Consider the following 132,471-nt stretch of genomic DNA (forward strand, 5'->3'; position numbering starts at 1 on the left):
AAAGCTCAACCCAGGTAAGACTGAAATGATATTCATCCCTGCTATTACCTCTCCCCATCTGGATCTCTCCATTTCCCTCGAGGATACCATTACATTACTGTTATGTTCCTGTGTTCTGTCCTGTGTTAGTTTATCATTGTTTATTATCATTATTATTGCATTTATTATTTTTTATATTTCATGTCTGGTGTTCTGTTTATATTCATTAGTCTTTGCACTCGTCTTCCCCTGTGATGTCTGAGTCTGAATGTTTACTAGCCCAGTCACTCCCCTGTCTTTGTGCCCCACTATTCGGGTGTTTACGGTAGTTCCGGGGTTCAACTTTCCTTCCAATCTTGCATTCCTTACTTCCTGCTTTCTCTCCATTTCATGTTTGTACATAGCACTAATATACTAATCCCAACCAACATTGAAGTTGTACAGTACTAATTATACTAACACACTAATATGTTTGTGAAACTAACAAACTAACATTCACTAGTTTTGGGTATTTGTAATTTAAATCACTTAACTAACTTACTAATGCATCTCCACTTTCAATTCTGTTCTGTAACTCCGCCTCCCTATTCTATCACTGATTACTTGCCTAGTTTCAGCGAAGTATTCGCACCTGTCTCTCCGTATCTCTGCATCTCCTGATTCTCTGCAAATTGTCTACTCCCTAGTCCGGAGCCGTTTGTATTACATGTGTGTCTTTGTGAATCCAGTCTGCAATTTAGTTTCCCCCTCATTATTGTGTTATTACCCTTTCATGTGTCTCACCTGATGTTTATTTGTTAGACCGCCCTCACTCCCATGCCCCACCTAGTTTGTCTCATTTCCCTGTGTATTTATACCTGTCCTTTTCAGTTGCACGCTGCTAGTTCGTCTTGTCCTGTTTCTTGAGTCCCGAGTCCTTTATTCCTCCCCCTGGTTCTAGCCTCCTTGTTCCAGAGTCCTTGCCCTTTTTCCTGAGTCCTTGCCCTAGTTTGTCTGGTTTTCCGGTTTTGACCCCTGCCTGCCTCCCTGGACTATTCTTTGTTGTTTTGGATATCTGTACCTCTGCTTTGTTGGACTGACCCCCTGGTTTTTGACCCTGGCCTGTTTTTGACTCCGCTCTGTCTGCCCCTGCTTTTGAAATTAAACCTGACATTTTTTCTGTACCCCTGTCTGCTTTTGGTTCTTCTGTTCCCCCCGGTGTAACAATTACATTACAATAATGGCATTTGACAGATGCTCTTATCCAGAGCGACGTACAACAAAGTGCATACCCATAACCAGGGATAAGTGCGCTGAAAGACCCTAGAGGGAAATACTACCTGCACAACAAAGAAAAGGACCAGGGCCTCATCAATATTTGACACCATGCTGTTCAAATTTGGTATGAATTTCATGAATGCATAAGACTATTATATAAGCTTCATTTCTTGTTGCTCACTGGTGGTGTTATTTGTATATGGATGTTGTTACACTCCAACACTGAACGTATGTGTAAAGTTTCATTCGTATCAGACGATGTAGAGTGAATTCTTGTTTGCCATGGCCCTACGATTTGAGATATCAAAAATCCCTTTAGTATCAGGACTGTCCTGAGATCATGCTGACCACATTTGGTGTAAATGTAACAAACCACCTATTTAAAAGTTTGGTACGTGTAAAAACACAAAATACAAAATGGCTGACTTCCTGTTTGGAAAATCTCATGGATGTGAATGTGAAATTTGTCTGTCTTGAGTAGTCCCACATGCCTACCAAATTTTGGAGCATGTAGGTGAAAGTGTATGCCTGCAATATAAGACTAATGTGATGGGGGCGCTGTGGAGTCGCTAGGCCATGCTCAGGTCCAAGCTTTTGACAGAACCTGATGACAATTACTTCTGATCTGTGAGTTTTCATTCATGGCAAGCGCCTCAAAAATGCACCTTTGCACCTTGGTTCCTGGGTCCTAATAATAATAATAATAATTAATAGTAGTCATAATAATAATAATAATAATAATAATAATAATAATAATAATAATAATAATAATCCTTACAATTACAATAGGGTCCTGCGCACCCTTGGTTTACTTTATTTTAGTTAGATGATTGCCACCCCATCTGACATGAATCGGATGTACGGTTCAGGAGAAGAAGATTTTATGTTTTTCTGAATATTCAAAATAAACAAAATCTAACCAGATGCATTTTACCGGCCCAATAATATATTTTTTTTGTCTTGAGTAAAAAAGTTTCAAAGTTTGACTTTTTCAAATGTGCTCTATAGCACCACCACTTGACCAATTGGTGCAATATTCTAATACTATTCTGAAGTGCACACAGCCCTAACATGCCTCCAAGTTTCAAGAGTTTTCACCAGACCATTTCAAAGTGGAGAGAAAAAGCAAAAAACAAATGCAATAACAGGGTAACAAATACAATATGGTTCCAGCACTATGTGCTTGGATAATAACAATAATAGAAATAACAAAAACAATAGGGTTTAGCCCCCTATCAGGGGCTTGCACCCTAATAATAATAATAATAATAATGTGCTCAGACCCCTGAAAACAGAAAAAAAAACAATACGCTTCCAGCACTACGTGCTTGGACCCCTAATAATACTTGCAATAAATATAGCTGCCAGCAGTGATGGGTCCCAAGCTCCAAGGCTGCAGCAACATTGGTGGCATGATAATTAACCTATGTTGGCATGTGAATGACATTATGGTCCAGCACGGAGCATACCACTTTAAACAATACACAGTGAAAGTATGCCGCACCTCCTGTTTCATCAGCATTTGATTTAAAATACATGGCAGCTATAGCATTTAAAGGACTATGAGAGCATGAGGGAAAAGTTAATCTGGTCTGATGATGGAAATTGTACTTTTTTAGCAGAACTCCAAGCACTATATCTGGCGCTATAACACCAGATACTGCTCATCACCAGGCTAATATCATCCCTATGGTGAAGCATGGTGGGTGCACATTGTGCAATGGGGGTGCTTTTCAGAGGCAGAGACAGGTAGACTGGTCAGAATTGAGGGAAGGATGAATGCAGGCAAGAAAGGTCTGTATTTGGTCTGTCAAAACCGAGTCAAACAAGTCTCTGTCCTTGAGTGGCCCAGCCAAAGGCCAGATTTGGACATCTGTGGAGAGACCTGGAGATGGGAGTTCCCATCTAATCTCACAGATTATTTCAGTTTCTGTTTTTTCACAAATTTGCAAAAACTTCAAAAAACATGTTTTCACTTTCATTATGGGTTATTGAGTGTAGATTGATGGGGCACTAACAGCAATTTTATCCATTTAAAATAAATCTTTCACAATTAAATGAAATGAACACAAACACAAGCCACTATATTATGATCCATGTTGTTTATTGTATGCAGCCTTTTTTCTTCATTTTTATCCAGCGTGGCTGTAATTCTGCAGCCCACTGTACATACTTATATGTATCCCGTGTAGGGGTGATCCAAATACTCGGACGAAACACGTATCTGTTACGAGCATGAGTGCTGTATGACCAATTGGATCATTATCCGTAATGATCGAAAAATTGCAATATTTTATTTATTTATTTCTTTAGTGCAGTAGCTGTACATCAGTAAGGAATGTGTAACATAAACTTCATACTGTTGCGTGACAGGCCAGTCTTAGTAAATAGCCGACTTTACCCTTTGAAATTAGACCACAAGATGGTGCTGAGCTGAACAAGAGGGTGATTCCTGTTCAATGTTGCTGAAAGGCCTTGAGTACACTGCACAGTGAACAAACTCGATTTTACAATTAGTTACCCAGTGTGTCCCTTCAACTCATTTCAGCATGGTGCAGTAGACTAATCTGATATTTTGTCCATTAACGCAAGCAACATTGGCAAGACGTTTGCCATGTCTGTGGCATGCAGATCACAGTTGCTGTCTGTCCCTTTCTGTGCTTTCCCTTGTGCATTGGTAAAAAAGAAAAAAACACACTTCAGCTCCTTATTTCTTTTATTGGATTAAAGTTTTCCATCTCCACTGTGGTTTTCCGTCATATACACTCAATTAACACTTACACTTATTAGGTAGACCTGTACACCAGCTTGTTAATGCAAATATTTAATCAGCCAATCATGTGGTAGCAACTCAATGCATAAAAGCATGAATACATGTTCAAGAGGTTCAGCTGTTTTTCAGACCAAATCTCAGAATGGGGAAGAAATGTGATCTAAGTTATTCTAACCGTGAAATGATTGTTGGTGCCAGAGAACTGAATTTTTATTTTAGTCTAGGACTAGGCTAACCCATGTCTCAGTAAATGGCTGAATGTGTTGCATGGGATTATATTCTACCAATGATTTGTAAGACACGATTTCACCTGTGATAAAGTACCATGGCAGAGGAACCAGAACTACTTAGCACATATAGGATTTGAAACTATAACCGCACCACTTAGAAAAGCATGCAGGCTTAGAGACGTATGTCTTAACTACTAGACTAATTACCCTCCCCAACAGTGTTTCTAAGAGCAACATTCAGGTCATCACACATCAATAGTGATTATTTGTTTTTCTCAAGCTTCAGGAAGGTCACTCTTCAAACAAGTGCTGCAAAAGATGTTGGGGGAACTTTTTCATAATTTCAATGAGAAATATCAAGATCTGCTAAAAATCTGTCTGCAGGAAAAGACAGAACTGGAACAAAACTGGAAAATATGTGACATGTTTGAGGATATTAGTAGTGGATTTAAGTTCTAAGTGTTGCATCAATGAATTAGGCCTTGTAGAACTAACTGAGTATCTACTTGGACATGATTCACGTGGCAAGAAGGAATCCTTCCAAGATATTCCAATCTTGAAAGTTCTGCACACCATTCTTCCCAGAATTTACACTAGGAATCATGTTTTAGGGGACACTAGGGTATCTACAGGAGGCATTCTAAGCTACTTTCATGATGGATCCATTTTTAAGAATCACCAGTTTCTCAGAAAAACTATTGCAAATACAATTGTATACCGATGAATTTCAGGTTTTGAACTGCTTGTGATCGAAATTTAAACACAAAATATTGAGTTTTTATTTTGTTATTGCTACCCCCAAAGTAAAGATCACAACTACAGAACATCCATGTTGCTATCATTGTAAGACATAAGTTTGTGCAGAAATATGGATATGAGCTTGTTCTCAGACAATTCATATGACTTGTTAAAACTTCAAGTTGACTGGGTGGCCATCAATGTTGACAGTGAACAGCACATAATCAAAGGGACGCTTGTATGTATTGTATCAGACATCTTTCTGTTCACTCTCTAGCTGAATTCTCCACTTGTTTTAGCAATGGAAGAATTAGTGAATTAGAAGTAGAATGAGTGAATTTTGGCCTCTCAGATTATATTGGTGCATTTAGTTTGAGGCCAAACATTTCAAGAGGCTATCATCTGTTGCATTCCAGAATGTTTCTCTTACAGTAATAAAAAGTATTGGGATATTCAGAATAGCATGACCACTGATGCGGCACCAGGCGCATTTTTCCAGACTGCAAAAACTGAAAAAAGTGATCACATCTGAGGACATCCCAAATGAAACGGTCTGCAAGACTAACACGATTGTAATTGACAGTACCACATACAAAGTTAGAGATTGTTTGTCCTTGATGTAGTCCATGGAGAGAAGGTCCCAATTTTTGTACAAGTCCTCCATCTTGTAGCTGGTTTGTGGACATATATCTACACATGTGTATATATCTACACATTTTGAGGAGCACCTTCATGTTTACAGTGTCCAAGACACAACGGAGTGGGTTGCCTTTAGTAGGTTTTTTCTGTTTTAATGCCATTCCATTCCATGGCTTACACCGTTATAATGAGTCTGTACTCTGGCTACTCCCACTAGGAGCCTCCACTCATAGAGGTTTCTGGGTGGAACCTTCCCAGAAGGTTCTAGGTAGAACCTTCTGTAAGGCTTCCAGGTGACCAGGGACCAAAAAGGGTTCTCCTACAGGGACATGCAGCACTCGCTCACCCCTAATTCCAGGACATGTTGTGAAGGCAGAAACACTGGCGGTTTTCTTGACCAGGCACTGATATGGTGCTGGATACTATTTCGCTTTTAGGCACACTAAGCAGTGGCTACACTTATTCATTGGAAAAAGCAAGCATTGCAGGGCTGAATGGCCAATTCTCGTCATTATATTATGTTGTTTGTGTATGCGCATTTAGTCTTAGCTACTCTAGAGGCATAATTGTGGTTATTGGTCATTTTGATGTTTTTCTTTAGTGTAACAATCAGTGAGCCATGGAAGGCTGCAACACTGGCTTCCGGAAATGTGGAATACTGCTTTATGTGCTCATAAAATATATATGTTTTACAGTTTCTTGCTGCAGACATACTGTAGCTGTTAGCTCAGATACAAAGGAGCTGATGGTTGAAGTCCTTTCCTTTGTGTAGCTGAGTGGCCTCGTATATGAATATAGACTGAGTGAGGGGCCTCGTATATGAACAGCATTGCTCTTATCTTCCCTTACTGTATGTCTCCAAGTCATCGTGTGGGTTTCACCAGCGTGTGCGACAGAGTGGTTTTCCCTTGGTTCGTAGCCTCAGTTCAGTCCTCGGTCAAACCAGTTAGGCCTTAAACTCTCTACCGCAATATGAGCCAGTTTACATCCGTCAGTTGTGTGTGAACTCTGACTCATAACAAAATGCCTAAATCTGTCAATGAAAGGCAAGACCAAAGTGATTTGTGCGAAGACTGAGAGAAGCCAATCTTTAGGCAGGTTTAGATTCAATGGCAAAGCAAAGGCAAGCAAGTTCATATTAAAACAGTCACAAGTCAATCATATTAAAAACAATCGTAAGGCTGATAAAAATTTTTTTTTTTTTTAAATGAACTCTGGAATATGAAACCGGACCTACGGAGGTTGTAAAACAGGTCTGTGGGAATGTGGATACAGTATGTGGATGGTAAAACAAGCCTGCTGGTACAGTATTTGGGCAGTAATACAGGCCTGTGTGTACAGTATGTGGATGGTAAAACAAGCCTGCGGGTACAGTATTTGGGCAGTAATACAGACCTGTGTGTACAGTATGTGGATGGCAAAACAAGCCTGCTGGTACAGTATTTGGGCAGTAATACAGGCCTGTGTGTACAGTATGTGGATGGTAAAACAAGCCTGCGGGTACAGTATTTGGGCAGTAATACAGACCTGTGTGTACAGTATGTGGATGGCAAAACAAGCCTGCGGGTACAGTATTTGGGCAGTAATACAGACCTGTGTGTACAGTATGTGGATGGTAAAACAAGCGTGCGGGCACAGTATTTTGGCAGTAATACATGCCTGTGGGTACAGTATTTGGGCAGTAATACATGTATGTGTGTACAGTCTGTGAAGGACAGTTGCACCACAGGCGAACACAGAGTATGGGGGGGGGGGGATTTCTGATGATGCTCATATCCTGACAAACAGCAGCGATGTGTCCCCAGCAGCATAAATCCCACCCCCCCCCCAAAGCTCTGTGACATTCCCTTTTTGGAGGCTTCTAAGTGGTGTCCACTGCATCCTGGGGTGCCTCATTGATGGAAGAGGAGCTGCCCTCATTGGCCAGCTGCTTGGTGGAGGACCTCCTCTGATTGGCCAGCCTGCGGCAGTGTATGTAGACGTAACATGGGTGGATGAAGGCACAAAGGCTGAGGAGGGTCAGGGCCACATTTATCTGCAGGTACAGGGAACAGGAGAGGGTGTGTACCACTGTAACTCTCTTGCTCTGATTGGATGCTGTGTGTGGGCAGAGCCAAGTGGGGCAGTACTCACATATAAGGGGTCTCCCTTGAACACTCCCTTCACCAGAAAGAAACAGGGGTACTGCAAGAGTGAAATCACAGCCGACAGAGCCATCATCAGCCCATACAGCTTCCCAAAGTGACTGGCTGGAAACCTACGAACACCAACAGGTTGGGGAAAAGGATCAGAGGATAAGGAGAGGAGAGGCAGCCTCTCTGCATAGGTGGCTCTGGAAACATCTGTGTAACTCATTCTGAAATGGCAACTCACTCTGTTGAACTCATTCTGTAACTCTGTGTAACTCACTGCGTGTAATTCACTCTGTATAACTCTTTTTGTAACTATGTATATCTTGCTGTGTAATTCGCTCTGTATAACTGTGGGCAGTGGGCAGCCTGTAGTGTAGTGGTCCCACATTGCTCCAGGGGGATTGTCCCCTGCTTAGTCTTAGTCCCTTCGGATAAAAGCATCAGCTAAATAAAATGTAATTTAATAACTAATTATGTAACTCTGTGTAACTCTCTCTGGATAAGTGACTGAATGTGAGAGCAGACGTAAGTGTGCTGACTCACGCAATGCTGATGAAGGCAGCGTTTCCTCCATACAGGAAAGAACGATTGAGCACCTGCAGGGCAAAGGACAGGTACTGTAGCGGGAGCACAGGTGTGGTGGCGCAGATTGAGAACAGGAGGCACTGCAGCGCAGTGAGGAAGAGGGAGAGCACCGCGGAGCACAGGTCCGCCTCCTCTTCTGTCTCCCCTGCAACGGAGGAAAGGGTTACCCACAGCCACCAAACCGTAAATTAGGGGCATTAAGCCCTCATTTTAGTTTTTATTTATTTTTGTTTTTTCACAAAACATATTGATGCTTCTCAACCTAACCTGCTGGTTACCAGATTCTTTACACTAACCAGACAGTCTCCCTCCTGCTTAAACATTTTGACATTTTGACATTTCTTAATTTTACACAGATGGTTTCATGTTTCTACACTCTCAGCAATTTGGACTCAATACTGATTTCAGCTGTCAGTTTGAAATTTAATCAATTAAAATGAAATCTCTTTTAGTCTAGAACTATTGCCATATCGTAGATACAGCACAGTAAATGAAAACATAAGTTGGTCTGACTGATTTAAATTTCTGGGATGTGAATATGGGACATTTCCTTTTAGGGCATACACAGCCAGAGGGCTCTAGTCTACTAGGAGACCTCTCAACAATCAACACACCAAATCGAAATACCAAACCTATATAAATTGCACTCGCCAAGAAAACCATCCTCTTAAACTGGAAAACAAGAAACACAATAAATATAACACAATGGTTAAACCTTTTCAAATACATGTCCATGGAAATAATGTCACACCAGAACCAAAACTCACACTTTGAAAACATTTGGTGTCCTTTCATGAAATCATCAAATTTGCCTGTTGACTAATCCCCCCAACTCTACTCTCTTTTATTATTGTTATTTTTTCTATATTGAATATATAGGAATGTATTATTAATGGATCTTTCCCTCTTTATTTTTTTGTTCTCTCCCCTTTTCCATGCTACCCAGTCAAGGCTCCCAGTCAACAATCCTGCCTACCTACCCACTTGTCCATCTGCTGTTTGTCTATTCACCCGCCTGTCTATCTGTCTGTTGTTCTACGTATCTGAAGTCACACTTTCCACACTGTTTTTTTCTCCAATGTTTTCACTTATTGTTTCATTTATTCATTTATTTTTAATTAATATGTTGTCTGTTTTCTTTTAGCCCCTTCTCAAAGGCTTCATAATGTTTTTTCCTCCTCTCTATCTTTCTCAAAATTACCAATGATATATATATATATATATATATATATATATATATATATATATATATATATATATGTTTGGGCAATCTAGGAGAGATGTTTATTCCTAAGTAAGTAATGTTCCCTGTGGTAAAGTTTAGGCATCTGTGATGTTTGTTTCCATATACAGTACTGTGCAAAAGTTTTAGGCAGGTGTGAAAAAATGCTGTTAAGTAAGAATGCTTTCAAAAATAGAAATGTGAATAGTTTATTTTTATCAATTAACAAAATGCAAAGTGAGTGAACAGAAGAAAAATCTAAATCAAGTCAATATTTGGACCACCCTTTGCCTTCAAACCAGCATCAATTCTTCTAGGTACACTTGCACAAAGTCAGGGATTTTGTAGGCATATAGTCAGGTGTGTCATTAACCAATCGTACCAAACAGGAGCTAATGAGCATCAATTTCATATGTAGGTTGAAACACAATCGTTAACAGCTGTGTAGGAGGGTTAAAACTGGGTGAGCCAAACTCTGCAAGGTGAGGTTGCTGAAGGCAGTTTAATGTAAGAAGTCATACACCATGGTAAGACTGAGCACAGCAACAAGACACAAGGTACTTATACTGCATCAGCAAGGTCTCTCCCAGGCAGACATTTCAAGGCATGCAGGGGTTTCCAAATGTGCTGTCCAAGCTCTGTTGAAGAAGCACAAAGAAATGGGCAACGTTGAGGACCGTAGATCGAGTGGTCGGCCAAGGAAACTTAGTCCAGCAGATGAAAGACACATCATGCTTAATTCCCTTCGCAATCGGAAGATGTCCAGCAGTGCCATCAGCTCAGAATTGGCAGAAACCAGTGGGACCCAGGTACACCCATCTACTGTGCGGAGAAGTCTGGTCAGAAGTGGTCTTCATGGAGGAATTGCGGCAAAAAAGCCATACCTCCAACATGGAAACAAGGCCAAGCGCCTCAACTATGCAGGAAAACACAGGAACTGGGGTGGAGAAAAATGGCAGCAGGTTCTCTGGACTGATGAGTCAAAATGTGAAATATTTGGCTGTAGCAGGTTGTTCTCCGAAGGGCTGGAGAGCGGTACAAGAATGAGTGTCTGCAGGCAACAGTGAAGCATGGTGGAGGTTCCTTGCATACCATCAGGGAGGCATCTGATTGGCCCCAAATGTATTCTGCAGTAGGACAAGGACCCCAAACATTCAGCCAATGTCATTAAGAACTATCTTCAGCATAAAAAACAAGGAGTCCTGGAAGTGACGGTATGGCCCCCACAGAGCCCTGATCTCAACATCATCGAGTCTCTTCATTGAGTCTCTTCATTTCATGAAGAGACAGAAGCAGGTGAGGCTGCCTAAATCCACAGAAGAACTGTGGCCAGTTCTCCAAGATGTTTGGAACAACCTACCTGCCGAGTTCCTTCAAAAACTGTGTGCAAGTATACCTAGAAGAATTGATGCTGTTTTGAATTTATATTGATTTGATTTAGATTTTTCTTCTGCTCATTCACTTCTTCTGTTCATGCATTTTGTAAATTGATAAAAAATAAACTATTCACATTTCTGTTTTTGAAAGCATTCCTATTTTACAGCATTTTTTCACACCTGCCGAAAACATTTGCACAGTACTGTACATGTAAGATTGTTGATTTACTCCAGTTGATTGAATAGTCTGGTATGTTTGAGAATGAGGTAATGAGTTTTGTTACTTCGTGTAGGGATTTCGCCGGGTTTTGGAGAAATTATATTGTCTGCGTATAGATTATTTAATGGGTTATAGTGGCTGTGGGGATGCCGATAATTTGATCTCTCTGTCTGATTACTGCTGCTAATAGTTCTAAGAAAATGGCAAATAATAGTGGTGAGAGGGGGGCAACCTTGGTGAAGTTATTCCATTAAATCGCCATTGGGTAGTTGTTTTGATTGAGGCTTTATTAGAATAGCCGAGTGGGGGGGGGGGGGGGGGGTTCTGGGATGGGGGATGTAGGAGGGATGGGTACATGGAGAGAGAGAAAAAATAACATAAAAAACACACCTATAAACAGATTCACAGAATTACAGCTCAGGCGCTTGCATATATTCTCATACTCATACTCATACACATACTCATACTCATACTCATACACATGCACCAACATCCACACGTAACTTTTACATTCCATCATACAAAGAAACACGTGTGTGTCAGAAGGGTAGAGAGAGAGAAAGTGAATAAATAAAAAAATGGATGGTCGACCATGTGTCTTTAGAGCCTATAAACATATTTGATTCTTATAACCATGTTTTCTGCATTTGTCAGCATCAAATTAGCCCTCAGGCGCATACACACTCACACCAAAAAGACAGGGGAGGGGGAGGGAGCAGAGAGAGTGGGAGAGAGAGAGAGTGGGAGAGAGAGAGTGAGAGAGAGAGAGAGAGAGAGAGGGAGAGAGAATGAGTTGATTTAGTATAGCCAAGGGGTCACATTAGAGTCTTTGAAGAGTTTGCCATTAATGTATCGTTTATCAACTGATATTTGCTTTAAACTTACACTACACTATATTCCCAAAACATCAGCACAATTATATATGCGCGCCATGACTTACTCACATATCTCTTAACAGCACACAGCCAAGCCTCTGATGTTGATATTAAAACAATGAATTCTTAGTATCATAAAGATAAAAAAATAATTATGGATAAAAAGCCCCAGAGATGACATCACCATCTTATATTGAAGCTCCATAACTTATTAAGTCTTCAAAGTGTTATACAGTTTTCTTACCATAAATGCTTGAATGGTCAAATAAAAAATATTTGCACTTTATTCATTTTTTTTGACACACTGCTATTTATTTTAACACAACTGTAGCTTAGAAAAAACCATGCAGAATGCTCATTTTTGCTGATACAGTCCAGTGTTCTGGATGTGGCTTCATTGTGTTTCTAAGCACACAAAGGTTTAAGAGGGTTAATTATCCTTCAATAGCTGCAACAAGTCTAAATGAGTACTGAAGAAGTTCTGATTAAGAACAATTAGCAGCTCATTACAATAAAGCTTGTAAATATGTTTGGAACAAAAACCAGCACTGCTCTATAATTCCTGACTCCAGGAGGCTCCAGTGGGTGACAGGTATTGAAACAGTATATGTATATTTCCCCATTCCCTCCAATTCTGGAAAGCATAATTGGTGGTAACTCTCCACATTGTAGAGTACAATACCACTAGTTGGTGATATTGCATTCTTATCTCTCATTGACTTTCTTATTTTTGAAGAATTGCAGTTCAATGAAGAAAATTAGTTTTGAATCACGCAACCTTTCATAGATATTATCCGTAATTCCTCCGGCAATTATCTGTCAGTGGGGCCGGCCCCACAACCCATAGTTCTGGCAGTATGGCAGGGAACCTCATCTGCACCTATCATAATGGATTTTCTATGTTGGCCATAGGGGCCGATTGTCTCGGCCACACTTCTGGTAACACCCACATAAAGGTTAAATGCAGTTTGCAGAAATCATAACTACGTATGTGTCAATTGGCTAGCTGTCTCCAAGTATTCCTGTCGTAGCTGTAGTAGTGGTCTTGTTATAACAAGGAGACTTTCATATTAGCTTAGCCTAATAAATACCACAGTTTATGAAAATATCATCACCCAAGCAGGAAAGGAATCTGGGGACGGTTCCAGAGATCTCCTGTCGGGGTGTAGTAGGCTAGACTAACTTGGTCAAATCCCTTGAAACAACCAATTTTTACATTTTAGCTAGACAAGCGATATGCTGTGCTTTCATAGACTTCACCACAGGAAGTAAGATTAATTAAGAAAATTAATTAAGATTACTTGCATTTCTCCTTCTGCTGGACTCATGTGATATAGTACTTTGCTACATTAATGTAATTAATGCAAATAGTTGGCATAGCCTACACAAAATTTAATGGAGATTGTAGCCTATTTAACAATTTGTTCTTACTCTGTTTTTTGCAAGTTAGCATCTAGTGACAGTGCAAGGTTGAGGCTCGCAATAGTCACTGCTAAGCTTGACAAGCAGATTGGTTCCCTAAAAATGCCACTGGTGGTAACATCACCCAGGGTTTGGACTAGTCCTTTGTCTGGTCAGTGCTGAACAGCATTGGTTGGTGGGAATGTCCCTCACATGTGCCACACCCTGGTGTGCTAAGTAGGTAAGGCAGGTACCCACCTGGAGCATGTTTCTTGCCCTTGTGCCTGTCCATTATCAGACCATTCCATGGAGCACACAGGACCCCACACAACTGAGTGATTGCGAAGGCATTGGTGTAGCGGCTCACTGAGAGAGAGAGAGAAGCTCCAGAGCATTAGCATACACTATGGAACTCACACTGTCAGACGAGACTGCTACTTACAATCAAAATCAAACACTTGGATTCATACTGACTGACTTGCAAGTAAATGTAAAAATGTTTTACTTCAAAACACAAATTAAATGTTAACAACACATATATTGACATGTACAACAACAATACAAATACCACAGTCACATACACCTACACTATGCCAATACAACTACACTTACTGCATACTTACATGTATACCTACACTTATACATGATTAGCATTACATTACATTTACATTAATGGCATTTGGCAGACACTCTTATCCAGTTGATTAGACTAAGCAGGAGACAATCCTCCCCCGAGAGCAATGCAGGGTTAAGGGCTTTGCTCAAGGGCCCAACGGCTGTGTGGCTACATTGGGATTTGAACCACCGACCTTGCGGTCCCAGTCATGTACTATAACCACTACGCTACAGGCCGCCCTATTAACCCGTCTATAATTCAAAGCCGATATAACTAGCCCAAATAATGCTGATGTGTTAATGTATGTATGTATGTGGGAGGGAGGTGCTCTTACCCAGGACAGGGTCTCCTGCAGTCAGACGGTTCAGCATGGGGTTCAAGGTCCCAATGAACAGGTAGTGCCTCAACTGCATGACTGACAGCCACACCAGGTGCCACAGGAAGAACCAGGAGAGCACACTTTGTCTGAAAGTAACTGCAGAGAGAGACAGAGCGAGAGAGAGATACAGTTGTGAGTCTGTATTATTGGCATACCCCGCAAAACTTCAGCGATGCATTGGCAGGCAGCATTTACATTTACATTTTAGTAATTTGGCAGACAGGTAGGCAAATCATTCCACCACTGAGGAACCAGAATGGAAAACAGGCATGAGGCAGACCGGAATGGTCTCGCTGGGGAGTAGGGAGTGATTAAGGATTAAAGCCTGAAATGCCAACACTAGGGCCTTGAAGTGGATGCGTACGGCAATAGGAAGCCAGTGGAGGCCAGTGAGAAGTGGGGTGACATGAGCCAACCTGGGCTGACTGGTGATCAGGCGGGCTGCAGCATTATGGACCATCAGAAGCAGCATCAGGAGATGACGGATACGGCGTATATTGTAGAGGAAGAACCTGCAGGTTCTGGTAGTGGAGGATACATGTGGAGCCAGGGTGAGGCGGTTATCAAGAGTAACCGCCCAAGATTCTTGGCCGTATGGGAGGAGGATACTACAAAGTCCTCAACAATCAGTGAGAGGTCGACTGTCAGAGAGGACTTAGCAGGGATGTAGAGAAGCTCAGTCTTGGCAAGGTTAAGCTTCAGGTGGTGGGAAGTCATCCACGCAGAGATTTCAGCCAAGCAGGCAGAGATCTGTGAGGTGACCTGGATATTTGGGAGGAAGGAAAGAAAGAGTTGGGTGTCATCAGCGTAAGAATGGTAAGAAAAGCCATGGGAAGAGATAGTAGAACCAAGAGACATGGTGTATAGAGAGAAGAGGAGAGGTCCAAGAACTGAGCCCTGCGGGACTCCAGTTTGTAGGGGGTGGGGGTCAGAGACTGAGCCAATCTGTATGGTAAAATCAACCAGAGAGGTAGGAGGAAAACTATGTCAGTGCAGATCCTGTGACACCCATCCCAGTCAGCAATGAGAGCAGAATCTCATGGTTGACTTTATCGAAGGCGGCCGACCGGTCGAGGAAGATGAGGACAGAGGAGAGGGATTTGGCCTTGGCAGAGTAGAGTGCCTCAGTGACCGTGAGCAGGGCGGTCTCAGTGGAGTGGCCACTCTTGAAGTCGGACTGGTTGGGATCCGGAGAAGGTAAGTAGACAGTTGGGACCGTCCATTCCAGTTTTAGCGAGAAAGGGAAGAAGAGAGACAGGCCGGTAGTTGTTCAGAGCAGAGGGGTCAAGAGTAGGTTTTTTGAGCAGGGGAGTGACTCCGGCCCTCTTCAGGGAAGAGGGCATGGTGCTGGAAGAGAGGGAGGTGTTGATTAGAGAGGAGAGAAAAGGGAGAATATCATTAGAGATAGATTGTAGAAGGAGAGAGGGGATGGGGTCAAGAGGACAGGTGGTTGGGCGGTGGGATGTGAGGAGTTTCAAAGAGGGGAGAGAGGGGAGAAAAGGAGGATAGAGAGTTGGGGAAGATAGGAGGGTCAGCAGGGGGAGAGGGTGGGGAGAAGGAATTGCGAATGGCATCTACCTTCTTTTCAAAAAAGGAGACAAAGTCATCAGGTGTGAATGATGAGGGAGATGGGGGGAGGGGGGGAGGAGAGAAGAGAAGGTTGAAAACAGTTTGCGTGGATTAGAGGCGGCTGCGTTAATTTTAGAGTGAAAGAATTAGCTAGAGAGACAGAGGAATAGAAACATGATAGGAAGGCATGGAAGCAAGCTATATCTCTGGGGAGACGGGACCTTTTCCATTTTCTCTCCGCTGCCCGCAGTTTGCTTCGGACAGCTCGTAGAGCATCAGAAAGCCAAGGACTGGCGGGGGAGGCCCGGGCTAATTTGGTGGTGAGGGGACACAGAGAGTCAAAGGAAGATGAGAGGGAGGACATGAGGGTTGTGTGGTCGGCAGGGCTGGGCAGGGCTGTACCTCTCTGTGGAGCCTGCTCCTTGCTTATCTGTTGGGAAGTCATAGTCTCTGCCCCTCCCTCTCCTCGCAGTGGTCCTTTGTCTTCTTCTTTCCTGGTCTGCTCCACAGTATGAGGCCTGCCCTTCCCACAGTTCCACCTGCCCAAACAACCAGGGAGAGCTTAATACCTGTCTGAGAGCAGGCAATTCCACATACAGTCAATAATGCTGGACAATCTGACAACTGCTTGCCTGTGTGAGACTGTGTGTAACTGGTCACCTGTGTGGGACTGTCTGTGAGCTAACTGGTCGCCTGTGTGGGACTGCCTGTGACCTAACTGGTTGCCTCTGTGGGACTGTCTGTGACCTAACTGGTTGCCTCTGTGGGACTGTGTTTGTCAGGTAACTGGTCACCTATGGGACTGTGTCTGCTGTGTGGGACTATGTCTGTAAACTAACTGGTCTTCAGCAGTGGGGTGATGCTGGGGGGAGCGTTGATTTACTCATTAATATGTGAGTTTCGCTCTGTGCACTCACTTTCATTCAAATTGAAACGAGGCGATAATTATTCTCTGGCAGGGGTCAGGCGATGCCACGTGTGAGAACGCCAATCGTAAACCACGATAAAATGACATGCAAAAGCATAGGCTATTCGCTTCTGTTGAGGTAAACATCTTTCATCAGGGAACACGTTTCATTACGGCAACTGTTTGGCTGTGTGGGACTATGTCTGTGAACTAACTGATCTTCAGCAGTGGGGTGATGCTGAGGGGAGCGTTAATTTGTACCCGTATGTGTACCCCTCGGGGAGTGGGTAGGGGATGTGCTTCTTGGGCATGAGGATGAAGGTTCTCATCACATGGATCACACTGCAGGCTGAGAGGAAGAAGAAAGAGTTGTGGAGAGAGATCCCTCCCTCCGACAGCACCTGCAACAACACCATTACGAACATTTCCATTAACATTTTACACAACATCTCTATCGCAATTAATATTATCTCTCTCACATTCGCTATATTCACTTTATTGCAGAAATCTTTGTTATCATTCTACAGTGTTTAAGGTACATGACTGGGATACGTAAGGTCAGCAGTTCGATCCCCGGTGTAGCCACAATAAGATCCGCACAGCCATTGGGCCCTTGAGCAAGGCCCTTAACCCTCTGGGGTCGGCGTCATCGCTTACGACTATAACACAATCAGATCAACTTTCCTTTCTATTTGGATGATTAACTTTGTGAGATTTTACCATACAGATTCAACAAACATATTAACAGAAACCTTAGTATCTTGACTTTGCAATGCACTTATTGACATATCATGTTAATACTTTTAAAACGTTTTAAATAATTACTCATTAATGTGAGTTTTGCTCTGTGCGAATTCAGCCCATTCCATTCAAATCGAAACAAGGCAATAATTATTCTCTGGCAGGGGAGGGGCAATGCCATGTGCGAGAACACCAACCGTAAACCACGATAAAATGACATACAAAAGCAAAGGCTATTCGCTTCTGTTGAGGTAAAAATCTTTCATCAGGGAACACATTTCATTACGGCACGGATGACTGGACGTCATGAGTAAGTGCATTTCTTCTGTGTATACTGCAACTTCGTTTAAATATTCCACAATATGTGCGTTTGTAAATTCCCACACTCTAATCATTGCATCTCAAAATAAGAGTGTGCCGTAGTGGTGTAGCCAGGATTCTAAAACTGGGTGTCCTCGCACAATCAATATTAGCACACTGTATCTACGTTCGAGGAAAAAGCAGAAATAACTTAGCTCAACAGACCAACTCCAAGAGCTAAGTCTATTTCTCACAATAATATTGGTAAATATGTGTGCTGTATTGCAACTTCTCTCTTTGTTCGTCTGAATATTCAGTAATGCACGTTCAGTAAAAAATTCTGTAAAACAGAACACTATGGAATTGCATAGAGTGAAATGCTGCCCCCCTGTGCTTGCAGCTAAACAGGAACTGTTTTGAAAAATGGCATGCAAAACTGTTTGTGAATGGCATCTTCATTGTATGTAGTTTGTGTGGTGATTTCAATAAATTACTGAATCAAAAAATGTTTCTGTCTTCTAAATAGCTCACTGAGTTTTGCTTTGTGGAAAAGGCTTTGTCTTAGAGGTAGGTAGGGGTCAGGCAAGGTGTGAAAGGCCTACTTACCTTGCAGGACCGCATACCACATAAATATTCATTGAAGAAAGGCCATTGTCAATTAGTGCTGAAAAATAGTAGTGACAACACTACGTTTTTGGAATTTATTCTATATTTCGAATTGGATTTGCATTGTTTGATACCGATGAACAAATTTCAGTGAACCAAAAATTTTGTTACAATTGGTCAGTGCGTGTTTTTACAGCATCCCTGTACGTGTGCAAAACTATTGGTTAAAATGTGTGTAATTCTCGAGAAATTTACAACCAACATATGACTCTGACCTACTTACTGTTGCCATATTATTGTAGCTGAGTTTGTGCTGAAAACAGAGCTATGAAACACTTTGGAATAACTAAATAAAGTTGATTAAAATGACACAAATGTCAAAGCATAGCACAGTCACCAGTTTTCCTAATTTTGTCCTCAGAACGGAGTCCAAGCACCATGTGGCAATCATTTTCAAGCTGACACATGAACAAAAATTCAGTCATGGTATTTGACATGGTACTCCCAAACATAAAGGTTGCATGATGACCTGCCATTGCTAAGGCTGTTATCACAGCAACTGGTATCATCCTTTCACCATCAAAGCCCCTTACCTTGACAATAAGGAAGATGATGGAGGAAGAGTCGAAGGCTCCGTTGTAGAGGGTAATAATGGTGGAACGGTGTGTGCCGAAGAGATTCCCCACCTGAAGGAGAGAGAGGCTTAAGTCTGATTTACAGTACACTCCAAAGGTATTGGAACAGCTAGGCCAATTCCTTTGAAATACACTGAATAGAATACATTTGGGGTTGAGATTTCAGCTATTATTTCCTGCCATTTACACCTAGATGTGTTAAACTACTTAGAACATAGCACCTTTAGTATCAGATGGGGATCAAGGTAAAAGCATTCACGTCACGATCCCTGTCAAGTAATACTTGGTATTACCTGCAAATTCTAAACTTTGAAGCCGAGCTGAAAGACAAGGATGTCCAGAAGCTCAACAGATGCAAGAAGGCCCTCGGTCTTGAACAAGAAGAGAGGCCAATGCCCGCCTTTAACACCAACACTGACAATTATATCTCTAAATATTGAAGGGCTGTCTGCAACTAAAGAAGAACTTGTTGCAAAACTATGCAAATATTATCATTGTGATATTCTCTGCCTACAAGAAACCCACCATGGACCTAAAAACCCTCACCCCCGTGTGGAAGGTATGACCACCCTATAGAAAGACTATATGAGAAATACAGAAGCATCATACGAGTAAAAAATGCTTCCGTTGCCGAATTTCTGAATCAACATCAAAGAGCGAGAAAAACGACATTGAAGTCCCACACCCCTAGAGATGCCTGAAATACCATCATCTGGAAAACCAAAGATTATGATTGGAGATTTCAACAGCCACAACACGCATTGGGGATATGCCAACAACAACGCAGATGGAGATGCAGTAGACGCATGGGTTGAAAACAGCCAGCTTAATCTGATCCACAATGCCAAACAACCAAAGTCCTTAAACAGTGGTACCTGGCACTTACAGACCTCATTGGAGCCCTCCTGAAAGATAGGTGCTTCTTTGTTGTTTTGAACAACAAGCAAAGTCGCTGGCAACAACAACTTACTCTAATGACCAGCCAATGGACCAGAATACTGAGCTATCTACACCAACAACCTCTGTGTAACATCCCAAGAGAGTACATTTGAAGCAGTAGAAGCAAACCTCACCTCAGCCCTAGATGAGCTACTACTCTACTACGAGTGCAACAACCTACATGCTAACCCTGCGAAGTGGCCAGTCGAGTCGAGGTGACAAAGGCTACTAGTGATGAACACCACCTCCTCCATGGATGTCAACCCCTGGCCCAATGACTGAAGTCAAGAAGAAGCTTCCTCAGCTATGTCCAGCCCCTAACAATATCTCTAAAAGAAAACCAGAATCCAGCTCTGGATGGAAAAGCTTGAGAGTGACCCTCCTCCAACTAGCATGGGAATCCCCCCTGCTGGCTCAGGAGCACCATGGATTCAGCGGAAGACACTCAACTGCCTGAGAACTAGATTGGTAAAATCAAAAGCTGCTTTGGTCAGATGGGGCTATAAGACTGGCCCAACCACCTGTGAATGTGGAGAAGCAGACCGTACTATGGAGCACTGCCTTGTCTGCTCTCTACAACCCAACCCCTGCGGCTCAAAAGACCTTGCAGAGTTCCATAAAAATGCAAAGAACTGTGTAAAGAAATGGGAAACTGTCATAACCATCACACTTAAAGAACCGAAAACTATCAGACCACCCAATTTTCAGGTGAGCAAAAGTATTGGAACAGAGAATATTTAAGTAAATAAAAGTAAATAATCCTTCAAGGGCTTTCCCTTCAATCTCCTCTTCAGGAGGTGAAATACATGCTCTATTGGGTTAACATCTGATGATTGACTTCTGATTGCCAGTCTAAAACTTTCCACTTTTTCTCCCTAATGAAGTCCTTTGTTGTGTTGGCAGTATGTTTTGAGTCATGGTCTTGCTGCATGGTAAAGTTCCTCCCAATTAGTTTGGATGCATTTCTCCATTAGTTGGTTTTTGTAGACTTCTGAATACATCCTGCTGCTACTATCATGAGTTATATCATCAATAAAGATGAGTGAATCCACTCCAGAAGCAGGCATGCAAGCCCAAACCATGACACTTGCTCCACTGCTTCACAGATGAGCTTGTATGCTTTGGAGGATGAGCAGATCCCTTCTTTCTGCACACTTTTGTCACATCTGTGCCCTTTTGCCATCTGCGTTTCTCTGTTATCTGTTTCATGTTTGCCTTTCGTTACCCTCTGTGCTTTCCGTAGTTTATATGTCTCCCCATTCATTCCCATTCATTTGTTTCACATGTTTTCACTTCCTTGTTATTGTGCACACCTGATTGTTATTTCCCCTCATTATCTGTTCTATATATACCTGCCTGTTTTGTTTGTTCAGTGCAAGTTCGTCCTTTCTGTGATTCTGTTCCCTACCCATTCCATTACATTAAAGGCATTTAGCAGACACTCTTATCCAGAGCAAAGTACAATGAAGTGCAAATCAAACCTAGGAACAAGTATGTTCAGGACCCAAGAGGAAAGTACAGCATGATCACAAAGATACAAATTGAACCCTTGAAAAGTACATCAACTTATTAACTAGCATACCACAGTTGGCAGCTAGAGTAACCTGAGTCATACAATAACTATACATAAGTGCTATTAATCTATGACACACACAAGGTCATCATGGTAGTGGGGTAGGGAAAGGTGCAGCCTGAAGAGATGAGTCTTCAGTCTGCGCTTGAAAAGACTCTGCTGTTCAGACATCCATAGGAAGGTCATTCCACCACCAGAACCGCCAGAACAGACAGCAGTTGTGACCGAAAAGTGCAGGGGGAGATGCCAGGCGTCCCAAAGTAGCGGAACGGAGGGGTCTGGGTGGTGTATAGGTTCTGATTAGTGATTGAATGTATACAGTCTGCCTGGATTTCGACCATTGCCTGTTTGTGGATTACGTTTTGGATCTGCCCTCTCTCATTAAAGCCTGCCCTTTTCACATTATCCCTGAGTCTGCTATTGGTTCCCTCTGCCCTGACAACTTTGGCCTTTCCATCACTTTGCTAGAGGTTAATCTTGGTCTCATCAGTCTATCAAACTTTGTTCCAGACGTGGCTCTGTACTACTTTGGAAACTGTAATCTCGCCTTCCGATTCTTACTACTGATGATTGGTTTGCATCTTGAGGTATAGCCTCTATATTGCTGCTCTCTAAGTCTTATTTGAACGAATTTATTGTGTAACCAATCTAATAGAACGCATCTGGGCAACAAGAAACTCTGTCAGCAGACATGCTCTTTCTGCATAGGTAAAGACACTTATTATTATTGTTTTTCTGACTGGACTGTCTCCTGATTAAAAGACAGGGGAGCATTTTTCCTTCTCTATCCTATACAGTTAAAATGTATCATTTTAACCAATAATTGGGTTGAAGTAATATGCCCACATGTGATTTTCTTCTGTCAAAGGCGACGGTCGAACCTCGGATTCAGGAGGAGCAATGTGGCTTCCGTCCTGGCCGTGGAACAGTGGACCAGCTCTTTACCTTGGCAGGGTTGCTGGCGGGGTCATGGGAGTTTGCCCATCCAGTCCACATGTGCTTTGTGGACTTGGAGAAGGCTTTCGACCGTGTCCCCCGGGGAACCTTGTGGGGTGCACTGCGGGAGTATGGGGTACCGGGGCCGTTGTTACGAGCCATCAGGTCCCTGTATAACCAAAGTGAGAGCTGTGTCCGCATTCTCGGCACAAAGTCAAGCACGTTTCCGGTGGGTGTTGGACTCCGCCAAGGTTGCCCCTTGTCACCAGTCCTGTTTGTGGTATTCATGGACAGGATCTCAAGGCGCAGCCGAGGTGAGGAGAGTGTCCGGTTTGGTGACCTCAGAATCGCATCTCTGCTTTTTGCGGATGATGTGGTTCTGCTGGCTTCATCGGACCGTGACCTTCAGCACGCACTGGAGCGGTTTGCAGCCGAGTGTGAAGCGGCCGGGATGAGAGTCAGCACCTCCAAGTCCGAGGCCATGGTTCTCTGCCGGAAAACGGTGGATTGCTCCCTCCGGGTTGGGAACGAGTCTTTGCCCCAAGTGAAGGAGTTCAAGTATCTCGGGGTCTTGTTCACGAGTGAGGGTAGAAGGGAGCATGAGATCGACAGGCGGATCAGTGCAGCGTCAGCAGTAATGCGGGCGTTGCACCGGACCGTTGTGGTGAACTGGTCGATCTACTTCCCAACCCTCACCTATGGTCGCGAGCTTTGGGTAGTGACCGAAAGAACGAGAGGGAGCTCGGAGAGTAGAGCCACTGCTCCTTCGCGTCGAAAGGAGCCAATTGAGGTGGTTCGGGCATCTGATCAGGATGCCTCCCGGGCGCCTCCCTTTGGAGGTTTTCCGGGCTCGTCCAACTGGGCGGAGACCCCGAGGGTGACCCAGAGCCCGCTGGAGAGATTATATATCTCTCCTGGCCAGGGAACGCCTCGGGATCCCCCAGGAGGAGCCAGATTGCGTTGCTGGGGAGAGGGACGCCTGGAATACCCGGCTTTGCCTACTGCCCCCGCGACCCGACTCCGGATAAGCGGGTGATGATTGATGGATGGATGGATGGAACTTTGATTTAATTATTTTTGAAAGAATATTATTTGTACAGAATTTGAAACAGGTGCCTAAGACTTTTGCACAGTACTGTAGCTTTTAGGGCCGAAGAACCTAAAAAAATGGTGTCTGTGGAGACCAAATGTAACTGATAATTGCTCAAATGTAGTAAATATATTTTTGATATAGATCTCTAAATCTTTTGATACCGAGACTAGACCATGTTGAGAGAACACTATCAACCATAGATGGGAGAAAAGCTGGGTTTGAGGTCTCCAGAGCAGAAAAACTAGTTGTCTGAAACCCAAAGTGGCGCCTAAATTGATTCCAGATCTTCAATGTTGTTTTGACACATACAGTACTGTGCAAAAGTTTTAGGCAGTTGTGAAAAAATGCAGTTCAATAAAAATGCTTTCAAAAATTGAAAAATGAAAAATAATTTATTTTATCAATTAACAAAATGCATGAACAGTGAATGAACAGGAGAAAAATCAAAATCAAATCAATATTTGGTGTGACCACCCTTTGCCTTCAAAACAGCATCAATTCTTCTAGGTATACTTGCACGTAGTTTTTGAAGGAACTCTGCAGGTAGGTTGTGGATTTAGGCAGCCTCAAATGCTTCTATCTTCATGTAATCCCAGACAGACTCGATGATGTTGAGATCAGGGCTCTGTGGGGGCCATACCATCACTTCCAGGACTCCTTGTTCTTCTTTACGCTGAAGATAGTTCTTAATGACATTGGCTGTATGTTTGGGGTTGTTGTCCTGTTGCAGAATAAATTTGGGGCCAATCAGATGCCTTCCTGATGGTATTGCCGGTACTTCTCAGCATTGAGGAGACCATTAATTCTGACCAAATCCCCAACTCCATTTGCAGAACTGCAGCCCCAAACTTGCAAGGAATCTCCACCATGCTTCACTGTTGCCTGCATTTCAAATTTTGACTCATCAGTCCAGAGAACCTGCTGCCATTTTTCTGCACCACAGTTCCTGTGTTTGGGTACATAGTTGAGTAGCTTGGCCTTGTTTCCACATCGGAGGTATAGCTCTTTGGCTGCAATTCTTCCATGAAGACTTCTCCACACAGTAGAGGGATGTATCTGGGTCCTACTGGCTTCTGCCAATATTTAGCTGATAGCACTGCTGGACATCTTCTGATTGCGAAGGGAATTAAGCATGATGTGTCTTTCATCTGCTGCACTAAGTTTCCTAGGCCAACCACTGCATCTACGGTCCTCAACGTTGCCCGTTTCTTTGTGCTGATAGAGTCTTGGAGAGATGAGTACAGAAGTACAGAAGTCCCCAAGTAATAAGTAATATATTTGGAGCCAAAGCCAAATTTATTTTGTGTAAAAAATATATTTCCATTCCACTTGGCTTTCTCAGCATTCAGGGATATAAAGGCATTGGTGACAGAGGGACTATATATGATATTAAATAATCATCGAAGATTTAAGAATGAGTGTCTATTTTTAATAAATACTGTTTCACCAGGAGAGATCTCCTGGATTGAAGGGATTTGACAGCATTAAACAATTCTTCAACAGTTATCGGTTGCTTTAATTTTTCATCCAAATCACGGCTAACTAAGGGCGCAGCAAGGGAGTGGAAGAAATCATCCAATTCTGATACATCTGCTTCATTTTCAGAAGCATATAAAGACTGGTAAAATATTTTGAACTCATCATTGATCCCCCTCAGGTATCCCAGATGATGAACACATTTTAGGAATCTGATGTGTTGATGATATTTGACTTAATCTCCTTGTTCGTGCTCCTAGCATTGACAAGCAGTTCAGTTACCTGGTCTGCTAGTAATGTGTCAAATTCTGCTTGCAAAGTTAAACGCTCCTTATAAATATCTGGAGATGGTGAAATGACATGAATGTAAATCTAAATGGCCAATACTGCATGTTAACACAGATAAAGTCTTTTAAAGTTTGTTCTGAAGTACGATGTAGGAGATAGAACTTGTGGAAGAACCTATGCACTTGTAAATCGCTTTGGATTAAAAGCATCTGCCAAATGACTAAAGTGTAAAATGTAAATGTAGTTAGGAGAAGTTTCCCAGAGTGTAGACATAGAGATGTTTGGGGTTCTATTTGTACTTATAAAAAAGTCAAGTTGATCCGAAACAAAATTGGGTTTTTATCACTGAGTTCAGCCGCCAAGGCGGTTGCAGATTATCAGCATTTTGAAGACCACCTCCATAGTGACAGGGGCATGGTCAGATACAAGAATTTGGTTATATGAACATGAAGATATGGAATGGAGAAGTCTGTAATCCAGGAAGTAGTCTATGTGCGTAAAAGTGTGGTGAACCAGTGAGAAAAAGGAATATGCTTTTCCAGATGAATTAAAACTTCTCCAATGGTCTGAAACTACGAATTCAGACATAAAGGCTCAGATAACTCTAGCTGAGGTTGACGAGGTAGTAGGTTTAGTGGAGTATTGATCCAAATGTGGGTCTAACCAACAGTTAAAGTCACCACCTAATCGGGGAGTATAGAGAAAACTGATTTTAAAAAATCACCCATGTGGAAATCCTAAATATAAAAAAAAAGTACATTCGAAATGAACAGCCTACCACTGACAATTACCTATCTACCATTGGGATCAGCAATCACATTCGAACATAAAAAAGGTATCGATCTGTGAAGTACAATAGCCACCCCTCTAATGCCCTAATGAGGAATGGAATACCTTACCCACCCAGACTAGAGTGCTATGATACCTTCAGATGAATTTCTTGGAGAAAGATGTGAGCTTTCAACTGATCAAGGTGATAAAGCACCTTACTGTCATGGGTCTCTGCCTGCTTTGGTCTGTTCTGGGTGTTGCCACCAGATGGCACTCTGGTCATGCAATTATCTCCCTCGTGCAACCGGCAGACCTAATTACCTCATTTAGGGCTAGAGTTTGGGTTGGTTCCTTCTGCTCCCTGTCTTTCTCTGTTGCCCTAGTCTGAGTTTCATACCTTGAGATGCGCAGTCCTAGCCTTGGGCTGCAGTTTGGGTCTATTCATGTTTTTTTCTCACCTATCCCCAAACTTCTCCTGGTATTGGAGGTAAATACTGTTGGTCATGGGCCCTCTGGTATTCCCAGAAGACAAATGTTGTTCCTCCACATTCTACTTTCCAGGTCCTCGCATCTATTGTCTAGGTCAGCGGTTCTCAAACTGGGATCCCCGGACCCCCGGGGGTCCGCGAGCTATAGCTTGGGGGTCCGCAAAATTATTTGCAATAACTTATTAAAGTTATGCCATATCATTAAAAAAGTACACATGGGAACCACTGCGCCAATAAAACAAACGCACATACTGATTGAATTACTCCCACTTATGTTAGCTTTGGGCCAATAAAAACTCTCATATGATTGTATCACGTAAATCTGACACATATCACTCGCTCGCATCACTTTGCTCAGGGGGCACAGCTCCTGCTGCTGATTAGCTAGCTAGCGGCGATGAATACATGTTTAAGACCGTCCACTTCATCGAGTAATGCTAAACCCAAACCAGCTAAACTGAGAAAATATGACGAGTTATCTTGAGTTCGGTTTTATTGAGAACAGCGACGGAAGACCAAGATGTGTTGTGTGTTGCTAGCAAATGAAGCCATGAAGCCCGCCAAGCTAAAGCGGCATCTGATTACAAAGCGCCCAGAGTTTAAGGACAAAACAAATGATTTTTTCCGGCGAAAGTGTGAGGGATACATGCGTCAGAAAACACGACTGGTGAACCTGACCACAAGTTCAGAAAAAGCACAGCGGGCTTCTTATTTGGTGGCTCAACGGATCGCAAAAAGTAAGAAGCCACACTCAATTGGACAAGAACTTGTTTCCAGCGGCAGTTGAAGTGTGTGAAGCTGTGCTTGGGACAGAGGCAGCTAATAAACTGAAAGTTGTACCGCTTTCAAATGATACAGTGAGGAGGAGAATTGAAGAACTATCGGCTGACATTCAGTCACAGCTACTGGATAGACTGCGTTCATGTGAGCAATTTTCTATTCAGCTGGACGAATCAACGGACATTTCCAATGCAGCTCAATTGATTGTTTTGGTGCGCTATCCCTGGGAAGGAGACATTTTGGAGGACTTTCTGTTCTGCAAGGAAGTGGCCGTTTGTACGGATGGCGCAGTGGCGATGACCGGCCGAAAGAGTGGAGTTACTGCGCGGATAAAGTCTGTCAATCTGAGGATTATGGCTACTCACTGTATGCTACTGCAAGCACTCGCTTCCAAAGACATGGAATCAGATCTTCACTCTGTTTTGAACAGAGCTGTGACTGCAGGTAATTTTGTGAAGTCAAGGGCACTGCAATCACGCTTGTTTGGACAACTTTGCCAGGATATGGATGCTGGACATGACACAATGCAATATCACTCTGAAGTGTGATGGCTCTCTCGTGGTAAAGTTTTGCAGCGAGTGTTTGAGTTATGCAGAGAAATGGCAGAGTTTATGAGAGAGGAAAAACCCGACATCGCACAGTTTTTTACAGACCCGGAGTGTGTGGCCAAGTTGGCATACCTTGCCGACATATTCAACATACTGAATAGCCTCAACCTCTCCATCCAAGGAGGCCACGCATCCATCCTTGAAGTCAGCGACAAAATCACTGCCTTCATGAAGAAAATAGACCTATGGAGAAGGAGGATACAAGACGGGATAACAGACATGTTCCCCCAAATTACAGAGCTTCTCCACACAAACAACCTTTCTGTGGCTACAGTGAGGAAGGTCGCCAGCTCACACCTCACATCACTGAGCAAGCACTTCAGCTCATACTTCTCCGATGTGAACAATGATGCCTGGGACTGGGTGCGCGATCCCTTCGCACCAGCTGCAACAGCAAATGGCCTGACAGGTAAGGCAGAAGAGCAGCTGTTGGAGTTATCCTGTGATAGGACATTGAAGGCCCGATTCCAGCAGGTTAATCATGCAAACTTTTGGCCCTCCCTCTCACATGAGTATCCCAAACTCACTGCTGAGGCAATGCAAATATTGCTCCCCTTTCCTACAACGTACCTCTGTGAATCATCATTTTCCACTTTGACTGCAATGAAGAATAAGTACAGGGCTCGTTTACAAGCGGAGGATGATCTTAGAGTCTGTTTATCATCCATCACTCCTAGAATAGAGAAACTGTGTTGTGAGAGACAGTCTCATCCTCATTATGTTAAGGTTGAACCACTTAAGTAAGCTTTTAACAGGTTTTAAAATGAACTGGGTTCATTAGGACTTTGCCAGTCTACTGTTCATTTTCTGAAAGCTTTAAGATCTGTTACTTGAAAATTAGAAATGCTGTGAGGTCAAAATGTAATTTGAATAAAAATGACCCTGTGTTTAAAAGTATAGAAATGGTATTCACATTTATTTATTCAAATTTAATTTGTTTAAGTTAATTTCTATGAAACTCGCCTTAAGTATTTAGTATTTTATTTGAAAAGTTTAAAATATAAATAATTCCTACGGCATCTAGGAGTACAAAGGGCAGTTAAACATATGTTTAATCGGCGTGAGGATTATGAAGGGGTCCTTAGAAAATTTTCTCCCCTGTAAGGGGTCCCTGGCCCCAAAAAGTTTGAGAACCCCTGGTCTAGGTATGCCACCCTAGTTCTTAGCTGAAGTTAACCTCTAGCTTGTGATATGATTGCTGTGGTCTGTAGCACCATGCTCCAGCTCCAATATGACTGCTCCATGTGCATTGAACTTATTCTGCATATTCTTGATTGATTTTTTTAAGCATCGCTGACCCGAGACTGGTAGAGAGAGTCTCGGGTTAGATCATTTTTACCAAAAATATTGGATTTGAGGGAATTGTAGCAGCTCCACAGTCAATGTTCCCGTGTGGCCGACATTATCCGCAGTATCCAATGGCGGGGGTTAATCAGGAGAGGGTGCAGGCTTATCACGGCCTACTCTTGCAGACTCCGTTTTTAGCTGAGTAGAAGTCATTACGGACGTAAATTTCTCAAATTTGATATGAATTGTTTTGGGGACTCTTCAGACACCTGACCAAACCAAAATATATATCATTTTGCAAGATTAAATATATAAATCTGGTTACTGATAAGGAGACGCTGGCTTCCAACAGCGCCCTCCCTTTGTCATAATATTTTAATGAATTATCTCTTTGATTTAATTTTCCTTGTTGCTGCTATTAACAAAAATATTGAAATGAAATTGCGAAGTGGCACGATTTGGCATTTTTGAATGATCATAACTTTTTAGCATTATTAGGAGCAGTATTATGTGTACTTTCATAATCTTTCATAAATTGTGTCAGAGTACACGTTCCTAGGTTTTTAGCCTACTTCATCATAGGGGGTTAAGCAATTCGGAGAGTAGAATGTAAAAAATATCTCAATGTGGAAATCCGTATCCTCGGTTGTATAATCGCTAGCATATATTGAGTTTCAGGTGCACATAGTTTTGTAATAGGAGATAACCAACATGCAGTTAAACAGCTAACATCATTGAAATATAGCCAGTTAAAGTAGTCAAACAATAAATTCATTGCTTACTGAAATCAGCAGATGGACACACCACACAAAACATTATATTGAAGTTGTGTCTTTCTTTGGTGAATTGATGCACAATATACAGTAGTCTATAATGTTTCTAGAATTTTTTTCTTGGTTTGGCTCTATACCACAGTTTAAAATTATTTTTTCTTTTTTTCTTTTTTTGTACATTTTGGTTTGCAAAACCAAGTGTTTGGATTAGGCTACAACCAAGAGTAGGTTATGGAATTTAAAATGTCACCTCATTAAGCAGTGTTTGACCAAGTGTTATGATTCTGAAGCCTATTTAATGGGTTTGGTGACTCTATTTATAGGCATACTCACGGCACATTGCTTAGAGCAATAATCAGTCAGTTATCTCTTAGTGGCCTGGAGATTTGGATTTCCGGTGTATGTAAATGAGTGCACGCCTTTAAAACATTTTTGCTGGGAATTCTATACTATTTGCAGCTTGCAAGCTTTTAATACACACATTCCAGTCATTCAGAATAGAGTATTCATCCAGACCACAGCATAAAACTTCACAAGGGTTATTGTTTTGGCATTGTTCAGCTGCTTAAAATCTGCCCATGGTTCCAAGGCAACTGTACTAAACCGTATTAAACTGTCATATACCTTTTTTCCGATGTAGAGGATTTCATTCACTGGCTCAATTTCCAGGTTAGTATAACATGTTAGCTTAGCATAAAGACTTGAAGCCTACTGGAGTCAGTAGCCTACCTCCTTCAAAATGTACTTTATAGCAACTCCGAAGCCGTCTTATTTACACAAGGTATTGTGTATTTGAAAAATTCAATGAGAGACGTTGTTTTTGGAGAAGTTCTACCTTTTAAAACTACCTTCAGATGGTGCGTAGATCACTGCCCTCAATCAGTGGAAGATGGAAGAGGATACATGTGTATTCAGGATGCAAGGGTGCAAGGACCAAGTGCGACCGTGAAGTTTAAGTTACTCTCAACTGTGAGGTAAGCACTTATAGTAAAGTGCAATAAAAATAAGGAAAATAACATATTTAATAATATTTAATTTAATAAATATTTAATAATATTTAACATAATAAACATATTTTCAATCAAATCCCCCCCCCCCCCAGTTCTGTCTCTCCATTTCTTATCTCTAGACCAGTCCTGGGGCCTCATTTATAAAACTGTGCTTAGAATTCACGTCAAAAGGTTGCCTGGACGTGCGTACTAAAAAAAATATTCTGATTTATAAAACAGTGCATACGCACGTCCCACGCCAGTTTTCCTTTATAAATCACAATCAACTCTAAATGTGGCGCAACTTTGCCAGCTTCATGTCCCGCCCACAGTTGCCTATAAATAGGCAGTGAAACACCCCTAATGAATATGCATTTCACGAAGACGACAATGGCAAACGCTGAAAAGAAGGCCAAGAAAAGGGATTTCAGCCATTTGATTGCCTCTGAAAAGCTACAGGTGTGGGAATTATCCTGATTGATTGTAAATGACGAACAGTTCTGCACAACGAATGTGATGATTACGAAGATAATAATAATAATAATACACGTTATTTGTCTAGCACCATTGAAAACACAGTTACAAAATTAAGAGATAAAACGAACAAAAATTTATAACAATAAACACATTATAAAACATAATATATGAATATGATAACAATATTGTCACGTTTCAGGTCTGTCTTGCTATGTTTTATGTTTATTCATGTTGTCTTAGTCACGTAGTGTCTGATCATGTATTATGTTAGTCTAGGTTTGTCATGTTGTTTAGTTATGTTTCGTTACGATTTATTTTCTTGTCATGTCTAGTTATGTTTCGTACGATTATATTACCTTGTTATGTTGAGTGGTTATCGTCTTAGTTTCGCTTTGTGTTATGTTTTGATTTATGTTTATTGTTACGTTAACTGGTCGTTGTTTATGCATACACTTTTACATGTCTTTCCGCAAACCTTGCGTTCCGCCTTTTCTCTCTCTCTCTTTCTGTCATTCACTCCCTAATTGTTTCCATTTGTCTATTTACTAAAACTACTAACGCTAGATCAGGATTGGGTAGAAAACTAACAAACTAATCATGTGTTCATGTTACCTTACGTTTCTCGTGCATGTCATTTACTAATTTACTAATGCTAGGGCAGGATAGGTTTATTACTAACGATTACTAATCACCTTGTTAAACTTGTCATCCATCGCACCTGTTTTCCATTTCCTTGCTACGCTCTAACTAATTGTCTACACCTGTCTACACCCGCATTTATAGCCCAGTCGCGCAACTGTTCTTCGCGAAATTGTCTGCCTCTGTTTACCACGCAACTCTTGAGCATTATTTACTGTTTGATTACACGTTACGATCCAAGCCTGTTACCGACCATTGTTTATTGATTTCTGTTTTGTTGACCACTGTTTGTTTTTGACCACGTCCTCGCCTACAGTTTTGTACTTTTGCTTCGCTGATTGTTTCATGGTTTCGACTCCCGCTTCGCCCACGACTACGCCTCTGCCTGCCGTCCGCCTGTTCATCTGCCCCGCTGACAGCTCTCCTGCTACCGGACCTCCCTGCACGTCTACCGACTACGAGCTTGCCTCTTCCCTCGGCACCGTGCTTTTTGTTTGTTTGTTATTTGTTTGGCTGGATCTTCGTGTATGGACTTTGCTTGTTTTGACTACGCTCCTGGGATTCGTCCCAAATAAAGCCCTAACGGAACTTTATTTAACCATTGTTTCTGAGTCGTGCATTTTGGGTCCAACCCCCACGCACCCGTCTCAAATATATGAAACTATGCTCGTATCTGCCCGACTGACGCATTGTAAACGGCATCAGTGCAGCGCAATTTGTCCGACTTCACCATATTATTTATGAGAATACATTTAATAACATGAAGTATTGTTTAACAATTCGTCTACATATTTGAGGGATTATTTTACAACAACATCTCCGTTTATATTTATCATCCTAAATCATATTTTTTGGGCACTCCAGGGAGCATCAATCAAACAGCTGTTTGTGTATTTGTTGTAAGAGAGGCTTTTATCCGTTTTTGCAAATTAACTCTTCGTATATGATACGTGAGAGGTAATATTTCATTACATTACATTGCATGGCATTTAGCAGACGCTCTTATCCAGAGCGACGTACAACAAAGTGCAAATTAAACACAAGAACAAGTGCAAATAGGACCTGGGAGGACAGTATAGTTCCGAGTCCTAGTGTAAACATGCAGAAAATCAGAACCTTTTAAGAGTACAATCAACAACAAACAATTTCGATTTATTTTACACAGTGATATCTGTTGTATATCATTTTTGACTTCTCTCGTCGCCAAATGTTGTGTTGCACTTATGAAGGGAGAGAACCCGTATAGCGAGATTCAACAACACAACACTTTAATAAGTATAACAGGGACGAAGCACGTCCTTACAGCAGCCATACCCACTCCCGGCAAATCTTTATACCTTTTTAAATCCTGTTTCACTTCCCGTTTTCCTGGTCTTACGTCACGAGCATTAAAGGCACAGTTTCTCATTTCTCCAGTTAATGTGCGTACGCATGGGTCAGAGTTTCCGTGGAGGACCGCACATTTTCCCGTCAAGTTCGTTTTTTATAAATGCCAAAGTTTGCTTAGAAAGTGGCGTACGCATTCTTTTGTGCCTACGCAACGTTTATGAATGAGGCCCCTGTGGCCTAATGGTAAATTAGGAATTAGTACTCTGACATTTGTATGTAATCCTCTGATCAGAGGATTTACCCTTAAATGGTACATTACATTCATAAAAGCCAGTTTTATCACTATGCATTGGTGGAAACTTCACCTGACTTTCCATGATTCAATACAACTAGTGGTTAAATTGTAGCAGAGCTGAGCTCCAGATCACTCTGGCTCAATTTACCCACTGGTCATATTGATAATCATGGAAAGTCAGGTGACGTTTCCAATCAAACTAAGACCTCCGGCACCTGAGATTGCCTACTCAATCAGAAAATGAACATTGCGAACAGCGTACATAACCAATAAATTATTACAATCCCAGATAAATGCATATGGAGCAATATACTGAGAGCATATTCAATACATAGAGCATGTGAACTTTATAAACGGTAAGTTCAACAAACATAACAGCTTCATGGTTACTCAATTTTTAAATGTAATAGCCTCCGAGCATGTCAACATTACGTAGAAAATGTAACTGCAAACTTTATTATTTAAATTATTTGTGGAACTGCTTTCATGGTAAGCCTAGTATTTTCTTCTTTTCTGATATGCAAATATTGCTGGAAAATATGCCTGTGTGTTGTTGTTAAGGGTCTTATTTTTTTCTTATTTTATCAAGTGGCGATGCAAAATATTTCTATAGTCTATGCCAGGGGTCTCCAATCTTATCCAGAAAGGGCCGGTGTGTGTGCAGGTTGTTGTTTTAGCACAGGACTAAGACAGCTGATTCTACTCATCTAGGTCTTGATTAAAGACCACGATTAGTTCATTAGTATAATCAGGTGTGTTACTGCTGGGTTAAAACAAAAACCTGCACCCACGCCGGCCCTTTTAGGATAAGATTGGAGACCCCTGGTCTATGCAGAATGACATAACTGATTGTTAGTTTTGCTAGAATTGAGGTCAGTTATGCACTAGGTAGTGAGGATGAAGTTTGTTAAAATGCCTTATAAACACAAAGGTGGAGTAACACAAAAGGCAATTGGCTATTGGGTAACTAGTTTGGTGCAGTTGTGCACTTTTGGCTATAGCAATACTTAGCTAGGTGACTAGCGAGCCCAGTGATCGAGTTGGGAAATCTGTAATGTTAAGTGAACATAATAGTATAAGCTACATGTAGCCTATAGTAGCATTACTATGTGAGCTGTGTCAATGTCACTTCTATTCTGATGAATTTCACTCCAGTTTCCAGTCGAGCGCTTGCTAATTGTCTGCCGTGTGTGGTCTGATTACCAATGAAGTCAGCTGCGTGTTTTTCTATTTAAGTCCTGTGTTTCTTTGAATCGTTTATTTTTCCAATTCCCCTAGCACATTAAGTTTTTATTTTTCATTTGCTATGTGAGGTATGTGACTGACAATACTCATTTACCTGTTGTGGCGGCAGGGTGAGGGAGCTAAACACGCAGCGACCCTTCGTCACCGTGGGGTAGTGAGGACAGTCCGTCACATGTTCACCTTCACATTTTATTTTGTTTACAAATGTTAGACACATGAATGTTGGAAGATGGGATTCCTCTGGGAATTGAAACCCCGTTAGCAGCCTCCTTCTGTCTAGGACAAATGTTACAGCTTATTGCATCCCTTGACGCACGCTTGCTCTCATTGGCTGTTCGTCTGCATAGTTTCTTTTCATGCAGTTCAACTCAGCCGAAATCTCCTTCCATAGGGGATAAGTCAATATTCCCCCTATGCGTAAGTGGAAATTATTCTTGGCGCTGCTGTGTGTCGGTTTCCCATAGCATGCTGTTTCCAAGTTTGACAGCCACCTTAGGTTTACTTTAGTAAAGCAAGGTGTTTCTTTTTGTTACTTTCAAAACAAATTGTTTTCATTATTGTCTTCATGTATGTCTGTTATGTGTTATAAGTCTCAATTTGCAGCTGTTGGAGGTAACATCCTTATTAGAGAGAGCCTTGCGCACATTAAAGTAAAACCTATAAAAACTTATTTAGCAGTTAATATTACAACTAGAAATTACACCCACTGACATTCCTTATTTTCTTAAAATTTTTCCCTTTATTTTGTTTTAGCACTTGCTGCTGTGACGTCAGGCAGCGGGACACACCTCTGTTCTACAGGTGACTTAAGTTGACCTCCTAAGTGATGTGGGGAGAGGAGAAACGCAAACAGAGATTTGGGTTTTGGATGAAGACAGTTCGATACTGCTTATGGGAAACCGTTTAGTGTTGCTGCACGTCGTAGAGGCAAGATTTCCACATGTGGGGTCCCATGGTCCTCTTCCAGTTGAGGATTTTGTTTTGCATGGTTTTTCTTTTGTTTCCTTTTTTTCACTCATAATTAAATTGACACAGGGAGAGCATGCTGCTGCAGAAGGCAAGACAATTGGTCTGGCCAAGAAAAGAGGGGCCTTCCAACAGAGGTGAGTCACCTGTGAAAATGGTGGATGTGTCCCATGCCCTTTTGTTTTCTTCCATTTTCCATTAGGCCCACAGCACACAGCGTAGGTTAGAAATCTCTCGGCAATTAAGTCCAATTGGGAGCATTACGGTTTCAGCCATTACCTTATAGGCTTAATTTTATCTATACATTTACCTGCACAGAGGGATGCATAACATTAACATGTTGTTCACTCTTAAGTTTGTTGTTTGTTCTGTTCAAAAATGGACAAGGAAAAGCTGATTTTAGTATTGCTTGTAAAAAAACCTGAATAGTCTGGTTGATGGGTTACAGACATCATGGCATGCAAACGATATGCAACCATTCACAAAACTACTATTTTATTTGACATTACATTATTGTGTCTCAAACTTTTAAATTATGGGGCTATGTATAGTGCTGTAATTAGCCTGTTGAAAAAATGTAGCCTATAAAAATACCCTTTAATAAAGGCTCAGAATCTGCAGCTTTATCACATTCAAATTGTTTGATCATAAAGGATGACACATTTTCATTTTAGTCATTGCAGAGACAGAGCAAACTGCCTGTCTCTATTGAGTCAATTTAAAAATACAAACAATCTGGCCAGTTGCTTTCAGTTTCAGAAACAATTAAAAAACAAGAATTGAATGTGTGGCAGGTGGGGCTTGGTTTATGGGAAGGAGGCAGGGCAAACCGAGGACCATGCCAACTGGTTAAGTAGGCGCACACCTGGACTACAGGCTGTCCAGGCTGTTAAATTTAAATTTGTGCAGTAGGCATCTGAAAACCACAGATGAGAGCGCTGTGCGAAAGCAGCTGAGATGATGTCGTATACATAGAGTGACATGAAGCACATTTCTGGCCTTACACTGCTAAACATTATTTTCAACAAAAATAATTGTAACGGCTTCCTTCCTAAATTTTGGTGGTTTGTTTTCATAGGACAATTGTTGGTTTATTTACTGCATGAAGCATCTGCCAGGTTTAAACATATATTTATAGATCATTATGGGATATAATTGGACATAATTCCATGGAAATATCTGAAACATGCAACATTTTTATTGCAAATATGTGTGAACCATTCATGCCAAATCGTGAACCATTTCCCTTTACAATGGAATGACTGGGAAATGGTTCACAATTTGGCAGTTATATGCAAATACCCAAATTATGCCATAATCCATTAAAATGGACTGAATTATCATTGACCTACACTGGTTTTGCCTATACAGCCCTGCTCATTAGTTTGGAATGACTGTGCCTTTTTCTGCTTTTCTGATTTAATATTTTCTTTTCCTCTGTTTGTAATCAAACAATTCACACATGGTCAAAGAGTGGACAAATTAACAATGTCAAATAAAAGATTTTGTATTTGGTTGCATATCCTTTGCATGCCGGGACTTCTTGAAGTGTGTGATCTATTAATATAATCAGAGTCTGGATATCTTCTTTTTAGGTTGTCCTACAAGTGATATTCTAACTTTTTCCAGTTGAATCTCTATAGGACTAGCTGTAAAATTTGCTGATACAGTATGGAACACATTTCTTGGCTAAATGGCTTTAAGTCTTCAAGGGACCATGGTATCAAATGAGCCTCAAACAATTATGCTGCTGCCAGATAGACATGCAGTAGACATTACAAGAATTGTTTCTCCTGACTAATTTTCCTGTTGAACACAATGGAAAAAATATTCAAGGGAAGTAATTCTTGTAATATCTACTGCATCTGATTAAACTGAAAATAAAATTCTTAAAAACCTTTTATGTTGTGTGGAGCCAGGACCGGAATATTAAGGTGCTATCCACCAGGTGATAGCACCGGCCTTACAGACAGGTATGGCCACAGCAGTGATTGATTGATTGTCACCTCATTATTGGGCTATAAAAGAGGCATGGTTTTATGGCAGAGAGAGGGAGTTGAGGCTTTGAGAAGCCTGTGCGTGGACACTGCCAAAGGAGCATGGTTTGAAAGGGTTTTTATGTTGCTGTGGCTTTTTATAATTTCGTGATTTTCTAACATTCCTAATTTTTATTTTGAAGTTTCTGTTTCCTTTTCCTCTAATACATGACAACAAGCCAACAGGATTTTATTTTATTTTTTACTTCTGTGTCTGTTTACCCACATGGTGCTGAGGCCCTCCTCAGTCCGGCACCACAGTTGTTACAAGGTACAAGCAATACCAGTGACAAAAGAGGATAGTGAGTGTATATAATGTATATAATAATTTAAATACACCAAAAAAATGATTGGCAAAATGTTCTCACAGGTTTACTCAATTTTCAGAAGTAAATTTGAGTAAATTTAACTTGCTAAATATTAAACTTACTTATCTGTAAACCTTTGCATTCAGAGTCAGTAAATGTAGTTTACTTAATTTAGTTCTTGATTTGAAGACAGAAGACAGAAAAATAAAATGTAACACATTAAAATAAAGGTTGACGCATTTAAGCAAAAGCAGAGACATGCTAATGTATTGTAGAAATAACTAAAATTATCTTATTTATTCAATAAGTTAAAGGGTTAATATTGTACCCTAAGTTTTGAGTTACAAGAATTAAATGCACAAGCCCAGCTGGGTTATTCTGAGACCCCACTGGGGACATGGAAAATGCTTGTTTGTACAGAGCACCATCATGTTAATGTGAGGCTTGGCTTGTGTGTAAAATTCCCTTGCCCTTTACTGTAGCGCTACACAGCAGGGAATGTTAAAAACAAATCCCACAACTAGAGATACTTCACTGAGTAGAACTGTCAACTGTTCAATTTGGGGAAGAACTATTCTCTAAAATTTTTGTGTTCTGCTATGACTAGATTTAGGCTGAGTGTGATTTACTGGACAGTTTTAATGCCCCAGGAACATCCAGCCACTGCACCTATAAGTCTTAAAAATGTATAAATGTATTGTTAGATTCAGACGAAATACTACCGCTGACTTTGTGGATCAATGTTAACAATGAATGAATCCCTCAAATATGACGACTCTCCCAAAATGCAACGCATGTGAAATGCACTGTGACATCACGTCAGAAAGACAGATACAGCCTCCCTTACAGATTGAAGCTCAGCTCACAGCTTGTTAGATGCTGGACACTATCAGATGCTGGCTGTATCTGAAATCAAACGCGACACACTACACAGATATACTATCATTTGACATACACAAAGTGGCTTTCGTATACTAGCAAAAAATTAGATAGATTTTCGGACATACTACATCATCATAGAACACCACCACTTTAAACATAGTGCGCATGGCGGACGGCAGCTAGTTGATGTGACTTTGTGCAATGAAAACAAAAAAAAAAGATTTAAAACAGAAATATATCCATTGATTTTAACTATGTTCCACTTAGCAAAGTTAAAGGTAATACTTGCGTTTAAATTATTTAACTCTTTCTCCGCTTTGGTTTTAACACTGCCCTTTTGTCTGCTTGGGTTGTGACCTAGTGTGGGATACATGTGCCAGCATAGCGTCCAGTGTTTGCACACTTTCATATTTCACCAGATATTTAATTCAACAGTATTTAATTTCAGACATACTAATACTATTTTGACATACTATATTGTAATATAGTATGCGATTTTGGATGCATGTTTAGCGGGGAGAGTACCCCACATGCACTGGGGTCCTGAGGAGTGTGCTTTTTGCTAGAATTGCTGCTAGAATAGCCTCAGAACAAAATAATTTCATAACTGACTGTTTTCAACTCTTCAAAAAAAAATGTTTCTTCATATTTTCTGCAGTTTAATCTATTTCCCTGCTGTGCAACCATGTAATTACTGATTTTTAATAGATTCTTTTACATTTTTGTTTCCAAAATGTTTAGATCCTAGGTATCTGCGGAATGCAGCATGGGGTCCCACGAGCCCAGCTTGGTTATTCCAGGACCCCGTTGGGGACAGGGGGAATGCTCCTTTGCACTAACATGCTCACATGAGGCCCTACTTGTGTGTATAAATCCCTTTCCCTTTACTGTAGCACTATACAGCTGGGAAACATCAGGCTGTGTAAAAAACTATTCCCAAACTAGACATATTTCAATGAGTTGAAGGGAAACGGGGAAGGAGTGAGAGAAAGATGGATGAGAGATGGATAGAAGTGGCATGAGAATGCAAGGTACAGCTAATCCAATGAAAAACCCATAAAACAGGATGTGCATAAAACAGGTTGTGCAAACAAAATGATGTAAAATAAAACTACTTTTAAATAATCATCTGTTAAATTTTCTAATCCTTTACCGTAGTCATTGTTTATGTGATTGGTGCACCGGACATTTTCTTTTTTTAAGAGAGTTTTCTGGTTTGTATGAAATACAAAATATACAAATCTATACAGCATTCATAGATTCAAAAATAGCTTTTTACTCATCAAGTCCAAACTAAGTCCACACTAAGTTCTTGTGTATCAGGATGTTTAGTTTAGTTTGACTTGGTAAGCAGTGTTTGGCTCGGTAAGTGATTTTTCATACATTTGCGTGTTGCGGTATTACGATTTTAAAACAAAAAAAGACATTCCAATGATCAAATAGGCCCTGGTCCTTATCTTTGTTGTGCAGGTAGCAGTTGAAATTGTACTTCCCTCTAGGGTCTTTCGGCGCATTTATCCCTGGTTATGGGTATGCCCTTTGCACTTTGTTGTACATCGCTCTGGATAAGAGCGTCTGCCAAATGCAATTTAATGTAATGTATTGTAATGAAACACAGGACAATAAAAAAGAAAATGCATCACTAATTTAACGGTTCAAAGCAGCAATGAGAATACACGTGTTTATGCAGTGCTGCGTTTGGCTGTGGTTCCATTTTGACGGAGCTCACCTTATCAAGTATACACCCAGCTTAATACACACACACACAGACCAGGGTCACAAATGAGTTTTAAATTTGGGGGAGAATTGTTCTATAATGTTTAAGTGTTTTCGGCTCAAGTCAACAGCTTAATACTCACATACACTTATACACACACACCTGCATGTTGGTGACCAGTAACAAAATGCCCCCCACAGCGATGAAGGACAGAGCCGGGAAGAGCAGGAGGGATATTTCTGTGAATGAAAGGGAGAGAGGGTGATAAATTACACAAGACATAGAGAAAATTTCTTCCATAAATTCAAAACACAATTCCCCAAAATACTGCATTAATTTAATAAAAGCATGGAGTCTTCCCCTGTAATGCCTGACAAGGTTCAGTGAAATATTGGGAAGGATTTTGGATCATTCCGCTATGCAGATCCTTTCAAGATCCTTCACATTAGCCCGACTTGTTTTGGCGGGCACTCACAGATTTTAGGCGGGGAGCTTATTATTCAGAGTTTTGGCTCTGTACTCCAGTACATTGGATTTGAAACAAACCTACAGCTACAGTGCATATTTGCATCCATACTGGGCCATCTGTGTAGGAATTCCAGCTTTTGTTAGATATGTACAATACGTCAGCGATTGTCAGAGAATAATATTAGCAAAGTCTCTATGCAAGACATGGGTTTTTACATACAACAGCACTTTGCTGATTTATTAAAGGTAAACAAGGCAATAACTTTATCTTATGGAAAAGCACTTATGTTCATGATCTGTGTTTTCTGTAGCTGTGTTTCAGGAGTCCCCACCATTTTGTCTTTTGTTTCCCTCTGTGCTTTCCGTAGTTCTGTTTTCTGTTCATTCATTTAATTTATTAGTTTCACCTGTGTACCTCACTTCCTGATTATCATGCACACCTGCTTCTTGTTTCCTTGTTATCTGTTCTATTTAAACCTGCTTGTTCATTGCCAGATTGTAATGCACTATTGTAATGTATAATGTTTATTCTGTCTGATTTACCTGTGTTCTGACCTGTTTCGTGTACCTCTACTACTGCCTTTTGGATTCTCCTTCTGTTTGTGTTTGACCCACTGTTCTTGGACTTTGTTTGGATTCTCGGTTTTTGGATTTATCTTCCTGTTTGGACTGCCTTCTCGTTATCAAACTTTCTGTGACTATGTTTTAGATTTCCTTTGCAACCGACCTTTGCCTGTTTAACCTGCCCGAACTTCAAAAAAGATTTTTATTGGAAATAATAGGAGTTCGCTACTGGGTTCATATTGTAATCATCTTATAATAAAATCTACCTGTTACTTCAAATAGTTCCAAAAACAGCCTAGCAGTCCAATGTCACCGATTTATGGTGACTAGGGATCAGCATATCGATTTCCCATATATACACTGCATGCTGACCACTATTGGATTTGCATACGTAATAACATAATTCTTGTAAAAATATATACCTTGGATTGGTGTAAACCGCACGCGAACTGGCTTTATAGCATATCCCTTGTCAAGAGGAAGAAGAGATACCAGCCAAAATATGTGTAGACCGTTGAGGATTAAATTACGATTGAACAAAGTTGTTGCTGTCAGCTGGTTCAATCATAATCATGACTACAGGGTGAAATCCTATGTTGTGTATGTGTATGTGTATATGTTAGGAATCTAAATGGTCCTATTTCAACTTAGCAGTTCTGGAAGCATTCCACTGAGGTGGAAGAATTGCACAGAGGCAGCACAATGATGGGAGCAAACAGTCCTGTATTAACTAGCATGTATCTTTATCAAACCTTGCTGACCCTGTGTCAACATGGTTAACACAGTCTGTTTTCTTTTGAGTTTCTCTATATATATATATATATATTTCTTTTTTTAAGTATATTTTATGCATTGGCAGTCAGGGGTGCCAATAATTCTGGAGCACACAGCACATGAATCACAGCAAATTCTAGTCTTGTTTATGTACACTGTAATGTCTTTTTGTAAAGTTTTGGCAGCATGTGTATATTGTAATCTCTCAAGCCAATAAAGCATAAAGGGGGAGGGAGTTAATCAAGGCAAACCATGGGCTCGAGCACAAGTTTTTTTATATAGCTTGTTAAATGCCACTGAGTCATATTTAAAGGGTTCAGAAATATAACTCTTTACCTGGGTGTGAAAAGGCAATCAGCAAGGTGCCAGTGGTATACAGTGATCTGGGGAAAGAAGCAGAAAGCATCACACAAATGAGTTTAATCATTAAAGGTGCACAGCTGGGCCAGAGCATCACACATTAAGAGCGCATAGCAAGTTCGGTCAGGAAGCTCTAGCTGCAGCAGCCAACCACATATCCTCATACTCAACCAATCACATACACCACCACAGGCCCTATTTTCTGGTTTCTGTCAAGTTTGTATTTTTCTGACAATCCAGATGCCTCTGGCAACTTCAGGACTTGCTGCACACCGAAGTGGGAGGAGAGCCACTGCCCAGGGTTTGTCAGTGAAGAGTGAGCAGCTCATTGTAATTTTGGTGTAACTTACTGCAAGTTTCCAGTCAGACAGGTCCGCGAGTCGCAGCCCAGTCTATTGCATATTGGTCATTTCTGGGCTTTCACATGCTGTTCACTTGTGCACATGATCAGCCTACTCAAAAGCCAATTATCAGCGTTTGTGGATCGTATGCTGTTCAGTTCGTATTTGATATAAATCCAAATTGATATTCAGATCCTGCTAGTAAAAGTTTTTTAGTAGGATCCGGACGCACTTCACGAGTGGTCTCAGCTGTTCGTATTGTGCACGGAAATGAAAGCACGTGGTTGTAAAGCTTGTTTTGTGCTTTTACTGTTCCATTAGTTTTTTTTCATTTTGCTTTCGAGTGGCAAAATTATTTTAATAAGCCAATTGAATATTATATTTATTCATATCATGAGTTGAATGTAAATAAAACAAGTTAACAAAGTTTACTATAAATAGGGTGTACAAGTCATAGATTTTGTTTCTATGGCTGACCTCTCTTTACATTTAAATTTATTGCTTTATTAGAAGATTTGATGCATGGAGTAGCCTACTTCGGAAAGAGCGCATCATCAAAGGCTGAGCCAATTTCTCCAACCATAGACCACATAAGAATGGTTTCAACTGCCCAGACACCTCCTTATGAGTTTGTGAAACATGTGAAAAGCACCATGTTCAGGTGCTTTTCATCATCAGCATCTTGGGTACTGACACAGGACAGTGAAAATGCTGTCCCCTCCTTGGTAATTCCAGACAACGTCTCTCCTATAGTTTTATAACTTTGCCTCTAGTTTACAGTTTTTAACAATTGGTTATACCCATGTCTGAATACTGAGTACACTTTTAATCAAACTCTGAACACAGTTCTCCTTATCAACATGGTGCTTGGCACAACAGTTAATATTGCATACAAAATGCACTAAAACTACCAAAACACTTCATACATGTCGCAGAATCAATGCATTCTACCACAACACTGGCTAAAGGTGTCACCCAATAAGATCACTTTGTCACTCATAACAGAATGACCTAAAAACTACAGGTACAAAATAAAAAATGCAAATTCAGCAAGGACATCAGATCATATACAGTGGTCAAATACAGTGTTACAATGAATATGTATGTGATCGAAAGCAGAGTTAAACATGAGACCTTTCTACAATTTCTAAAGCAAGATTACTTTTTATCTGTATTTTTTACTGTTTACAAATTATTTTTAAAAATAACATGCATTGGTCAAAACTGAAGTCACATTGTCAAAACTCTTCACACAGTCAGCGAAACCGAAGACTATGTGGACCAAACTGAATGATCTTTTCCTCATTCCTCTCTTGTGGATGTCAAGAGACTTTTGTGTGAACTTGTTCTGATCGTAGATTAAGGTTATAACTAGAAATCATACATTATTGTATTTTTTGCATTGTTCATCCGTTTCCGACAGTCATCATTTGTCAGCAGCACCGTTCATTTCAGAAGCAGAGAGAGATTTGGCAGTAGGCTACACGAAACAAGCCTACCTCACCTTGAGCCTTGCATACAGACACACACACACACACACACACACAGCTCTCTCATTTGTGTTCATTTAAAAAAGAATTACCTTGCGGTTAAAAAAACAAAACTGAAAGGTTGTGAATGCGCACTAAACCAATGAGTGTTGCTAATAAAAACTAGAGTTGATACAGTATAAAGTAATTGTTAAACTCATTTTGAGCACGCAAGGTGCTGTGGACTAATCTGATTTCACACACACACACTCGCTTTCCGTTTTTCTTTTATTGTACATTTGTAACCCGAAGAAAAACTACTTCAGCTCCTTATCTCTTTTATTGAACAATGTATGCCTAGCCTTTGATATGAGTCCTGATAATTATTGTAATTATAACAGCCTAATAATACTAATATAGGCATACTACTACTATAATAATAACAATATCAATGATAATAACAATAACCTTACCCATTAGTGAGGAAACTGTTAAACTGCCCATAAGCAAATGTAATCATAGTGCCTCCCCATGTACCGATTTAGAGTAAAAGTGAAAGTTATTGTGTTATTAGAAAATAACTTTTGCTGTCTTTCACACGCGAATGGAGAAGTCGCATCGGCTTCATAGCTGGATTTCCAACCAGGGTTGTCTGCATTCTGAGAAAAATGATCTCTTCAGCGGCATTGGAATTCAGTGAACCCAGTGCCGCTTAAGAGAGAATTTTTCCAACCAAAATTATTATTTCGCTAGCCAAAGAGCTTGCAGGACAGCACATATTTTCTGCATCACAGCTTGCGGTTCTGTGAGAAGGGTTCCCAGCTTAACCAATGCCACAGCAAATAAATTGAAAGCAACTTTTTTAATAACTTAAGGAAATGACCAATTTATAAGAATAAAGACTTATGTTAATATTAACCAGATAAAGTGTCACATTTTATGTTTGTCACGTCATGTTTCATGTTTTGTTATTGTCTTAGTTACTTTATTGACATGTCATGTATTATGTTAGTCTAGTCTCGCCACGTTTTTATGTTTTATTTCTTGTTATGTTTCATTTTCATGTCATGTTACGTTTCATGTTTAGTTGTTACAATTAAATTGTCTAATCACGTCACGTTACATAGTTTATTCATGTTGCAGTTCACAAACTTGTTATGGCACGATTTGTTTCATGTTTTGTTGTTCCGTTCATTGTTTAGCATACACTTTTTTGTGTCTTTCCCCAAACCTTGCGTTCATGCTTTCTCTCTCTCCCTTGCTGTAACTCACGCTTCCCTAATTGTTTCATTTTCCCGTGTCTACTTACTAATCTACTAAAGATTGGGTAATACTAATATTCTAACCATATATTCATGTTTACCTTACGGTTCTTGTGCATGTAATTTACTAATTTACTAACGCTAGGGCAGGATAGGTTTATTACTAACGATTACGAATTATCTTGTTAACATATCAATCCTCCACACCTGATTTCCATTCGCATGCTGCTCTCAAGCGAATTGTCTGCACCTGTCTACACCTGCATATAAGCTCAGTGTTCATGTCAAATCCTTGCAAAATTGTTGCCTCCTGATCGTCAGTGCACTTTTGAGTGTTTTTGCCAAGCCACTGTTTACCGTTATGATCCAAGCCTGTTTACCGACCAAAGTTATTGACTTCTGTTTTGTTGACCACTGCCTGCCTATACCACAAACTCTTGCCTGCTGTCTTTGTACTTTAGCCCCGCGGAGCGGACTTCGGTCTTGACTCTTGCACCGCCTTCGACTCTGAGCCTGCCTACGGTCTGTCTGCACTACTGCCCCGCTGACAGCTTTCCTGGTTACTGGAATTTTTGCATGGTATACCGATTTTGAGACTGCCTTCTCCCTCGGTACTGTACTTTGATTTTGGCTGGATTATATGTGTATGAACTTTTTTTCAAATCCCTTATTAAAACCCTGATGTGACTTTATTATACCATTGTAAATTTTGTGCATAAAGATTTATTAGCGATTTACCTGCATAACAGAGTGCAAAACAATAGTAGTTCTGCCTCAGGTGAAAGTCTTGGGTTTCAATGTACTGCAATGTATTACGGAGGACTGTTGAAACGACATCACTTCTGGTTTATGTCACGCCTACATTACATCACATTATTGGCATTTGGCAGACGCTCTTATCCAGAGCGACGTACAGTTGATTAAGCAGGAGACAAACCTCCCCTGGAGCAATGCAGGGTTAAGGGCCTTGCTGAAGGGCCCAACAGCTGTGCGGATCTTATTTTGGCTACTTATTGTGGATTAGAACCACCGACCTTTGCGTGTCCCAGTCATTTACCTTAACCACTACGCTATAGGCTGGCCTACTTCCAAATACGAGTAATGAATAATTGAATTGGTTTAAATGGATACGAGTAATGCACTATTCGCTCACACTATTGCGTGCTCAAAATGAGTTTAAGGGACACACTCAGGGTTAACAATTAAGTACTGTATAGACTAGTTTTTATTAGCAACATTTGTTGGTTCAGTGTGCAATGTAGTCATTTACAACATTTTAGTTTTGTATTTTGTACAATGCTGTTGTTTGGAACCCGTTCGTATACCACCACTATCCGCGTTGCGGATTTCAAATTTGAGTCTTAAAAGGGAATTCATTTTTAAATGAACACAAATGAGAGAGCTGTGTGCTATGTACTGTGTATGTGGTGTGTGTGTGGGTCTGTATGCAAGGCTCTAACTTAGGTAAGCTAACAGTTTTGTGTAACCTATTGCCAAATCTCTCTGGCGAACAGCCTGCTTGTGAAATGAACGGTGCTAATTTGACCACATTTAGTGTTTCACATCTCTTAAAAACCAATGAGATGTTTCTCACAGATTTTTCATATTTATGGATAAAAGGCTAGTAATTTGGGAAACAATAAGGGCGGCCTGTAGCGTAGTGGTTAAGGTAAATGACTGGGACACACTAGGTTGGTGGTTCAAGCCATAATAAGATCTGCACAGCCGTTGGGCCCTTGAGCAAGGCCCTTAACCCTGCATTGCTCCAGGGGAGGATTGTCTCCTGCTTAATCTAATCAACTGTACGTCGCTCTGGATAAGAGCGTCTGCCAAATGCCAATAATGTAATGTAATGTAATGTTTCACACTACATGTCAAAATATATAATATAATATATTTCTTTGTAGTTTTTGCAGTGTAACCCCTATAGATCTGTTTCTGAAATCACTGACACATCCACGTCTGCCTCCTGAAGGGTGCTTCTGATCTGTCAGACAGGTGTTTGGGGTGTTTTCATTCATTATGTGGAGAATTCTTCGTTCATCAACTGGAGAGGCCTTCCTTAGCCTACCATGCCCTTTGAAATTAGTTCACTAGTGCTCTCTTTCCTCCTAACCCCTTCGTACAGATTCCCAAATAGGCAACCCTCAGTGTTTTTTTCAGTGCTCTACTTTGAGGCTTTGTAATTCCAAAACTGAGTATCACAGAGAAATGGCTTGAATGATACAAGACACGTGTACAATTCAATACAACTTAATTCTGTTTACTTATACCTAACTTACCTAACTAAAGTGCTAAAAATACAAAAGAATGAGTTAAACCATTAACATAGCCACAGCTGGCCAGGCGTATCGCACAAATTAACTTCCAGTACTTACTATTAAAAGGTGACCAAATGTAAGGGGGAGGGAGAGAGGAAGGTTTTGGTGTTAGGAAAGAGTGTTTTCTCTTGGGTGGGTGGTTTATGGTTTCAGTTTGTTAAAAACCCCAGTAGTTGGCTGTGGCCTTTGCCTCCCCCTCCCTCTCCCCCTCCAACTTAAAGTAAAAACAGATGTGTGTTCTTTCTGTTTTTCAGGCAGTCTCTCCCTTTCTGTTCCACTCTTTCATTTAACTTATTTATTTTTTCAGTGGACGCCCTCATCTGTAGTGACGTATAAAGCACACATTTTCTTTTCCCAACAAAGTATTTATACAGCTGAATATTTCTACCACTGACCACTTCTTCTGCTATTGCTATGCTACCCCCTTTACCAAGGCTCTACTGTTTTTCTCCTGCTACCCCCCTTCTCCTATTACCTCCTCAAACTTCCTCAAAATCACAACTGCCTCAAAATTGCTTCTACCACAATTCCAGGGGCTTCCTGCTGTTTCCTCCCACACCGAAAGACATGCATCAGTATAGATATGTTAAGCCACCAAGCAAACCGCTGGCCAGCGAAAGCGTCGGCTGAGCATTGGGGTAGTCTGTCCAGGTACAGTGTCATTGCAGAAGGCATTGCGACCCCGTCAAGATTTTAAAAAATCAATTGGGAGCTTGTCTGTTGGCCAAGCCAATCAGCCTGTAGTAGAGTTTTGATATGGGTGAGGGGCATGGTGCAGAAGTGGGCCAGAAACCTACTCACAGGTACGGAACCCATTTTATTTGTATTTAGCCCATGCGTGTATCATGTCAAAAGCTATACACTTACAGCACTGCTCACTCATAATTCTGGTCAGAATTAGAAAGATAAAAAATATTTCTGTTTTTTTCAACCACGCTGATCCCACTATACAATGCAGTCCATAACTATTTGGACAGTGACACATTTTTTGACTCTGTGCTCCAGCAATCAAAGTTGAAATAAAACAATCACTATGTGGTTGAATTTGGTTATTACATCCATATTTAATGAACCATGTTGGAATTACAGCCCTTTTTTATATATAGTCCCCCCTTCCGGAGTGCACTTTACAAATACTTAGGACTGCACTGTACACACACGCTATGCAAACACAGCCAACACGCCATTTGCGCTTCTCCGCCTTCTGTCAAGGGACACGCATGTACACAGGCACAGACACACCTTCCTACCTTCCCTTTGTTAGCATAGTCCTTCCTGAGTAGATTAGTCCATGCATATGCTCTGTGTTTTTGGTTTTGGTTAATAAATTATTTTATTAAACCTGTGTCATTTTTGTTGTTGCATGAGTCTGAGACAAATTAGCACAGAACTCCATTCTTCAGATTGTCTAGTAAATCATTGATTTACTTGCTTTTGATCATATATTTGTATTTTTTTATTTTAACTGTTAATATTAAAGTTCCAAATGTATGGTTCGATATTCTACATAAGATACATTTTTTGAGATTGTGCGGTTATAATGTTTCATCAACATAAGTGCCCAGTGTGAGAATATGGAGATACGTAAATGAGGATAAACAAACAGGTCGAGGGCAGTGTGTTTTGTGCTACTAAGCTACATTGACCATGTCAACAGTGCTGTATTTAAGTTATTTTATTATTAATAAACAGAAAGAGAGAATTATTTTTTCTTTTATTATTAATAAAAATTGAGGATATTGATGGATAATTATCTATATTTTATGTTCAAACATATGGGAAATAATGTCATAATATGTTTTATTATTCAGTATTCACATTTTTTCTGAAACTCACAGGTGCCAAATTATTGGCACCCCTAACAATTATTCTAAATAAAATCAAAATGTATTTCTCCCTCTCTTTATTTGTTCCATCTGTGGCCATCCAGTTAAGGCCATTAAACTGCAACGAAGATTGACTTCCACTTTGTCCCAACAAGAATTTGAATTTGCCAAAATTCAAGGTCTTAAAATATGCCATCTAAACACTCAAACAAGTCTTGCCCCTAAAGTTGATAAAAGTTCTTCTTGCGCCGACAAAAGCACATATCTGTAATGGGTGTGGGGACGGAGGACCAGACGTGACCGAGAAGGGAATCTTAAACCACTAATATGATCTAGGGATCTCCCAGGTGATATAGGGAGCCACTGGAAGAGAAAGGGAAAAGAGAAAACTCCCTGGCGAAACACCAACAAAACTGAACCATAAATGTAGTTGAAGAGAGTCTGTATAGATTTAAAAGAGGTACTCCCGAAGACAGAAGAGTTTCTAAAGAACAGACTTGAATGGGGTTCTTCCAATCAGATGGAAGATAACCCTGAGGAATTCTCTACCTCTGTACCTAGCTCCTCACAAACCTTAGGGCGTCAGGAAGAGGTGAGAGAGAATTTCAGGAATCTGATACCGCATGCAAAATACGGGGCAATGCACGTCAGAGTGAGAACCCGACCAGGCCAAAATCAGAAGTCAAACCCTACTCTTGGTCCTAAGTAAAAGGGAAGTTCCTGAATGTCTTTAAAATGTAAAGGAATCCAGTCTCCCAGGCTGTCTCTAACTGGCTAGGTGTCTGAAGAGAAATGCAACACTCAAGCCCAGAACAGAGGGACAATGAGGCTTAAATGTGTAGGCCGCCTCCCAATAATACATAATTAATGTAGTAATCAGTCTGTACATGGATGCCTATAAACAAAGGCAGCAATCTGCCCGCGTGTGTAAGGTGGGGCGTGGGGTGCCCCAAATGCAGACACCAGGGTTCCTAAAAGCTGTTTGTGAACGAACAACCACTAAATCTGCAAAGCAGACTAAAGGGGCAGGAAAACGAATAGATAAAATGAGGAATAACCTTCAATTGAAAACTACCCCACCAGGGAAAAACCTCTCACAAAGAGAAGGATTTTGCAATTGGTAGTATATTTCACATGTGAACACATGATTACAATTATTGTTACCTATAAGCCCCCAAACATCGCTGCTTGCGTCTATCTATTACAGTTCACTGATGTCGTAAAATCCGTAAAAACGAAGGAGCTTGTTGTACTGGGTGACATTAGAATGGACTGGAACGACAGTTACTGCAACAAAGCTTGGTCTTTACCAACTAATCAAGGAGCCAAATTTGTAGTTCGGTTCTTGACCTTATATTTACAAACCAAACCACCAACTATGCATTATCTGGAGTCATACACACAGCGATATCAGATCACTCACTTATTTATGTCGCCAGGAAAGCACAATCGTCACTATGTCCACAAAATACCTAATCAAAACTATCTCAATTTAATTCTGAAATTAGAGCTACTTATTTCAACAATGAACCGACACTTGAAAACCCTGAACAAATTATTGTTCTATGACAGAATAGAGATGATACACAAAAAATACATCACTGCTTACAAGGTACAATCTCGACAGATAAAATTACCATGGATAGATGTTAAAATCATGCAATTACTGAAACAGGTAGGCTCTTTCTCTGAAAATGTATAGATTCTCAAAATCATTGGAGAGTAAAACACACTTCATAGAGATCAGAAAAAAATGTTCCACAGAACTATGTAAGGAAAAGGCTGTCTATTTCCAAAATCAAATTATTCAAACAGCCTCAAACCCCAAAACATTATGGCAGACACTGGGGAAAATGAGAAGAAAAAGAATGACAATATTCAAATTTCTCTAGAATGTACTGACTTATCACAGAACCTGAAAAGGTCACAAGCATTTTGAGTGATTATTTAGTTTCTTTGTTAAAGAACTGGATTAAAAATTTGATGCTCCCCCATTATCCACCTGCTTTCTCCTCCACACCTTATCAGTTTGCATTCTCTAAAATTACACAAAATGAGCTGATTGATACTGTGAATTCCATGAAAAAACCCTATTCCTATGATATCTATGGTTATAATATGCATTTTAATAGTGATAGTGACTGCTTTGTGCCCCTCTTTCGGCAGCTGATGAATCTTAAATCTGAGGATCCAACTCTTGTCTCTAAATACAGGCCAATCCATACATATCCATCCTCCCAGTAATATATATAACCTTTATTTGACTAGGAAGTCACATTGAGATTAAAACCTCTTTTACAAATGAGACCTAGCCAAGACAGGGTCAAATAGCAGCATAACAAAATCACAATCACGAGAGCATTACAATGAAGTACTATCCATAAGTATGAAGGTATATACAATTCCAAGTGCCTTACAATACACACAGTATGACAGAACAAAACACATAGCAGTGAAATGAACACATCAGTGTTATTTAAAACAATTGCAGCTAACCGTGAGAACATCCATTATTCTTATTTTAAAATTGTTTAATGAAATAAAAGAATCAAGTTTCAGCTTAGCCTGCAGCTCGTTCCAGGACCAAGGGCCACTGTAAGACAAGCATGTGCTTCCATCCTCTGTACGAAATGAGGGGACTGTGAACTGAAGCCATTTCTGCAATCTCAGGTTATAAGATAAAAACTTCTGACTTAAGTATGTAGGGAATTTGCCTAAAATAATCTTATAAATTAAAATGTACCAGTGTTGTAGCCTACGCAAAGTAAGGGATGACCAACCAGTCATGCTGTATAAAGAGCAATGATGAGTCCTACAACTACAGTTCTGTGATATATCTCAATGCTGAGTGAGACAGGGGGTTGAGCTTGGTTGAGGAGGAGGCGCACCTATAAGTAGTATCACCAAAGTCAAGCTGGGGCAGAAATAGGCCAGAAACTAACCGTTTTCTTGATAACATCAAAAATACAGTGGGATGTAATTATTTGATCCCTTGCTGATTTTGTAGGTTTGCCCACTAACAAAGAATGGAACTGCGTAGAATTTTAATCATAGGTACATCACAAAATAATCCACATGATATAAGTATTTGATCCCCTACCAATCAACAATAATTCTGGCTCCCACAGACCAGTTAGTTTTCCATGAAGAAGCACTCCTAATCTCAACTCATTACCCAAAACACCTGTGTCAACTCGTTACATCGTTATGTAGCTGTATAAAAGACACCTGTCCACACAATCAATCAGATTCCAACATTTCCACCATGGCCAAGACAAAGAAGCTGTCTAAGGACATCAGGGACAAAATTGTAAACCTGCACAAGGCTGGGATGGGTGACAAGAAAATAAGCAAGCAGCTTTGTGAGAAGTTAACAACTGTTGGAGCAATTATTAGAAAATGGAAGAAACACAATTCACCGCCAATCTCCCTCGGTCAGGGGCTCCACGCAAGATCTCGCCTTGACCTCAACAAAGGTTGCCAACAAAGGTTTCTCCGCCAAGTGTTAAGTCCTATTGTTCTATGGATCAAATACTTATTTCATGTGAAAATATGATATTCAATTTATAAAATATAGTTGTTATTGTGGATTATTTTGTGATATTCGGTCTCTCAATGTTAAAATGTACCTATGATTAAAATTCTACACAGTTCCATTCTTTGTAAGTGGGCAAACCTACAAAATCAGCAAGGGATCAAATAATTATTGCTCCCACTGTACATACAATAGAGCCTATAAGATCCATAGCAACCACCCTGGACTCACCATTGCGCTGCACTTTCACATTCTAACGCCTTGACTTTCCAGAACCACACAATTCATTTAGCCATTAAATCTTACTTTCAGATCCAGAACAATCACTCTATCACTTACTGTTCTACTCCCAAGACAGAACACAACAAGACAGGAACGCCAGATCACTTTCACTTGCACTTAATCCTGTATTGGCTTATAAAAACTACAGCCAAAGATCCTTTTTTCACACACACACCAAAATTTTGAATGAGATCCCATATCACATCAGTGTAATATCCTCTATTTCACACTTCAAACAGGTATAAAAAATTAATCTGATGGAAGGACAGACTTGTAACCACTGATTCTACTGCAATATACTACATTCACCACCTATCTACTCCACAACACCACCGAAGCCCCAAATGCACTTGCCACATCCTGTTTCCATTGTTTTCTATCCTTGCCCCCAAACATGGTTTTGCCCTCTCTCTTATGTCCTTCCTATTGTTCCTATCCCCTTTGTCTCCCTCAAGTAGTTGTTTAATGTGAGTAATGTGTTGAACTGTCTTTTATGTGCTGCAGAACAGGAACCTGCTGAAAATCAGGCCTGACAAACTATAACATGTTTTTACCACCTTTTATTCTTTTCCTGTATAAATAAAGATAAGAAAGAAAGAAAATCCCTTTGTCAACCATCAGCATGGGAAAAGCCAAGAACTGGCAATTTAGGAGACACATATGGTAATTGATCATCACAAGTCGGGTACTGGGTATGACGAAAATACATAAACGGTTAAACATACCACTTAGCACTGTAAGGGCAATAATAGAAAGGTGTAAAACATATGGAATGGATGCAAACTTGCCAGGAAGAGGACGCGAGTGTATATTATCCACACAGACCGGACGGAAGATGGTGATGGTGGCCATAAGTAACCCAAGGAGTTTAAGACCTGCAGAGATTGGTTATGTCTTGGAGTCACCAAGTCTAAGAAAAATAGACTCATGATTGAATCATTAATAAAGCATACTGAACAAGCCAATAATTCTGGAGTTCACTGTATTTCCACAGAAGGAGTTTGAAAAATGGTGGGACTCCCTCTGAACCCAATACACGCACTATAGGCTAACTGACAAGTTCACTGAATGTTCACTGTTCAAGAATGCAAATAGATGAAAATGAGGAGGTGGCTTTAGGGTAGTGTGAACACTTTGTCGGAGAGTTGTGACTCCAAATGTTGTAAACAGACAGCCATGTGCTTCAAATAAGCTATGGTGCAGAGCTGTTTATGTTCAACATCAAATCAGGATTTTATAAAATGCATAGTTGTAGGCTAATTAGGATAAAGGATGCTGTCATAAGTTTGTGCATATGGACATTTTTGCTAAAGAGTAATGTAGGCCAATTTTGGTGGTTTTGGTCTGGTGGTTATTCACTTTTAAATTAGTTTACTAGCAAACTAGCTAAAGCTACTGATTGTGCTGAGCGTAGTTGTGACAAGTTTGGACAATAGCTATCTGCTTGAATTGTTATTTTACATTTAGTTTGTGGTGGATTTTCTGGGGCACGGATGGTGCAGTGGGTAGCACTGCCGCCTCACAGCAAGGAGGTCCTGGGTTCGAATCCCCGTCGGCCGGGGCCTCTCTGTGCGGAGTTTGCATGTTCTCCCCGTGTCTGCGTGGGTTTCCTCCGGGTACTCTGGTTTCCTCCCACAGTCCAAAAACATGCAGGTTAGGTCGATTGGAGAGTCTAAATTGCCCGTAGGCATGAGTGTGTGAGTGAATGGTGCGTGTGCCCTGCGATGGACTGGCGACCTGTCCAGGGTGTATTCCTGCCTTTCGCCCAATGTATGCTGAGATAGGCTCCAGCCCCCTGCGACCCTGATCAGGATAAGCGGGTTCAGATAATGGATGGATGGATGGATGGATTTTCTGGATGGCTGTAACGTAAATAGATTAGTGAAACATTAACTAGTGGAGATTTATTTTTCAATATCGTTGGTGTCATAACTTAGATTTAGGATATTGACTGCCCATTGCCCCCTGCAGAGCACATTTCAAGACAGTGACAGCTGAATGTTATTGTAAAATGATTGTCCAGGCCTGTTTCATTAGTTTGTTTTTTAAAATGATTCTGCTGAACCACAATTCAAAAGCAATGTCTGATTTTCATTGGTTAATTTTCAGTAAATTTTTATTTATTATTACTTTTGTCAGTTTCAAGTTATTTCAGTGACCATTGTGGGTTTCTCTTTCATTAACAGAGGGGTACCAACAATTTTGTCCACGTGTGTATTATCTTACTATATCTACTATTATAACTATTAGAATTTAAGTAGCTTATTTTGCCATTTGTTACAACGACTGATATGCCAAAAAACACATTGCAGGTGCTCCATTCTGCCATGCGTCCCCCCCAATGTTGAACAGAAAATGATGCCCTTATAGATTATAGATTCTTATCATGGTAAATTAATATTCTTTCAAATATATTTTGCCTTTATATTCCATTTTACATTTTTTAAAGCAGTGCCAGTCTACCTTAAGAACCAGTGCTACTTGAGTTTCCAAAGCATAAGAAGCATCTTACAGTGGTAGCGTGCGGGACAGAGGAACCAAGCGCAGACTCAGGGGTAATGAGAAAAATGGCAGGTTTAATGAAGCAGGCTGAATAAGGGGCAGACAGAGCGTGATCCAGGCCAAGTTCAAAAACTGGGTAATAAGTCCAAAACAAAGCAAAGGTACTGACCTTGAAAACAAGAAATCCAAAATAGAATACTAAGGGGTGACAAGACAGGAAACAGACAGAACAGAAAATAAATTATAAATATACTTCCAAATCCTGTTATAAATTAAATGAAATAATCGGATAAAGACTGAGAAATCATTATTGAAATGCCCATGGTGAAAGGAGTAGCCTACTTTGCAGATAAGCTAACTAATAGTCTGCCAGGAATGGCACTGTTAGACTATTATACCATCTCTTATAGATGGGTAGATGTATTGAATAGGCCTACATCAAAGCTATTTTTAATTAGAATTTGCATCAAAATGATAATGCAAAGATTTTTGAAAGATGGATAATATGGTCACAATAAGAAACCGTCATTTCAAACGTAGTTTCATTTTCATTTAAATTATGGCAGGGTTTTGTCAATGAGGACGAGAAATTGAATACAAAATTGACTTTTTCAATTTACATCTTAATATTGTCAGATATAGTACATACATTACGTATATGGAATGAAAACTAAATGTAATTGCCAACAGGAAAACACAGCGGTGTAGTTGCACAGATTAGAGAGGCTGCCCCAGACATCAGATGGACACATGGCCACTACAAAGCCTTGGCAATGAAAAAAATGCCAGAGGATTTAAAAGCTGTTCTGGGCTCGACTAATGAATTCACTTCTCGTCAGTGTTCTTTGGAATGAAATTGGCAGTGAACCTGTGCAACGATTGCTACATATCAAAGTCAGATGATTATCAAGTGGTTTTTTGCAATGAAATGGGAAGTGAATATGTATAACTATTGCTGTTCATACCAAAGGCAGATGGCTATCAAGGGGTAAAGTGCTTACGAGGCTTTTTGAACTGCACAAATGTTTTTATATCAGCAAGTCTATTTGATGGTCCATTTGATGGCTAGCAAACTGGTCCATATAATCCACATACTGGTGGATTATATAGTGGATTTATTCTTATGTTTGAATGAGCTAAATATGGAACTACAGGGTCGCTCTTTGACAACCTTTGATGTGACTGACAAGATCACTGCCATGAGAAAAGCTGCAGCTTAACATTTTTATTGTGAACCTTTGGATTCTCAATTGAAAAGTTAGTTGAAGAAATGTTTTCATATAAAGGTGTTTACATATCAATTCATATAATTTCATCCTAACATGTAGGCTATTATCAAAGAACAGTTTATACTGTATGTTGACCGCATCAAATGTTATAGTGGTTATATTATAGAATGATTGTTTATTTATAAAATAAATTGCAAATTGAATCACAATGCAATGTTGGTCTGAAAATTGCATTTAGATTATTTCCCAAATTGTTCAGCCCTAGCTTCCAGAAAAAAGCGGCCAATGTCACTATCATTCTTTTCTCTGCTGTCCATTTACATGAAAAGTAAGAGGCGGGGTTTAATTTTGTTTTGGAGGAGGGTTTCGACCTGTCCACTTACAAATGTTGCTCATGTTAGAACATTAGAAAAGTGATTGACAGGAGCGGAGTGTGGTTAACTAGCAACAGCAGAAAAGGTGCATCCAGCACTTTTTACAGAGTAGGCTTAGGCTTCATTAAATTATACACATAATGCACCTCGCATTTTCAAACCAATAAAGCACGTTTGATGGAATCAGCCCCTTATGCAAACATCTTAAGCCTTTATCCCAAAACTGGCCATTGCCGGTTTGATCCCACCTGCTGTATGTCGAAGTGTCCCTGAGCAAGACGCCAAACCCCCAAATACTCCTGACGAGCTGGTTGGTGCCTTGCATGGCAGCCAATCACCGTTGGAGTGTGTGTATGAATGGGTGAATGAGAAGCATCAATTGTACTGCACTTTGGATAAAGGCGCCATATAAATGCCAACCATTTATTCCAAAAATTGACCATTGGCCTGTTTTATTTGTCAACTTCTGCAATCGGATCAATATTATGACCATCCATTGACATTGTATTTATATTTTTGATAAATACACAAAAAATATAATCTTTCACTCTTGATGTTTATTTGCGTCCCAGACAGTTCAACAGACAGGAGAGTGTACTATGGCACATTACTAGCCTAATATTATGCCGTTAAAATGGCAATGAAACTGCAACATGACTTGTGACCGACTTTTTGTTGGTCATAACTAGGGTTGAAAAGGGAGAGAATTTTCCAGGTAACTACTGAAAAGATTACATTATTCATAATTCATAGGCTTATCTAATTTCCTGTCTTAAATGAAAGGAAAGGATTACTACTGAATGTGCGGGCTACTTGTATTACTACAGAATGTTCGAAAATGTGTTTTCTGGCTTGAAGAGCAATGCATTGTGGTTGTTGTTATGATAGGACAGTTGTAGCTTTGAGATTTCCGGCAGAGAAGCGATCAGTCAGTACTGAACTACTAAACATGCTAAGCTTCTTGTACGGGGTTTTGTACCCTATCCAACAAGGTATAATGTGTCATATTCAGGTGACGGACAGTTTAGGAATATCGCTGCGTTCGCATAACAGAATGAATACGCAGACGTGCGTAAACATCCAATGAGCATTTGGGTTGCAGGCAAATCTTTGTCCAACATAAATCTATGGAGAATACACTAAGCTTTCACTACAGGAAACAGCATTTGGTCGGTATTTTTTTTGCCTGACCTCACCGACCTCAAATAAAATACAATTTATTTGCCACATTGCAAATTACATTTTTTACATTTCATTAGAGCACAATTGGTAGGACAAACAGAACAGTATTACCAAACCATAAAACCATCTCTCTCTGCCTCTCCCTCCAATCATACAGAATAAACACAACACATTTCCAATCCTCCACCTCTGGATGTAATCTCTCTGATTTCTGTCACCCAGAGCCCACCCATCAGCTCACCCTTCAACTAGGATCTGTGTCAGATTCGCTCCCTCTCACTTTCTCCCTGTTTTTCAAGCCCCTGTACTCATAGAAACCCAGACTGTGCATCTCACTTTCACACATGAAGCCAAGTTCTATAAACCCCTCCCGACCTCTCCCTGCTAATCTAATCTCACGCTTATTGAAATATACAGAGCTGCAAATTTGAGTGTGTAAGCATATGTGTGTGCACATGTGCATGCGAGTGTGTGCGTGTATGTGTGTGTATATGCAGATATGTCCTGTGTGTGCATGCATGTGCATGTATGTAAGTTACATGTCTGTATGTGTACATGTGTACAAGGGTTGGATCTATAAAAGCCAGACATCCTTCCTTCTTCACATATTGGAGCCAGAGGGAGGGGGAGAGTCAGAGAGAAATGGAGAGGGGGCGGGGGGGAGAGACAGAGAGTACTCTGTTCTCTTCATTAGTGAATAGTGTGTTTAGTTTAGGAGTATACTAACAGCTGGGTGACACAAAACACTTGGTCTCTATGCCGGCAATTTGGACTCACATTAGCGTTAAACGCAATTAGGTGTTACAATGATGCAGACAAATATGTATGGTACAGCATGTTTCAGGGAAAATGGACAGAGAAAATAACCATTTTCCCTTTTTTTCTTTTATAAGGACACAAATCTTTACTGCATCTATCCGCTGTTGATTTTGAGTGCTCATTTCCTCTCTTTAATTTTCTAAAGAAGCACACATGGCACCCAAAGGGGCACACACCCAACATTCACCTCCTCCATTGTCCAGTACAAAGGAGTCCTGCTTTAAACTTCAATTACTTCCAGAAATACAAACAGCAGACAACACATAAAATTAAACCTTCAGTGTCTGATATTATAAGTGAATGAAATGTGTGTCTTTGCCCGTGACAAATTATAGCATTCTAATCACCATCAAACCCCTGTGAACATACCCCCTCTCCTCAACACTCTCCAGTGTTGATCCAGCTGGCTGAGATTTAGCGAGCCTTAGTAAAGAACACTTCCATGAACTCACATTCCCAGAATCCTGGCGGCCATGGTGCCAAAGCGATCGAAGAGGAATCCATTGGGAAGAGTCAGGAAGTTATTCATGAAGGAGGCAATGGTGAAAACTAGGGAGAACCGCTCATCCTGACCGCTGCAGTCTGAGGGGGAGGAAGGGGGAGTCTTTTTAAAAACTCGCTTTCTGATATGACCTGCATTTGCTGTTGTCCTATAGCATCACATTAGCCCACATTTGCCTACTTCTAAAGCACTTTTTTATTTTAAGTTTATTTTAATTGCCTGCTTGATATTCTTGTATATTTTGTGCATTATTAATTTTGTCAAACTGTTTTTCTGCTTTCACTTTGAACATAATGTTTGAAAATGACTTTCTAAATCAAGTTATTATACAGAAGTGCAGGGGCATCCAGGTAAACTCACCAGTGTAGTATGTGCTGTTGGGTCCCGTGACATTCACACATAGGTTGCTGAAGTACCCCTCAGCCTTCAGGACGAACACGAGGGAGGCCCACCCAAAAACAGCCCCAGCGAAACACAGACACTCCAGCAGGCCAGAGGCCAGGGTGAGCCAGCACCGAACCTTTGCCCCACTCAAACACCCAAACATCTTCAGCCCACTCTTCTGCACTTCCTGAACACCCTCTCTTCTTCTCTCTTGCTCTCTCTCACTTCTGTTTTCCCTTGTTCCTTCAGTCTTCTCTTGTCCTGAAGGATGGAAAAAAGAGAGACTGTGGGAAAGAGAGAAAAATGTAAAAGGAGGAAAATTGCAGAATTGGTGTGGAAGCTGAACGCTCACAGAGATAATGCATTTCACTCAAGTGACTGCAGTTCACAGCAATGGCTGTAGCCTCGCACTCAGTGTGACAAACAATGAGAAGAATTTACCTTACAAATAGAATGTGCAAATTACTGAGCCAATTTCTGTTCAAAAGGGCTGAAAAATAACTCTGATGAAAGAATGGTGAAGCTGCTTACTTCAGTGGACAGTAATAAGAGTAATAAGCATTGGGCAGAACTTTCTGTCACTCTTCTGTGGTTTTCCTTCCTTATATAGTCCTCCCCTCCATGCCTCTCCTTCTTTCCTCTCACAGCCCTCCTCTTTTTCCTTCCCTCTTTCATTTTCATCGCTTTCAGCTCAGACTGTCGGAGGCAGGCATTCTAAAATTCACAAGTATATGCATGAGTATGTATATTGGTGAGGATACTGCTTGTGAGAATAGAAAATATTAGTTATCTGTGGGCTCTGTCTCTCTCCCCCTATATTCTCCCTCTCTTCTTCTCTCCCAAATGCTTTCTGTCTCTCTGGCTGTCTCTCCTGCCCACTCTCTCCCCCCTCTCTCTTCCCCTCTCTTTCTCTCTCCCACAGTCTGTCTTGTTCAAAGGTCTTTCCTCCCTACACACAGTTCAGCTCAGCAATTTGACACATTATTCAAATGGTGTGTGTGTGTGGGGGGGGGGGGGGGGTGTTAACACAGAACTCGACATTATGGAAAATAACTTGTATGAATGTGTTTACATTTAATTGCAATTAATTTTACAGGTACTCATATCCAGCAGAATAGAACCTATGATAGGGATACATAAAATGTTTAACAAATCCTTTAAAAAGCATCATAGCATGAAACTATCCATCAAATATATGTTGAAGTTAGACTGGTTGTAGGGGGTAGTAAATAGAGAACAGGTAGGAGAGACATTAGGCGGCAGCTCTGAAACAGCAGAGAGCTGCTGCGCTGGGTCCCTGCTGGAAGCCAGTTTGCAGGTTAGACGGTTGGAACTATAACCGCTGAACACACATGTATCCGTCCTTAACACACATGTATCTACCTTTATATTCAGAAGGTGCGCAGATCACTGCACTCAACCAGCTGAAGATGGAAGGATACATGTGTGTGCACATGATACCTTGTGTAAATAAGACAGCTTCGGATAATATATAATATATAATTTATATATTGAGACTGTCAGACACAGTCTCAATATTTAAATCTAGATTAAAAATATTTTATAGCTTGGTGGGGAGGCATCATCAGCAGTGTTTAATTCTGGACATGGGTGATAGATGAGGAGAGTGGTTATTTAGAAATCCACATGTGAGCGGTGGTACTAAGCATACATCAACATTGCCAGTGGGGCAAGCTACAACCTTAGTCACCGGGTAGTTATGGTACATGCGTTCTGTTCTGTGCATCTTATTCTAAAAAAAATAAGAAAAAAAAACTATCATTTATTTCAGATTTTTCCCCTTTTCTCCCAATTTGGTTGCCAACTGTACCCCACCTATACCAATTACCCATGTTATCTAGGAGCGACATGGCTCAGGCAGTAAGAGCAGTCGTCTGGCAGTCGGAGGGTTGCCGGTTCGATCCCCCGCCCGGGCGGTGTCGAAGTGTCCCTGAGCAAGACACCTAACCCCTAAATGCTCCTGACGAGCTGGTCGGGGCCTTGCATGGCAGCCAATCGCCGTCGGTGTGTGAGTGTGTGTGAGTGTGTGAGTGTGTGAGTGTGTGTATGAATGGGTGAATGGAGAAGCATCAATTGTACAGCGCTTTGGATAAAGGTGCTATATAAATGCCTGCCATTTACCATTTACACCGCATACATACAACCATGTCCCCCAAACAGCATGAATGGATCTAACGATACGGAGCGACACGCCTTCTCCAAGCCAAGCATCATCTCCAACTGCTACTTTGACTCCGAGGCGATCAGGGTGCTGTTGTTGTATGCAGTGAGCCTCCCCCTGCTGAGTCCTCCCCCCTCCCTTGGAGTGGCGAACCAATTATGCCGCTCCATAAGATTCAGCCTCACAGTCGTGGACTGCAGCAGCCCTGGTCCTCCCTGGCCCACACTGTGACACATCATGGACTACAAATTCATTCCCCTACCCTCTGAACTCCAGACTGTACAAACCTCCACATGGACTTTCTAGTTTACCGACTAGTTCAATACATCAAACCAGAGGAGGATGGGCATGTCCCTATGCCTGGTTCCTCCCGAGATTTCTTCCCATCGGGGAGTTTTTTCTTGCCACTGTTTCGGGGTTTTTCTCCCCATTAGGGAGTCGTTTACCTAATATGCTATTTGGGGGATTACGGCTGATGTGTTTTATTCCCTTATGTGTTACTCTGCAAAGACGCTTTACAGAGTGTGGCCATGACTGTGTCCTTAAAATATCAGTCTAGTAAACATACTGTCGACTGTTTTGTAATTGTACTGTGAAAGTAAGACATCAGTAATAAAAAGCCCCCTGCCTCTTCCTGATTTATTGGAGTGTGAATGGACCCAAAGATAGCTCCACCTCTGTGGGACCTCCTAAAAAGTATAGTTTACTTAGTCATATTTACCCAGCAATTACATAATCTACCCACATTATGTAGATTATGTCACTGCCGGACAGCTGGACAATACCTACCTACCTAAGACTCCTAGATTACTTTGTTGAATTAATTGTGCCATTGATATGACATAGTTCTGTCATATTTGACAGTAGGTATGAAGTGCTTGTATGCATTCCATTTTGCCGCCAAACATGTTGATGGTGTGTATGGCCAAAACGTTCCATTTTGGTCTCACCTGGCCATAGCACTCTCTTCCTGTCATAATAGAGGTTTGGCAAACTCAAGATACCTGGTTTTGTTTATTGTGCTCTGCCTTGCAAACAGTTTGGCTGTTTTATGCTTTTTTTTTAGACTTGGTGACCCCAAGACTCAACCAATCTCTGGAATTCTTGAACTGTGATCCTTGGGTTACTAATGGCCTCACCATCTTCCTTATAGTCTGTGGGGTTAATATGCACTTGCATCCTCTTAATGGGAAATTTACAACCATTCCATAAGTTTTACCCCTATTTATTATTGCCCTTACGGTGCTAAGTGGTATGTTTAAGCATTTATGTATTTTTTTCTACCCATTACCCAACTTGTAAATTTCTGAATTTCTAGTCCTTTAGCTTTTTTGCTGATGATTGGCAAAGGGATTTTGCATTTTTTATACTCTAGTTAAACAGGAAGTGATGAAATGAAAGAATATAGTTCCTTTAAGGCCCGGACACACCAACCCGACGGTCGGCCGTCGGACGTCGGTGGCGCCCTGTCAGCCGAGTCTTTCCGGTGTGTCCCGCACGCCGACACTACGTCGGCGTGTTTTGGAGGGCTCGTCGATGAGAGCGAGCTCTCTGATTGGCTGTCCAGCTAGCGAATCAGTGCACGAGAATAGAAACGGAAGCGACGAAAGCAAGCAAACGAGGAAGTCAAGAGGACACAGACAAAAAGCCAGTGCCTATCACTACCAGACATAATTTTCGATTAGTATTACTAAATAGCGAGAGAACAAGGAAATTGCTGCAAACTGTTTGTTGTGAGCGAGACAATGGCTGCTTCTAGGTCCAACGCAATGCAAACGCATTCCCCGGTCTTCCGGTTTCCATTTTTTGAAAGACAAATACAGACTACCGCCACCTGCTGGTGTGGAGAGTTATTACCTCTCACACAGGCGCAGAACGTACGTGCAACTCGGCCGTCGGCGGACCATCGTTGCGGTGTGTTCGGCACAGCCAACATTAACGACGCGTATCGACGCGAGGCGATCTTTGTCGGCGCTCCGCAGCCGACCGTCGGTTTGGGGTGTCCGGGCCTTTAGACTGAGATTAATTAAATTAAGTTAAATTGTATTAATTTCACTTTGTTTGATTTTATCTACAACAATTGTTAGGGGTGCCAATAAATTTATACGTTTTTAGAAAAAATGAGATTACTAAATTAAAAACATTGAAAAATGAACATGTATTGAAATAAAAGTATATTGCTTTTCCATATGTTTGAACCTAAAATATAGATCATTATCCAGGTTGTTTATAATATGCAGCCTTTTTTCTTAAGGGTACCAATAATTCTGGAGTTCACTGTAACTATGAGAATGCAAATGTAACAAAGGCTACAGGGCATTCCAAAGACCACACTGGAGAATGTGCTTCTGTAGCTTTTCCCCACAATAGCTCTGTCAAGATACAAAGGAAGAATGCTACCATTGATAAATGTTGCTTTAGGGGAACACTGGACAAAATGATACATGCTCAGCCTATTTACATCTCTGGTGGCTAATATGAATTAACAGGATATTGCTGCAGTATTATTGTGCAATTGATTTTGCAATGAGGGAGAACTGTCAGAAGTGGCCTTGCAATGTGCAAAGTAGCAGCATGTAACACTTCTCCATTTCTATTTGCAGCTGAAATGTGCTCTGTATTGTCACTTACTTAATTCAGAATGTATCTTTGTCAGTGGTTTGGGACTCATTTAACCATGTACAATTAAACAGATACAAAAGCACATAAATAAATGTTTAGTGAAGAGCCGAGATTAGCATAATGTTAAGAAAATAGCTGCAAGAGAGAGAGACAGTTTAAGTGTTTATATAGAGACTAAATGTTTTTTATCCACCAAATGGGATTGAGGGTATAATGTTGTATGCAGCACAGTTAGGGCTAATTAACATAAATTCTGAGGTTTCAGGGTTTGTTGCCATGAAAACAGGTGCATATGTGAACCAATTTCACATAAATCAAGTTGTGCGGTGGCATACAGCTATGGCATCGGACCTTGATGCAGGCATCAGTTAGCAGAACCTGTGATAATAAACAAACAAATCAAATTTCAAACAAACAAATCAAATTTCAAATATTTCACTGAGATATGGCCAGTCAATTTTTGTGTATGCTAAATAATGATGCAGTTTTACATCATCACACAATGACATCACAACATCATTTAGCAACTTTTAGCAACAAATTGACCTGCCTGTAGCAACTTCCCCTGAGAATTGGCTACAAGGGAGCAGCATAATTGACCTGCTGCTCCGAGAGTTGGGGGAGGGACTCCCTGAACACCTCAGGTCCAGGGCTTGAGAAGGTGTGTCAATCTCTTTCCGGCTGGCGGGTGACAGAGTCGAAGCAATGTTTCCTCAACTAACATGGGCGATTGAAATAAAGGCCAAAATGGGAACACATTTTTTAAACTTCATTTTTCGCTGTTTTAGGTTTTCATCTTCATTTAGTAAAACGATTTCTTGGCTTTCATTATCTGCTTGTCTTAATGCCAAATTCAGAGTAAAATATAGTTTTTAAGCTTTTAAACACAAAATGTCAAAGTGAAAGTTATACCAGAGATGTTTGGAGGCTAGCTAGCTTGTCACCAGTCACAAACAACCGCATCAGCTGCGTTTGTTGCTACATGCTTATGTGTTTAGCTTCTAAAACTCAAAATACGTTTTGGGGTCAATATTTTGGTAAAGCAGGCCACAAATACACTCAGTATCCTAATATACTGAAAATTCACCCTATAGTGTCTTCATAATTTAATCTTGCTGTTATTAGAATTATTTACACATTAAACTGATTTTCACACTCTATTTGGGTTTTGCTGTGTACGAAAATCTATATAAAATAAAATTAGTATTGTTTTTCTGTTCCTTATTCAATTTGACTTGGCTGCCTTGTATCTGCAGAGGTCAGCTAGGTGCTGACTGTGCTGATGTGACTTTTGTCAGTCACAGCTTCCATACTCATCACAAGACCCATAATGCCCCTGAAATAGCACAGTGTTTCCTCACACTATGACCGCAATAAAGCAATAACGACTGCTAAATGTTTCAAAAGAGCTGTGAAGGAAAGGCTGCTGAGTTTAGGAAATCAGATCTTTGAATGTTTGTTTTTATATTTTATTGCAAGAAATGCTTTGTCCTTTTAGTTTATGTGATTCATTATGTGACCACAATAGAAATCATGACTGTAATGCGTGTAGTTTCATGAATAATTTTACTATGTATTTGGATGTTGTCTTAGCATCAACCCAATGTACACTACTGTTCAAACGTTTAGAATCACTTGGCTTTTTCTGCTTTTTCTGACTTGATATTTATTTTTTCGGTTTGTAATCAAACAATTCCCATGTGGTCAAGGTGCAGACTCAGAGCTTTTAGTAAAGGCTATTTTTATACATTTTGGTTTCACCATGCCGTAATTATAGAACTTTTCATATGTAGTCCTTCATTTCAAGAGAAAAAAAATAACATAATGTTAAATAAAAGAGTCATGTTTTGAATTTGATTGCATATCCTCTGCATGCCATGACTTATTTGCATTTGAATGGATCTCTATGGGAATTGGGGGGTGGGACTAGATTCATCTGTAAATAATGCTGAAACAGTATGGAACACATTTGTTGGCTAAATGGTTTAAGTCATCAAGGGTCTGGCTGCTCCCAGATAGAATGCAGTAGATACATGGCCAATACAATAGAAACAATTCTTCTATACAGGGAGACGTTCATCGGTGGGGTCAAAGTGCAAAAAAGTAAATCCTGAAAAGCACCATTGCATCCATTACCTTTAATTACCTTTAATTTGGCATGGACAAAGTCGGACCATTAGAGTGTGGCACAAAAGTATATCGCTTTGTGTTAGTCCTAGTAGACTATGCCACCCAATATCCAGAGGTGGATTAGGGTTTGCTTTTCACACAACCACCACCAGGTGGCAAATGTGAGGGTATAGGGTATATCTTCCACCGCAGCACTTAACCTCGTTAGCACTGGCATCTCGTTAATAAGATTTAACTTTTGCTGTTTATGGATGGTGCGACAGAAATTCAGTTGACTGTAATCGAATGCTTTCATTTTTATCGTACTACTGTCCAAGTACAATTGAGTAGCAAATTGTATCAGTTAGTGCCATTGGCTTATGCTTGCAGCACCATACTAACCTCATATGGGGACCAGTAAAGGCCAACAACACTTAGAGAGCATTTTTAAATGAGAAACAGCTTGGCTGCATCGGGATGACAAAGTCTGTCTTTGAATTATACTCAAGCTTATGTGGTAGAAACTAATTGAGAATGCATTTGGTGAACCTGAAAAATATGAAAATACTGTCCATGAATGAGCATTTTTAGCGTTATGGTTCATATTCACTGAAATACAAATCAAGTGAATGGATATTCTACCTCAGACATTGTTTTTGTACGGGGATACCACATCTTCCATTGTTATGGTGACCTGAAAAAAAATCTAAGTGACTTTGACCATGGAATGATTGTTGGTGGCAGACAGGGTGGTTTAAGTATCTCAGAAACTGCTAATCTCCTGGGATTTTCAAGTGCATTAGTCTCTAGACTTTGCAAAGAATGCTGCCAAAAAAATGCGATGAGCAGCAGTTCTGCAGATAAGTAATACATATCGAATAAAGTGCTAGGTGAGTGGATGTTACATTGTAAACGTGTAGTGCCGGGTGGACCTGGTTTGTACTTAATGTGTTCGGAACTAGCATTATAGAGACATGGATGTTGTTAACATTGGCTCAACTGGTCAAACATTAACTTACTGTTAAAATAAACAAATGTTTGTTATACAACTTAGCTTACGTTAGTTGTCCCTGGTGTAAAATCCAGCTATGACCAGCTTGAGATACCACCTACCACATTGTTTCAAAACATAGCTTGAGCTGGTCAAACCATGTTGAGTATGGAGCTGGTCAACCAGCTACCAGCCGTTATAAAACCCAGTCCCTAGGTTACGAACGCGTGTACTTCCGTATCGACCTCTGTAAGGCCTATTATTTAAAAAAAATTGAGTTACATACAATGGTTGGTACTAACAACGCCACACTGTCGTTGCCATTTTAAGTCGGATCATGCGTGTGTGTTGTGAATTAAATTTGTTTGTGTGTTTACCCTCGTGATCATGACTCCAAAGCATAAATCTGATGCAAGTGATAGTGTTGCATCGAAGAGAAGGAAAATGATCATGATTGATACAGATGTGGAAATAATAAAGCGATCAAATAGAGGTTAAACGCCAACAAACATTGGAAAAGCGTTTTGCTAGTCGGTCAACAATCAATTATAAAGGACAAGGGAAGAGTAATAGAGCACGTAAAAGGCTCTGTCCCGATGAAAGGATCAAAATCAGTGTCATATTCCTATTAGCCTTGGCTTAGTGCAAGAAAACTCTTGAAGCCTTTTCAGTGATTTAAAAGTTGCACATGCAGCAAGTGAAGGTGCTTGTGATGAAGAATTTGTCGTGAGTAGAGGTTGGTTCAACCGTTTCAAAGGGAGGGTAAATTTACGTAATACAGTACTGTAGTTCCATTTATTATGGTTATTATCATTATTATTATTAATATTACTGTATTATATTTAAGATAATGTCCCTCTGTTAGATAATGTCCGAACCACACTTGCATGCAAAACACGAAAATCGCCAGCCTCGTCGTTTCGCCGTTCTGGGATATATATAAAAAATCTTTTGGTAAGGCAGACGCGTTATTCCAATTAATCCAGAAAATCTCATAAAAATCCGTTTGGTAGTTTTTTAAATTTCATTAAGTATGGTTATTATTAGTGTTTTTTTTGCTCTCTTCTACAAAGATTTTAAAACGTTTTACTGTTTCTCACCCAATTAGAACACGTCCTACTCATAAACGGACTAGTGCCTTTTCCTAAAATCAGGTTTTCATGTGCTACGGTTGTTATTAAAATAGATATTTTGAGAACAAGGACCCGTTGAAAATGAAAGGCATACTTTGCTATCTCAATAGGCTACAACCAAATGAGACCTGGTCCGTATCATTGCTTTCTCGTTGCTTGTATGATGTTACATCCATTACATTACATTACTGGCATTTGGCAGACGCTCTTATCCAGAGCGACGCACAGTTGATTAGACTAAGCAAGAGACAATCCTCCCCTGGAGCAATGCAGGGTTAAGGGCCTTGCTCAAGGGCCCAACGGCTCTGGGAATCGAACCGCCGACCTTGCGGGTCCCAGTCATGTACATTAACCACTACGCTACAGGCTGCCCTACAAAACCTGTCATTACATTACATTACATTACATTACATTATGGCAGACGCTCTTATCCAGAGCAACATACAGTTGATTAGACTAAGCAGGAGACAATCCTCCCCTGGAGCAATGCAGGGTTAAGGGCCTTGCTCCAGGGCCCAACAGCTGTGCTGATCTTATTGTGGCTATTCTGGGATTAGAACCACCGACCTTGTGTGTCCCAGTCATTCATCTTAACCACTACGCTACAGGCCGCCCATCTTCCCTGTCATCCCTGTCCATCATCCCTGTCCATCTTCGCAAGCCAATATCATCCCCTGCTGAAAAAGACATCTTGAGCTAGGTTTTGAAACAGTTGGTTGACCAGTTGGACCAGCTCCATAGGCTGATCCCAGAATCCCAATGTGTCCGATCTGAACACCGTGTACTGTAACAGTTTTATGTTCTTGGCTATTGTCTTTTGCATCTCACAAACGCTAATTCAGAAACATTTCTGTACATTAGTGAAACATAGCCTATCCCATATGGCACTTCATATGTTAGTTATCAGGGGAAAATATGACCGATTACTGATCATTAATGCTGGGTGTTGTATATAGCATATATATATTTCTAGAGCAGAGAGTGGAGGAGGGTGGTAGTGGAGTTAAGGAGTATGCACTTTCCGGCTAATGGGACGCACTTGTTGTCATTACGAGCTATTTCTGAGCGCTTTCAAGATGGCAGTTAGCTCAGCTAACATTAGCTATTGATTACTAACTATCTTGTTTGTTACTAGTAGCGAGCATATACAACTGTATAAAGGTATAATTAAGCTAGTTAACTTAAATACATTTTAGTGTGTTATTTCCTTTGCTATCTACCTATACTTCAGGCTTTTGTTGCCCTGCTGCTCTAGGATATGATTTCGAAAAAAATATCTAAGGAACATTATGTCTGACCCTGGATCAATGGGTAACATATTTTACACTACAAAAAATAGCATCTCTGGTTAGTATGTAGCCATCGAATGTCTATCAGTGTGTCTGGTTGGGATGGCTAGTTAGCTCTATGCTTCGCTAGCTAGTCTATATTGGCTTGATGGTAAAGTAACATTAACTTTACTAGCTAATTGCATTAGCTAGCTAGATGTGTAACGTTAAATAGGACAATTTATCTATAATGGCAACTTCTAGCTACCTAGCTATGTTATTAAGTCCTGTAATGTATATACATTAAACCAACAACAGCAGACTAGTTGTCACCACAAAGCTTCCAAATGACATTCCCTTAATGTAACGTTATCTCCAGATTTGGGCAATGTTAAATTGCTTGAATATAATGCAGTTACAATTTGCAGCTATCAACAGCTAGCACATCCTGGCATGAGGCATGACATTGTCTATGTTCATTCTCTTTCACTGCCCGCCACTACATTAATTACATGGATAGCTATCATAGCTAGCAATATAGGCAGAGCTAGCAAGTAAATGTCTTCAATCATGCTGTAACATTAGCTTGTTTAGCATTAGCCAAAATTTGTCACCTATGGTTGGTTGGTCATGTGGCTAGCTAGCAAACATATATTTAGCTAACCTGTGTAGTCAGCAGCTATTGAAAGGATCTTGTGACAGAGCCCAAATCCTAACCATAACTGTTAGTAAATGAAAAAAACAACAGACCCTCTATCACAATGAAAAGAAGTCTTACTTTCTTGTTTTTATCCTTGTTTTTTTTAACTTTGGGCAATTTTTTTTAACTATGGCAAACTGGAAAGAAAAAACTTAATATGAAACTGATGTAGGATTAGATGGATGCATTTTTAAATATGGTGGGTGGTCTTTATTTTTTGAAGATTCTACATGTCCTGGAGCACCTGTTAAGACGTGATCATGAACACCACTACATACCAACATATTTTAATAACAAAACAATGGACCCCCCGGCCCAATGAGCTTACAAGATTTCAATTTTAATTTAAAAATGTAACTTTTGAATGCAATTCACTTATGATTATCTGCTTATATCAGTACACATATCATATAATGAAATATTAACAAGTAGCAAGTTATAGAAAGCATGCATCTCTTTCATCTCTTCTCTTTTTGTGCTTGCTTAGCTAACTAGTTGGATTAAAACAAACTTTTAAAAATCCACTTGCAATGGCACAAGCCAAATGGTAGCTGAAAGTTTTGTCAAATCAGCCATCGCAATGCTTCCGGACAATTACCGTAATTTCGACTATTTAATTTTCGATTCGGTCCGGAAAGGACTTCATCTCATTCTCCCTCCCTCTTCCTCCCCATCCTCTTCCCCCTCCTCCCACCTACCCTTCCTCAGCCTGCCGTAACCTCCGCTCCCTCTCACCCTCTTCCTTTGCCACCACTGTCACCGCCTCACTCCCCCCTCTCGAATCCTTCTCCAAACTCCCCGCTGACTCTGCATCTGCCACCCTCCTTTCATCTCTCTCCTCCGCCTTTGACTCTCTTTGTCCCCCTGTCTCAAAGCCGCCTCGCACATCCCCCCCATCCCCTTGGATATCTGACACCCTCCGTACCTCCAGGGCCAGCCTCCGTGCAGCGGAGAGGAAGTGGAGGAAATCCAGAGACGCTTCAGACCTCATGACTTACCAGTCTCTCCTGGCGGCATTCTCTTCCACTGTCACTGCCGCCAAAGCAAAATACTATCAAACACAAATTCAGAACTCCGCTTCTAACCCCCGGAAACTCTTCTCTATTTTCTCCTCTCTCCTCAACGCACCGCCTCCTCCTCCTCAGTCCTCCTTTGCTGCTCATGACTTTGCTGATTTCTTCAATGAGAAGGTCACAGTCATCCGCAGATCCTTTACTACCACTGCCCCGCTCACTGTGGCCTTCCCCCCCTCTAGGCCCATCCCTTCCTTTTCCACTTTCTCCCCCCTTACAGACTCTGATGTTTCTCAACTCCTGCTCTCCCACCGCCCTACAACCTGTGCCCTTGACCCTATCCCCTCTTCTCTTCTCCGAACTATCACACCTGACATTCTCCCGTTTGTCACCTCCCTTGTCAACTCCTCCCTGTCTTCCAGCTGTTTTCCGGCATCCTCCAAGAGGGCCCACATCACTCCACTGCTAAAAAAGCCTACTCTGGATCCCTCCATCATCCAGAACTACCGCCCGGTATCTCTTCTTCCTTTCCTTTCTAAAACTATAGAACGAGCCGCTTCTACTCAACTTTCTTCTTTCTTTTCTAACAACAACCTGCTAGACCCCCATCAGTCTGGCTTCAGATCGGGCCACTCGACAGAGACTGCGCTCCTCTCCGTCAGTGAGTCACTCCATGCCGCACGAGCAGCCTCCCTCTCCTCTGTCCTCATTCTTCTAGATCTCTGTCTGCCCTGTCAGCAACGGGCATCTGTGGCACAGCCCTGGACTGGATTGAGTCCTACCTCTCTGGTCGCTCCTTCCAGGTTGCCTGCGCTGGTTCGGTATCGACACCTCGGCCCCTCGCCACAGGAGTTCCCCAGGGCTCAGTCCTTGGCCCGCTTCTTTTTTCTCTTCACACTCGCTCCCTTGGCCCTGTGATCACTGCACATGGGCTATCCTACCACTGCTACGCGGATGATACCCAACTCTTCGTCTCGTTCCCGCCGTCTGATACGCAGGTTTCAGCCCGTATCTCTGCTTGCCTGAGGGACATCCAGAGCTGGATGGACAACCACCATCTAAAGCTCAACCCAGGCAAGACTGAAATGATATTCATTCCTGCTAATACCTCTCCCCACCTGGATCTCTCCATTTCCCTCGGGGATACCACACTCACGCCATCACCCAGTGCAAGAAACCTCGGCGTGGTGATGGACAGCAGACTGTCCCTTTCCGATAACATTGCGGCGGTGACCCGGTCTTGCAGGTTCTTCCTATACAACATACGGAGAATCCGCCCCTTTCTCACCCCCTACTCGACCCAGCTCCTGGTCCAAGCGATGGTTCTATCCCACCTGGACTACTGCAATTCCCTCTTGGCTGGCCTCCCAGCGTCCGCCATCAGACCCCTCCAACTTATCCAGAATGCAGCAGCTCGTCTGGTCTTCAACCTTCCCAAATACTCACACGTCACCCCCCTGCTTACTTCCCTCCACTGGCTGCCTGTCATGGCTCGCATCAAATTCAAAACATTGGTGCTAGCCTTCCAAGCAGTTAAGGGGTCTTCCCCAGCTTATCTACAAACAATCATCAGACCCTACACCCCTGCCAGACCTCTTCGTTCAGCCTCCACAGGCCGCATGGCACCTCCCCCTCTCCGAACCTCCACCTCACGCTCACGACTACTGTCTGTTCTGGCTCCACGGTGGTGGAACGAACCCCCCGTTGAGGTCAGAACTGAAGAATCTCTCCCCACCTTCAAGCGCAAGCGGAAGACACACCTCTTCAAGCAGCACCTCTCCCCATCCCTCCCTACCTCCCTGTGAACCTTAATTGTTGTGCTTTGTGTATCGGTATTTTTAGTTAGCTAGGTAAGCAGTGTTTGGATCGTGAACTTTGGTCACTTTTGCTCTGTTGTTTGTTTCTTTGTTCAAAAAAAAATAATAATAATAATAATAATAATTGGCCCTCGTCCTTATCTTTGTTGTACAGGTAGCAGTTGAAATTGTACTTCCCTCTAGGGTCTTTCAGCAAACTTATCCCTGGTTATGGGTATGCACTTTGTTGTACGTCGCTCTGGATAAGAGCGTCTGCCAAATGCCAATAATGTAATGTAAAAAAGAACACAGTTCAAGGGGTTCATGGCTTGTTGGCTACTTCACTGAAGCTCTTGCTGCTGTGACGTTTACATGTAAGGGCCATTATGTATTTGATAGGTAACAGTAACTACTACTTTACAGTTCTGTATTCTTTTTAAATGGTCAAAAATTCTAATTATATCAGTCATTAGTAGTTCAAGTTATTATGGCAAGATTAGCTGAGTTTATTCAGAACGCAAGTAAATGTAAAATGCAGATTTTGAAATGGTTTACTTTCTGATAACACAAGATATGGGGGGCGACATGGCTCAGGCAGTACGAGCAGTCGTCTGGCAGTCGGAGGGTTGCCGGTTCGATCCCCCGCTCGGGCTGTGTCGAAGTGTCCCTGAGCAAGACACCTAACCCCCAAATGCTCCTGACGAGCTGGTCAGGGCCTTGCATGGCAGCCAATCGCCGTTGGTTTGTGTGTGTGTATGAATGGGTGAATGAAACAGGTGAATTGTACAGCGCTTTGGATAAAGGCGCAATATAAATACCAACCATTTACCATTTATATCATCAGTCAGGGCAACCACTGTTTATATAGATATGATTACATTACCTTCCAGTAAAAAAAGTCTGGAAATTCAACACAAAAACTACATTTAAAGTGAGAAATAATGTCATAATGGTTGGCAAAACCCGAAAAAGACTGGAAATTCACAGAAGTGGCGAGAACATTATCTTGACCTATACACTGACAAGGCTTCCAACACACAAAGTATTAATACCTGCTATGGGTACTGTAACTATATGTACCACTGGGCAGGCTGCTGAGGATTCAATCAAATATTCTCTTTGAATCAACAACCTAATAGAAGAGTCCCATCACTGGCTCCTACAATGTTGGGAAATCTAGCAATGCTGCAGAACCCACTTTTGATTTTGCTTAGCTCAGCAGGTTGGTTTGGACACTGAGGGAGCTTCTTTGAAAGTGCCCTCGATACCCTGTATACAACACGTGACACTGAAGATTTGCGGAGACCCACACTGTCACCAACAACATTTAGGAAACTTCCTGTTGCATAAAATGTCAACGCAGTGCAAACCTGTAGCAGAGCTGGGATGCTATGGCTTCTTTATGTGGCAGGGCTCAGTACTTCTGCTAATTCTTCCGTGAGGCTCAGGATTTTCCTTGGGCAAATGAAAACCACTGACGATGTCCTCACTGCTGTATATTTCCAGTGGGTTACTGCGGTCTCTAAAAACTATTTCCCTTCTTATTGCTCTTTCCATAACTATGTTAGTAAACCACACATTGTACCATGTTTTCCTCTTTTTTGTTGCTGGGTGCTACTGGTCAGCAGGTGTCACTGATTGTTACCATGGTAACATGGGTCTTTGGCCTGAGTTAGCCTGGGGGTAAAGTGTAAAACATTTTTGGCTTAAAATTAGTCAGTCTTTATTTTTGTGAAATGGTCTAACTTGCATTTGACTAATCTATGAGGAAAATGAAGACTGGTCTAACCAGTCTGAAATGTATTTGTGAAAGCAACCCCTGATGACAGAAGAATTCTCTCCATAATAACGAAAAATCCCCAAACGCCTGTCCGACAAACACTCCTCAGGAGTCAGGTGTGGATTTGTCAATGACCACTGTCTGCAGAAGACTTCATGAACAGAAATACAGAGGCTACACTGCAAGATGCAAATCACTGGTTAGCCACAAAAACAGAATGCCCAGGTTACAGTTTCCCAAAAAGTACTTAAAAGAGCAACCACAGTTCTGGCAGTTCATTCTACAGCAAGACAATGATCCCAAACATAGTGTTAAAGCAACAACAGGAAAAGGAAATTCCTGAGTGGCCAAGTAAATCACCCTATCTGAACCCAATTGAGCATGCCTTTCATATGCTGAAGAGAAAACTTAAGGGAACTAGACCCCAAATCAAGCATGATCTGAAGATGGCTGCAACTGGTGATGTCCAAGAATTGCAGACATTCAATGCAAATACCAAAAATGACTACCTTCATTTACATAACATTGCTGTGTCCCACACATCAGTGCCCTGAAATGGGGGGCCTATGTATAAATTGTAATTTCTACATGGTGAAACTCTTTACCATTGGTTTGTGCACTTTAACCCCATGTGATTTTTTGTTACGAATTTCAAATAAATAAATGATGGGGTTTTATTTAGTTTAATTGAACCTTTTAACATAAAAAAATAAAATAAGCAGTGGAGCCTAACTTAGCCGTCGCTGATGAGTTAGCATTAGCAACAGCAGAGCCAGAGCATGCTGTTAAAAAAGCAGCAGAAAACATGTTGGAAATGCACACACTGGGTACATTGGGTGAATTATTGGATAATGGACACACATCTTTGGATAATGGGAACATATTGGATCATAGCAGACACATTGGAAGAATCACTGGAAGAGGGTAATGTTCATGCTAATGTTCATGCTAGCCCTTTGGTAAAACACAGCCAAGCGTCCCTGCTGGTTATGAACAATACTGGCCTTGCCAATACAGAGGACATTAAAGTTGTGTCAGATGCAGTCAAGCTTAAAGTGCTTTGGGACAAATTTAAACTAGATAGAGACTGGCTTGCACCTAAACGGTGCCTTTTCGGGTAGATGAGAATGGTTCCTAAATATTTTTTCAATGAGTCACTGTACCCCACATTAAATTACAGCAAAGCTAACGATGTGTTTTGCACACCTTGCTTTTTGTTTTACTGTGGTAAAGCAGTTCTCAGGACCAAACCTCTTAATGACTGGAGCAACGCTAAGAAGATTGTGATGAAGCATGTATCATCATCTGGACATTTAAGTGCACAGAAACAAGCAGCAGATTTATTTACGTGTGTGATGGTAGACAGGATTCCATAACTACTGCATTGGATCTTTCGTACAAACATAGCATTGAATGCAGTAGGTAAGTGAGTTAACAGAAGAAAAATTTAAATCAAATCAATATTTGGTGTGACCACCATTTTCCTTCAAACCAGCATCAATTCTTCTAGGTACACTTGCACAATTCTGGGATGTGGTTCTAATCCCTGTGTAGCCACAATAAGATCCGCACAGCCGTTGGGCCCTTGAGCAAGGCCTCCAGGGGAGGACTGCTTAGTCCTGAATAGTCTGATCAACTGTAAGTCGCTCTGGATAAGAGCATCTGCCAAATGCCAATAATGTAATTTAATAATGGAATGTTTTGGATACGCGCATTGGTCATATAAACCATAGTCTCTGGTTAGCAACAGCTTTCCTACCACAATGTCACAGTGGATCAGTATTACCATGTCATTGTATGCTGAAATGGATCACCTATGTGACTCGTACCAAGTCTCTGGTTAGAAACAGCTTGCCTATGATTACATACCATAATGACATTTTTGGGACATAACATTCCCTAGCAATTTGACTGTAACTACCGAGAGTGAAATGTTAGATTTAACCCTGTGAGTGGGGTAAAAACTAACATTGTGAGGGGTACACCTACCAGTCCTGATAGCTTTACAAGTTCACAGAGACTAATGTAATTCAATAATTTGATTAATAATGTAATTAATTTATAGGTATACATTTTTATAGCCTACCTATATCAGTGAAAATGCATGTACATTAAGATTACAAGACAGAAGCCTACATTACTTAAACCGCACAAGGCAAATAAATAAAACCGTAAAAACAGTTTTAAAAAATGTTCTACGTCATGTGATGCAGGCTTACGGTCAGTAATTGCTCCAATGGCTATTTATTTGGCTTCAAATTGTACAAGGCAAATAAATAGCCATAGCGAATAAAGTCTTAATTCTTCAGCATTCAACGTTTTTTCCTTTTCTTTATTGTATTGATTTCCTGTTCAGGAAATCTTGGCTTTATCCCACTTCCATAAGCATTGCATTAAGAAATCTATTACATTCTGGCTTACACTTGCTGTTATTGTTATGATTAGGCTACTTTCTATTACTGGCGGCATAAAATAAACACCCTAACCCGCCTGGGGTGTCTACACTTTTGACTGGCTCGCAATCGCTGTGCAATGTCTTAGTCACTAAAAGACTGTTTACGATGACATACATTTGAATTCCTTGGCATACACACAGAATGCAGTAGCTGCAAAAACCTGTCCGATTTTAAAAAATCACTTGCAAGTAGCCAAAACAGACTTTTACCAACTGGTTTTCCCCCAAAATGTTGTAGCCTGTCGAAATCTCCCATCATTCATTGGAGACAAAGAGATGGTAATGTCACGTTTCATGTTTGTCACGTCATGTTTCATGTTTAGTCATTGTTTTAGTTACGTTATTGTCATGTCATGTATTTTGTTGCCACATTTTTATGTTTTATTTCTTGTTACGTTTCATTGTCATGTCATGTTATGTTTCATGTTTAGTTCTTCATTTATTTCTTAGTCTTGCCATGTCATGTTATATAGTTTATTGTCATAATTTCGCAAACTTGTTATGTCACGATTCATGTTGTTTCATGTTATGTTGTTCCGTTCATTGTTTAGCATACACTTTTTTGTTTCTTTCTGCAAACCTTGCATTCCTGCTTTCTCTCTCTCCCTTTCTGTCACTCACACCCCAATTGTTTCAATTTCCCTTGTCTTCTTACTAATCTACTAACTTTAGATCATGATTGGGTAATACTAACATTCTAACCATGTGTTCATTTTACCTTTACGTTTCTTGTGCATGTCATTTACTCATTTACTCATTTACTAACGCTAGGGCTGATTTCCATTTTCATGCTAAATGGTCAGCAGGTGTCACCTTGTCTACGCCTGTCTACATCTGCATATAAAGCTCAGTTTCATGTCATGTCTTTGCAAAATTGTTGCCTCCTGTCCGTCAGTGCACCGCTTTAGCGGTTTTGTCAAGCCATTGGCTACCCGTTATAATCCAAGCCTGTTTATTGACCAAAGATTATTGACTTCTGTTTTGTTGACCATTGCCTGCCTATACCACGACTTTGCCTGCTGTCTTTGTGCTTTTGCCCCGCGGAGCAGACTTCGGTCTTGACCCTTGCGCCATCATCGACCCTGAGCCTGCCTACCATCTGCCTGTACTTCTACCCCGCTGACAGCTTCCCTGGCTACTGGACTTTTTGCATGGTGAACTGATTACGAGACTGCCTTCTTCTCCCTCGGAACTGTACTTTGGCTTTGGCTGGATTTTACATGTATGAACATTGCTTGTTTTTTGACTACGCTCACTGGGCAATCCCGGAATAAAGCCCTAACTACACCCCTGTTTCTGAGTCATGCATTTTGGGTCCAACCCCCCACACACCCGTCTCAGGTAATTCTGCATGTTTAGGCTGAAATATGTTTCTCAAGCTCAAATGCAACCTCCAAAAGATTGGTGTGTGCAGATGGCAGCTACAAGCGAAGGAGAATAAACTGGAACTGAACACCACTATATTTTGAATAATGTGTTCTATTTTATATTACTCACAATAATGAATCCCACCAATGTTCAACATCTTAATCACTAGGCCCATTGCAGTGAATGCATTTTGAGTGATTGATTTTGTGTGAAATTTTTTACCATACCATAGCCATTCGCTCTTGTCTGCATTTCTTTAGTGAGTCAAGTCTTTTTATTTATTTTAAAAACACACATATTTAGGAAAAGCAATGGAAGGAGGAGGGTAGGCTATTGCATTTATTGTGTTGCAGTCCATACAATCAGGGTCGATGAGTAGAAACAATGGACTAGGTAGGCTATTGTAGCCTAAATAAGTTTTGTCATGTAGGCTGCAGCGTAATTTAAGACAGACTGTGTCCAAAGAGAACACATAACCATGATGTTCTGACAAAATTAGCTCCGTATGAAACATGATCACATTGTAACGTCCCCTAAGTTTTTTGGCTAGGCCAGGGGTCGGCAACCCTGGTCCTGGAGAGCCGCAGGGTGTGCTGGTTTTTGTTTTCGCCTTAATACCAGCAACCGATTCAGACCCAAGAAACCAGGTGAGGCGAGTTAACTGTCTGATTGATTGCATTAATTGATCAATTAAGTGCAGAGTAACAACTAAAGCCAGCGTACCCTGCGGCTCTCCAGGAGTCCCAGGGTTGCCGACCCCTGGGCTAGGCAATGGGGGAACCTCCAGTGTTGCCATGTCCGCGGTTTTCACACCAAATTGGGATATTTTGAAAACCCAGTCGCGGTTGAAAGTGAAGGGAGTGAAAATGAAGAAAACATGTTCAAATAAGATCTCTTTTATATGTTTAAAGTACCTAAATGGAACATTATATTTTGAGTTGGAAATTTTGCAATGGAAATTTGGCAAGACCTGGCAACCCTGGGATCTTCTCAAAAGCTTCTCCAAACACATTTTCTAAGGAAACAGTGACCGATCAGCCAATCTCCTTTACAGTGCTTACTTTTGGTTTTATGTGTGTGTGTGTGTGTGTGTGTGTGTGTAAGGTCTAATTCCTTCCGTCTTTATAACAACATGGTTCATGGTTTTCGGTTAGCAGAATGCTACTAAGACCTAGCTGGCAATGGCTTTGAACAGTGAGCTAGTAGTAGTTTAGACCTAAACTTAAAACAGAAGGTGTTGGTGTCTGAAGTGAGCGTTGTCCAATACATTGCATCATCGTATTAACTTACAGTAAATGTTACTGTGACTGTGTGGTGCTACCGAGAGACGACAGCTAATACAACTCAGCCAAAAGTGTTCCTTGTAAAATTGTTCACGCATGTGCACACATTGTTTTATATGGACGGTATCAGTTTAATTCATGTAAAGATAAAAATTTTAACAGAGTGTAAAACAGTAGTAGTTTTGCTTCAGGTGCTGTTCAAAACATTGAGTTGACATGGCTCTGAACAATTGTTACTTCAAACAATTCACATGTATCCAAGTGTTTTTGTGTCCGGGATTACCAATAAGCAATGATAATCATAAATGACATTCCTCAGGAGAAAAACTACCATTGGACGGATGTTAACTTCTGGTGGAAGCGGCCACTTCCTCATGTTCTTCCGTTAAGCAACAGGAAATGGTTGCTTCTTCTGGAAGCAACCATTTCCCCATGTTCTGTTCGGGACACAGTGAGTCTACGTTAGTCTAGCTAAGCTAACTAACTTGGCTAGATGATCTGTTAGCTATGTTTTATCATGACATGCCACCTAAAATGCAACTGACAACCGAAAGTGAATCATATTGCCAGAATTGTATTTTATGCAGGCTGCAATTACATATAACTAGGCAGCCTGAGCCAACTAGCTAGCTTAAGCTAAAAGAGGCATTTTGACATGGTTTACATCCCAATAGCAATAACCCCTACATAGGGTTTGCCAGGGTATAGCTAGCTATGTCCAAGTCATCTAGTAAAGCTTTACTTTTCAATCAAATGTAGCTGGGTTTTTTCGCCAGAAAACCAAGACAGGATTTCACCACAAACAATGTTCAGCGACTAATGTTAGCTATAGGTAGTTGTACCATAATGTTAGCCTACATGGTTTACATTGTATTTCTTCCAAGTCATTATTTCTGTGACTGGACGCTACGTTTGTGAGCAAACATTGAGTTCAACAACATCATGTAAGGCTGTTAGCTTGAAGAAATGATATCTAACCTCCAACAACAAACTATTATTTCTTACAGTAGCTGGCTTAATGGTAATGTACACTCACCATGTTCCAGGCACAAAGTCTCATGACGAATAAATACAAAAAATACTTCTAGATCAGCTTTGGTTTTTGTGTGTGTGTAAAGTCTAATTCTTTCTGGTACGAGTCACATAGGTAATCCATTTCAGCATACAATGACATGGTAATGCTAATCCACTGTGACATTCTGGTGGGAAAGCTGTTGCTAACCAGAGGCTATGAACCTATATGTCTCAGCCTGCATAACAGAGTGAATAGGTGTTTGGACCATCGTGAGCTAACACGGTCTTCTGAACTTAGGGACGTTGTGCAGTTATTTATAGTTTTCTCTATGAATATTGCTCCAATTCACATCAATCAAAGTGTTTTGGTGTCTGGGATAGTCAATAAGCAACCATAATCATAAACCACAGGATAAAGTTAAAACGGTTAAAGAACAGGGACCGCCGGGCCTGATGAGGATTGAGACTTTTGGCCGACCGCAGGTATTCCAGATTGCAGTGGTCAGTCCAGACGACAAATTGAATGGAAGCTCCTTCCAAAAGGTGGCACCACCTTTGATGGACATCGTTGATGAGGTTCTGGAAGACGGCGGGGGGTGTTAGTGAGCCCAAAAGGCATGATGAAATATTCATAATGGCCACTGAGGGTGTTAAAGGCCATCTTCTACTCGGCTCCCTCCCAGATACGGACCAGATGAAAGGCATTGCGATGGTCAAGCTTAAAGTATTGGCAGTTTTGCAGGGAGGAGAATGCAGAGGAGATGAGTGGAATGGGGTAGCGGTTCTTGACAGTGATGTTGTTAAGCCCTAGGTAGTCTATACAGGGACATAGGGACTTGTCCTTCTTCTCTACAAAGAAGAAGCCAGCCCCGGCTGGAGAGGAGGAGGGATGAATCAGACCAGCAGCCAGGGACTTGTTAATGTACTCCTCCATGTCTTGGTGTCAGGAGCAGGCAAGGAGAACAGGCACCCCCTGTCAGGAGACCAGATTGGTTGCAGTTGGGGCTCCAGCCTGTGATGGTTCCCCGGACCCAGTCCACTTGGGGGTTGTGCTGGAGAAACCAGGGTCTGCCCAAAACCACAGAAATAAGAGGAGACCACAGAAGGCGATCTTCTCCTGGTGGTTGCTGGAGATCTGCAGCCGAACAGGGGAGGTGATGGTGTCGACTGCAGTTAGGGGGGCACCAGTGAGCGCATTGGTGCGCAGAGCCAGGGAGAGTGTAGAAGTGGGAACTCCCAGCCGATGGACCAGGGTAGGACAGATGAGGTTGTCCTTGGCCCCAGAGTCGATCACGACTCGCACTTAGTGGTGGTCCCCTTTCAGGAGAGGAAGGCGAGCAGAGTGGAACGGAAGGTTGAGGGGGTTGCATCCATGGTGGCACCGGTCAGGACACCCTCTTTCACTTGATGGGCGTTGTCGTTTAACCAACAGGTATTGACGCAGTGACCAGGTCCACCACAGTACAGTCCGAGGTGCTCTAACATCCGCTTGTTTCTCTCTTGTAGGGAGAGACGGGTCTGCCCCACCTGCAGTTCAGGGAGGCCTTTAGGGGATGGACGACTGGATCGAGGAACCGGAGGAGGCTGGAGGTGGTCGGGTTCCCGGACATGCCTGGTAGCTCTTTGTTCCCTCAGCCGGGTGTCCACTCAGATAGCCGTGTCAATGAGGGCGTCGAGGGAGGTTGGCAGATTGCAGGTGGTCAGCTGATCGAGGAACTGCTCCGACAGCCTATTCTGGAATTTCCCGTAGAGTTCGGTGCACCCCAATCTGCCAATGCCGCCAAAGGTCTGGAATTCTATGGAATAGTCCAGAGTGAGTACCCTGGCGGATGCAGAACAGTTCACGTGAGGCAGCTGGTCGGGGGCACCGTAGGTGGTTCCCCACTCACAGTCCCAGAAGGTGGTTCCCCACTCACAGGCTCTGCCGGACAGGAGAATGATGACGTGCACCACCCTGGAACATTCGGTGGGGAAGGTAGCCAGTTGGAGTTTGAAGATGAGTGAGCACTGGACAGGAACGAGGCGCAGTAGCAGGGTTCATAGTGCTCCGGAGGTGGCAGACAAGGTTCAGGACGGAATTGGAATGCTGGCCAGAGAATTTGCCAATGTGTACACCTGGTGGAGTAAGTTGGCCACGTTCTCTTTCAGGGAGCAGAGTTTGGTGTTGTGCACTCCAAGGCACTGTCTTAGCAGTCTCAGTGCCTCTTGGTTTGGAGTTGGTCTCGCTGGGTCCATTTGTGACCAGATTATTCTGTCAGGAAACAGAATACTGAACCCAAGAGCAAGACCACAGAAGTTAACGTTAAAGTCTGTATTAACTTCAGCAGTCCAAACACAACGGGTCAAATCAGAACAAAAGGGTAAAGGTCTAAACAAAACAGAAGTCAATCAGAAACACTGGAGAGTATGGTCGGGACACATCTGGCAGTGAGTTAGAAAAACAGAGGGGTTTAAATACACAGAAAACGAAAGGGAAAGAATAATCAGGAAGTGAAACACAGGTGAAACAAATGAATGAGGTGACTGAACTGACAGATAGACTACAGTGTGCACAGAGGGTAATAAAACACGGAAATGCTAACCACTTAGACAAAAACTAGACAACGAATAACACAGAACCTGACAGATGCGGCATCACATATTAGTGTGGGTGTGTGTCAAGGCCTACTGCAATACCTAACCCCATTAAGCAATAGACTACAAAGTCCATCCAGCAATCTAGTGACAGCAAGAAAACAAGCAAGCAAGATTTTTTCACTTCTTGACTGCGGAAAGGTCATTCAGCTGCTTGAGACATTTAAAAACATACTGTACCTGAGGAATATTATAACAGAAACAGGATTGACCAGATTGGCTCGAATGAATATTCATAAAGACTTCAATAGGAAATTGATACGGAGATAGTTCTGAGGGTGTTTGATGCAACAGGGAACAGGAGAGTGAATTTTTCATTGTACGGTAGGCTGAGTTTCATTCTTTTAACCTGAGCATAAACATGTAAAACCAGGGTTGGGTTAATTTTGGTCCACATAATGAGCTTGTGACCAAGAAACACATTTACTTTAGTACTTATCTGATCAACATGTATTGTTTCTTTCAAAATGTGTTTAAAATCCTTGGATGCTAGCCCTCTTTCATTGGGTTCAGTGCTAACAATTTAGCTAGCTGGCATCTAAGTGATCTAAAAAAACGTGTTTATAAAAAACACATGACTGAGTTTAACTCAAAACTACAACAAAATGAATGAAGTTATACACTCACCGAGCACCTTATTAGGTATTTATTAGACTTATTTTTAGACTTCTACTGCTGTAACCTATCCACTTAGAGTTAGGATGCGTTGTGTGTTCGGAGATGCTCTTCTGCATACCACTCTGTGGTTATTTGCATTACTGTCACCTTCCGGTCAGCTTTGACCAGTCTGGCCATTCTCCTTTGACCTCTCGCATTAACAAGGCTGCAGAACTGCTGCTCACTGTGTTTTCTTTTGTTTTTTGCACCATTCTTTGTAAACTCTGGAGACTAGTATGCATGAGATAGTTAAGCCACCCTGTCTGCCACCAACGATCATTCTACGGTCAAAGTCACTTAGATCACACCCGTATCTACATGATGGTATGCATTGCACGGCTGCCACACAATTGGCTGATTAGATGATCGCATTAATGTTCCAATCAACCGATTTCTTTTCAAAAGTGGCTTGATTTGCAGTGCACTCTTTGTCACTCTTTCCATTTTTGTCCTTTTATCTAGTGCTCTTGCCACTTGTAGCTTGTGTGTGGCACAAAACCTTTTTGAGTGTGTGTACCATGAATGAGAATCCTGCAGGCACCGCTGCTTCAGTGCACTGTTTTATCATTGATCATGATCTATCACTGCAAAAACATCTTTGTCAATTATGTGGATGGAAAGTAATCTGTCCAGTAGGATATAAGTATTTTTCTATTCTATTCATCCAAAGAGCAATAGATCCAGTCTGTTCCTCAGGGCAGCTGGTTAGGTCCACTTCCCTTTTCTATTTTTACAAATGACTTACCATTAGTCTTAAAAAAAGCCAAAGTAATGATGTATGCAGATGATTCTACCCTCAGCACTAACAGCAAATGACCTTTATGTTACACTGAGAAGAGAACTGCAGTCAGTATCTGACAGGATAAAATAAAGTTGGTCTTGAATGCATCCGAAACCAAATAAATTATCTTTGGTTCAAATAATATATTGACAACAAACTCCCAGCTAAATCTGTCAATAAAAAGTATGCAAATTCAACAGGTGCAGCGGGTTCCATAATTATTGGCGCTCTTAATTAAAATGGAGAAAAACGGCTGCATATAAGAAAACAAAATGGATAATGATCTATATTTTATGTTGAAACATACAGGAAAACAATGTACTTTTATTTCAATACATTTTCTCTGATGTTTCAATGTTTTGTATTTAGTAAATTTTTTTTGCTGAAAACCACAGGTGCCAAAATTATTGGCACCCCTAACAGTTATTGTATATAAAATCAAACAAGGTGAAATTGGCAATACAATTTAAAAAGAAATTTAAACTCAGTCTAAAGTAATTGACAAGTCAGGTAATGGTTACACATAATACATACCAATAATAAAAAGGTGTAAAACATATGGAATGGTTGCCAGGAAGAGAATGCAAGTGCATATCATCCCCACAGATGGAAAGGTAGATTGTGAGGCAGGGCATAAGTAATCCAAGGATCACAGATTAGGAATTTTAGAAATTAGTTGCGTCTTGGTCGAAAGTTGGAAAAAAAAAAAAAAACATTACAGCAGACTCTTTGGCAGGGACAGCCCTTACTGAGCACAATAAACCAAATCAAGAATCTTGATTGTGTCAAAGTGTCCCTGAGCAAGACACCCAACCCCCAAATGCTCCTGACAAGCTGGTCGGTGCCTTGCATGGCAGCCAATCGCCGTCGGTGTGTGAGTGTGTGTATGAATGGGTGAATGAGAAGCATCAATTGTACAGCACTTTGGATAAAGGCGCTATATAAATTCCAACCATTTACCCTTTACCATTTATTTACAGTGCTTCGTGGTCAAAAATATGTACAGTGGAAAATATATATATTTACAATGAGAAATACAAACAACACAAATAACTAAACATGAACACAAAAGATACTTTCAAAAACAATGGCATAGATACTCTTTACTCACAAAACAAAACTCATTGGTGCACAGGGCATTGATGTACTGCAGGGCAAGTTTGGCAGCTGCCAGCCCGTTGTCCAGCTCATGCTCCTTGACCCAGGTTCATGTGTCATAGGGCAGAGCACAAAGCAGTTGCTCCAAGATGAGTGCTTCGCCAATCTCCTCCTTGGACAGCTGCTCCAGCTGAATCCAGTGATGGTCCGTGGGGCTCCAGGGGGCTCTCTCCAGGTGGCGTGATGGACTCCCTGAATGGGAGTAACGGTAGGTCTCCGGTGAGATGTCAAATTTTGCCAACAGGTCATCATAACAATGAGACTTCTCCTCGTCCATTGCTGTATAGGCCTCCAATGCCTTCCCGATCAGTAACGGCAGCAGTCTGCATGCCCACTCCTGCTCTGGCCAGGCCCAGGTTCGGGCTATGCACTTGAACCGCAGGAGGTAGTTTTTTATGTCCTCCCCCTGCTGGTAGGTTGGCATCCTCGGCTCCTTCCGGAACATACTCTCTGCCGGCTGTGAAATGTGGCTTCTCTCAGGGAAAGCTGCTAGTACCGATGAGACTGCCACCTGCTGCGTGGGGCTGGCTGGCTGGTCACTGCTGCTCCAGCAGCAGTGACCGTAGCATTGGTATTGGTAGGTCCATTTTCAGACTCTCTGACTTGCTTGTGTTTGAGGTCAAGTCTGGTTGTTGGGGCACTTCATTTCCCGCCAGTTGTGGAACTTCAAGAATGGATTCTCGCAGACCACGGATCCCCTCCAGGAGTCCCTCTTCCCGGCTTCTGGTGCTGGAGCTGGAGCCGGTCTGGAAGGCAGCTGGTGTGGACTACTGGTTCTTGGGCGTGCTCCCCACCTCTTGACCTCGTCTTCCTCCTCCGTATCCCAGGCCTCATCTTGTTTCATCCCTAGTCGTACTTTCGGTGAATGTAGACCCCTCCTCCTCCTCACTGGTTGCACTGTTTTGCGGCTGGCCATCCCACTTCTGACACCATATGTCGTCTTGGGTAGGCCGGATGGTCATATGCAGTCCTAGATCATACAAAATATTGCTCTGTCGGAATAGAAGTTTTAGTGCAACAGGTTTATTTACAGTGCTCCATGGTCAAAAATATGTACAGTGAAAAAAATATATTTACAATGAGATATACGAACAAAACAAATAACTACACACAAACACAAAAGATACTTTCAAAAACAATGGCAGAGCTACAGTCTAGCTCTTTACTCACAAAACAAAACTCTTCTCTCTACCACGAAAGAAGGTTGGGGCTCCTTATAAATGCTTAGCCCCTCCCCCAGGAACATACCACCTGTACCATTTACTATGCTCACCCTACATAGGTGATGGCAGCTTATTTATATCTCTGCACAGGTGCCATTAAATAAACTAAAACAACTAATTACATAATTGGGATTACCTCATCCCATACTCCAGTTATTGGGTTTATTCCTCCAGGCTGCTGTACCCGGAAGTGTTCCGCCTACTCCATAGTTTGTACCATGCACAAACTTAAACACAGAGAAATGAAAACATGGACAACAAACAGGGTACTGTACAACATTTAACAACTGGGCAACAATAAACGGTAACAAAGTGACAAGGACATTTATGTATGTTATTTAGAATTAGTGATTTAATGGTTAGGGTGCGAATATGGAGTGGATATGTTGCGTGTTTGCCCTGGGAAACGTGAGCTAGCAGCTGAGTGTGCACCCCCAAACTTAGCGCACTCTATGGAAACAGCGGCTTGAATTGCGGAATGAAAAGGAAACAAACAAACACAAACACGGTACGATTATGGGGGTTTGGTATAGGTAGCGTGCCGCTCGCAGCCAGGGATAGATCCCTCTGTCACAGGTCCAATGAGACCAAAATGGAATGTTTGGCCATAGACACCATCATCATGTTTGGCTGTAAAATGTAATGCATATGCGTGTAAAGGAGAATCATCTCATACCTACTGTCAAGTATGGCAGTGGACTGAACTGACAAGGGGGGTATCACAAGGATGTCAATGATTCTGAAAAGATCTGCATGGGGAAATGGTCAAAAATCCCTCCAATATGTTCTCTAAGCTTAGCACAAATTATAGTAAAAGACTCATGGCTGTCATCTGCCAGGGGTGTTTGCACAAAGTATTAAACCAGGGTTGCCAATAATTGTGGAATCAGTTTTTTGGGGAATCTTTTATTTAATTTAAAAATGTAAAACATTAGTTGATTCCATTTAATGATTCATAAAACACACTACTTTATGTTGTAAAATAAAGCTTATGCCAATAACTGTATTATCGTTTAGTTTACAGTACTTTTTCTGCATATTTATTAAGGGTACCAATAATTCTGTAGTCCACTATAGCTGAAGCCAAACCGCTTGACATAATATTAGACAATCTGCTTTCTTGGTCTAACCAAATGGTTGTTCTGATGGGCAGGTCATTGGCAATGCTTCGACAATGTTATTTAGCTCAACTATAAGTATCTCAAAAAATAACCTGGATAAGCTGCAACTTATTCAGAACAAAGCTGCTCATCTTGCACTTCATTGCTCATATAGAACCAGTGTTGATATGCATAACTACCTTTCTTGGTGTGTGACAGGCTAACTTTTAATCTTATTGGCCTCTTTAGAGGGGATATTTTAACAAAGAACCCAAAGTGTATGTATTACATGTCAGGGAACTAATTCCTAATTCACCAATGGGCCAGAAGGAACTTATGTGTGTGTGTGTGCCTGCGTGTGTGTGTCTGTCTCAATGGGGGTGGCCTAGCAGACCTCATGCTGAAATCCTGTATAATATCCCAAATTTAACAACAGATGTTGCTTTTTACTTTTTGGTTTGAATTAGAAGTTAGCATCTGAGTCCTGCACCTTGGTCTGGCGTTTTCCATGACTGGTCTTTTGAAATGTTTGGCTGTCTTCACGTTTCTTCTGCATTTTGGGAGAAAACAACCTGGAGTTTGGTATTTTAATTCATCCATTTCCATTGTGACTGTTATGTGTCTGTGTTTTTAATCTTAATTCTTTTAAGACAGATGAACTATGTCTTTGGAATAGACATGAATAATTTTGTGACAGAATAAATCTCTTGATTTGCACCTGGTTGCACCTGGGTGCATTTTGATAAAGGTTGATCCAACAGGTTGCTCTGCCTATATAATTCATATCTTTGATAATAATTACCAAATTAAATCAAATAAACATATTTTACATCTTGGTTTAGTTAGGTGTTTTAACTGTTGACACACTTGTGTTCTGTATTCAGAGTTATGGATATTTAAACAAGGGTGTTGACTATTAAAACTGTTTGATTCATAAGTTGCCATTTTAAATGCATTTTATTTAATCCTTGCTTCCCCAATAGACAATCTAACTTTCACCAGCAGCAGACAGAGTCATCCAACTAGAAATGCTTCACGGACCCAAACCTAGAACAAATGTTGGATCTCACATTAGCACAAACAATACAGTCCGTGCGCCAGTCAGAGACTGTTAGCATGCAAGTTAGCAAGGCGAAGCTAGCACCGCAGCAGCCATACAAGAGACACGGTGCATGGAGGAAAGTGCGGCAGATGTAGCAAAATGCAACACAAAGATCAGGAAAGATGCCCAGCTCTCAAGTCAGCATGCAACAAGTGCAACAAAACTGGACATTGGGAGAGAATGTGCAAAAGCAAATCGGTGAGGGAAGTAACCGAGACTGATGTAGGTTCCGAAGGGTAATATCGTATTTAGTAATCAGTCTCATTTAATTATTAAATTTAGCTACGTTATTAATAACGAACTCAATGGTAATGATTTAATAAATCATTCAACAGTCATACCATTGAATTAATACTATGAATTCAACAACCACTTATATGAGTTCGAATTTTATAAGTAGCCTTATAAGTAGTTCTTAAATAGCTAGTTGGCTTGATTTAGTGTTGGAAAAACATTGACAGACAACCGGTTACAATAAAGGGGTATTTATTGAACACAAGAAACATATAAACACAGCTAAATAAGAAGGGCGTGACGGAAAAGTAACGCATTGAAGTGGGAAGAAAGATGGAGGACAAAGGAATGCGCGTACACGTATGCCCGCGTCGAGAAAGCGAGGGAAGGAGACGAAGAGGGAAAGAGCGCGTGCACGTGGGTACACGTAGCGGGCGAAGAGGATGGGGGAAGGAATTGGTGGAGAATGTAGGTAGGGCCTTATAATGGTGGACCTATGGTTCTAGCGCGTAATGGCGCGTACACCTAGCTAAAATTTGGGTGGTCAGGAGACAAATTAATGAAATCACCGCAACAAGAGTACTTGCGCTTTGGGAAGCGTTTCCGCGAGTTTGCGGTGCTTGATTAAATTAATTTATAAACTTACAATCCACTGATTATAAGCCCGGAGGGTTATTTGTACGGAGGAGAGAGAGAGAGAGAGAGAGAGAGAGAGAGAGAGAACAATGTAATTGGATGATCATGTGGAAGTTGTAAACGAGAAAAACAATTTAACAAAGTTACATAAAGTTAATCTAACGATACAATGTGTATAACATTAACAAAACTAATGCCCAGATGCGCAGCCTTACTTGGGGGCGAATATCTGATGATATTCGACCAGTCTCAAGCAGCTGACCGTCGTCAGCAGGCAAAGTTTCTTGCTTGGAGAATCTGTGATGCTCCAGGGAATTAACGCTGCCCAGGTACCGTTGTCCCGGGGGAAGGGCGTCTCTGGCGGGACCAGGGAAATCCGTCTCTGGCCTAACCAGGGGAAGGCGTCGTCGTCTCACGCGTGGTTGGAGGAGGAAGAGAAGCCGGTCGTCTTCTAGCTCCAAAGTTGATTAAAACCGCACAATGTATGTGTGATCTCCGATAAAATATCGGGTCCTTGCAAGTATTCGGATGTGTATAATTTCAGAACTAGCAGGCCCAATGAATAGAACCGTGATCAAGGGTTCAGACACAAAGGAATGTTCTTAAAATTATTTAGATGGGAGTCTCTTTTGGAACGAACAGCATGGGGTAGCCGTAGGTTAGAAAGAGGCCGTGAAATTCGCGCCTGAGGCTTTTGTGAGGTCCAGCAGTTGCGTATTTCCGGCTGTTACTGTATTGGCTAAATTTCCATTAAATTACAGTGGGAGGCGGCGTTGATTGCGTCATCAATGGCGTGGACAAAGGCGTTTCCCTGTTTCAAAAAGTTCTTACGTTGGCCCCAACACTGATGAGCAGAATGCATACTTTTTGGGATCAGTAAATATGAGTAATGAGCAATGGACTGTGCAGCTTCTCATTGGTTCAACACCAGTGAAGTTTAAGATAGAGCAGATGCTACTGTTATGTGTGAAAAGACTTTCAACATGCTAATTCCAGAGAGAGAATTAAAGCAGACCAGCATCTTAGCATTGCCAAGGGCACCACATACAAAGACAAGTCATACTCATTTCCAGTGTATGACATCAGAGGAAAGAATGTCAATAACTCAGCCGTTCCACTGCAGCAGAGATGGGCCTTATGAAACACGTCGAGGCGACCCCCTCTAGCCAGCCAGTGATGCCACTCCTCGAATGCCAGTTTCACAGCTAGCAGCTCTCAGTCACAGAGGTTATAAATGATCTCAGTGGGAGTGAGGTGGCAAGAGAAAAATTAACAAGGGTGAACTTTGTTATCTGCTGCTCTTTGGGATAGTACCGCTCCTACTCCAGTGTCAAAGGCGCCACCTCCAGGGTGAACTGTTTCTCAGGGTCAGGCAGGGGGAGCACAGGGGCAGAAGTGAAACATCTCAGTCAATCCAAAGGGGCAAGCAAAATCCTGTAACAGGCAGTCAGAATCAAAAGGAAAGGCAGATCCAAGAAACAGACATGAGGCGCTGGAGAATATAGTTGAGACGCATAACAATCTGGCAAAGAAACAGGGAAACTAGGCGGGTATAAATACACTGACAAATTAACTGAGATGACGTACAGGTGTGAGTGCAGGGAAACAGGCAATGAGACACAGGTGAGTGAAAGACTCCGGAAAGTCAAGACAAGAAACACGAAAACAAAGGCAGGAAACAAGAAAATGCTAGCATGGCGTGTGACACGAAAGTACCTACTGTTAATGCGTCGACACAGCTATTGTACTGTAGTAGTGTACTGCAGTAGTGAAGGCAACATTTAGACTACAATAGTGCATTGTTCTTTGGGCTGTTTCAACACATTATTTCAGTCCAAATGTGGGAATACAGTAGGTTACACCAGCTCAAAAAAAAATTGCTACGCTGCTACTGCTGTACTGCTATGCTGATGACACCCAACTCTTTTTCTCCTTCTCACCATCTGACACACAAGTTTCATCTCTGCTTGCCTGAGTGACATCCAGAGCTGGATGTACAACCACCATCTAAAGCTCAACCCAGGTAAGACTGAAATGATCATCCCAGCTCTTACCTCTCCCCATCTGGACCTCTCCATTTCCCTAGGGAATACCTCACTAACGCCATCACCCTGTGCAAGGAACCTTGGCGTGGTGATGGACAACTGACTATTCCTCTCCGAGAACACTGCAGTGGTGACCCGGTCAGGCAGGTTCCTCCTATACAACATCCGGAGAATCCGCCCCTTTCTCTCCCCCTACTCGATCCAGCTCCTGGTCCAAGCAATGGTTTTGTCCCACCTGGACAACTGCAACTCTCCCCTGGCTGGCGTCCCAGCATCCGCCATCAGACTCCTCCAACTTATCCAGAATGCAGCAGCTCGTCTGGTCTTCAACCTTCCCAAACACTCTCATGTTACCCCCGTGCTTCCCTCCATTGGCTGCCTGTTATGGCTCGCATCAAATTCAAAACATTGGTGCTAGCCCTCCAGGCAGTTAAGGGGTCAGCCCCAGCTTACCTCCAAAAGATCATCAGACCCTACCCGCCTGCCAAACCTCTTCATTTGGCCTCCACAGGCCACTTAGTGCCTCCCGTTCACCAAACTTCCACCTCCCGCCCACGACTATTGTCTTTTCTGGCTCCACAGTGATGGAACGAACCCCCCGTGGAGGTCAGAACAGCAGAATCTCTTGCCACCTTCAAGCGCAGACAGAAGACCCACCTCTTCAAGCTGCACCTCTTCCCGTCCCTCCCGTCCTGTAAACATGAACTGTTGTCTTTATCTGTGTTATTTACTTGTGTCATTAGGGTACCTTTGCTAGTTTTGCTTGGCTAGGTAAGCAGTTTGTTCATACATTTGTGTGTTGCGGTATTACTATAATATATATATATATATATAGTCAGGTCCAGAATGAGCAAAAAAGGCTGTATAAAATAAATAACACAGATCATGAGCTATATTTTATGCCCAAACATATGGGAATATATGGGATATACTTTTATCCTAATACAATTATTCTAATTTTTCATTTCTTTTTATTGAGTAATACTATTTTTTAAATAGTATTAAAATCTGCAGTAAAATTCTACTTATTTAAGTTAATCTCAGTCTTAAGGAACTGTATTGTGGCCTTCCATCACTTCCTGTTTCCCTAGGGTATGAAAATTGAGGTGACACACATATAACCCTTTGTCATCCATCAGCATGGGGAAAGTCAAGGAACTGTCAAATCAAAAGAGACAGATGGTTGTTGACCTACACAAGTCAGATAATGGGTACAAAAAAAATACATAAATGGTTAAACATACCACTAACCACTGTTAGGGCAATAATAAAAAAGTTTCATACATCTGGAACAGTTGCAAACTTGCCAGGAAGAGGACGCAAGTGCATGTTGCCCCCACGCACAGTGAGGAAGATGGTGAGGGAGGCAAAGAAGAACCCAAGACCACAGTTCAAGAACTGCAGACTTTAGTTGTGTCTTGGCGTCACAAAGTCTCAAAATCAACCATAAGACGCCACCTCCATACCAACAGACTCTTTGGCAGGGTTGCATGAAGAAAGCCCTTACTGAGAGCAACCAACAAATTCAAGTGTCTGGAGTTTGCAAAACGTCATTGGAACTATGACTGGAACAGGGTGCTATGGTCAGATGAGACCAAAATGTAACTTTTTGGCCATGTACACCGTCGGCATGTTTGGTGTCAAAAAAAGGGATGCATACAAGGAAAAGCAGCTCATACCTACCGGCTGTTTTGCTGCCAGTGGTCCAGGGGCTCTTGTTAAGATCAATGGTATAATGAATTCCACCAAGTACCAGGACATTTTACCCAAAAACCTGGTCGTCTCTGCCAGGAAGCTGAGACTTGGCCGTAGGTTGACCTTCCAACAAGTCAATGACCCCAAACATACTTCAAAATCAACACAGAAGTTCTGTGAAAACAAAATCAGTGTTTTGCAATGGCCATCTCAGTCTCTGGACTTAAACCCTATCGAAAATATGTGGTCTGAATTGAAGAGGGCAATCCACAAGCGCAAACCTAAGTATATGAAGGATCTTGAAAGGTTCTGCATGGAGGAATGGTCCAAGATCCCTCCAAATGTGTTCTCCAACCTTATTAAACATTATAGAAATAGGCTCAGGGCGGCACGGATGGTGCAGTGGGTAGCACTGCCGCCTTACAGAAAGGAGGTCCTGGGTTGGAATCCCGGTCGGCCTGGGCCTCTGTTTGGAGTTTACATGTTCTCCCCGTGTTTGCGTGGGTTTCCTCGGGGTACTCCGGTTTCCTCCCACAGTCCAAAGACATACAGTTTAGGCTGATTGGAGAGTCTAAATTGCCCGTGGGTATGAGTGTGTGAGTGAATGGTGTGTGTGCACTATGATGGACTGGCGACCTGTCCAGGGTGTATACCTGCCTTTTGCCCAATGTATGCTGGGATAGGATCCAGGCCCCCTGCAACCCTGTTCAGGATAAGCGGGTTAAGATAATGGATGGATGGATGGAGAAATAGGCTCAGTGCCGTTATCCTTGCCAGGGGAGGCTGCACCAAGTACTAAAATCAGGGGTGCCAGTAATTGTGAAACTTTTTTTTTTTTGGAAAGAAATTTTTCATTTGAAAAATGTGTCATTTTGGTCGATTCCATTGAATCATTAATAAAGTAAAATATTACTATATATCTGAGTAATGGTATTATTTGTTTGAGCTTCAATTATTGTTCAGTTATACAATGTTTTGGTACAGTGTCAGGCTGTCTACTGTTTATTTTGAAACCTGAATTTATGAACTATAAACCCAGGCAGAGGGTGAGTCACCATGTCAGTGAGTCTTTTTCAATGATAGGAAGGGATTTACAATGGTCTTGTAACAATGTTTTAACACCAAAATCTTAGCTATTATACCTTTAAAATCCACTAAGTTTTTATGAAGTGAATATCCACAAAATCCCCGTCTTTTTGTGGGATGACATTGGCTCAGGCTGTAAGAGCAGTTGACTGGCAGGTTTGCCGGTTTGAACCCGCCCTGGGTGTCTAAGTGTCCCTGAGCAAGACACCTAACCCCCAATTGCTCCTGACGAGCCTGCTGATGCCTTGCATGGCAGCCAATTGCTGTTGGTGTGTTAATGGGTGAATGAGAAGCATCAATTGTTCAGCGCTTTGGATAAAGGTGCTATATAAATGCCAACCATTTACCACTTACATCCATAACATTTGTCTTATTTTTTCAGACTTAACAACTTAACAATATTTATTATTTTTTTCTTTATGGACATTTTACTGGCTCTTAGTAAGAAATATACACTCAGTGAGCACATTATTAGGTTAACCCAAACTGCACCAGTCACTTGACCCTTAGACTTATTGTTTAGACTTACTGGTCTACTGCTGCTGTAGCCTATCCACTTAAAGGTTAGATGCATTGTGTTTTCTGAGATGCTCTTCTGCATGCCGCTTTTGTAATGCCTGGTTATTTGCGTTACTGCCACCTTCCTTCAACCAGTCTGGCCCTTCTCCTCTGAGACTATTGTTGTGAAAATCACTAAGGTTCAGCAGTTTCTGAGGTACTCAAACCATTTGTTCCCCATTCTTCTCCAATTTGGTCTGAACAACAGCTGAACCTGTTGACCACGTCTGCATTCTTTGATAAATTTAGTTGCTGCCACATGATTGGATAAATGAGTATTTGCATTAACAAGCTGGTGTACAGGTCTACCTAATATTGCTTACTGAGTGTATTTTCTTATTTAATTGTATGCATCAGTTTCTTATAGTACTGTATAATTTGTATTTCTATTAGAGTGGTCTATTCTGTGTAGATAATCCCCTTTTTTGAGTGCTCCAGTAGTGTAACCTACATGTTTCACAGATGAGGGGAGTGCTTTGATTCTTCGGCAGTTCCTTTAAGCCTCCACACTTAGCTCTTGCCATCACTCTGACACTAGGACCTCTGCAGGCTCTTTTAGGTGCTTCTTAGCAAGCTGTAACCAGGTGATCCTGTTTTTGCAGCAAACCTGGTTGCGCCCTGCTGCTCGACAAGACTCTACACTTCAGCTATATTTCAACCTAAATATCTACAACTACATTTGAATCAATCAATAAGAAATAGGATGCTTTATCAGGAGATCAAAGATTTGAAAATGAGCCTAGAATTAAGTTACCAACAAATAGGCAATCTCCAAAGAGACAATATCAAACTTAAACCCTCTGTGGGAATACTCACAATGAAAAAACAAAACAAAACACTGAAAGAGACAATCCTCAAAAACCGAAGTAGATATATGTGCAACAATCTTATCTTTTCTGGAATCCCAGAAAGCACAACTAAAAATCCAGAAACCTTGGTTAAAAAAACATCAGGCACTCATCTCTGAAACTTTCATTAGAAACTGTGAATAAAATAACATTCCACTGCACACACTGACCTCATCTCATAATCACCTAATTCAAAGACTTCAAGCAGAAGGAATTAGTAAAGAGCAAGGGATGTGAGCTGAAAGGGATAACATTTGGCATCAAATAAACAAATGACGGAAGATACTATATCCCATTCTCAAACAAAATAGGCAGAACGGCAAATGAGCACCCATTGTGGTGGACAAACTGTACATTGAAGGACAATTATTCCAGGACTCCACCACCACACTCTGGCTCTTCTGAAAGGATTCAAATTAAAAAATAAACCAAAAATAACAAAAATCTCTCACTACGTGGACATTGTGCAAACCGTATATACTCTAAACGCATTTACTCTCTCCTTTTCTCTATCCACCTCTCCACACACACACTCTCTCTCCCTCTCTTTTACTAATCTACCTATACCTCTATACCTCTATACCTCTCACTCCCTCTCCTGTCAAACACTCTCCACTTAGCTCTATGTTTTTGTGTACTTACAGTATGATTATGCTCTTTTTTGTTGTGTTTGTTACTTGGTCCATCTCAGAGGAATACACATGCCACTCTTGCAGTGCAACTGTAAAACTAACATTGTGAACAGTAGTAACCCTGAAAACCACTCATTATGTCTGCTCACAATTTTATTCGTTTGAACATTAGGGGCATTGGCTAACCGACAAAGCGTTCCAAAGTCCTTAACCATCTTACAGAAATTAACCCCAGCTTCTGCCTTCTACAAGAAACACATCTCACAACATTAGAACATCTAAAACTTAGAACTAAATGGATATTCTCTGCATTTTATAACTATAACTATACTAATAAATAAAAATGTTCCAAACCAAAACAAAAACACAATTGCAGCAAAAATGCATAAATTTAAAGACATATATTTTATTTGAAACTGTCATCTTATTTGAAATACCTGAATTATTTATTGTATAATCATAAAATGTAGCATGCACGGGGCATGGATTTTAGCCCCATTTAATAGTAACATATATTCATGATAATCCAACCCATTGGTAAACTTGCCTAAGTTTGCTTACTGTCTAATACAAAACACTTATTTTTATTTTGAGTGTTTTGTATGCACAATTTCTTATCTCAGGTCATCCTGCCAATAAGCCACCAATGAGGCACATATTGAGAATGTTTCTGAGATGAGAGTTTAAGGAACATGCCTACATGAGTTGCTATATTAAAATATTTTTGTACATTTTGGAAACAAATGTATAGACATCAAAGCTTGGAGTCTTGGAGAGTCTCCTTTTAAGTCCCTACAGGACACACCCCCCCCCCCCCCCCCCCCCCAAAAAAAAAAGAAAAGCCGACACATATCCGGAACCTGTTTGAACTAAGCAAGACCCAGTCATGCCTCTTCCTTACAAGGTACACATAAAGAACGGTCTGTCATATTTATAGCCACCAAATTAGAGGAGGAGTAGGGGGGAGATGAAGACAGCAGAGAGTAAAGAAGGTCAGAGAAAGATTGCAGTTTATTTTTAAAGCCATCTGTTTTGTGTTGAATGAAAAGATGCAAAGTTTAAAAGTACAAGCAGACAGTGGAACACATATATAGGGTGACTGAGAGAGAGAAAATGGGAATGAGCAAATGAGAGAGAATGAGAGAGAGAGAGGGAGAGAGAAGGATTGTGATAGACTGACTCACTGGACATTACTGTTCATTTATACTATTGTAAGCCAGAAAACCAAGGAGCAACAACCTGACCGACTTGGCATTGCTGGACATTAAAATCCTTCTGAGAGAGACAGGGGTAAAGGGGCCTAATTTGCATATTACAGTGGGTAAGAAATTTGCTTTTACTGAATGAAAGAGTGTGTGTGTGTGTGTGTGTGTGTGTGTGTGCGTGTGTGCGTGAGTGTGTGGGTGCATGAACATGTGTGTTTGAATAATGTCTACTCTATATCAGCCACCGGCGGGTGAATATGTTATCAGTGCTGAACATGGAAGCTAACAGATGAGGCAGTGAGTTTTGGCACTTTGTGAGTCTTCTTAATCAATCGCTGAATAATGATTTTAATATACACCCAAGTATTGTATTTCACAAGTCAGTGCAAAGTCAGTGCGCAAAATGTCTTGTGCATTTGAGGGTGTAGAATGTGTGGGACTGTATGGTGAGTGTACAGCAGTGGTCTCCAGCCCTGGTCCGGGAGAGCTACAGGGTTTGCTGGTTTTCACTGTTCCTCTGCACTTAATTAATCAATTAGACAAACACAGTTAACTCACCGTACCTGGTTACCTGGGTCTCAACAGGGTGGTGAAAACAAAAACCAGCAGCCCTAGTAGCTCTCCGGGACCAGAGTTGGAGATTTGGGGGTTGAGGGTTGGAGTATGCTTAAGTGTATGGTCTGTGTGCTGTGTGTGTATGTGTGCAGTGTGTGTGTAGGTGTGTGCGTGTGCAAAACATCATTAAGATTAAAGACAGTCACCTCAACATACAGTACAACATACTTTTGGAGGGTACTGTAAATGACCCAGTCAGCCATGAACAAAATATAGGCAAAATACACATAGCTCAATCTGAGAAAGTAATAATGAAACTGATGGACACTTTGTCACTTTATTAAGTATTTATTATTTATTTATTATTTATTTATACTTGTTTTTAAACTTATTGGTCATCTGCTGCTGTAGCCCATCAACTTCACGGTCCAACCTGTTGTATGTTCGGAGGGGCAGCCTGTAGCCTCATGGCTAAGTTACATGACTGGGACCAGGAAGGTTGGTAGCTCAAGCCCCGGTTTTGCCACCATAATATCCGCACAGCTGCCAGACCCTTGAGGAAGGCCCTTAACCTCACATTGCTCCAGGGGGGATTGTCCCCAGGCTTAGTCTAATCAGATTTAAGTCCCTTTTGGATAAAAACATTTGTATAGGCCTTTCTCCTCTGACCTCTCTCACTGACACTGTTGTACATGAAAATCTGAGGATATCTGCAGATACTGAAACCACTCCATCTGACACCAACAATCATTCCAATTCACTTAGATCACATTTCTTTCCCATTCTGATGTTTGGTCTGAGCAACAACCTCTTTACTATGTCTGCATGCTGGTATGCATGCTGTCACATGATTGGCTGAACAAGCTGGTATACAGGTCTACATAATAAAGTGGTCACTGAATGTACGTACGTAAAGGAAGCAGTAGCCCCGTTTACATGGAGCCGTTTATTCAGATGTTTAATCAAATTAGCAGGCTGATCGGAATAAAAATGCCTCATGTAACCACTCAATCCAATTTAGGAATTTATCCAATTCCAAATTTTATTCGGTTTAAATGGAGTAGTCTAAACCTTTTGACAATCCTTTTAAGAAGACAATATATGCCATGTAAACTACTTTCTTTGGATTAAATACATATTCTGCGCTCGCTTTCTCTCACTAGTGGGAAGATAATTATATTCAGTTGATGTTGCTGCCTGAAAAGTGGCAGCAGAAATGCAAATATTGCACATAATACACAACGCATATTTGGAGAAATATGTATTGGGCAGCTGCGCAGGATCATTCTACACATGTCAGAATATTCTATTCTGATTAAATGTTTGGCATGTAAACACACACCTATAATCGGATCAATTTATTCAGCATGCATGTAAACGATTCATTTGGAATGTTCAATTGGAACAAATTACTGGGAATGAAGAAATATTCTGCATGTAAACACGGCTATTGATTTGGTAATGGGGCCCCTTTTACACAGACAGAATTGAAAAAGCCATGTGTTAATTTATTAATCTAAAACACAGAGCTGCACTGATTGTAACCCCATTCCAGTACTGTGCATTCAGTGGTTTTCAGCAGAAGCAGCTGTTTGGGGGTGAGGGTCTATTTCTGGATTTATGGACTGCATGTTGTTCTAAAGGTCATCTGAAGAGGCTCACAATCTATCCAGAGCAGAGAGAAGGGGGGAGGCAAACTTATGTACCAACACTATAGTACATTAACACTGCACTGAGAGACATGGTTCATAAATACAGTATATCCACACTGACTGCACTCTACAATACATTTACACTGTACACTGTGAGGGTGTTAATACAGTATATACTGTACACTAGGAGTGAGTGAGTAGTGCATTACTTGTATCCATTTCCGTATCCGTTAAACCAATAAAATGACTCGTATCCATATGGCCGTTATTCGTACTCGGAAGTTAGCATGACATAGCCCAGAAGTGTCGTTTAAACAGTCCCCTGTACTACATTGCAATTTGCAGTACATTGAAACCAAGACTTTCACCTGAAGCACAACTACTATGTAAATCTCTATTAAATCTTTATCTGCTTAATCTTAACAAAAAAATAAAAAACGAAACCGTCTATATAAAATTATGTGTGTACATGAACAATTTTACAAGGAACACTCTGTCCCTTCATCCAAAATTCTCTGTAATTGCAGCCTGAGTCTAAAATCCTTATTACTTCTTTATTTTTTTTAATAGTCACATATGAATGTAGAATGCTGATCTTTGCATTCGGTGAACAATAAAATATGAAAATACTGTACATGAGTGAGCATGTGGTTCATATTCACTGAAATATGGATGCATATATTTTTTGTATTACAATTCAGTGGGGATACTGCTCCTTCCGGTGTTATGCTAAACTCACTGACAGGCTCATCAAAGATGCCTACCAATACAAATTTCAAAATAACACATAAAAATATGAATATAGTCTTTACAATATTAACCCTATCCACTTTGCCCTCTTGTGGTTGAGTCATCACTGTCTCAACTTATTGTTGCATTCATATTTACGTATCATACAAAAAAGACGTGATAAAACTGCATAACGGCAATGCCAGATTGTTAAAAAGTCTCTCTGCCAGCGAGAACAGCAGTTTAGATTCTTATCAGTCTCTAATTTGCAAAGCAGGGGAATAAAACTCCACCCTTCCCCATGCCATGCTCACGGTTTACAACCCTAAACTTGTCACAGACTCAGACAATAATAAGGTATATTCTTTTTTCTTTTTTTAAAGATTTCTTCCAATTCTTTTTCCCTTTTTCTCCCAATTTGGTAGCCAATTGTACCCTATCTAATCCAATTAGTGTCAGCTGGGGATACACCACTTCCCACGACCCCATCCCTTCGGCGGCCCAGATGGAGAATGACACACCTTCTCACAGCCAGCGACCATAATTCTGAGGCGCACCGGGGTACATGCACGTGGCGATCCCTACTAGTCCCTGCTGAGTCCCTCCCTCAGAGCAGTGAGCCAATTATGCCGCTCCATGAGAGCCGGCCAAACTCAGCTTTTGACAGGACAGGGAATTGAACTCGAACTGATGCCTGTATCAGGGTCCGTTACTTTAGCTGTGCACCACCACGGCCCCTAATTAGGTATAATTCTGATCAACTCTGTTTACAACTTTGCTCCGTGCTCCGTGAGTTAGCTGACCCTGTCTTTCCGAAAGTCGTATTAAACATTTTACAAAATTTTATTAGCCTATACCTTACATTGTAACTGTTTTTACTTGTGAAAATAGCATTGAATCATCTCGGATAGCTGAAGGATTTTTTTAACTTTGCGGGCTCGTTACAAAGCAATGTGTTTCAAACTCTCATACTGTTACCTATGTGGTCTTTTACTCGCAAGTCAAACATAGCCTGAGTGGCCAATTTGGAAGAGAGACTGGCAGGTACTTGCTGTTCCCCTCTGAAAGTATTGGAACAACAAGGCCAATTCTTTTGTTTTTGCAATACACTGAATACATTTGGGGATAAGATAAAAAGATGAACACGAGACAAGAGTTCAGAATCTCAACTTTAATTTCCTGGTATTTACACCTAGATGTGTTAAACTACTGAGAACCACCCAATATTTAGGTGAGCAAAAGTAGTAGAACAGAGAGTATTAAGTAAATTAAAATAAATAACACTTATTTGGTAGCATATCCCTTGCTTCTAATAACTTCATCAAGCCTGCGACCCATTGACATCACCAAACTGTCACATTCTTCTTTCATGATGCTTTTCCAGTCTTTTACTGTGGCCTATTTTAGTTTTTGGAGGTTTTCCCATAAATCTCCTCTTCAGGAGGTGAAATGTATGCTAATTGGATTACGGTCTGGTGATTAACTGTGTAAAACTTTACACTTTTTCTGCCTAATGAAGTCCTTTGTTGTGTTGGCAGTGTGTTTTGGGTCACTGTCTTACTGCATGATGAAGTTTGTCCCAATTATTTTGGATGCATTTCTCTGTAATTTGGTTGACAGAATGTTTTTAATCGACTTATGAATTAATTCTGCTGCTAACATCATCAGTTACATTATACATAAAGATTAATGAGGCCACTCCAGAAGCAGTCATGCAAGCCCAAGCCATGACACTTCCTCCACTGTGGTATCCTTCACAGATGAGCTTGTATGTTTTGGATCATGAGCAGGTCCCTTCTTTCTCCACACTTTGGCCTTTCCATCAATTTTGTGGCTCATCTCTGTACTTCTTTGCAAATTGTAATCTCCCTTTCAAATTTTATTACTGATGAGTGGTTTGCATCTTGTCTTCTTCGAACAGTTGATTGCGGTACCTTCACCCCTGCCCTATGGAGATTGTTGTAATGTCTCTAACTGAAGTTTTGGGGTTTTTCTTCATAGCTCTCACAATGCTTCTATCATCAACTGCTGTTGTTTTCCTTGGTTGACCTGTTTGGTGGGCGGCACGGATGGCGCAGTGGGTAGCACTGCCGCCTCACAGCAAGGAGGTCCTGGGTTCGAATCCCCGTCGGCCGGGGCCTCTCTGTGTGGAGTTTGCATGTTCTCCCCGTGTCTGCGTGGGTTTCCTCCGGGTACTCCGGTTTCCTCCCACAGTCCAAAGACATGCAGGTTAGGCTGATTGGAGAGTCTAAATTGCCCGCAGGTATGAGTGTGTGAGTGAATGGTGTGTGTGCCCTGTGATGGACTGGCGACCTGTCCAGGGTGTATTCCTGCCTTTCGCCCAATGTATGCTGGGATAGGCTCCAGTCCCCCTGCAACCCTGTTCAGGATAAGCAGGTTCAGATAATGGATGGATGGATGGACCTGTTTGGTATCCTGTTGCTCAGTACGTCTGCGGTTTCTTTTTTTTTCAGGACATTCCAAGTTGTTGTACAAGCTATCCCCAATGTTTGTGCAATCGATTTCCCCAGAAAAGTGGCTTGCTTTTCACCCTAACACAGCTCTCTGGTCTTCATGTTGCTTTATCTTTTCTAACAGCCTTCAGAGGCAAAACCCAGGGCTAAAGCCATGAGTAGACATTCTGAACTATTTATTGTTTTCCCAATCAATTTAACAGCACACATCTGAGCAACAAGAAACACCTGTCAGTCACATGTTCCAATACTTTTGCGCACCTAAAAATTGGATGGTCTGATACAAAATGTGATATATTCTAAGTTGTTCAACAAATCTAGATAAAAATACCAGGAAATAAAAGCTGAAATTTGGATCTGTCACCTCAGGTACATCTTTTGACCATGAACTCAATTGTAAGTGTATAGCAAAAACAAAGAAACTGACCTGACTGTTCCAATACTTTTGGAGGGGACTGTATTCACAGATCAATTAAATTCATAAAAATACTTGAAGATGGAGACGAAGATATACAATAGACATAATATAATTAAATGTTTCAGTGTGGCGGGATTATTGAAAAAGCAAGTAAATCAAAGTAAACTTGTGAATAAAATTGTAAATTCATCAGCAATTTATTGTACACGGTAATGGGCAAGTGGAGCCAGACAGTGGCAGGGTCAGTTCCTCCAAAATGCTCTTTCAGGGCCACATCTGCTTGGAGATCGACCAGTTGCAACTGGAGAGACCCAGCATTTGCCCACTTGAAGTGCTGTGTGACTTCCTTTGAGAATCTCCTGATATCTGTGATGCGGAATGGGTTCTGAATGAACAGGGTGAGCTGCTGTCCAAGGCTGAAGCTGTCAAAACGTTTGCTGAAGTTTACGATCAGCTTGTCAACAAAGTCAACAAAAGAAGATACGCCTCTCTCACCCTGAACCTGTTCCTGCACTGTTGGTAAGTACAGAGGCTCCCTGCAGGTCTTGAACACTTCAAGTTTCCTCTGGAAGGAGCAGACAGCTGTCATCAGGTCACAAACTGAATGGCCCTTGCCCCGTAGCTTTAAATTCAGTTCATTCAGGTGTGAAGTGATATCAACCAAAAAAGTCACAATATCCATCTTCTAAAAAGAGAGAAAATAGTGTTGCCTTCTGGCTCTTCAGCTGTGCCAAGAAAGCTGTGATTTCCCTTTGGATGGACCAAAAGCACTTGAACACCCTGCCTTTGCTGAGCCATCTGACATTGTTTTGCAGCAGAAGGTCATCAGCATTTGCATCAACTTATCTCAGGAATTCCCAGAGCATGCAATGCTGAAGAGAAGAGGATGCCCTGAGAAAGTTAATAATTCTCATCAGTGTGTTCATCACCTCAGCATACTCGTCTGGCAGGGTGGAGCAAAGGACCAACTGATGAATTCTGCAGTGGGAAGAGATGAGCTCAGGATTGTCCTCTTTCATTCTTGCCACAGCTCCTTTCTCTCTCCCTACCATGGCAGGGGCTCCATCTGTGGTTATTGAGACCACCAGCATCGGCTCTATTCCCCTCTTCGTTAACATCTTCTTTATAGCTAGGTAGATGTCCTCTCCTCTTGTACTGGTCTGAAGGGGTATAACACCCAACAGGTCTTCACAGAACTCTTTATTCTCCTTGTTGAAGAACCTGACATAAACTAACAGCTGAGCATTGTCAGACACATCAGTGGACTCATCTACAGCTAAGCCTATGCATGGTACCTGATGAATTGCTTCATCCAGCCGTGCTAGCACATCCTGGGTTAATATTTCAGTTTCTTGGCTGATGATGCTGACGTGGGTATTTGCTTGATTTTTACACAAAGCTCTTCTTTTTGCTTTCCCTCAAGTAAGGTTTCAGCTACAGCACTCATGTACTCCTTGACAATCCCTCCGTCAGTAAATGTTTTTTTATGTTGACCCAAAATCCAAGCAGGGAACATTCGTTAGCATGTTGTTGGGCAGTGAATGAATGTGTTAGGATTCTGGTGGATCGATCATATTGGGCTCTTAGATCGTTTATTTTCTGTGTTCAGATTTGAGTGGGTATGTTTGTTCAGAAGATTTATGCCTTCTCTTGTAGTGGCGCTTCACATTACCGCTTTTAATAATCGTCTCAGAACATATGACACATACTGGTATTGAACTGCCCATGGGAAGAATGAACATGTAAGAGTCAGTCCATTCTTGATTAGAAGCTCTGTTTTTGCTGTCTACTTTTCTCTTTTTAGAGCATGCCATGTGAAATTACTTTTCTCTCACATATTCCTCTCTCCTCGTCTCACCTCTCCGCTGTGTGTCTCTCACTCACTGACTTGGGTCACTGTGCTTATCAGAATGCACAGATTTGATTGGCTGAGTAGCATCACGTGAGATGATTTGCAACGCATGCAATTAGTCTGTGAGTTTCCTGGACTGGTAAACCAGTGTCGTAAATGCTAGAAAAGCTGCGCTGGTTAAAATAGAAATGCTTTGTCAAAATTAAATAATTCTCAATAATTTATTGCTTATAGGTCCGGGTCTGGATAGGATGGTGTCTGGGTCCGGATCCGGGCCGCAGTCCGCCTATTAGTGACCCATGTTCTAGAGGCTAATGTTCAAAGGTCAGTCCAGACATTGAAGTTGAAGAGCAGTTGGGTATTCTAGCAAGACAATGATCCAAATCATACCTCAAAATCAACGATGAAGTACCTCCAGGAAAGACAGATGAAAGTTTTGGAATGGCCACCAAAGTCCCCAGACTTTTCAATATTATTGAAAATCTGAGATATCTCAAACATGCCGTACATGCAAGGAGGCTGAAGAATATTTCTAAGCTAGAAGTGTGGAATGGGGAAAAAGGAGGGGATTGATCAGCAGAAACATTTATCAGCATGTGTGTGCTCTCAGTCAGTGCATTGATGGGAATTTGTAAACTACTTTTGGGAAACCAAGTAGTGCAGAATTTCACTTGATTAGTAACACACACTCGGATAATTGAATTTAGTTTTTTCACGGTGGCACTTTACGGACATATCTGGGTGGAATGTGCTTACTCCTTTTCCTGAAAACCCCAAGAAAACGTAACTGTCAACCATTACAAAAAAATATGCCTAAAGTCCCAGAGAGTAGAGGCCACTATCTTTGTACTTTCCAGAAGTAAATGGTTTAAAATAATTTAACTGTAGCCTACCACTTGCAGATCTTAGAATAAATAGTATTCTCTGTGGAGCTTGTCTATACAGCCTATCCACATTATCAGAAATTGCATACTTGCAAGGGAGAAAATTGGTTTTGCGAGAGGTAAACACGTTTTGATAAGATATTGTGATCTGCGAGTGAAAATCGTCGCAAATTGCTTTCAGGAAACTAGATATTGACATAATCTTAATTTTTTCAACATGTGTAAAGTAGTCTGCTTTATTAATTATTCAATGGATTCGGAACTGCGATTCAATGGAATTTTTAAATTTCAAATAAAACATTTATTTACCGAAAAAATAGGCACCCCATACGTTTCATACTTTGCCTAAATGCCCTTGGCAAAGATGGCAGCCATGAGTCTTCTCCTATAATTTGTGATAAGCTTAGAGAACACATTTGCAGAACATGGGTGTAGTTTTTACCATTTCTGTGTCGATTTTGATGTATGTTTGGAGTCATTGTCCTACTAGCCGACCAAGCCTCAGCTTCCTAGCAGAGGCAATCACATTTTCTGCCAAGATATTACCTGGTACATTGTGAATTCATTGTGCCATTGATCTTAAACAGCGCCTCTGGATCACTGGCAGCAAAGCTTCTCCAAAACTTCAATGACCCATATTTGACAGTTGGTGTATGAGGTGCTTCGCCTTGTATGTATTCCTCTTTTGCCGCCAAACATGTCAATGGTGTGTATGGTCAAAATGTTCCATTTTGTTCTATAGCACTCTCTTCCAGTCATAATTCCAATGGCAAACTCCAGATGCTTGTTTTTGTTTATTGTGCTCAGTGAGAACTGTCTTCATGCCACCCTTCCAAAGAGTTTGTTGGTATGGAGGTGCCATTTTAGAGACTTGGTGACCCCAAGACTTTTCCAATCTCTGCGATTCTTAAACAGTGATCCTTGGGTTAATTATGGCCTCTCACACCGTCTTCCCCCAAATTTATTAATAAACACACCCCATACGCTGTTTTCTTGAGCATTGTTTTAAACAACTGTTTAACTGTTTTAATAGTTTTTGTGAATGTATTATTCGAGATATATGTTATAATGCAATGATATATGCAAATTGGTGTGTGAAGCAGTAATAAACTCTACTACTACTCTAATACATGTTTATTATATGCAGCCTTTTTCCTAAATTACTATTAATGGTGCCAATAATTCTGCAGCCCACTGTATATCGTAAGAAAATGGTGAAAAGATATAATGTTGCCAGTGAGTGTACTACCAATGGAAAATGTATGAAATCCTATTATAGTGACATCATCTGCCAAATAGTGATACTTAATGCAAATACAGCATGTCATGAGTTTATAGAGTATGTATTAGACTTATTATTATTTAGACTTCTACTGCTGTAGCTTATCCACTTAGAGTTATCATGCGTTGTGTATTCAGAGATGCTCTTCTGCATACCACTGTTGTAATGTATGGTTATTTGTGTTACTGTCACCTTCCTGTCAGCTTTGACCAGTCTGGCCATTCTCCTCTGACGTCTCTCATTAACAAGGCTTTCCTGTCTGCAGAACTGCTGCTCACTGAATTTCTTTTTGTTTTTTTGCATCATTCTTTGCAAACTCTGCTTGAAAATCCCTGATCAGCAGTTTCTGAGATACTGAAGCCACCAACAATCATTCCATGGTCAAAGTCACTTAGATCACATTTTCCCCATTCTGATGGGGAATTACTTGAAGCTCCTGAACCATATCTACATGATTGTATGCATTGCACTACACAATTGGCTGATTGGATAATAAATAAGTAGGTGTAATAAAGTAGGTGTTCCTAATAAAGTACTCAGTGAGTATATATATTAATAGAAATATGAAAGCTATGTATTGAAGGCTCTGCAATTAGAGGTGATAAAAGACACAAACACATTTCATTTGCAAATCAAACCTTTTATTTTTTGAAGTAACAATAATGAGACCAGGCAAAAATCACAACCAGAAAATCCAAAAACAAATGCACAGAAAAACAGGGAAAACGGTCCGAAAATACAGGGTAGAACAGGGGGAAAGGAATAAACAAGGGCAGACTCAGAAACATGAAAAGACGAACTAGCCAAGGAAAAGAGCAAACAGGTGGGTTTAAATACAAAACTAATTAACAGACAATGAGAAGCAGGTGAGACATGACAGAATGACAGGAAGGAAATAACTATAAGGAGAAGGAGGCAGAGACACTAAATAGAGGACAGGTGAAAGGAATGATGAACAAAAAACAACTATGGAAAGCAAAGTGGGATATAAAAGACAAAATGCAGGGGACTTACACGGAGAGAAACACGGAGAGAAGCACAGACACAAGAAAAAACAATGGGCAAGGGGCACGGACATGACAGAGAGATTAGTCTCAATAGACTATTTTTCAGAAATGTGTGTAAAATGATCTGCAAATAAGAGACGACTCACAAATGTGTTTGATTATTATGAATGCATACATATTTGTATATGAAGAGCAAAAATACTTGTACTATGTATTTTTTGCAATAACCCAGTCTCAAATGTAAAATGTGCATTTGTTTTTTTGGATCTAAGCCTAAAGCTAATGTAGGACTCCCCCAGATGACAGGTCTGACAAAGGCAAATACAAAGGAAACGTGTAGTCTTACCGGGTGCTACTAGAACAGAGTTAATTGAATGTTTTCTCATTTTGTTCATAGCTAGCTAGCTGTATATTTTAGCTGACTCTGACCAATTTCATGATAATTATTTGCAGTTATTTGCTAGCCAGTTGGCCAGGGGGTATATCATATATTTTGGCATTTGCAGTGATTTGTCCAATTCCAATATGGGAATTTTCTGCTTGTCAAGGGTTACACAATCACATATGCTGTTTTTGTGGCTGCAAACTATTCAGATTAATCAGAAAATCCAGCAATGTTTGGGCTTTCACAATCTATATGTCTTCATGACAAAGTAAAATGAACACACGCCCTCGATGCACAGGACATTAGGGGGAACATGATTCAGTGAGGGATAGAATTTGAAGCCTGAACAGCTAAATTAAGAGAGAAACTGGCAGGCATTTGCAGATAAATTAAACATTTATTTGTTTGTGATCAAGCACTGTAGCCTAAGTTGCATTTATGTATAAAACGAGATGACAAATAAAGTTTATTGTATTCATCACTGGAGGTAATTGATTCCCTCACGACTAAATCAGAGGCGTTCATAAAGATAGTCTGAAAAGGTCTTCCCTTCTAAATGCTTCTAAGATGGCTTGTTCATTGACAACAGCTGAGCTAACTTTTGAGTGTGATTTCACCAGGTGGTTTATATAGACTATGTACATGTTATCCTCCTAAATTAACCTTAAACCTAGGTTTTTGTTGGTTTGTGCTTAAGACACTGTTGTCTATTTTCCATCAGGGTTGTCCGCATTCCAGGAAAAAAATTGCACCCCTTACCAAGAAATCCATGTTTGAAACTTTTTTATCTGAGAATAGAAGCAAAACAAAACCATGATTCAAATGTCTGTTTCCCTCTGCCGAGTATTTTGGTACTGTTCATTACTTTCGGAATCTTTTCAGATCTTTCATGATGATAAATGCTTCTCGGGATGAAAAAGGGCATCAAAATAATATCAAAATAAAGCTCTGTTCAGCTTGCCGCTTATTTTAAAAACGCAGACTGCTAACATCCCTCAACGGACTAACCATTCAAAGCAGCCTTACACACTACGGACCAATCAGAACACTCGAAAGAAAATACCGCTCCCATGATCCCCAGTATTAAAGCCACATTCCCCCCTTTACCAACAGAACATCACAGTGATATGTGCATAAGTGATGGTAAAGCCTTTGCATGACTGGACTAGCTTAGCTAAAACGCAAATATGCTTTTAGCAATATAAATTATTATATCTCCTATTAACATTCTTTCAGACGTGTGTTTCACAACAAATGAACATTGGTGCATTATCTATCAAGATGAATTAATCTAAACCTACAAAGAAAATACTATAAACTCGTGACAAGCTGTATTTGCATTATGCATCACTATTTGGCAGGCTGGCACATAATCACATAGCTTTCAGCTATTAATTGACAGTAATTTGCAAATGTCATGATGAATGAGTGGTATGGCCTCCCTGTCATACTGAGCCTTCTATGCAGGTTATGTCAGTTGCGTCATAAAACAAACCAAACTGTCTCGTAACAATGGTATGTTATTGTTTATGTCCATGTCATGAGGACCACTGTCAAACGAAGTTGACATTGATCTTAACACCTGGACCTTTAGAATTAAACAGCCCCAAAACATGATGGACCCCCTACCATATTTCACAGTGGAATTGGAAACCCCCAAATCTTTGGCCTGTCACGTCCCAGGAGCTCCGCTTGCTCTGTTTGGGGGGCCCCATCAGCAAGTTCCAGCACCGTAGATATAAGCCAGGGCTTCGTTTATGTACAGTGGGCTCAAGAATTATTGGCACCCCTCACCAGCAATGCACAAACAAGGCTTAAAAATAAAGAATAATATAATTATAGAGAAAGGTAATACACCAACATGTGCCAAATACTGTACTTTATTAATGTTTCAATGGAAACAACCAAAATCATAACAATCATTTAATAAAAAATATATTTCAACAAAATCAAGGTTTCAGAATTATTGGCACCCTTCACCTAGTACTTAGTGCAACCACCTCTGGCAAGGATAACAGCATGGAGTCTCTTCCTGTAATTTTTGACAAGATTAAGGAACACATTTGGAGGGATTTTGGACCATTCCTCTTTGCATATGCTTTCAAGATCCTTCACGTTCTTGGGTTTGTGCTTATCAACTGACCTCTTCAACTCAGCCCACAGGTTTTCAATTGGATTGAGGTCTGGTGACTGAGATGGCCATTGCAGAACGTTGATTTTGTTGTCACGGAACCATTTCTGTGTGGATCTTGAGGTGTGTTTTGGGTCATTGTCCTGTTGGAAAGTCCACCTACGACCAAGTCCCAGACTTCTGGCAGAGGGAACCAGATTTTCAGCCAAAATTGCCTGATACTTGCTGGAATTCATTATGCCATCAATCTTAACCAGTGCCCCTGGACCTCTGGAATTAAAACAGCCCCAAAACATGACTGACCCACCACCATATTTCACTATGGGTATGAGGTACTTCTCCTTGTATGCATCTCTGTTCCTACGCCAAACATACCGATGCTGTATCTGACCAAAACGTTCAATTTTGGTCTCATCTGACCAGAGAACCTTGTCCCAGTCATAATGTAAATGACGTTTGGGGAACTCCAAGCGCTTTCTTCTGTGTCTTGTGGTCAGAAAAGGCTTTCTTCTGGCAACCCTTCCTATTAAGCTGTGGTTATGGAGGTGGCGTCTGATGGTGCTTTTTGAAACCTGGTGACCCCAAGATGCCACCAAGGACCAAGGAATTCTTTCACTGTGATCCTTGGGGATTTTGTTGCTTCTCTCACCATTCTCCTCAGTATCCTGGGGGGCAAAATGCAGTTGCGTCCTCTACCCATGAGATTTTCAACAGTTCCATATCTTTTGAACTTTTTTATAATTGCTCTGACAGTGCTCAGTGGTATATTCAATCGTTTGTGAATTTTCTTGTAGCCATTACCACGTTTATGAAGGTCTACAACCATCTGCCTCTTTTGAACTGCCAATTCTTTTGTTTTCTTCATGGTGTTGGATGACAAAGGGATATTGCATGTGTGTTACCTCATTTGTATACCCTAGTGAAACAGGAAGTGATGTAATCACTCAATACAGTTCCTTAACACATAGATAAACTTAAATAAGTGGAATTTAATACCTGGTTTAATTTTGGTAGGTGTTATTTACAATAATCTTTAAGGGTGCCAATAATTGTGAAACATTGATTTGGAGGAAATTGATTTTTAATTAAATCAGTAAATGATTTTTGTTGGTTCCATTGAAACATTAATATAGCACAGTATTTATCAAATGTTGGTATTTCAAGTTTGTCTATAAATATATTGTTTAGAATTTTTTTGAGTATTGTTTGTTCATTTTCTGTCAGGGGTGCCAATAATTTTTGAGCCCACTGTATCTCTGTTTGGACACCAAATATACCGCTGCTGTATTCCAGGCATCAGTGAGGGAAGGAAAGTACCTTGGGCAGAATGATACTTTGATAACTTCTAATTGTCAATAACTGCCATATAACGCTGTAAAAATTCACGTTTCTCTCCCTTTCACAAATATCTCATGGCAGCTCAAAAAATAGCTCTGCCGCCAATGCATCTATGCACCCCCCCTCACCACCACTACCACCCCTGCAAAATGGGCTAGTCTTGTGAAGGAGGTGACCATTTCGAAGGGGATGGGAGGCTGGTGTCCTGCTGCTGAACTCTCAGGCACTGTGTCACGCAGCAGAAAAATAGCATCACATGTCCTCCACACTCCAGCACCTAACTGATCTCAATTCCTTAATCAATTAATCAATTAAGCCAGAGAGGTGCACAAACAAGGACCCTACCTCTTCTACATCAAACACTTCCAAATTTTTCCTATTGGCTGGGACTCACACCATGTCTGCTCATTGGCAATACATATTATGAATGTGATTTTGTCTGGATAAGTCTGGATAAGGGTGTGTGCTAAATGCTGAAAAGTGAATATGAAATCCTTATAAAGCATTTAATTTATGACACTGTTGGTGCCAATGGTTGCCAGATTAAGTGAAAAGGTTCCCGGTATGTATGTATATTGGGCGGCCTGTAGCATAGTGGTTAAGCTAAATGACTGGCACACACAAGGCCAAATGCCAATAATTTAATGTAATGTAATGGTATGTCTGTATTTTTCAGAGAGACGTGGGGCGGAACTACACAGTAGAGTGTGATGTCATCGCAGCAGAAGGATGAGATCCCCGTTGTAGCAGAATTTGTGGCTGTGGATTATGACAGTGAAGCTGGGAGTCAAGAGGGAGGAGGGGCTTCTGTGGCCATGGATGGAGAGACAAGGGAAACAGAAGGATCAGAGGAAGAAGAGAAGGAGAATGAGAGGGAGGCACAGACAGATGGACGGAAAGATGCAGGGGAGCTGATAGGAGGGAAAGGGGTGGAAAAAGGGGAAGAAGAGGATATAAAGAAAGAGGGAATGGGGGAAAAGGAAGGAGAGGGGGAGTCCAAAGTTAAGGAGTGGGAGAGGGAAAACAGAGACAGACAGGCAGTGAGGGACAAGTCCAGCAAGAAGGCAAGGGTGATCGAGGGAACAGGATCAGCTATAAAAACTAAGAAAGAAGGGGAAGTGAAGGACAAGCCAAAAGGGAAGGAGGTAGAGAAGCAGAGCAAGGCCAATAAAAAGGTGGGGCCAAACCCTACGCCCACTCCCCTTGGCTTATCACGTCCCAGGAGCTCCGCTAGCTCTGTTCGGGGGGCTGCCAAACGTGACATCATCGCCAAGTTCCAGCAGAATTGCCCTGAGTGAGTATCTCTGCACCACTGATTTCAGGACTTCACACCAAATGTAATTACCCCAGGGATCCAACTCCTGGAGAGCCACAAGGTCTGGCTAGTTTTTGTTTTCACCTTACAATCAGCAGACAGTTTAGGTAAATTAACTATGTAATCAATGTTTTCTTCATTGATCAAATAAGAGCCCATTATTAATGAAAAACAGCACACCTGAGAGGTCCCCGGGACCCAAGGGGAACCCTGCATAACCAAATGTTTTATTTTTCTTGATGTAGCAATGGTCTCCAACTCCAGTCCAGGAGGACTGCATTGTCTGCAGATATCTGTGGTTCCCTTTCAATCAGCAACCAATTAAAGAGAAAAAGCAGCTTTTGGCCTGTCTCTGCCCACTTCACAATTTCAATAGATGTCCATAGAGTGAGGGGAGGAGGCCACAGAGGGGTGGTTGAACCAGTCGGTAATGTGTCTTAGGCACGTAGAAAATCCAAATCCAAATGAAACATTTGACCTACCCATTAATCAACAAAATGGCCAGAGTTGGGGCTTTACTTGCTTATCTAGATCTAAATTTTTTATCACATCATTTTAGCAACAAAACAAAGCTTCTCACCTTTGGGTGGCAGTATATGGTTCTATTTTTTTTGCTAAATAAGCCATGGCACAGCTTAATTAGATTTTTACAATATGATTAATGTAATCTATGAAATAGAGACAAGTGCTCGGCTTTTCTAAGGTGTGTGAATTCTTTAGCCATTCAGTGACAAATTAGTCACTTGTGCTTTAACACACTGAAAACCAGCGGACACTGTGGCCACTAGGACTGGAGATTCGATTGCACTACTGCACCTTTCAGACTTGATGTGGTTCTTAGTCAGAGCATGGCAGCTTCTGCTCTTATTTACTTGACACAAATATTTGTTTGAACAAACTGTTTCTGTGGTAAAACTATGGCTGCAGACTCCATGTGTCCTTAGTGAGAACATTTTTCCTGTGGTCTGACATGGGACAGAACCAGCACTGGGCGTGTACAGCTGTTTTTGACCACAGTAATCGGTTGGGGAAAAAAACCCAGCAGACAGCTGTATACTCATGTCCCACATGTCTCTATGTTATGGTGGCACAAACATGAACCACCTATCCAAACCTAACCCCCCCCCCCCCCCAATCCCTGCATTCCTGTGTCTGCCTTTCAGAAAGCCAGTTGTACGCAATTTTAAGGTCCAGAGAAGCACTACTGGCTCCTCCAACGGGGCTTCCATCAAACAGAAAATCCTCCAGTGGTGTCAGAATAAGACTAGAAACTATGAGGTGAGGACCCCAAGTTGTCATGCTGGGTCTGTGTCCTGGGTTGGAACAACGTGTTGGGTTGTTTTGTTGGTTCTTTGTGTTGGGTTGGATCAGTGTGCTGGGTTGTTTTGTTGGGTCTAAGTGGCTGTCTTCTTCTCCCAGGGTGTGTGCATTGAAAACTTCTCCTCCTCCTGGTGTGATGGCCTTGCTTTCTGTGCACTTGTTCACCGGTTCTTCCCAGACGCGTTCGATTTCTCCAAACTGCGGGCACAAGAAAGGGCAAAGAACTTTGCTCTGGCATTCAGCAAGGCAGAGTAAGCACTGGGAGGGGGGAAGCTATGTATGTAGTGTGCAGGCATGGTGCTGCAGTTGGCCTGCCCAGTTTTACTGGCCCATTCCAAAATTGCTGGGGAGAACATTTTTTCAACTTTTTTTTCAACTATTAACATTTAAATGCAATTTCCCCCTGAAATAAATGTTTTAAAAGATAGCTGTTCCTCACAAAAGAGAAAGTCAAATATTATCAGAGTCAATGCATCGGACATACAATAAGCCAGTAGTTGAGACTTTTAGCCATGTCTGTGCTCTCATCAAGCTGCATGGCAATAACACTATTTTCAGAGAAAAAAACATTTTCAAAGGGTGCCCTCTCACGTCAAGGATTGCATGCATTTTTTTCTGTCTCTAAACAAAAATTTATTGAGGCCATCCAGCGACCCACCTGGCCCTGCTGTGACAACCCACAGTTTGTAAACCACTGATGTAGGCTATAATAAAATGTCAATTTTAATAAATAAGTGTATTTGACATACCAGATCCCTAAATCCGACTGCAAATGAAAGAAATAAAGGTCACTTATTTCTTACGTTGGCTCATCCAAAATGTAAATCCTGGCATCGCTGTGTGTAAGCATGTTTGTGTGTGTGTATATGTGTGTGTGTTTGTGTGTGTGTGCGAGCGTGGCTGTTGTTGTGGTTGTGCATGAATATTCATGCTTGTATTTCCTTGGTCATATTAAGGACAAATGTTACACTGAATGAAGTGTCGTGCGTTCCCTGTTACAGGTCCTTGGCTGACTGCTGCCCCCTGCTGGAAGTTGAAGATATGCTGTTGATGGGAAATGCTCCAGACCCACTCTGTGTTTTTACGTATGTACAGGCACTGTGCCAGCACCTGTCCAAAATAGAGAAAGAGAGAAAGGACAAAGAGGAGAAAAAGAGAGAGAGTGTGACAGAGACAAAAGAGGAAAGGAAGGGGGAAGAAATGATGGCGAGCACAGAGGAGGGACAGGGAGATAGAAAGGGAGAAAGTGGTAAAGAGGAAAGGAGCACAGCAGGAAGGTATGGTGAAAAGAGAGGAGAGGAGGAGGAAGGAGAGAAGGAAGAAGAAGCTAAAGCTGCTGAGTGAGAGAAAAGGCCAAATTAAACTCATTGCTGGCTGAAAACAGCTAGCACAGAGGAAATTAAAGGATTGAAAAAAGTTATACACCACTATTCAGTCAGTCTCGCATACTTTACACTTGTATATGGGGTCAGGCATATAATAGACAGATAATATATATTTTGAATGTTACACCACTTTATTGAATGAGTTCTATTGATTTATGATTACTCAAATAAATGTAACTAGAGGGTGAACCTATGGACTACTGAAATAAAAATTAAATGATAGTGTTTGCAGTGAAATATTGTGGATTGGGATATTTGTGCATTTGTGATATCAAACTATTTTTACACTCAGTGTGCATCTTATTAGGTATTTATTAGACTTAATTTGAGACTTTTTGGACTTCTGCTATCCCCTTAGAGGTTTCACTAGTGTGTTCAGATGCTCTTCTGCATACCACAGTTGTAATGTGTGGTTATTTGAATTACTGTCACCTTCCTGTCAGCTTTGACCAGAATAAACATTCTGAAGATAAAAATGTTCCTAATAAAGTGCTCGGTGAGTGTATATATAAAATGTTTCATATGTATGTATATGCTTTTTATGCCTTTACGCTGTTTTTTTTGTTCCACTTGTTTTTTCACTTTGTAATAAAATAAATACAGCACCTCCATTTACTTTGGATTTATGCTACGTTTTACATTCATTGAGTATCTTAACCCTCTTATCCTGAACAGGGTTGCAGGGGGGCTGGAGCCTATCCCAGCATACATTGGGCAAAAGGCAGGAATACACCCTGGACAGGTTGCCAGTCCATCGCAGGGTACACACAGCATTTATTCACACACTCATACCACGCAAACACGGGGAGAACATGCAAACTCCACACAGAGAGGCCCCGGCCGACCGGGATTCGAACCCACTTTGCTGTGAGGCAGCAGTGCTACCCACTGCACTATCCGTGCCCCCCTCTCTGTTGATTATACATTTGTAAAAACAAGAGTTTTGCCTTTTCTCTCACAATATGGAGGTGAATGTATACCCATTTAATCAGGTGGATTTGAGAATAAGTGACACTTAAAGACCAGCTGAAACAGAAGTTCTAGCCAAATCCAGAGTGTGCTCAACACCCAAGTGACCTATATCCTCATGTATATAGAGGATATAGACCTATATCCTATGAACTCTGATGTTTCCCAACTACTGCTCTCCCACCGCCCTACAATCTGTGCCCTTGACCCTATCCCCTCTTCTCTCCTCCAGACAATCACACCTGACATCCTCTCATTTGTCACCTCCCCTGTGAACTCCTCCCTGTTTTCTGGCTTTTTTCCATCATCCTCCAAGAGGGCCCACATCACCCCTCTGCTAAAAAAGCCTATCCTGGACCCCTCTATCATCGAGAACTATCACCCAGTATCTCTTCTTCCTTTTCTATCTAAAACAATAGAACAAGCTGCCTCTAGTCAACTTACTTCTTTCTTTTCTAAGAACACCATGCTAGACTCTCCCATGAGTTTAAAGCTATACTCTTTTAGTCAATTCAACACCTGCAGCAGTCAAGCCTCGTGCTCTTCCAGAGGCTTGGAAAACACTATTAAGTTGTCTAAGAAGACCAACACCTCCTTTAAGTGCATGTCATCCACACATCTCTCCATGAGTCTTTGAAAAGTGCTTGGGGCGTTTGTTATCCTTTGTGTGGTGCGGTTATACTCCAAGAATCTGAGAGGACAAACATGGTCTTCGGTTTGTCTTCTGCTACTTCAATCTGGTAATACCTAGACTTCAAGTCAAGGACGGTGAACCACCTGGACCCAATCAGTGCCAAAAAGGTATCCTCTAGGTTCGGAAGGGCATATGCATCTTTGATGGTCTGCATGTTCAACTTCCAGTAGTCTATACAGAGTCTAACACTGTCATCTTTCTTGTTTGCAACTGTAACAGGTGAAAAATTTGATTTTGAGTCTGAGGTGGGATTTGAACCCTGGCCTTCTCACTTGTCCAATTTATTTGTTGAATGAACGCGTTACCAGTCAGCTAAAGACAAACTCGCCTCTAGCCAAGGGCAACAACGTTCTTTTGAATTTGAGGGTTACGTCATCGGGGAGTGTTGTCGCGATAACCTGCTACCAGCCTTCGCTTTCACTGCACCATCCGTGCTTACTAGCAAACGAGCGGAGCCAACCACACTACACTCACCCCCCTTTGACTTCCCCTCCATGTGAAACTCAGCAGCAACCATTTAATTTAATTTATTTATTTATTTTATATCCCCACCCAGATCCGGGTCACGGCACCAATGTAACAGGTGATAAATTGCCTGAGTCCGAGGTGGGATTTGAACCCCGGCCTCTCACTTGTCCAAATTATTTGTTGAATGAACGCGTTACCAGTCAGCTAAAGACAAACTCGCCCCTAGCCAAGGGCAACAACGTTCTTTTGAATTTGAGGGGAGTGTTGTCGCGATAACCTGCTACCAGCCTTCGCTTTCACTGCACCATCCATGCTTACTAGCGAACTAGCCGAGCCAACCACACTACACAACCACTATAGATGATGAAAATGGTGACTCTGACTCAGCGTCCAGTTGCTCTAGCATGCACAGCTTGGGTCGGGCGTTTGAATGGGCTGTTGTCACCGAGCTTCATGTGGTCAGTTCATTAGTACACCCAAAGTCAAGGTCATGCTGCGCAAACACCTCTAGCATAGCTCTGAGCTTCTGTGTAATATGCTCCTTCCATTCTATTGTGTTTGAACTGCACTTTGAACTGTAATACTGGGACCAGAAAATCACCAAAGTTAAACTTCATAGTGAACTTCTGTGCCAACTTTGTCTCTTTGGAGTTGTTCATACTGTGCTCACAGGAGAGGACGCTTTGGAAAGCATTGGGTTCTGCAACTGGCAGGGCAACTTTAGTGGAAGAGTAAGACGAGGTGGATGCATGAGACGCCTGTCTGTTTCCTCTACGGTTATGCCGCCTTTTCTCACCACAAGGTTCAGCACTGTCTGCAGCTGGTGCAGGTAGGTTGAAGGCTTCTCACTCGCAACCTGTAAAGTGTTGAACTTTGCCAGCAACACATCACCATCACCCACAGTATCAAATGCAGAGTCAAGCAGCTCTACATGAGCAGTTGGTGATGCTCTGGGACTGAGGTGTTTCATGACATCAGTTGCTGTGGGTAAGAGACTCTCTTTTATCTTCATGGTTCTTTGGAGGTCCGACACAGCAGGATCATGAGCAATTACATGCTGGAACGGCACATGTCATAGTCAGCTTGTCATTGTTAGATCTTAGAATTCTTCCAGGGTGGAAGTTCTTGCTAGCTGAAGTCGTGTTTGAGTTTGGGTAGCCCCATCACACTCTATTGACCCTTTAGTTTCGCTTTTATGTTTCTGCAGATGCAGGAGAGCAGAAATCTTCAGTGACTATGACTGACTCACTAATCTGGGACATCATTTCATTTAACACAGTTGCCTAATATTTTCCGCTCACCTTAGTTATTTTTTTCAATTCAGCCATATAGATTTAGTGGTGCTGTACCCTATGTCTTGTGTAAATGCTTGCTAGGGTTTGCACCTGGTATGAAATGTCAGGTTTGCAGTCACTGTATAAGTACTGGATAGTGAATTCCTGCATGGCAGATTCATGCCTGTATCTACTATAGCATTATCTTGGTCTGTTTCAGTTATCCCGCTAAATATGAATGACAGCATTAGGTATTTTAACACCTGAGTTTCAAACTAGCTCCATTGTATATTAGCTGGTGCCTTCACTATTGCCAGCCAACAGCACTAAATCCTCCTTTTCTGTAACTCCCCGTTTTCTGTAACCCCCCATTTCAAAAATATGAACAATATCAAAAACAGGGTTAGTACCAATATCATTGAATATGGACCAGTATCAAAAGCTCTAGATTCGGTTCACAGGAGGAGATAGGAGTTGAGCAAAGAATAAGTGAATGAAACTCTTGGAAGGCAGGAATGAGTTAAAAAGATGAATACAATTTATTCATGCCAAATTGTAAATAGGAATTTTTAAATACTTTGGATCACTCAATAGTAAAACAACTGAATTGTTGACAGTATTATTAGCAGTTAAATTTAAATGTTACTTTAAACCAATACACTTACAGTGCATCCGGAAAGTATTCACAGCGCTTCACTTTTCCCACATTTTGTTATGTTACAGCCTTATTCCAAAATTGATGAAATACATTTTTTCCTCCAAATTCTACACACAATACCCCATAATGACAATGTGAAAAAAGTTTTTTTTGAGATTTTTGCTAATTTATAAAAAACTAAGAAATCACATGTACATAAGTATTCACAGCCTTTGCCATGAAGCTCAAAATTGAGGTCAGGTGCACCTCGTTTCCACTGATCAACCTTGAGATGTTTCTACAGCTTAATTGGAGTCCACCTGTGGTAAATTCAGTTGATTGGACATGATGTGCAAAGGCACACACCTGTCTATATTAAGTCCCACAGTTGACAGTGCATGTCGGAGCACAAACCAAGCATGAAGTCAAAGGAATTGTCTGTAGACCTCCGAGACAAGATTGTCTCGAGGCACAGTGGCCTCCATCATCCATAAATGGAAGAAGTTCAGAACCACCAGGACTCTTCCTAGAGCTGGCCGACCGAGCAATCGGGGGAGAAGGGCCTTAGTCAGGGAGGTGACAAAGAACCCGATGGTCACTCTGTCAGAGCTCCAGCGTTCCTCTGTGGAGAGAGGAGAACCTTCCAGAAGGCCAACCATCTCTGCAGCAATTATTATCAAATGAAATTGGCTAGCTACTAACTAACTAACTAATGGTAAACTATCAATTAATTAACGCTTGTTGAAAGTTATATTAATAATGGGTAAAGTTAAGTATACAGTTAAACCAGAGACTGTCTTTTGGGCAACAGTGATTATATAGTTAGCATATAGCTGCGAGCTAACTAGAGAATAAATACAATGAGGATTAAATGCAGAGATTTAAATGCAATCTAACAGACTTCAATTGCCCAGCAAGGATACTTGCAACCATTAATCACAGACAAATGACATAAATGTAGCATTTGAACCAAAACCACAATTAACAATGCTCAGAGAAGATATTTACAGTTATTCGAATAATAAATTGCATGTAGTTCACAAGGTGACATTCAAACATAAACAAAACGATATTACTCAATCGCCCCAATGTGAAAGAGGTCTTTATAAGGCTATTGAACGGTGTGATCTCAATGCAGTGCATTGCTTTGTATGATGTGGAGAACAGGGAAATGTCCTCACGATGCGCTGTAAGTGTGTAAAGTGGCAATATGAAGAAGGGAGAGCAAACACCAAACTGAAGAAAGGCCTCACTCTGAATCTGAAATCCAGCTATGCTGGGGGACAGACAACAGCTTTTCCAGACTAACTGAGCAGGCTACCCGGGGTGCAGGCTAACCAGTGAAAATTAACTAAAAGCTACAATCCAATGATGCGTTGTCTTCGGTTCCATAGCTAATGTTAGGTCAGATACTTAGGATACCTTAGCCATGTAACTTTAAATACCTAAACTCGACTTCTTGTCGGCACAAATAGGACATTTATAATCAACAATCAAACTCTGAGGTAACATAAGGGGAAAAAAAACCTGGAAGAATAAAAAAAACACGAAAGCCACTGATGTTTACTCTAGGGTGCTCTTGGGTGCTGGAAAGGAGGCTCCGACCGACGGTCGAACCTCGGATTCACGAAGAGCAATGTGGCTTCTGTCCTGGTGGTGGAACAGTGGACCAGCTCTTTACCTTGGTGGGGTTGCTGGCGGGGTCATGGGAGTTTGCCCATCCAGTCCACATGTGCTTTCGACCGTGTCCCCCGGGGAACACTGTGGGGGGTACTGCGGGAGTAAGGGGCACCGAGGCCGTTGTTACGAGCCATCCAGTCCCTGTATAACCAAGGTGAGAGCTGTGTCCGCATCCTCGGCACAAAGTCAAGCACGTTTCCAGTCGGTGTGGGACTCCGCCAAGGTTGCCCCTTGTCACTGGTCCTGTTTGTGATATTCATGGACAGGATCTCAAGGCACAGCCGAGGCGAGGAGAGTGTCCGGTTTGGTGCTTTTCTGCTTTTTGCGGACGACGTGGTTCTTCTGGCTTCATCGGACCGTGACCGTCAGCACGCATTGGAGTGGTTTGCAGCCAAGTGTGAAGCGGCCGGGATGAGAATCAGCACCTCCAAGTCCGAGGCCATGGTTCTCTGCTGGAAAATGGTGGATAGCTCCCTCCGGGTTGGGAACGAGCCATTGCCCCAAGTGAAGGAGTTCAAGTATCTCAGGGTCTTGTTCACGCGTGAGGATAGAAGGGAGCGTGAGATCGACAGGCGGATTAGTGCAGCATCAGCAGTAATGTGGGCGTTGCCCCGGACCATCGTGGTGAAGAGGAAACTGAGCCGGAAGGCAAAGCTCTCGATTTACCGGTCAATCTACGTCCCAACCCTCACCTATGGTCATAAGCTTTGGGTAGTGACCGAAAGAACGAGATCGCGGATACAAGTGGCCGAAATGAGCTTCCTCTGTAGGGTGGCCGGGCTCAGCCTTAGAGATAGGGTGTGGAGCTCAGACATCCGGAGGGAGCTCGGAGTAGAGCCGCTGCTCCTTCGCGTCGAAAGGAGCCAATTGAGGTGGTTCGGGCATCTGATCAGGATGTCTCCCGGGCGCCTCCCACAAGAAGATAATAGACAGTTATCTACCAATACATTTTCTGAACAAAGGGCAGCAAGTTAGATTATCACCGTGGCTGATGCAAGACCCTTACATGACAAAGTCAAATATGCATTTTCACCTAAGGTGACCCGTTAACATTACATTACAGTACTGGCATTTGGCAGACGCTCTTATCCAGAGCGACGTACAGTTGATTAGACTAAGCAGGAGACAATCCTCCCCTGGAGCAATGCAGGGTTAAGGGCCTTGCTCAAGGGCCCAACGGCTGTGCGGATCTTACTGTGGATACACCGGGATTAGAACCACCGACCTTGCGTGTCCAAGTCCTTTACCTTAACCACTACGCTACAGGCCGCCCTGTTAAGGACAAACCGTGACAGAACTACATGCTAGTGCATTGCTCTGTCTGCCCACAGTGTTATGCTGGGTAGACTATTGCACACATTGAATTATCTAATGTCTGGTTTATACTCTGGAGGCTTAATACATTGTCTAGATTGTGCAAAACAATAAAAATAAATTTTACTTTAATTTGTGCATTTCTCTATTATCCCATTAGTGTATTGAATGAGGTGTATTGCTTCTGTCACAGATTGTCGGCCCGGGGATCTGGACGGGAATGTGGTCGCTGGTCAGTGTTTGTGATTTACGGTATGTTATTTGAGTGATTTTTATCTGCATAATTTTTTTTATGTAACAAACTGTGACGGATGTGTTGCTTAAGAGTATTTTAATTTATGTTGAGATTAACCAGATAAAGATTTAATAGGGATTTACCTGTATAACTAATACAAGTGCAAAACTGTATTAGTCGTGCTTCAGGTGAAAGTCTTGGTTTCAATGTACTGCAAATCGTGATGTAGGACGGGGGACTGTTTAAACGACACCACTTCCGGGTTACATCACACCCACTTCCGAGTACCCAAGTAGCCCAGATAAGGATACGGATAGTTGAATTGGTTGAACGGATACGGATACAGATACAAGTAATGCACTAACCGCTCACCCCTATAACTTACCACATTTTGTTTCGTCCTTGAGTCCATCAGCCACTCAAAAACATCTACCTCAGCTAGTCTGTTCAGGGTGAAGCTGATCTCCTCCGGCATGTCTCTGGGATGATGTAATTTCCCAATCTCGCAACAAGGGAATTTATAATTGAAGCAAGCTGAGACTGTTCTTGCTTGATGTGCTCCAAAAGGGTCAAGAGATCAATAAACATGATCAATAAACAATCCTCTTGAACCTGAGCTGCAAACCACACAACACATTAAATGTAAATGAGCAGGTTATGTAATAAATAAATAAAAAACCTTTAAAGGTACAATCATTTTTAGGTGTAAATGAAATGATAACTGATGAATGTTGGCTATAAATGTCATGGCCTAAAACAAGGGCCATGAAGGTACACAGGACAAAAATCAAGCCATAAAGTCCCAGGAACTCTCTGTAGACCTCCACAATAAAATTGTGGTGAGGCACAGATCAGGGCATGGGTATAAAACCATCTCTATGGTGGCCGCGGTGGCACACAGCCAAAGTAACGGACCTTGATGCAGGCATCAGTTTGTTACAGTTGCACACGGGTTCGATTCCCGGTCCTGTCAAAAGCTGAGTTTGGCTGGCTCTCATGGAGCGGCATAATTGGCTCTGAGAGAGGGACTCAGCAGGGACTAGTAGGGATCGCCGTGTGCATGCACCCCGCTGTGGCTCGGAATTTGGTCGCAGGCTGTGAGATGAGACAGCCTGAAGAAGGCGTGTTCTTCTCCATCTGAGCTGCCGAAGGGACGGGGTGGTAAGTAGTGTATCCCCAGCTAACACTAATTGGATTAGATAGGGTACAATTAGCTACCAAAAAGGGAAAAAATTGAAGAAAAAAAAAAGTCTATTATAAAACCATTTCTAAAGCGTTGAGTGTTCCCAGGAGCACAGTGGTTAGGGAGGTGGCCAAGAACCCAACAGTCACTCTAACAGCTTTGACAAGTCCTCTGCAGAAATGGGAGAACCTGCCAGAAGGACGACCATCTCAGCATTACACCATCAATCAGGCATTTATGGTAGTGTGGCTAGACAGAAGTCACTTGAGTAAAAGGCATAGGACAGCCCGCTTAGGCATTCTTTTGTTATTTAAATATCTTGGTACGTACTGGTGTTCATGATCACATATTCATATAATGGTGCAGTGGGTAGCACTGCCGCCTCACAGCAAGGAGGTCCTGGATTTGAATCCCGGTCGGCCGGGGCCTCTCTGTGTGGAGTTTGCATGTTCTCCCCGTGTTCGCGTGGGTTTTCTCCAGGTACTCCGGTTTCCTCCCACAGTCCAAAGATATGCAGGTTAGGCTGATTGGAGAGTCTAAATTGCCTGTGGGTATGAGTGTGTGAGTGAATGGTGTGCGTGCCCTGCGATGGACTGGTGACCTGTCTAGGGTGTATTCCTACCTTTCACCCAATAAACATGGATCTTCTGTGAACCTTTAGAAACGACATAACATTTCTGAAGGTACAATAAGCCATAGGTCAACCAACAGCTACAGAAATGATTTGATAACTATAAGATTGTAGCATTCAATTGCCTGTGCTAGAAAGCCTGGTGGAGAACACACATTTATTTCAAACTAAGCTTACAAAATCAGCTTCAGAAAAACGTTATCGGCCAGAAATTTTTGGAAATGTTCACAATGCTGTTCCCCTTGCTTTCAAATGCTTTATAAGATTGCTGGTGTTGAAATTGGCAACACTATTGCCATAGTGCCAGCCCTCAAAACGAAAGCCTTGCATACTGTGCACATCGCTGTTTTACTGGTGGGATTGTCCAGTGCCGATGTTTTGCCAGCTCTGACTAATGTTACACTCTCCGCCAGCACCGCACATGTTGTTGTTGAGTAGCGTAAACAAGCTATCATAACATGATGAATTATGTAGTATCGGATCGCTGTATAGACTTGCGTACTCGCCGATACCCGATCCAGCGTTTTGAGCTGTATCGGAGGCATTTTGGATACTGCTATCGTAATGGGAACAACTCTAATACAGATTTCACAAATTATAAATTGTTTCAACATATGTACATTTTATCAGAATCAGGAGAGCAACATTTCTGAGATGTTAGACAGTTAAGGTGTGTAAAACAAATCTTGTATTAAATATAGGCTGTGCTTTAGCATATCAATGGGTACTCACAAGTAAGCTGAGTCCAGCTTAGCACACAGAAACTTGTGGTGGGTTGTCATGCTGAATTTCATCTTCTGTAGTAGCTGTCTATCCTCAGTCAGTCAAATTTATCCATAGTCCATACCCTCAAAATAATAACTGCCACTCCACTCCTTTAAATATGAAGGATAGGCATAGCCACAAACCAATCCCCATCGCTATACACTTCTGTGGAATGTCAGAAACCTTTGCAAACCTCAATGGCTCTGATGGATGAGAAATACTGAAGACATTTATAAAACTTGAATTAAATGGGTAATTGAAAAAGCAAGACTTTGTACACTACAGAGGTTTCACCACAAGACTCAACAATTATTATGTATGATGCAAATGCCATTGCCAGTGACATAGATGTTATTCCTGTGGATACTTTTATTGCCAATTTCTCACTATACAATCTCTGGCAAAAATGATGGAATCCGCACACTTCAGATATTCATCCAGTTGTTTTACTTTTACTAAACAAATCACAGATCTGACACAAAACTAATTTTGTTTAACAGCTGAATATTCTGGCTTCATGAAACATACCTCAAACAAATTTGATTAAAATATTTTAATTAATGACATACTTTGACCAGATCAAGTAGAGGAAAAAATGATGGAATCGCTCAATGTTGAGGAGAAAATTATGGAATCACTTTGTAATTTGTATTTCAAAAACAAATACCAGCAAGTCTGAATATGCAAATTAGTCTGCAGATAGTTTGCAGACCTTAACAAGCTGTTGGACTTCGCTAATTGAATGGCTCCAAGAAAAGAGCTGTCAATTGAAACAATGGAAAAGATTATGAAACTCCTTCAAGAAGGAAATCCAATTGGCAAAAGATGTTGTTCCCAGTCAGCTGTGTCTAAAATTTGGTGCAAGTATAAACAAATTGGGAAGGTTATAAAAGGTCAAAGCGTCAGGATAAAAAACTCAAAGCAATATCCCTTGAAAATAGAAAATGCACAACAAAACAAATGGGCGGAAACAGGAGTCAATGTTTGTGACAGAACTGTAAGAAATCGGCTGAATGAAATGGGATTTACATACAGAAAAGCCAAACGAGGTTGCATTGGACTAAAGAGAAGAAATCATGGAGTGTGGATGATTGGATGAAAGTCATATCACGAATCTGCATTGGCCAAGGTGATGATGCTGGAACTTTATGTTGGCAATCATTACCTCAACAGTCAATGCACAGTTGTAAATTGAAATTTTAAAATTGAAAATAGGATTGGTGATGAGGAAGTCATTTTTCAGGTTGACAATGCATCTTGCCACAGAGTGTTAAAGCTTTTCTTCAGGAAAGGCATATCAACTCAATGACATGGCCAGCAAACAGTCTGGATCTTATTCCGATTGAAAATTCATGGTGGAAATAAAATGGTCCATGACAAGGCTCCTTCTTGCAAAGCTGATCTGTCATGCTAGTGCATGTGGCCCATTTAAAATCTGGATGGCTGACATACATAGACTGCATACATATTTTTTGCATTGCACTTTTTGTTGTGAACAATAAACCCCAAAGTTATTCCATCTGCTTTCCGTTTTATGCGGCGGCTAACACTTGAGGGAGGAAAGCCATGACAGTATGCTGTCAAATTGGTGGGTTGGGAAAGAAGGGATTGGGGGGTTGCCAGACAAAAGGTTTAAGAACCATTGACTCTGGCAAAAGTCCAAAATGCCACATACTTCACCAGCCTGGATATCTCAAATAGGTTCTAGACAATTCCGTTAATGCTCGGAACATCACCATCTACGAAGATGACATCCTCATGTGAAGAAAATCTTGGACAGAACCCCAGGAACTGCTCTCATACATCCTGATAAGACAAGTAGGAGCCAAAATATCATTACCAAAAGGACAGTGGTGCAAACACGCTGTCAACTACGGGGTTTCGAAGTCGGATGCAATGGTATCAGACCTGATATAAACCCAGGCACTCCAAGCAATACATGCACCAACTACCCCACTCCAATCTACCTCAAACACACAACCATGGTCACAAATTCAAATCAACTGGATAAGCCCTGTCACTCACTCTAGTCTGGGAAACCAGTAAGCCCTGACAGTAATGGACACATTCACCAAATGGGTAGAATGTTTGCCGGTGCCACGAGACATTGCAGAAACAACAGCAGTCCTCCTGATCAATTACCGCCTCACTGGGGTCTACCACAGTGTGGATTCCTACAGGGGTACAACACTTCACAGCAACCATAATGGAACAAGTGTGGAAGATTCTGGGGAAAAAAGACAACTGCATGTAGAATATTGCCCCAGTCATCTGAGAAGGTGGAACAAGCTAACCAGACGGTCAGCAACATGCTAAAACAAATAACTGGATGCAAATCAGAGGGACTGGGACATTAAGTTGCCACTCATCCTCATGACCCTTGCAGAAAGGGACCCTGAAGCAAAATAAATAGCCAGTTACCTGAAGGAAATTACCAACTCTTAGCTAGCTACAGGAAGCATTTACAAGCTTTGCCAAGGGGCCCAAATTTTTTCACACTACTGTAAGGCTTTATTTAAGAGCGGTGCAAACGGGGGGAAAAAACATGGGGTTCAAAGGGTTAACAGATTCTAATGCTGATGTAACAATCCCTACTGTGAACTAAAAGCAAATGAGTCCTAGAATACGGACTAGAATCTTTACCCCTTAAGTCTTATTCCTGGGCCAGTGTGGGTTTTTTGTTTAATTCCTCTTTTTTCACAGTGAAATTTTCAATCACTATGATAATATACCATTTGAGAACATTAAAAACTCATGGTTCTACCTCTATAACCTATTTTAAGATGCCATTGCTTTAGTCCCTTATTTTGTAACATGTGGGTGGCAAAACAAGGGTGAGGGGACCTTGCCTCTGCATTTTGGAAATCCATACACAAAATAAGGTAATGTCAGTGTCCTTTTCATGGCAAGGGTCCAGCGAACCAAATGCATAATAATTCCATTCTAAAAACATGCTAACTCTGAGAAACATCGATAGAACTATTGTTTATTCAGAATGTCTCCGTAGGAATTATCATTGTTGTCCATTTCAGCATTGCATACTTCAACTTCAAGTACTTGTACATAGGAAAACCATTATCTATGTTTTGTATAGGCCCTCCTGAACAGGATGAGCCCACGTATTAGCTTCTCTGACCAGTACCAGTAATCCGGTTGCACAGTCAACGCGTGAACCAAAAAAATACAGAATAACTTTATAGTCATATTGTATTGAGGTAACTATTGAAGCCTTTTAGTTAATGACATTACGTTTCCACAATGGATAGTTTGTTAGGCTTGCATAAAACACAGAATTATTTTGCCTGTGTAATAAAACT

At 41.3% G+C, this 132,471-nt stretch overlaps 2 protein-coding genes across 11 annotated transcripts; one reads left to right on the top strand and one right to left on the bottom strand.

The window, feature by feature from the left end:
• Positions 1-3,934: 3,934 nt before the first annotated feature.
• On the bottom strand, positions 3,935-61,908 carry slc43a3b (solute carrier family 43 member 3b). Of its 4 annotated transcripts, none has more exons than XM_061251707.1 (13): positions 61,801-61,908; positions 61,246-61,530; positions 60,836-60,965; positions 43,218-43,264; positions 41,238-41,314; positions 19,139-19,231; positions 17,160-17,299; positions 16,394-16,530; positions 14,378-14,518; positions 13,686-13,793; positions 8,292-8,478; positions 7,750-7,873; positions 3,935-7,651 (listed from the first exon to the last, which is right to left on the bottom strand). In XM_061251707.1, the coding sequence occupies exons 2-13, from the start codon at positions 61,430-61,432 to the stop codon at positions 7,478-7,480; spliced, it is 1,545 nt and encodes a 514-aa protein (XP_061107691.1). In that variant the 5' UTR covers positions 61,433-61,530; positions 61,801-61,908; the 3' UTR covers positions 3,935-7,477. The 4 variants fall into 4 exon arrangements, with proteins under 4 accessions (XP_061107691.1, XP_061107688.1, XP_061107689.1 ...); XM_061251704.1 differs by having other exon boundaries at positions 61,246-61,553; positions 61,801-61,907; XM_061251705.1 differs by having other exon boundaries at positions 61,711-61,841.
• A 23,824-nt stretch (positions 61,909-85,732) lies between these two features.
• Positions 85,733-119,919, top strand: smtnl1 (smoothelin-like 1). 7 transcript variants are annotated; one of them, XM_061250908.1, is made up of 6 exons: positions 100,303-100,693; positions 108,492-108,581; positions 115,961-116,578; positions 117,763-117,877; positions 118,019-118,170; positions 118,921-119,919. In XM_061250908.1, exons 3-6 carry the CDS (start codon positions 115,995-115,997, stop codon positions 119,261-119,263), a joined length of 1,194 nt encoding a protein of 397 aa, XP_061106892.1. In that variant the 5' UTR covers positions 100,303-100,693; positions 108,492-108,581; positions 115,961-115,994; the 3' UTR covers positions 119,264-119,919. The 7 variants fall into 7 exon arrangements, with proteins under 7 accessions (XP_061106897.1, XP_061106898.1, XP_061106892.1 ...); XM_061250909.1 differs by lacking the exon at positions 108,492-108,581 and adding an exon at positions 101,544-101,630 and having other exon boundaries at positions 100,309-100,693; XM_061250911.1 differs by having other exon boundaries at positions 100,309-100,689.
• The last annotated feature ends 12,552 nt before the right edge of the window (positions 119,920-132,471 follow it).

Source organism: Conger conger, chromosome 8 (genome assembly GCF_963514075.1).
Source record: "Conger conger chromosome 8, fConCon1.1, whole genome shotgun sequence".
Classification (NCBI taxonomy): Eukaryota; Metazoa; Chordata; class Actinopteri; order Anguilliformes; family Congridae; genus Conger; species Conger conger.

Coding starts and splice junctions, on each gene's coding strand:
- slc43a3b (XM_061251707.1), bottom strand. CDS start 61,432: ATGTTTGGGTGTTTGAGTGGGGCAAAGGTTCGGTGCTGGCTCACCCTG. Junction 13,794..14,377: donor TGCAGGAGACCCTGTCCTGG/GTAAGAGCACCT, acceptor TCTCTCTCTCAG/TGAGCCGCTACACCAATGCC. Junction 8,479..13,685: donor GGGCAAGAAACATGCTCCAG/GTGGGTACCTGC, acceptor CCTCCGTTGCAG/GGGAGACAGAAGAGGAGGCG.
- smtnl1 (XM_061250913.1), top strand. CDS start 115,995: ATGTCATCGCAGCAGAAGGATGAGATCCCCGTTGTAGCAGAATTTGTG. Junction 116,579..117,762: donor TTCCAGCAGAATTGCCCTGA/GTGAGTATCTCT, acceptor TCTGCCTTTCAG/AAAGCCAGTTGTACGCAATT. Junction 118,171..118,920: donor CTGGCATTCAGCAAGGCAGA/GTAAGCACTGGG, acceptor TCCCTGTTACAG/GTCCTTGGCTGACTGCTGCC.